Here is a 144,179-nt window from a genome sequence, read left to right on the forward strand (position 1 = left end):
GGGACCTGTCGATGGAGGAGCGGACTATCCGACTCTGTTGGAATCGGGCTCATAACAGAGGTCACCTGCGGACCCCATATGCACCTGAAATACCATTGGGGATGCTGACGGCCCTCCCCCACGGAGGAGACTGGTCGCGACTGGCGGACTGGGAGGATTCGGGTTTACAGCTCGTCGGGGACCTGTATGAGGACGGAGTGCTCCTGTCCTTTCAGGATCTCATTGACCGCTTTGGGATCCCCCGGGGCGACTTTCTGCTGCACTCGGCCATTGTGCGAGTGATCCAGGCGTACTGGCAAAACGGACTAGAGGAACCTCAGTTGTCTCAGGTGTGCCAGTATGTAATGATGTCGGCGGGCACAGTGAAGGCGGTCACTTGCCTTTACGGCAGGTTGATTACCGAGGGGTTGGTCCCTCTCACCACACTGAAGTCCCGCTGGGAAGAGGACATCGGTAGGGAGATCCCGGAGACGACCTGGTCCCAGCTGGTGAGGCGAGCATGGAAGGGTACACGTAGCGCCCGTTTCCAACTGGTCCACTACTATGTTCTTCATAGGGCGTACCTGACCCCGGTTAAGATCAGGCGCTATTTTGCCACAGCCTCGGCGGAATGCCCTAGGTGCCCGGCTCAGGAGGCGGACCTCCTACACATGCTATGGGCCTGTCCCGGATTGACGTCCTACTGGCAGGAGGTGGCGGCGACTTTAGAAGAGGTGACGGGGAGGCACTTATCGTTCGATGCGGCGGTAGGGCTACTGCACTGGTTCCCCCATACCCCCCGGAATAAAATCACCAGTAAATTTATAGACCTGGGGCTCCTACTGGCTAAGCGAGAGGTGACCAGGAACTGGAAGGCACGTGCTGGTCCTACGGGCAGCAGATGGCACGGTGAACTTTTGAAATGGGCGGCGGGTGAGAGCGCGCTGCGATATCAGTTGGCTTGGAGGCAAAGCAATGAGAAGGCGCAGGAGGCCGCGTTAGAATGGGAAACGTTGGTGCAGGCCCTCAGGGATTATTGTACCCCCAGCGACTCCGAAAGCGAAGAAGCAACTAGACCCGAGTCCCGTTAGACACTAGCATTAACAGCACTATTACCTTCCCCGAGGGTCAAGCAGTGGATCCTACAGTGATTAAACTCCCTGGCGCTGATGGTGGGGGGGGGGAGGGGGGAGTTTCACAATGACTGGTAGTTTGAGGGGGGGGGTATCTTTTTGGGGGTTGGGGTTTGTTTAGAAAAGCAGATGACGGACAGTGTGTTATCCGGACCAGCTCCAGCATCCTACTGACCCCAGCTACATTCGCCGCCCAACCCCAGGAATATGGGCCGCTTGGCTGTATAGCAATGCTATGGAAGGGGGTCGGTGGGCTATATCTAGTAAGAGTTGGCTATAATATGATGCTGGTCGTTACTGTATTGTTGTACTGATTCCTGCAATAAAAATATATTTAAAAAAAAAAAAAAAAATCAGTGATGTCATCAGTGATGTCATTTGAGATGTCATCAGTGATGTCATCAGTGATGTCACTGACCATGTCATGAATGATGTAATATGTGACATCATTAGCAGTGGATTGCGGGTCCGCGATATATAGTTAATGCAACTAACTATATATGGAATTTCAATGGTTTTGTGCAAATAAAATAAGGTTTTGTAAATGCTAATCCCTAACTATATATGGTCTATAACCTATGGTTTTTTCAGTGAATTTTCAAGGTTTTGTAAATGCAAATTCCTAACTATATATGGTCTATAACCTATGGTTTTTTCAGTGAATTTCATTGGTTTTTTAAAAGCTAATATCTATAGCTGTAAAAATATATTCTTTATTAAGTGACGTATCACGTAGCCCGTGAGACGCCTCATGATGCATCGCATAACCGTGACGTATCGTCTCTGCAGCGCAAACCAAACCCAAAACGTAAGCGTGCCAGAACACGCTTAAAGATATATATATATATTTTTTAACCTTAATTAGACAAAATCCACACGTGCACATATCACAAACGTTCAAAAAACACAATATGTCGGACTCCCATTACGCTGCCGGTTAGCTGCCCGGTTAACGTACCAGGAAGCACCTTTACAGCGAAAAATCGCAATTTTTTTTTCTTTTGCCCCGCAGGGAACTTTAATAGCCCCCTCATCAATCCTAGGGGTTCAGGAGGGGTCTGCCTTACCCCTTTCATTCATTTACACCTTTTTTTTTTCCACCTCTTGTCTCTCGATCCCACAGAGAGACAAGATGGCGGCCGCTCCAGACTGTTTACAATGTTAACAGCCAATCAGCTTCTCCTCAGACTCCCGTTACACTGCCGGTTAGCTTCCCGGTTAGCTGGCGGTTAGCTGCCCGGTTCGCGTACCAAGACGCGTCTCTACGGCGAAAAAATCGAATTTTTTTTTTTTTTTTGGGCCCCGCGTGGCCTAATAATATCCCCCTCATCAATCCTAGGGGGTCAGAAGGGGTCTACCTTGCCCTCTTTCCTTCATTTCCCCCTTTGTTTTGGCCTCCTCTTGTCTCTCGATCCTACCGAGAGACAAGATGGCGGCCGCTCCGGACTGTTTACAATGTTGACAGCCAATCAGCTACTCCTCAGACTCCCGTTAGACTGCCGGTTAGCTTCCCGGTTAGCTGCCTGGTTAGCTGCCCGGTTCGCGTACCCAGACGCGTCTCTACGGCGAAAAAATCTGTTTTTTTTTTTGTTTTTTTTTTTGGCCCCGCGTGGCTTTATAATATCCCCCTCATCAATCCTAGGGGGTCAGAAGGGGTCTACCTTGCCCTCTTTCCTTCATTTCCCCCCAGGTTTTGGCCTCCTCTTGTCTCTCGATCCTACCGAGAGAAAAGATGGCGGCCGCTCCGGACTGTTTACAATGTTTACAGCCAATCAGCTACTCCTCAGACTCCCGTTACACTGCCGCTTAGCTTCCCGGTTAGCTGCCCGGTTAGCTGCCCGGTTCGCGTACCAAGACGCGTCTCTACGGCGAAAAAATCGGATTTTTTTTTTTTTTTGGGCCCCGCGTGGCTCTATAATATCCCCCTCATCAATCCTAGGGGGTCAGAAGGGGTCTACCTTGCCCCCTTTCCTTCATTTCCCCCTTTGTTTTGGCCTCCTCTTGTCTCTCGATCCTACAGAGAGACAAGATTGCGGCTGCTCCGGACTGTTTAGAATGTTGACAGACACCAGAGAGCCAATCAGCTTCGCATCGCAAAGTTCCGTTACGCGAAAAGTACGCGAACCGGAGCGCTGCCCGGAGCGCTGTTACAGATATATATCTTATTTTAAACGTTAATTTCTCAAATCCACTGAAGCACATATATTGAGACCTAGCAAAGGCACATCGGGCTAACAGTCCCTACAATTTTGCCAAGTTTCGTGCAAATCCATTCAGCCGTTCGAGCTAAAAGTGAGGCCAACCGCCCTATGGAAAAATGAATGGGAAAAACGCGTTTTGGGACCCCCCTTTTTTCTCAGCCCCCCCTTGACGACCCCCCCCCCAAATTTTCAGGGGCTACTCAGAAACAAAATGTGCCATTTTCCTGAAAATTTCAGCCAATTCCGTCCACAAACGCCAAAGGTATTAGACATAGAATTTTCAAAAGTTCCATAGAGAAAAAATCCTAACTATATATACCTACTGGCTTTCGCCAGTAGGTAATATATATATGTATATATATATATATATATATATATATATATATATATATATATATATATATATATATATTCATACATACATATATATACAGCAATCCACTGCTGACATCATCAGCAGTGGATTGCGGGTGCGCAATATATAGTTATTGCAACTAACTACATATTCGAATTTCTATGGTTTTGTGCGAGTAAATTAAGGTTTTGAAAATGCTAATTCCTAACTATATATGGTTTATAACCTATGGTTTTTTCAGTGAATTTCAATGGTTCTTTAATAGCAAATATGAAAAGCTGTAAAATGTCAAGTACGTGGTAAGTAAAAACATTTTCGTATTTATACACGCTGATGATTCTTGGAAGAGGTTGACACAGATGACATCTTAAGGAACAAAGAAAGACAAATTAAGGATGAGGAAGTTGTCACTTTAGTTTTTTCATCAGCTAGCGATAGCAACAAGCACATTGTAATGGAGATTAGAGAGGCTACGGATGGGTGAATAAATTTTGAAAAGAAATGGCGACTCCCCCCTTTAGTAGATTAGCTAAATCTTTGCGTAATTTGGGCATAAAAGTTATATTATTGGAAGTAGATGGTTATAGTTCTGGTTAATTTCCATTCAGAGTGTCCTACACAGCACCACTCTAGGTAAACACTACTTTATGTAAAACCTGGGACATAGCACTCATTGAAATGTTTGTGATCTTTCCTGTTAAGTTGCATCATAAGTTATTTTAACCATTCCATATAAAGTCATGCATAAAAATGAATACACAGACACAAATAACATGTGTATCCAAAATCAAAATACAGATTTCGGCCTTATTTTTTGCCTCTAGTTTTCAAAGGCAAATTTCTGTGGAAAACATACACATTAAGGGTTGCCTTTCCTTAAACCTTTGTTTTTAAAAAAAATTGGAAGAAACAAAAAATCTTCCCTTTCATAAATTACCCAAGACTTTTTTTTTGTTATGGCAAGGTAACGAAATAGAGAATAAACTATAGTTGGTCACCATGGTCCGGACGAAAATGAAAAATCAATGATACTAAGTACCTGTAAACACTGAGCAGACATGTGAATGTGACATTCTGATTATTGCTATGCCCGAATATGTATATAACTGCTCCAATCACTATGCTAATAAACAATCTTTTGTTCTGTTTTGTAAAGTAAAACTATTGTGAACGCAAGTATTATTCATAGTAATTGTTTAATATAGCATTTGTCAGTCATTGGTTAAGCAGCTAGGACCTGTTCACTCTTGACACCCCAGGTGCTGTGTATGCAGATTTCGGGCTTATTTATTGCCTCTAGTTTTCAAAGGCAAATTTCTGTGGAAAACATCCACATTAAGGGTTGCCTTTCCTTAAACCTTTGTTTTTTTTTAAAATTGGAAGAAACAAAAAATCTTCCCTTCCATAAATAACCCAAGATTTTTTTGTTTGTTATGGCAAGGTAACGAAATAGAGAATAAACTATAGTTGGTCACCATGGTCCGGACGAAAATGAAAAATCAATGATACTAAGTACCTGTAAACACTGAGCAGACATGTGAATGTGACATTCTGATTATTGCTATGCCCGAATATGTATATAACTGCTCCAATCACTATGCTAATAAACAATCTTTTGTTCTGTTTTGTAAAGTAAAACTATTGTGAACGCAAGTATTATACATAGTAAGTGTTTAATATAGCATTTGTCAGTCATTGGTTAAGCAGCTAGGACCTTTTCACTCTTGACACCCCAGGTGCTGTGTATGCAGATTTCGGCCTTATTTATTGCCTCTAGTTTTCAAAGGCAAATTTCTGTGGAAAATATGCACATTAAGGGTTGCCTTTCCTTAAACCTTTGTTTTTAAAAAAAAATTGGAAGAAACTAAAAGTCTCCCCTTCCATAAATAACCCAAGACTTTTATTTTGTTATGGCAAGGAAACGAAATAGAGAATAAACTATAGTTGGTCACCATGGGGTTTAAAAAAGGGATGGTTCTTCACCAGATTAGATATTTACCCAGACCCTCATTCTCCAATGTGATGAACTAGGTTAAAATTCTTCTGGTGCCTGCACCCTGTCACAGAATATCACCCCAAAACATGAAAGCGCCCAAACACCAGATTGAGTTGAACCCCACAGTAAGCCTTATTTCTTCAGGGCCTCAGAATTTCCTTTGCTTTGCTCATGGAAATTGTGGGATATAGGACAGATAAGGTGTCACCGTTAAGAAAGGGTAGTATTTAAATTTGCATATCAATTATGTTTAACCTTTTAAAAATATGATATGCTAGCTTGAACTTATGCTTTACATTTGAAGCCGATTTCAACAGCTTAAGTAAGTAGGTTTTTGTAGTTGTAACTTTAAAGGGTGATGTAGCAAACTGTAAAGATTTTCTAAAACAGTGGAGCGTATTTAGTTTTTTAATGTACATGTTTTTGAAACGATTACACAAATGAAACATTTGTGAGTTTTAAATTTCCGGAGAAGTATAATTTACCAATAGTTTTCTCTGTAGATGTTTTTCCATTAACAAACCCAGTTCCATCACCCGCCCAGGATATCACTACTGTTCCCCATGTCATAAAACCTTAGGATGTTCAATAACTGAAACAGCTAATATGGGTTTACTTACAGGGGACATCTTTTGTTCTGTTTTTTAAAGTAAAACTATTGTGAACGCAAGTATTATACATAGTAAGTGTTTAATATAGCATTTGTCAGTCATTGGTAAAGCAGCTAAGACCTGTTCACTCTTGACACCCCAGGTGCTGTGTATGTTGCACTATAGTGCTGCATCGGGAATACGGACAACCCTATTGATGTCGATTTTTCATTATTGATTATTGTAAAGAAATGGCGACTCCCCCCTTTAGCAGATTAGCTAAATATTTGCGTAATTTGGGCATAAAAGTTATATTATTGGAAGTAGATGGTTATAGTTCTGGTTAATTTCCATTCAGAATGTCCTACACAGCACCACTCTAGATAAATATGCTGCCTTGGGACTATTCGCACAACAGACCGCTACTGACCATTGTTCCTTCTGTTTTAATAAAAAATGTTTTAAGGTGTTTACTGTTTTTGTTGCGATGTATATATTTATAAGTTATTAAAGTGTTATAATCCTACTACTTTGTTGGAGTGCTATATATTTTTAATGTGACACATAATTGTGAAGACTTTGATGTACAAAAAGGCATCCCTGGAATCTTCCGCTTCAGGCTCGATCCCACACACCCTCACAGTGAGAATCCCCTCCCCAATCACAATACAGGATGGTTATCAGATTGTAGGAACGCGTGTAGTGTGACGGATCTCATCGGGTGGGGGCCTTGATCTACTGTAACTCCTTTGAAGAGGGGTGATTCTTTACAGTTGAGGCCATAAACTACATCCGCAGGGCTAAATGATAGCCTGGGACCGGCCTGGACAATCGGACACAGAGGAAGAGGAGTGTCAGAGGGTGCAGTAGTGAATAGGGTGAAAGGGAGGTGACGGGCACAGGGTGTGATTCTCAGGGAAGAGCAGCGCAAATGGGGGGAGGTTTATGGCCCATGCATAAGACAGAGAGCGGGGGTGACCAGTGCGTGGGGGAGATGCTTGCAAGGGTGGGGAGCCATGCTGAGGATCGGCAGCGTGCAGAGAGTGGGTCTGGTCAAAGCATCTAAAATGGCTGCCGTGCACGACAAAAGTGTGGCATAAAAAGCAAGATGGTGCACACAATGTTTATCAATACGGATTAATTTATAACAATTATTTTTAACAATATATTCACTCGCAGTGTCAAAATGGCGGTCAACACTTCCTGATTTCCTTCGAATCGAACGTCAACAGACGTCACGCAGCAAAAACAAAGAAAAAAACGCTCACGCGCAGCCGCTGGAAGACAAGTATCAACATATATGAGCCTCCTCAACCACCCTCAGAAAACATAGGGGGTCAGGATACGTCTCCCGTACCCCCTTATACCCATTTCTCACATTGTTTTTCCTCCATCTTGTAATTTAATTAAATCGAAACACAAAATGGCGAATTCCCGTTTCGCTACCAGTTTACGACCCGGTTCGCGAACCGGGAAACGCTTCTACCGCGAATTTTTTTTTTTTTTTATTTGCCCCACGGGACCCTTTAATAACCCCAACATCATTCCTAGGGGGTCAAGAGGGGTCTATCTTGCCCCCTTTCATTAAATTCCCCCTTCGTTTTTCTCCTCCTCTTGTCTCTCGATCCTACCGAGAGACAAGATGGCGGCCGCACCGGACTGTTTAGAATGTTGACAGACACCGGAGAGCCAATCAGCTTCGCTTCGCAAAGCTCCGTTACGCAAAAAATACACGATCTGGAGCGCTATCCGGGACGCTGTCACAGATATATCTGTTTTTTTAAACGTTAATTTCTCGAAATCCACTGGAGCACATATATTGAGACCCAGCAAAGGCACATCGGGCTAACAGTCCCTACAATTTTGCCAAGTTTCGTGTAAATCCATTCAGCCGTTCGAGCTAAAAGTGAGGCCAAACGCCCTATGGAAAAATGAATGGGAAAAACGTGTTTTGGGACCCCCCTTTTTTCTCGGCCCCTCCTTGACGAAACCCCCCCAAATTTTCAGGGGCTGCTAAGAAACAAAATGTACCATGTTCCTGAAACTTCCAGCCGATTCCGTCCACAAACGCCAAAGTTATTAGACATAGAATTTTCAAAAGTTCCATAGAGAAAAAATCCTAACTATATATACCTACTGGCGACCGCCAGTAGGTAATATATATATATATTTATATAAACCAGTTGTTGTGCTACAGGTTAGAATCGGTTCCTGAAAATATCAGAGGAGGGGATAGACTTAAGAAACTTCGTAGGCTTGAATCAAGATATATTATTGCACTTCATACAAAAACACCTTGGGGTATGAATAGAGGCGAAGACCTGATGGTTCATATTGGCATATGATTGAATGGTAATAGCTTACAAATGAACCGCAAGGATACATTCATGATACCTATAACTGTAATATATATGTATATATGTATATGTATGTGTATATGTAGATAGGAATATGGGGTTCAGGATTGTTTTGGATGAATTAACTCTTTCTTTTTGGTTCATGACTGATTTATAACCTTTTACAATCTGATTTGTAGTTATGAGTAATGCCTTGGTGTGTCCGCTGACTGGAAAACAAAAACATGAATTTGATTAACGAATTGAGATATGAAAACAAGGTGGAGAAAAAATTAAGTATGAAATTGATACATGATAAAATAGTATAAAAATGTATATAGATTAGTAATTGTTAATGGTTGATTTGATTTAAACAACAGACCTGAATAACATCCAAGGGAGGATAATGGCCGATACGCTGCTCAATTTTGTTTGTTTGTAAAACAAGTATTGTTATTTGACTTAAATACAAATAATTGTAGGTGTGGAGTGGTTAAAAAATACGTTCACTTCACAGCTTGAATTTACTTGTAAAATGAGTGGTTTGCATGTATGTTTAAATTATAATATACATAAAAGGTGATTACTCCTTTGTGACCAATATACCACTCTAAAATGGCGCTGGTTAATATCAGCAAGCCAGTAGTCCTTCCTTGATTGTAAGGATACTGTTTAAAAACATGCCGATGTCTGGTGGCTACCGACATCGAGAAAGGCTGTGTGCCGAAATGCGAGGGCGTCTCTCTAGTCTGTGAAAATAAAAGCAACCTTGGAAACAGCAAACCCGTGATTGTGGACCATTCTTTGACATCATGAAAGAATCTGAGCGCAATATATATATATATATATATATATATATATATATATATATATATATATATATATTCACTGAAAAAAACATAGGTTATAGACCATATATAGTTAGGAATTCGCATTTACAAAACCTTATTTTACTCACACAAAACCATTGAAATTCCATATATAGTTAGTTGCACTAACTATATATCGCGCACCCGCAATCCACTGCTGATGATGTCACATATTACATCATTCATGACATGGTCAGTGACATCACTGATGACATCACTGATGATATCTCAAATGACATCACTGATGACATCTCAAATGACATCACTGATGACATCACTGATGACATCTCATTTGACATTACTGATCACATCACTGATGATATAATTCATGTGATAATACGATGAACCTCTTCAGACTCTAATATAACCTTAGATACAATCAGTGTAAACAGACACTCACAGACTGTCACTCATCCATGGAGTTACTCACACACCTAGTCAGTCATGCAAAGAATCAATCACACCTCCATTTCCTCAACTATACAGTTATACAAACTTTACTTATTCAAACATATACTAACACATGTTTACTCTCTTATACAATCCCTGATACAAGTTCACAATGATCCATACAGCCACTCACACATTCACTGGCTCTTATGCACAGTTATTTATATATGTCAACTCTCACATGTACTGTGTTTTACATATGTACTTTGACATGTAGCACTGAGATATCCATTCACTCACCAATACACTCATGCACACTGTCAACCGCCCATACAGCTGTTTCCACATGCACTTTTGAAACCATACATCTAGTGAATCAACTGCTCACACATCTATGCACAGAGTCATACACCTCCCAGCCACCCACACACACACTCAGTCTCCCATACAAATACTTGGGCAACCAATCAATAACCCATGTAGTTACTCATATAGCTACTTATCAACACATGCAACAGTTTACAGAACAACAGACATAATGATGCACAAATTAAGACAGTTTAGTCACTAACCCATGCACTCAGTGAGACACATTTAATCACTCACTCATACAGTCAGTCATGCACCTACTAAATCCTTCATCCAGACACTTATACATCCACTCATTCTTCAATATGTAAGACATATTTTAACTTTACAGAAACATACAGTCACTGGATGTTGTCATCAGTGATGTCATTTGAGATGTCATCAGTGATGTCATCAGTGATGTCACTGACCATGTCATGAATGATGTAATATGTGACATCATCAGCAGTGGATTGCGGGTGCGCGATATATAGTTAGTGCAACTAACTATATATGGAATTTCAATGGTTTTGTGTGAGTAAAATAAGGTTTTGTAAATGCGAATTCCTAACTATATATGGTCTATAACCTATGGTTTTTTCAGTGAATTTTCAAGGTTTTGTAAATGCTAATTCCTAACTATATATGGTCTATAACCTATGGTTTTTTCAGTGAATTTTCAAGGTTTTGTAAATGCTAATTCCTAACTATATATGGTCTATAACCTATGGTTTTTTCAGTGAATATATATTTATATACATACATATATAAACACATATCATCTGTATATCTATATAAATACAAACATAAATGCATGCATACATATACTTATATGCATACAGATGCATGTTATTTACATGAAAGTTGAAAAAACACTAATAAAAGCAAAGCTAAAAAGCCACCTCATTACAAACAGAATGGCTTTAACTTAAACGAGGGCGAGATCTATTGCATTTTCAATGCTTGTTTACTTTGGTTCCATCAAGAAGGCATTCAGATGTGTCACACATTTGCCATAAATTCTGAATGTTAGCACTCTAGTTGCACATTAGATCACTGTAGTAAAGCTACTGCTCACCAGGGACGTCTGCTGCTGGTATTCAAAGTGCATGTTTCAGTCTGCATGTCAGAATTTTTTTCATGAAATAGAAGAGGATTTGAGAAGTCACTCAAACTGATCCCTAATTTTTCTTTCTGAAGCACTAATCATACTTTCTATGGCAAAATTAACCCCCTCATGTTGTTCCTTTTTAAATTGAGTGTTTTCAGACTTACCACTTCATTCCAATCAAGATGGCTTCTGGTGTGCCATACTTTTGTCATAAGTAAGACTGTTAGCGCTCTAGTTGTTCTTTAAAACACTCTGGGACATTCTGTCATTGGGCTATACTTGGTGTACATCTGGGTGATATTTGGGCTACATTTAGGCTCTTTTGTCTCTGGTGGCCATCTTGGGAGACTGTATGTCAGAATTTTTTAATGAAATTGAAGAGGGTTTGAGAAGTCACTCAAAATGTGCCCTAATTTTTCTTTCTGCAGCACTAATCATAATTCATATGGCAAAATATCCCCCCTCATTTTGTTCCTTTTTAAATTAAATGTTTTAAGAGTTACCACTTTATTCCAATCAAGATGGCATCAGGTGTGCCATACCTTTGTAATAAGTAGGACTGTTAGCGCTCTAGTTGTTCTTTAGAACACTCTGGGACATTCTGTCATTGGGCTATACTTGGGCTACATCTGGGTGATATTTGGGCTACATTTGGGCTCTTTTGTCTCTCTTGGCCATTTTGGGAGACTGCATGTCAGAATTTTTTAATGAAATAGAAGAGGATTAGAAAGTCACTCAAAATGTGCCCTAATTTTTCTTTCTGCAGCACTAATAATACCTTCTATTGCATAATATACCCCTCATTTTGTTCCTTTTTAAATTAAATGTTTTAAGAGTTACCACTTTATTCCCATCACGATGGCTCCAGGTGTGCTATACCTTTGTAATAAGTAGGACTGTTAGCGCTCTAGTTGTTCTTAAGAACACTCTGGGACATTCTGTCATTGGGCTATACTTGGGCTACATCTGGGTGATATTTGGGCTACATTTAGACTCTTTTGTCTCTGGTGGCCATTTTGGGAGACTGCATGTCAGAATGTTTTAATGAAATAGAAAAGGATTTGAGAAGTCACTCAAAATGTGCCCTAATTTTTCATTCTGCAGCACTAATCATACTTTCTATGGCAAAATATACCCCCTCATGTTTCTTTTTAAATTAAATGTTTTAAGAGTTACCACTTTATTCCAATCAAGATGGCTTCAGGTGTGCCATACCTTTGTAATAAGTAGGACTGTTAGCGCTCTAGTTGTTCTTTAGAACACTCTGGGACATTCTGTCATTGGGCTATACTTGGGCTACATCTGGGTGATATTTGGGCTACATTTGGGCTCCTTTGTTTCTGGTGGCCATTTTGGGAGACTGCATGTCAGAATGTTTTAATGAAATAGAAAAGGATTTGAGAAGTTACTCAAAATGTGCCCTAATTTTTCATTCTGCAGCACTAATCATACTTTCTATGGCAAAATATACCCCCTCATGTTGTTTCTTTTTAAATTAAATGTTTTAAGAGTTACCACTTTATTCCAATCAAGATGGCTTCAGGTGTGCCATACCTTTGTAATAAGTAGGACTGTTAGCGCTCTAGTTGTTCTTTAGAACACTCTAGGAGGCTGCAGTAGAACACAAAGGAATCAACTGACAGTCTCTGTCCTTGTTGGATGTACATGTTTTACTGAGAATGTCAGACTTCATTTTCACATGACTGAGAAAGATAATGTGAATTTACAGAAAATATGCTTTCGGTTTAGCTTATAGATCCCCTTCCAAACCACTGTGGGAAAATCATGAGATATTAGTTTTCTTTCAAACAATATTCATGATATCACAGCAGAAGGTTTTTTCACATGGTAAAATCACCTTAGAACCTACCACAATTCCTAAAACGAGTATGGTACCATCAACAAATGATTTATAATGTAACTAAAGTCCTAAAACCCTCTATTAACTACAATGCTTTTTAATGAGGTGCTATCATGTATATTGGTCCCAAGATGGCTGCCAACACTTCTTGGATGAAGTGCTGATAGCCAATCAGATCAGATGTGTGGTTAGGCTCTGCCCATATATATATCTTTTTTTGAACCTAAATTACTCAAAATCCACTGGAGCACATTTATTGAGACCTAGCAAAGGCACATCGGGCTAACAGTCCCTACAATTTTGCCACGTTTCGTGCAAATCCATTCAGCCGTTCGAGCTAAAAGTGGGGGCCAACCGCCCTATGGAAATTAACATGGGAAAAACGCGTTTTGGGACCCCCCTTTTTTCTCGGCCCTCCCTTGATGAAACCCCCCCAAATTGTTAGGGGCTGCTCAGAAACAAAATGTTCCATTTTCCTGAAAATTTCAGCCAATTCCGTCCACAAACGCCAAAGTTATTAGACATAGAATTTTAAAAAATCCCATAGAGAAAAAATCCTAACTATATATATATATATATATATATATATATATATATATTACCTTATTACCTACTGGCGGTCGCCAGTAGGTAGTTATAGTTAGGATCTACTTTCCATAGGAAATCCGCAACATTCTATTGGGAATAACTTTGGCGCCGGTGGACAAATCTTCGCGAATTTCTCAAAGTTCGTGGCCCGCTCCGCTCCTTCCCTGATAATGTGGGGGGGATTCGTCAAGGGGGGGCCGAGATAAAAGGGGGGTCCCAAAACGTGTTCTCCTCATGTTAATTTTCATAGGGCGGTCGAACTCACTTTTAGCCCGAACGGCTGAATGGATTTCCACCAAACTTGGCAAAATTGTAGGGACTGGTAGCCCGATGTGCCTTTGCTATGTCTCAAGATATGTGCTCCAGTGTACTTTGAGTAATTTAGGTTCAAAAAAATATATATATCTATGGCAGCGCCCCGGTACGCGCACAGGGGAGCTCTCTGGGCGCGCCACGCGACATGCGCACGAAAAGCTGATTGGCTCTCGGGTGTCTGTAAACATTCGAAACAGTCCGGACTGGCCGCCATCTTGTGTCTCCGTAGGAAAGAGACACAAGAGGTGGGAAAAAAAGTGGGCAGGGATAGACCCCCCTGACCCCCTAGGTTTGATGTGGGGGCCAGAAAAGGGCCCAGTGGGACAAAAAGAAATTGTTTGTTTTTTATTTGCGCGGGGGAGCGCCCGGTACGCGCACCGGGGAGCGGACCAGGGAGCGGACCATGGGGAAAAAAGAATGACAGAGTTTTTAAAAAATGTAGCCTTTTTTTATAAATTGGAGGTAGTTCTAAAAAGAACTGTTTTTTTCTTCTTTTTGTTGTTTTATATTATTTGTATTGTTTTTTTGAACATTTTTAACTTTTTTGGGGTTTTCTGAGCAGTTTTATATTTTTTTTGTATTTTTCATGGGAAGAAACGAAAAAACAGGGAATTGAAAATGGCTCAACTGGAGCAAAAAAAAAAGAAACAAAATAATTAGGGTTTATTGGGGCATTTGTGGTTGTCCCCAGCAAGGACAATGAGCTTTATGCTCTTTTCTCCGTAGGAAATGGTCTTCCCACAATGTTTACAGGTTATTCGGAAATCCGCAAACTATGACTGAATGCAAGGGATCGTCTCTCTTGCCTCTTGTCCCGACGGAGTGCGTTGCTTTCTTTTGGAGGTGGTGCTTGTAGTTTGGGGAGGGTTTCTGGCCAGTTCCCTCATCTCTGCAGCAGAATAGTTGATTGGATGCCTGCGCTGCATGTGTCTAATCATTGTGTTGTTTCCGAATGAATATTTTTTTTAGGGTTCCCCCTAGAAAGTTCCATGCCACATATTAGGCAAGTCACCTTGGCTGCATTTACTTTTTTCTTCCCCTCTTGGATCGAAAAAAACTCCCATATAATGTGTGGTCTTGGCTGGTATGGGGTATTGTGTTCTTCAAGCCATCTTCTCCTCCCCTCCTCCTCCTCCTCTTCCTCCTCTTGTTGACCACCAATGTAATCTTGTGGTGGTCCTCTTGGTGGTTGTGGTGGTGGTGGTGGTGGTGCAGATGCACCAGCTGCTGCTGCTACTGAAGCCATTATATAGATCAAAAAGGTACAGAGAGGTACAAACAGGTCTTCTTCAGTCACAGGACAAAGTCAGAATAAGGAAAAAAGGTGGGGTCTTTCATCATTTGGAAAAAAAAGGCCTGAACCAATGAGAAGTGTCATTTTCAGGTCACAAGACTAGGGATTTCATCATTATGAAAGCAAAACTGTTCTGCACCAATAAAAAGTGTTATTTTCAGGTCACATGACCGACGCGCTTACGCGACGCGCACCGGGTCGCATCGCGTAAGGGCTTCGGATGTTTACGTTGCGCGATCGTATTCGCTCGAGTGCTTACGGGTGCGCTTACGCCGTGCGTATCACGCGGACGCGGCTACGCGATACGTCACGATCATGTTTTCGTTCGCGACATTGGCGCTAACGGGACGCTTCCCGGTTCGCGCAGCGGGGCGCTTCAAATGACTACGCTCTCCGGGGCGCTCACCGGGGCACGCCCTGGGAGCGCTCCAGGGTCAAAAATAAATAAATAAATAAATAAATAAATAAAAATTCATAGCTATAGAAATTTGCTATTAAAAAACCTTTGAAATTCACTGAAAAAACCATAGGTTTCACACCAGTTCTAGTTAGGAATAAGCATTTAAAAAACCTATGAAATTCACTGAAAAAACTTTGGCTAACATGAATTTGGCAATGGGAGATTCGTTCTGTCTGAAAAGGCTGCTGCTTACAGCAATTAAACGCTTACTACTGACCTTGATTGAGTTGATTGACTAGGTGTATAGGTTTGGGAGTGCATGTAGAAACAGTTGTTTGGGTGATTGAGTGTATTTATAAGTGTGTTGGTGAGCGAATATATGTTTTAGTTCCACATCTTCAACAAAGTAAAAACATAAAAGGCATTGTATGTGAGAGTTGGTGTATATAAATAAGTATATGTAAGAGTCAGTGATTGTGAGAGTAACTATATGAATGCGTGTATAATTGTAATGGTTATTTTTTAACATCTGAACTATGAGTTACTATGTGTTTGAATAAATGAGGTGTTGTTGGATATTGCAGAGAGGTGTACTGAGGCCACGCCCCTTTTTACACCTCTCTGCAATGCAGCCCACGGGCACGTTTGCAGAGGGGGAATTAATTCCCCTTGCATACTGGGTTCCCTGGGGGCCAACTAGCCCACCAGGAACCTCCAGTATGTGCCAGGGGGCTGCATTGCAGAGACGTGTAATGAGGCAATGCCCGTTTCTACACCTCTCTTCAATGCAGCCCCCTGGTGCTTTTTCTGAGGGGGAACTAATTCCCCTTGCATACTGGAAATCCCTGGGGGCCAACTAGCCCACCAGGAGTCTCCAGTATGCGCCAGGGGGCTGCGTTGCTTTGCCCCAAGGGGTGGCGGTCCCCGGGGCAGTGTGGGGGGAATTGCCCCCCCACACTTCTTTTTCACTATGCCCCCGGGATTTGGTCCCCCGGCGGGTAATTTGAAATAGAGCAGACCGGGTTTTAAAAAACAAATTGGAGCCTTGGGGGTCTTTGTGGGACCACCTGAGCAGGCCTAGGGGGTCAGGGTGTTTCTACTCTGCCCTCTTTTTGTGTTCTACGCGGACGTTAAGCACCTATACATATACTTATGATTTTACTTATGATTTTCTCAGGAACTACTGAACGGATTTATACCATTTAACAAAAAGCATGAATTGTGAACCGAACTCTACCTTTTTGCTAAATTTGGTGTAATTCCGTTCAGCCGTTTGGGCTGTAGCCCTGGCTAAAAGTTCTATGTAAAATTGCATGGGGAAAACACGTTTTGGGACCCCCCTTTTTTCTCGGCCCCTGCTTCACGAATCACCCCCAAACTTTCAGGGAGCTGGTCATTTTCTTGTAGAAATTCGTGAAGATTCGTCCACCGGCGCCAAAGTTATTCCAAATAGAATGTTGCGGATTTTCTATGGAAACAAGATCCTAACTATAACTACCTACTATATATATATATACACATTCCCTAAAATAAACAAAGGTTGCCAGTAGGTAGTTATTGATAGGACCTAGTTTCCATAGGAAAAGCGTTTTTTGTATTCCCAATAATTTTGGCGCCTGTTGACGAATCTTTGCGAAATTTTCAGAACTAGTGATCAGCTCCGGTCAGCTCCTGTCTTGAAAGTTTTGGGGTGATTCCCCAAGCACCGCCGAGAAAAAAAGGGGGTCCCAAAACATTTTCTCCCCATGTTATTTTCCATATGAAACTTTAGACAAAGCTGCAGCCCGAACTGCTGAACGGAATTACACAAAGTTGGCAAAAAGGTAGACCTTAGTTCAGAAAGAGCCCTTTCTGTTAAATGGCATAAATGTGTTCAGTAGTTCCTGAGAAATTAGGAAAAGAAAAAGTTTTGATATCTGGGGTAGCGGTGGGTTCGCGAACCCTCCCGAGCACGAACTTCACTGTGATTGGCTGCCAACACTCCAAACCAGGAGGTGTTGGCAGCCATCTTGTGACTCGGTAGAACCAAGTCAGAAGAAAACAGAGAAAAAAGGATGAACAAAAAGAAAGGGGGCAGAGTAGAAACACCCTGATCCCCTAGGCCTGCTCAATGGGTCCCAAAATGAACCCCAGGGCAAAAAAACGCATATATTTTTTTATAATTTTGACAGAATTCGCGCAGGGGGCTTGAATCCCACCAAAATGCAAAAAAAATGAAGTGCGGGCTCCCGCGCTTCATTTAAATGAAGCCCCCGGGTGGGCCAGATACTGGGGCCATTGTTGGGGACCACCACCTCCATGGGGCTTATTACAGTGTATGCGAAGGGCACTATGACCCCCTGCAGTCCCGCAGACCGCCACCTCCCAGGGGCTGTATGTTTGGGGGTCCCAATCCTACCACGTTGCCCAGGGGCTTTGATAATAAACTGCAGGGGCTCGCGACTGCCCCGGGGACCACTACCTCCCCGGGGCTCTTTTTTAAAAAAAATATATTTTACATTTTTAGAAAAATTGTGGGATCTCTCGGGACTGCCACCCCCCAGGGCCTGCTCCTGCAGTGTCCCGGGGTCCCCACCCCGGGACACTGCTGTTTGCAATGACAGGGCGAGACCTGTGCGGCTCCTGCCCTGTCATTGCAAACTCTACTTTGCTTCATTGAAGCAAGAGCAGGGAAAAAAAGCACAATAAAATAAACCAACAAATCGCCGGAGGCCCTGCCACCACTGTGCAAACGCGCCCTGTGGTGCGTTTTAAGGTGGGAAATTAGCTCACCTTGAATCCTGAGAGTCCCTGGGGCGATCTAGTCCACCAGGTACCTCCAGTAGGGGCCACAGGGCAGCATTGCAGAGAGGTGGTTTAATGTCTGTAATTTAGCGCTGGATAAAGGCACATCATAATGGGTTCTAAATGTCAATATTGTTAAAATATATCATTCATCAACTGCAGAATCAATTAGCAGTGAATCAAACTAAATTTAGTTAGGTATTAAAATCCTTTAATTAACATTCCAGATCGCAGAACATATGGGAGTAATTGAATGAGGGAATCAAAGTTATCCTGTTGTTGTTAATTTCATGGACGATGCACTTTAAGTTAATGGCAATAATGAGCTAAAGATTTGCAGGGAAACTTAAAAATTAGTTTGCGTCAATGTAAGGTAAACTTGAATTAAAACAAAGAAACAATCAGCAGACAAGATTATTATTCCATTATCTACTGTACATCCTAACAGAATAAGTAATGACGAAGGGCTGCATGTGTTATGAGCATTTTCTCTATTTTTGATAAACATTGTTGTCTGCCGAATATTGTATTATTATTCTCGGAAGAGCTCTATCTATGTTTATACTATGCAAATTTGTTGCAGTATTCTTTAGAAATGTGTTTTCATCTGCAAAGAAATTAGAATATGGAGTCTTTAACATTTACAGTTTGTTTGACCAAATGACCAATACTTTGTATTTGAGAGTTATGAACATATGTGTCCTGTATATTTTTTGAAGTTTCAATGAACAGATATATTACTAAATGTTCACCAAGTTTAATTACTCATATAAATGTTCAATCTGTTGGAATTAGTTAAACAAATGGAGCCATGATTAAATATGCAAAAGTCTAAGAATATTGAATATTAAACAATCAATTATTAATTGTATATCATACGATGCATCTTTCACTGTATTTGTGGATTGAATATTGTTCTTATTATTTGGTACTAAAGAATATAACCTGATTTTAAGTGGTACTATATTCAAGTTCATCAGGTGGAAAGGATTTAAGCTTCATAAAGGAACAGGAGAAACTTATTTTAGTTGAAGTGTTTGTGTTATTACAGTGTTTGAACGCTGGCTTTTAGAGTCATCTATAGCTGCCTCGCCAAACTTTTGTTTTTTTTAATGATAATAAGCATAAATATAGGGGGCTTTACATCAGCAATTTTCATCGTTTGTTTTTTTTTCAACTGTCAACTTTCTATACAAGAACCTCTACAATAACAAAAAACAGAGCTAGATGACCACGTGCTGCCGTCATGCTAACAGATACTTACAAAGTATATCATTGGCAATACTGCTTACTCTTCCTTATAAACAGTGGGAAACATGTTACGAATGTAAACTTCCCAGTTATCCTGGGTTTCCAACTTTATCCCACATGCCGTTGTTACTTATTGGTAACATTCATTACTCTGAGTCCAGTCAGTGCCCTAACACAGAGAGCAGTCCTTCCGGCTCACATAACTCTGTTCCCCCAAAATTGTCACCATGTACCATCATGCACAAAAGGAGAAATTTAGTATGACCACTTCCCGTTATACCAAGCTTAATAGACAGAAATATATTAACTAATTATTAATCACCCTTAAATATGGGAAGGCTCGGAAGGACTCAGGGCTGTAACAGGAAGAACTGGATTCTGAGTAATGAAGATTATCATTAGGTAATTGGGTCTGTCTTCCTGTCTCAGTCCACGGTGGCCCAACCCCCAAGCTGAGGGTGAATTATAATAAAGCTCTTGATAAAAGAATGTTGAAATCACAGCAATTTGATTTGCTACACACACGATTCTCAATAATTCTTTGAGAAGAATTCAAAGGTTATGAACAAAAGACAAAACATGAGCACCATACTCCGTCAATGCTACATCACCTAAATGGAGCTGGTAATGTAACATAAATGTATGTGGAATAGCCCTGCAATATACATTGGTAAATCCACTTTTGATATTTCATACAGTGAAGCAATTGCCAGTTTTATTAATCTGGACAGGGTGGGTGTAGTAGGGTGAAGCCCCCTCCCCTTCTGTCCATAAGTGACAAAAATGGAATCTGACTAATCAGAGTGAATTCCTCCTAAAGAGAAGGTGAAAGGCTGGACATTTGGGCTTATCGTGACCCGAGCCTGTTCACAACAAGACTCTGCCAACTGGGTTTGACTGCCAATAAGAACCTAAAGCAACGCCAGCCAGCGACTCCCGATTGTCTCTTCGCGCTACAGCGACAACCATCTGCGAAGACCAATCTGCTCTTTGCACTATAGCGTCCTCCACATGGCCTCCTCCAATAAAAACGGAACACTTTGCATTGGACCCAGAGGGTAACTTATCAGCAGGACTAACCTGGTCCCTGTTTTTGACCTGCGCTCTATCACAGTCGGCCTGAATTTGTGATTTTCCCCAATGTTGCATGACAAGACCGTGAGTTGTGCTTTGTGCCTTTAGGCATTATTTTCACTAAAAGCTTTAGAACTCAATATTTCTGATTCTACTGATTGGATTTCTGAAGTTCTCATTTTTCCTTATCCATTAAAATATAATCTAGTTTTCAAAATTATTTTGAGTCTTCTAGTGTGGTGTTTTCACTTTATTACTGATTGTGTGCTGCAAACATACTTTACACATTGTCTCTAGTGTAAGCCTGACATCTTTTGGGAAGAAGGTTATATACGGTAAATAAGTGACTTTTGTGGTTAACCCTGACAAGGATTGTAGTTGTTGCCTGGGTGGGGCTTCCAGCTCCTCTCAACAAATAACCAAATTTCTTAATCCGACTTAAGTAAATGCGCAATCTTGTCAGGGTGAGCCACCAAAGTCTCTAAATTAACCTAAGCTCAACCACTTGATAGCTATGGCACAGAGTAGACAGGATTGCCTTAGAGGCAATGTCTAAAGTAATTATGCAGTACCAAAAAAGTCATAAAGACAAAAGACAACACAAGAAAAATCCCAAAACAATTTACAACATTTCCGATAAATAAAATGACACCAAAGCTACAAAAATCCAATTTGTGGAACCGGGGATATGATTTTTTTTAAATATCACTAATGAGTGATTTGAAGTAAATGGTGATGACGTGCTAGTTAGATACAGGGACTAGGTTCACCCTGGTCACAGGGTTTAACTTGGGACTTACTCTCAAAAAAGGAAGTTCAGTGTTCAGCGGTCAAGGCAGCAGGTTGTATCTGAAGACTTCTCCACAAGGTCAGATAGCCATTAGGAGAGGGCCCAGTAAAGCGTTGTTCTTTGCTGGGAAAGCTCAGAGTGGGAATAATTCAAATCTCACACCAAGGAAAGGTCACTCACTGGTTGCATACTTTTGGCACCTTGCCCAGACGAGATTTCAAGGTTTGCACTCAGTCATTTGTTTTGGGCTCAAATTCCTCCAGAGGGGCAAGGCTGCAGCCAAAGAAGCCAAAGGAGGCTTGATACAGTTTCCATGAGGTCCTACTGAAGAGGATTTGCATTCATGAAAAAGCTCAGAGTGGGGGAAACCTGAATCTTCAGTCCAGCGGCAGCACGCCTTGGTCAGATCGGTTTAGCAGGTTTTTCCCTGTCCCTGAGGTGTTTGGGGCCAAAAGGTTTCTAAGTCCCAGTTTTGTGTGGTGTTAGAAAGCCAGCTAGACACATGCAAGGGTTCCACCCCCTCAGGGAAAGCACTTAAGGGTCATGATCAGCTCCTGCAGAGGCCAGGTCAGTTCTAGTTGGAACTGATCAGTTTGGAGTCTTCAGGAAAGTACTCTTGTAGATTGTTGTGCTCTTTTAGCTTGCATTGATCAGTCTAATTTCCTTTGGAGTCTACTTCTTTGTCTTGGATATATGAGGTAGCAGCTCCAGACCTTAAGGGCTCCTCTCAACCAGCAGGTTCAGTCCTCTTCTGATCTTCCTCAGATCCAGTAGTGTTCTGAGCAGGATACCAAGGATGCAACATTCACATATATGCAAAAGAACAGATGATGGACGGAATACTGAACAAATTAATCATTCCCCCCCAATCACAAATCTGGGCAAAATCCATCATTATTTGCTCACCATACCACCTCATTTGGATCCAGCCATATGCAAATCAGTCTTTACCCTGCTCCCCATGGAAACAGTCCAGCCCAAGCTGCCAAGCCAGGTCCTCCCTGGACCAGGCATAAGCATCCTGGGACCAGTTTTGTGGTATCATCCGTCAACATCCAAGCTTCTCCCACTTCAAAGGAAGGCCCAGGTATAAATATCGGAACCCAGACACCAACTCTTTAGTAAACATCTGGACCTGTAGATACTCTGCGAGGAAGTGGACTGCTCTTCTGCTGAAAGGACTGCCACTCTACTGGCCCTGCTGCTCTGCTGTGCCGACGTGCTGCCCTATTGCTTGGGTGGGAAGTTGTGTCTCTGTTGATCCCAGGATCCAAGAGTGATTCCAAGGACTAGTTGGCTGGCCTCCTGACTAGAGCTTCATGAACAGAAGGCTTCAACAACATGGAACCCAGCACCTAGACCCTCTTGTCTGTGAGTCCTACCCTGTAAGGTTTTGCCATGTCAGCCCTTGACCATTGGAAGAGGGCCTGAAGGTACTCTACCAGCTGTGAATTGAGGAGAACTGACACATCTACTCTGCTAAGAGGAGCAATCTCAAGCAGAAGCAATGCAATGCCTCTGCTATGAGGATTGTTCCAAAGCAATAACTTCACATCAACCTCACAGCCCTCATCGAAAAAGCAGCTGTGCAAAACTTTACTAACCCAGGCCTCACATCACAAATCACTCATCAACGGCAGCCTCGATGAAGATGGAAATTCTCACATCGCACCCTCACAGCTCTTTAAAATTGAGGCATCACCTCTACAGTGCAATGCATCTTTGAGGGTGGACTTAGCATAGCAATCCCTCATTGACAGGATCCCTGATGATGGCACAGGATCTTGCATTGCAGCTCCTCAGAGTTGATTTGTGACCTTGCAACACTCAGCAGACCAAGAATTAAGGCATTCTGGTTCAGTGGGCCTAATTGAGACCCTGTAGCCAGCCCACACTTCATCACGGTCAGCCTGTACCTGTGACTTTGTCCCAGTCATGCGTGACCAGATATCCACAACTGGCACCTAGTGTTTTTGGCACTATTTCGCAGAACATTTTTTAATGCATATCTCCTGTTCTACTAGTTGGATTTTTGTCATATTTGGTCTTGATTTATTTCTTAAAATGTACTATATTTTTCCAAATTAGTGTGAGATATATCTTTTGTTGTATTTTAACTTTATTACTGTTTGAAGTGCTGCACACATACTTTATACATTACCACTAAGTTAAGCCTGAGTGGTATGTGACCAGCTACCAGAGAGTTGATCACTGGTTAACAGAGACAACGGCAGAATTTGCAGCACACACTCTGAGCTATATGAGATTAATTAATATTGAAGTCCAAGACTGCTCTACCACACAGAGTAGAATTTCTTTCCTTATGACACTCCCTGTCATAAATAATGTTCCTGTCAGACTGATAGGCATCATCACAGACATTCAAAGTCCCATCTGCAGACAGATTAGGGCATTGAGTCTTTAATTTATTTATCATGCTTTTTTGTGTTACTGATTACTGGAGCCTCCTTTTCCTGTTGTTTTATTAACACAGTTGTTTTGCACTTGTTTAGTGTTCTATTGTAATAATATTTTATAATTGTTGTTAAAAGTCTTCGCATCTCTTTCTTAAGTAGGGCTGTCTAACCACCTTAATCTTTTCTTCTGACCAAAGGTCCTTTTTTAGCTCCTTTTAATGTTGGACCTCTCACTGGGTCCTCAGTCCACCCATACCCTTGTTGATGCATAGAGAACATTGGACCTTTTGTTTGGTATGGCTCTTCCAGATTAGTTTTGAATGGATTTAATTTTAGGAAGCTGGTCATTTGGCTTCTCAGGGATAGTATGAGCATATGTAGACAATATGCACACTATTTAAATGCTCACATTGTGCCATTGTGAGAAGTAAACCCTTAAGTTGTGACCTTGCTAAACTTAATGATTCATCCCTCACAATCTCTATCTACCCTAAGCAGGGTGTTGCAGAAGCAGGAGTAGCTAATAACGATGTTGTCAATGGCAGTGTTACTTAGAACCCATTGCATTTGTCAGCAAGTCCTGCTAATTTGATACATACAGTGCTGCTGCTTAAGCTAGACTTCTCAATGTTTGGTCGCTTCCTGAACACTCACTAACATTTTTGGTCTTATGCAACAGAGCACATGAGATTTGTTCTTTCTCACTGAAACTGGTTTAAAAGACAAACTGGCACTCGATTTTGATATGGTCATTTCAAATAAACATAAGATTCTGCATTGAATCATAAAGATTCCAGGGGTGGGACATTGCACTTATTTATGGGGAGTCACAGCATAGCACTATTGTTGACTCCCACATTGGGGAAAATGTTGAGCCACTTACAAGTAGAGGCGTTCTGTCCATTTTCTTTTATTTTATTGCCCTCTCAACACATTTATCTCTTCCAATGATAAATTAATTAAAATCCTTTTGTGACAACATAATTGCAACAATCTTACAAGAAAGACTTTTTGCTACTTTGGTCTGATTCCATTGTTCTGTGGAGTCACCTAAGTCCTTGACACCATGGTTTTCTTTTTACCTAAGGGAACATTGAAATGAAAGAAGCATTGATCAAGAAGACACAATCAGGATGTCAAGATGATCCCACCTCCACTATCTTCCTACAGACCTCTGTGGAAGTCACAGCTATCTATGAGATTCTTAAGAGAGGAGGACTTTCCCTTATGATTGGAAAAGAGGAATGGTGAATCCTTTGCTAAAGAAAAGCATTTTAGGAATAATATAGAAACTTGACTAATTACACTACTCCAAGTTCTGGGAAAAGTTACAGAACAATTGTTTCTAGACAGTTGGCCTGTCAATGGCAAGATTCTCACTACCAGATAGCATAGCAACCGAATCTTCATTCTGGCATGGACACCGAGGAAGCTCCTGCCCTTGCCTTAGATTAACTTAGATTTTGTCTACACCAGAGTGAGTTGGCTGCTCATCTTTTACTTAAAATGTCTGCAGCATGTAACACTTTAGATCATGACATTCTGTTAGGCCATTTGAAGAATCTGGTGTTAGAGGGCAAGTGCTAGCCTGATTTGCCTCCTTTCTGGAGAATTGATCTCATGTAATAGTTTCGCTGCCTTATTGCTCTCAGCAAATGAAGTACTTGAGGTGTCCCACAGAGCTTTTACCTAGAAAGAAAGAAAGAAAGAAAGAAAGAAACAAAGAAACAAAGAAAGAAATAAAGAAAGAAAGAAAGAAAGATACAAACAAACAAACAAAAAAGTTACTAGTTGTTAGAAATGGGATTTCTGGTTGGCTAAGGCATGCGCCTAAGCCAGGCAGAAACCACCACTCTAGTCAGGGCAAAGGAGGTACACACTGAAGACAACCCCTGCTCACCCCCTTAGTAGCTTGGCACGAGCAATGTGGCTTATCCCAGAGGCAATGTGTAAAGCGTTTGCGCAGCACGCACACACAGCAGCAACACACTAGGCACACCACAAAAGAAACTCCACACAAGGTTATATCAAAAATAGCCTTCATATTATCCATAAACACATTATCAGATAATCACAATTGTAGACTGTGCCATCTGGCACTTAGGTATCATTTTACAGGAGATTATATAAACGACAGGGCCAATCGGGCCACTTTCATAACCATTTGAACAGGTAAGTAAAAAAAAGACCAGCAGCGACTGGTAAAGGCACCTAGGTATAAATCATGTTAGGCATTCCACATTATGCAACAACCAGTAACTATTGGAAAAGACATAGCCATAAATCACGTTAGGTATTCCACACTATGCAACAACCACTAACTACTGGTAAAGGCACCTAGGCATAAATCACGTTAGGCATTCCACTTTATGCATCATTTTAGGCATACATTATATCATCACTTGCTCCACACTCTGCAGAATTCTGTTAGGTCATAGTTGAAGTGAGCACACAATGTTCAGTCTCCTCCCACAGTTGGGGTCCCACCCAAAACCAGGCAACCTCTGCCTGTCTTCCGGCGGCATCTGACTCACTCGTGGGTGGAAGTCTTCTGACCCCCTTGAGGGTCGGAAAGTAACGGCTAGGTCGCTTCACCACCACTGCCCGCACCGCAGTGGTTCGCTGCTAAGTACTTCAGGACTCCACCCCTTCACTCGGTGGGTCGGAAGCAATGAGGCCTTTCAGACCACACCTGGAAAAAATTCAGAGCTGTGGACTCTGAGGTGATCTCTTCCATCCGGCCTGACCACCCTCTTGCTGGGGATTCCTTCAAGGCGGCCCGGGGAGCCCGCGAGGCCCTGTCCCAACCTTGCGACTGGCCCTACCACAACAGCCACAGGAATCACCCTGGGCTCTCCCTCTCCTTATGGGAGTCCCGCCCACAGTTAAGCTATGATGCAGTGAAGCATTAACGATGCGCTTGAAGCAGGAGCCACCTCTCCTCAAATTAGAAGGGGGCCAAAGACAAAAAACAAACGAAGGTAAAGAACTCACAACAAGCTTCAAACGGCAGGACACCCTCTCTTCAGGGGTACTGGAGACACCTGCACAGTGATAGCAGGCAGGCAGGCCAGCACGTAGGGCCCCTAAGCAGGGGGCGGTCCCTCCAGCAGGTAGAAACTGGGTCCCACACGGCGGTTCCCCATAGCAGTCCTCTGGCCAGGTGCTGTCCACCCAGATGCAAGTAAGCCCACAAGGCAGAGCTGGGGCCAGGAAGGCCAGCAAACAGGGCCTTCTAGCATAGAGGGAGTCCTTTGTGGTGGCTCGTCCTGGTGCCCAGCAGTCTTCAAGTAAACAAAAGAGCAGATTGAATGGGGTCACAGTCCCAATACTTATACCCCTTACTGTCTTTGTTCACCCCCTACCACATGGCTCTGTGCCTGGTCCACACCAGTTCTGGGGGCACTTACACCTTTTTCTAAAGGTGCACCACCACCCCCTTTGTCAATAAAGGCTCAGACACACCACAGGGGCCTGAGCCAGCAGCGTGGAAGGCAGGCAGAATCCCATTCAGTTTCAGGTGCTACTCCCCCCACCACTCCAAGTGCAGATTGGCCTATTCAGCCTAGTGCTGACTCACCTAGCCCCTGTCACTCTGGAGCCAGACATGCACTACACATCAAGCAGGCACAAAGATACATAGCACACAGAAATAACCACTTCTAAAAGTGGCATTTCTAAAATAGTGATAATAAAGCTGCGAACACCATTGCGCAGCATTTATTACCACTATTCCAAACATACCAAACTTGACCACTCTACTCCTCTCAGATCAGGAATTACCACTGAAGCATATATCAGGGAATCCTCAATGCATTCTGATGAGAGATCAGCCTCACTGTAGTGAGAAATCAAAATAGCTCATTGTCACTACCAGGACATGCCACATAGTTAAGGCACATGTCCTACCTTTACCTACAAGGCACCCTGTCCATAGGGCTAGCTAGGGCCTACCTTAGGGGTGACTGACTTGTAGTAAAAGGGTGGTCACAGACATGGCAACCACTTTGCGTGCCACGTCACAGCAGCAGTAAACTGTGCGCACAAGCCCTGCAATGGCAGAGGCTTGAGATAGGTTTGAAAGGCCACTTTGGTGGGTGACGCAATCAGCACTGCAAGCCCACCAGTAGCATTTAAATTACTGGCCCTGGCTATATGAGATACCCCATTATTGGGGACTGATATGTGCATTAAATTAGCCAAACAGGTATAGACCTATCCCACCATGTATTACTGCAGAGAGCACATGTACTTTACACTGGACAGCCGTGATAAAGTGCCCAGAGTCCAAAAAACCACCAATACCAGGTCAGAAAAAATACTAGGAGGAAGGCAAAAAGTTCAGCGATGACCCTGCAAAAATGGGCAAGTCCAACACAACCCCCTTCCAGCCAAAAGCCAGGGAAGACCAATTATTACCTTGATTGGGTTTCCTGCTAGGGGCGATAGAACACGGACAGGGGCCCACAACTACAGGGGCACACTCCAGTTCTATGCCAATCTGAGCCCATGTGGTTCCCTCTGTCAATGCTCCCAAAACCAACTAAGCTACCCCAATGGTACTCCCTAGCTGTCTGCGGCCGGGACCAGGTTCTAGGCCATTCAGATGTCTCTGGTCCTTGTCATCTCACAGAGTGGGGGTCAGTAACCCCTGGAACATAGTATGTATTCTACACTCTTTGTCTCATCAGTGCAGTTCTAAACTGCCACTGATCTTTCAACCCAGGGTCCACACCCTCAGGCTGACCAGAGGTCACAGGCAAGGCTCTCCTCCCCCTACCTCTTTTTATTGGGTCCCGCACTCTCCTCCTTAGAGAGGCACCCTCAAAACACAACTCTCCAACAAGTTCAGGACCTCTCTCCTACAACTGATCTCCCAAACTAGGATCTAAACCCTCATGTTAAACCAGGGCCAGAGATGAGGTCTCCATCCCTCCACACCCCCTTGCAGAGTTCTGCACCCTCCCAGCTGGAGTGGTACCCCCAGAAGACAACACAGTAGGGACACTGGTAACAGATATTCTTCCCTCTAGGTGAGAAAGAACCTGAACCTGGCCTCCCAACCCAGGATCTAAACCCTGCTTTTGAACTCCTATCCAGAGTTATGCACCCTCCCACCTGGAGTGGTACCCAAAGAAGACAAACTGGTCAGGATACTGCTTACATATGTCCTTCCCTCCAGGTCAGGCAGAACCGAAACCTGGCCTCCCAACCCAGGCACTAAGCCCTTCAGTTAAGCACCCGCCTGGCACACCCTTACCTCCTGAGGAGCACACATGCCCCCAAGGGTAACACATGACTCGTGTGTTGTGTGATAGTCTGCCTGGTGCAGATCTCTTGCCCCTGTCCATCTGACAGTGCGAGAAGACCCCGCGGGACAGAAGTGGTGTCACTCCTAGGAGGCTCAGCCCTTATGGCTGGCCCCTGACCCACTGATTCTCCCACAGGGGACTCTTTCCCACTCTGACCCCTCCATCTGGACTTCTGCACCCTCCACTTAGGAGTGGCACCGCCAGACACCAGAACTGATGGAGCTCCGCTTACAGATGCTCTAAGTTTTCTTGATACTAGGAGATCCCTTTAACGGATGGCCTACCAGTATAGCCTAGGATCCCCACCTGGTGTCCCTTAGGGTATCCTCCAGGCCCTGAGACTGGGTTTCAGACACTTTGGAAGACAGCCCACACTCACTCCTTCTCCGCGGAGACAGGATGTGAGCCCATACACCCCTCCCGCTACACTGGGACCTATCTGGGCTTCTAAGAACATTTCCCACCATCCTGGGCTAGGAAATACATAAGCCACTCCTCTTAGGGTCACTCCTCATTGCCTCCTCAGACCCTCTGGCCCTCAGCCAGAGGTCTGCCTTCCGTGTAAGCTCCCTGGGATCAGAGAACTCACACTCCAACAGGTGTTGGCGTAACCCTGGAAAACAACAATGGAACATGTGCTCTCTGACAATCAGATTGAACAGCCTTTCATAATTGTTTTCCCTGCTACCCATTACCCAACCTTCCAGTGCATAAAAACACTCACCCACATACACCTCCAAGCCTGGTGAGGCAGTTTCCTACTGCCCCTGAACCTCAACCTGTACCTTTCAGGTGTGACACCCTCTTCCTGGGAACTAGGTACCCCGCTCTGGGATCTGGGAGTGGTACTTCCTACACTGAACTCACTTCTGCTGCCACCACTGGACCCCACCTTCATTGGTGAATCCAGACCACTAAATCTGCACTCAGGAGACATCCTCAAGAGTTAGCTTTTCCCTGGCAAAGGTGCTTTCTGCATCCGCCATCCTCTCCTGCAGTAAGACTCTCTCAGTCTCTAGCTTTTTCTCTTCAAGGACCCACTCCTTGAGTCTCAACTCCGGAGCCAATAAGGACTTTTTCTTCTCCACACCCAGCTGCGCTATCTCCTTGAACACCATTGCGCAGCATTTATTACCATTATTCGAAACATACCAATCTTGACCACAATACTCCTCTCATATCAGGATTTACCACTGAAGTATATATCAGGGAATCCCCAATGCATTCCTTTGAGAGGGCAGCCTCACTGTAGTGAGAAACCAAAATGGCTGTTTGTCACTACCAGGACATGCCTCACAGTTAAGGCACATGTCCTACCTTCTACCTACAATGTACCCTGCCCAAAGGGCTAGCTAGGGCTACCTTAGGGGGTGACTAACATGTAGTAAAAGGGAGGTCACAGAAGTGGCAACCACTTTGCATGCCAAGTCACAGCGGCAATAAACTGCGGACACAGGCCCTGCAATTGCTGAGGCCTGAGACAGGTTTGATAGGCTACTTTGGTGGGTGGCGCAATCAGCGCTGCAAGCCTACCAGTAGCATTTAATTTAGTGGCCCTGGGTATATGAGATACCTCATTACTGAGGACTGATAGGTAAATTAACTTAGCCAAACAGGTGTAGACCAATCTCATCACGTTTTATTATAGAGAGCACATGAACTTTACACTGGACAGCAGTGATAAAGTGCCCAGAGTCCTAAGACCACCAATACCAGGTAAGAAAAAATACTAGGAGGAAGGCAAAAAGTTTAGGGATGACCCTGCAAAAAGGGCCAAGTCCAACACAAGTGCTGAAAATTAAACAAGATAAATGCTGATTTTCTCCCATGGCAAAGTTTTATAAAGAACCCTTGTTGAAATTGAGTCCAGAATAAACATGTTTTAAAAAATTGTCCGCTTATGAATTCACATGTATAATACTGAAGCTCTCGTTTTGTGTACTGCATGCATAGTAATAAGAGAATAACTTAATACTAGTTTCAAAAGAACACAATTGTCTATGTTGTGAAATACCAGCAATCAAATAAACTAGACACTTCAAAAGGAATTTACAATAGCGTTGGCAGCAGATAGGAACTGATAAAGCATGACATGTGACATGTGGTTACATCTGGTAACAGCGTCCTGCTACACAAAGGTATCACTATACTAATTATAAGAGAAAACACAAAACACTAGCACTGAATGGAACTACCTTGTGTGCGGAAGTGTTCATTGTGAAAAATCCACATGCAGTCACTCAAAGTGATTTTAGCCAGTAGCTAAAGAAGGCTTTCCCACTGCTCTAAGCTGTACGCTGTAGTGGCTGGAAGCAAAATGTGAATGCAGGGTCTGCTTTAATGCTGGTGGCCCCCGATACGAAAATCACTTTTGGCGCCCCCACGTCCCAAGACCCCCTCCTCTGTTCTCTTACTACCACCTGCAAAAGTGCCCCTCATCTCTCTTGTAATAAGATATTGCTAAGCACAGTGCCCCCGTGAGGTTACAGCGCCCCACTTTACAGATCAGCGCCCAGTGCGGCCCCACCAGTCGCACTACACTAAAGCCTGCCCTGTGTAAATGACACAATCAGGGGTGGCTCCTCCGCTAAGGCTGAGGAGCGTCGCCCCACTGTCTTGAAGCAGTAAAAAAAAGAAAAAAGAAAATGATAATAATGTAATGTCATTATCATTTTATTTTGTCCTCCTGCTGCGGCAGCTTTGTGTAGAGGGCGGGATTGAAGAGCAGGGAAGGAGTAGTAGAACCCTCCTAAGTGTGCACTGACTGTTTGGTTGGCCCTCTCGGGCCACCCAAAACAGTCATGCAGACTTTCCCTGTTCTCCATGCAGGCTGTATTACAGCCTGCATGGAGAACATGCCCAGGCCCCTAGTCCCTGGCTGAGCACCAAACCACGGCGCTCAGACCAATCACAACGCGGCATTGGTCAGCGGAGCCTGGCTGTGTTTCCTGGAGTCAAAGACAGAGGAGAGCAGGAGTGGAGACGTAGGACCTGGCGGTAAGATAAGTGTATTTTTTATGTATTTAACATTGTGACCTGAGCCTTCCCTCGCCCGCCGCACCACCCGTGAGCTGTGCCAGCCGCCACTGGACACAGGAGACCAATAGATGAGAAGAGGTGTCTGAAAACCCCTTTAGCTAATTCATCAGACTTATAATTTTAGTAAAATCATAAGGTCTTGGCTAATGCCAGACCCAAAAGATTTCTTTTCAAGACCCTCTGCCTTATGCATTAGGTGTTTCATGGGATTAAGATATCCCTGTTGGCCCCTTGTATTATACCATGCAAATCAATGGGTAAACGTGGCGGAAGGTCACTTTCGGCTTTTGGGAGAGAACAGTGGGATTCTCTTCCCTTAAAAATAAAAACCAATGGCACGCATCTTTATTTCAGAAACACCTTAAAAGTGTTTGTATTCTGTTAAAGTCTTAATTCACTGTTTCATTCTCTCTAAGCCGTTTTTTTCTGTTTCTAATGCCAAGATGCCTATTGGTTGAATGTTGCTCTCTCCAAGTACTTATATTCCACTCCAGGGCCGATGCTAGGCATGAGCAGTGTGGGCTGCTGCCCAATTCCCACCTTTACCATACCTATATGGGGCCCACCTCAATTGGTCACAGCCCACAGCACGCTTCTCACATGCATTTCTGCCCATGCTGTGTGCTCTCTTGTGCCCCCACTCCAAACCATGCACTATTTAGCAGCCCAATGTGCCTCAGCCTTGCACCTCCCACTTTAAAGTGCAAGGTAGATTGTCTGGGGAGGTGGGGGTGAAGATTAACACCCTGCACAGAAGGTCGGGGACTGGGTGGAGGAAACACCAACCACACTGTCTCTGCTGCTCCCGAGGGTCCCTCATTTGTTGTCTTGGTCACCATCACTTCGAGGCCTAAGGGGGGCCCCCTACCCTGGGCCTCACAGCACTACTCAATTGCTGCGAGGCACAAGAGAGGGCCCTTTACCCTGGGCATTGCAGGGGTATGTGTTATGGTTTACACTATATCAATACCACATACCTATACATATAATAATGTACTGGCCTGGAAGAAATGTTAACATTGGAGTAAAGATATTTATTTAGTAGAACCTGGGCCAAGTCTTTTCACACAGAGTGAATAATATAATGTATTTACACTTAACATAGTTTTAAAATATTTCAACTTATGTAATCAGTGCAATTATTCATGTTTCCGTTGATACAGCATCAGTAAAGTTGCTTCATGCAAAATAGCTTCAACAACGCCATAGGATTAAGTCAATGTATTGTATTAATGTGATGTCACGCCATATGTAAATTAGGGGGGCCTCTCCCATTCCCTTTCTGCCCAGGGCCCCAAAAATCCTAGGACCGGCCCTGTTCCACTCCATATATTGACGCTTGCTCCAGGGACAAAGGATTTGTAAAATGTTTTGTAGGCAGTCAGGCAAAAGTAGTAAACCAGGTAAACATCAAGTACCCCATACTCTTTTCTGCTAGATGGCTGGAGAACATTGCAGGAGCGATTTGCCAAATGCCACCAACAAAAGGTCAGATGCCACTGCACTGCTACCGTGGCTGGCCTGTCAAAGCTCATGCCCCAGCACAAGGGGTGCAGATTCACACCCCCTTCAAATCCTACATTAGAGAGATGAGTGAGCTTATTTACCTCTAAAAGTGAATAAGCACCTTGTTCCTCTCCTTTGTAGTAAGATGGTTCACATTCGGAATAGGGTGCTAGTTTGGGGCTGTTGTTTTCTTAAGTTTTATATCATCTTTAGAAGTTAATGTATTTGTGAAGCGAGTGGCAAAGGGTACTATAAACATGGTCTTCTGGACAGCCCAATCTCGTTGTGTTATTAAGTTCAAGTTCAGGAATTTGTATAGCGCACTACTCACCCAGAGGGTCTCAAGGCGCTTGAGGGAGGGTGGGTGCATTACTTATCGAATAGCCAGGTTTTTAGTTGCTTTCTGAAGGAGAGGTGGTTCCGTGTAAGTCGGAGGTGAGTGGGGAGAGAATTCCAGGTTTTGGCCGCTAAGTAGGAGAAGGATCTTCCTCCCAAGGTTGGTTGTGTCTAGAATGACCGGATGAATCTATGTCACTGGGGAAACACTTTTTCATTCTTGGACTTTGCTTTAAAATATAAATAATAGTTTGTTGGTCCAATTGACTTAGTTAGAGTGAACCAAGACTACAGCTATCACAATTCACTGATATGTTAAATCGGAACCCAGAACTGAAGCTGGTGACATAGCATCATCTGATCAACCTAGTTGTGTTCTGTACGGACACAGGAACAAAGAAAGTGAGTGATTTTTTGGGGTAAAACCTTGCAGGTACAATAGAATATTGAATAGGAGGAGAGGATGAAAGTAGATCTCCATTAGCTCATTTTAATTTCGAATAACTAAGAAAATCAAGTAGTAAAACACAAAAAAATGTGAATAAATAAGCATGTTTGAACAGTGGTGGCTGGTGAGATTTGTGAGTGGTAGGGCTGGGCTTGGTGTGTGTAGGAATGACACAGTATTTTTTGAGGAGGTTAGTGGTCGTTTTCTGTGCATATTATATATTACAAAAGTGGGATAAAAAGTTGCATTTTCAGCTAAATTTTTTTTTTAAAAAGAGCAAAAAGGAAATCCTTTCCTAGAAATGTTTACTCCTTTATCAAATGACTTTAGAGTACATAATCTACTTCTCATTCTGCTGCTGAAATAGTAGCATTTGTAATATAGATCTCAACACAAAGCCATGAGAGAGGAACTATGCACGCTTAATTTTATAGTGAATAACAAAAAATAATTAGCACATGCTAATGTGCACAGCAGAAGTAGCCTTTTTAAGTTTGAGCACAGGACCAGCAAGGGTTGATTGACAGACTATACATGCCCCCACCAGTTGTCACCTAATTAACTGAGTATGTCAGAAAAAACAATGCTTTACTACCCCCTACATTCCTGCCTGGATCTAAAGAAAAAAAAATTATCGAGCTGGCTAGCATACATGCAAGTTTCAACCCAATCTACTTCTTGGTCTTCCAGGAATCTCCAAGAACAAAACTAAAAATCCCAGAATGCAACTTTGTTATTTACTAAAAAAGCAAAAATAGCTGAAGGTGTATCAGAATCATTTCTGAAATTTTTCACATTACATATGCATAACTAGTTTCCTCAACTTGTGGTAAAGTGTCACTCATACATATTTTAATGTAACAAGCAAATTCACTCAAAACAAGGACATGCCGCACATAAGCAGTCTCGGGGCTTGGCAGCTATGATGACTTTTGTGATTTGAAATGAACAAAGTTGAGGGTAGTGAGTGAAAAGTTGGTGCATGCATGTTGAAAGGCGGATGCAATTTTCATAATAATTGCACTGCATATTTTGGTAAATACTCTGGTCCACATAGTTTCTCCTTAGGCACTTACAAAATCACATTTACATTCCATCAAAAGAAACTTGTAAAACGTTTTTTTGAGCAAACATTATCAAGTAATGTTGCGCTCTTATAATACCAATTTTCTCATTAACAGCATCTGTGCCAGCTTATATTAGTACCACTTGCAATTGTAACTAATTTAAACAGGAAAAGATATGTTTTAAAATAGTGTCGGAGTTCAACAGAGATAGCGCTGTGCTTCTGACAAATGGACTTTTCAATAATCTACCCTTGCTTATGGGGGCCCCATCATTTTAAGTGGCCCATCACCTCCCAAAGCCTGCTGTAGTACACCCCCGCGTACAATGGATGGCCCAATTACAACCAACAAGATGGGCCTGGGCCCGGCAGCTGTCAATTTCTTTTTGCAGTTCTTACTTGGTGAACTTCTGTGTACCGGCCCGACTTTTTCACAGGCGTCACGACGACAGGAACTGTCTGCCCTGCAGTGCTTTTGGGCCCGATTCCTTCATAAGCATCACGAATGCAGGAGCCTGCAGTGCTTTCACTCTCTCTAGAAGTTCTCTAGCTGCAGGCACTGCACAAATCATTTTTTTGTCTGTCCGAACAGACGCACACACACACACACAGCATGCTCATTTGATTACATGGCATGGCACCCAAGACCGAACCTTCATTAATGGAAGAACTCACTGCCTCAGAAGCTACTCGGAGTCTGCACAGTCTCGATCTATTGCCTTCCCGCCTGCCAGGCTGCCACATCATTTCCTAACCTGTAACGAGTTGGGAAAGGGCGGAGTGACACCACTCTCTCCACTCCCTGATTGACGTGGAGGCTTAGAGATACCGGGCTTCAATTCAAAACGCCCGGGTCCGACTTAACCTCCATTCCATCAGAGGGTGGAGACTGGGCGTGAATGCAAGGCCTTTGCCGAGCTGATGACCTCACAGGCTTCAGGGCTGAAAGATTGTCAGCCCAGCAAATACTTAGACTTTCGGCATTCCCAGTGTTCCTCTCGTCACCAGTCACGTACCGGCATTGCTAACGCTGAGCACAGCAACAATGCTGGTGTAGGTGAGTGGAGCTCGGAGTGCCCATCCCTTGTTTTATCTATACTACTATTATAAAGAGAGAACAGAAACCTTTTGGCAAGGTAAACTCGGGAACCACAGTGCCAATCCACACGCCCAATACATTGTTGTAATCCTCAGGGTGTGTAGATGGACATAGGCTGCATAAAATAAAAAATAAACGCAAATTAAAAAATTAAACTTTAAAAACAAAGTAGTCCTCTAAAAGTAGCGCCGGCCGCGACGTAGCGCTGGCCGCGACCTAGCGATGTCAGCAACGTGCGTGATGACGACAGGCGGGGAGGAGCGGTGATGATCATCGAGGAGTGGCGGTGAAGTCCGGAACGCGGGGAAGAGCGGCGGCTCAGGTAAGGCAAAGGCAAAGGGGGAGACGGGAGGTAGGCGGGAGGCGGTCTGGGCAATGTCGGGGCGGGCGAGGTAAGGCAAAGGCGAGGCGGGAGACGGGCGGGAGGCGGTCTGGGCAATGTCGGGTCGGGCGGGGCCAGGGCGGGAGTGCACCCAAGACGGAATTATTGCCCCCAGCCCCCTTCTGCCCCGGGCAACGCTGCCGCAATCCGGAAATGCTGCCCCCAGCCCCCTTCGACCCCAGGCAACGCTGGGGCGGGCTGCTAGTAAACTTATAAGGGTGATTTTTTTAAATTAAAAAAAGGATCTAACATTATAAAGATAATGATTGCTTTGCTGTGGAAATAAAGGGGGTGGCGCCCTGACGCCGTGCACAGAAACCGCCACTGTGTTTGAAGGCACCTATTTCTGATTTCTCCATGCATTGTGAAAGATAATACATGCTAGATTTTCTAATTATATTAGACTCTTGCTCTTTACTCTCTGGGCCGCATTTATGATGCCCTACCGGCACAATTGCGCTGCCTGAACGTCACTTTTTATACGTTCCGGTGGCGCAATGTGTCACTGGCATATTTATAAGGCTAAGTTAAGCCACTTTACGCAGCTTTTCATGGCCTCATATATATGCGCCCTTTTCACGCAGAAAACTGCGTGAAAGGAGCATACCATGGGTGTTGTTAGGGGCGTTCCCTGCAACATCCATGGCTTTTTTACACTGTCCCAGATTTTTGGGAAATCGTAAGTCTGAGGCAGTAGCAAAAATGTACACCTCCCAAGGGGAGGCATAAGGAAGGCACAACGAGGAGTGATATATGTATTTCTCCTTGTTTTCCCTTTATATATTTATTTTTGCTCTCTTTCCCTTCCTACACAAACATAATCATCTCCGCAATGCAGGCACTCTTGCACCATGGTGAAAAGGTGCCTGCGTTGGCCAACGGCAGCCCATTGTGCGGCGGCATAGGTGAAAAGGACAGGAATGCGCCATATCCAAGAGATATAGCGCATTCCAGCCCTTTTCTTTTGCCGAAGGGCAGCGCCGCAGCAAGGCCTGCAGCGCTGCCCTACGGCAAAATAAAAACAATAACTGAGGCCCTCTGTCCTTTATTGTCGTGCTGACATATTTTCAGTGTGGAGGTGGAGAGGCAGTGAGTAGCTTGCTCCACAATGATCATCCGCGCGCGCCCCATTTGCATTTGTGATTGCTCTCGCATGTTGCTCAACAGTCTGTGAGATTGCTTCTGTACAGGAGAGCCAGATGGGTTGCAGCAATACGGTGAAACAGATGAGCTACTCAAATCAATTGTTTTATCAACAATCAGCTGCAGATAACAATCATTTTAATGATGAAAATTAATGGTGTTTGCTAACATGATGTTAATTAAACAACACGGTTCTGGCTTTTTTCCATTTCTTATTTTTGGGCTTTCTTGCCTTTTTTTGCCGCTCTCAAATTTTTCTACTCCTGACATCTTTCGTTATTGACTCCTGCCCCAAAGAAAAGGCGATTAAAATCGGCTTTTGTTTGATGTTGCTCTTATTGAAGAACAAAATAGATCTTTCTGAAGCTTCCTGGTGAGATGAAAGTCTAATTATCTGCACAAATGAAAGGAAAAGCTTTAATTAGGCCTGTGCCGAATCTGCGCACTGCGTAGTTTGTGCATTGTGATGGATGGGGCTTGCTTTTCCTCGGTGGCTGCGGCTAAACTAATGAAGGTAAGGGAAGAGAACCAGCCTGCTCCCAGGAACCAGCTGGCGGGAGCGGAGACTGGGGTACACCTGTATGGTGTGTGAGAATGCCCGGAGCAGCTGCCACAGGCCACGTTTCTGCGTCATGCATGCGGCGGCTTTATCGTCTGCTCTCGAGCTTTGATCTCCGTGCAGACAGCGGGGGTCCCAACAAAACAGCCTTTCATGTTTCACGCGCTCCCCTCTCCGGCTTTGCAGTCCACACTCGAGTTCCAGAGAGGACGGCTGGAAATATTGTCTTGTTCAGAGGCAATTAATGAGCAGCAGCTGACAGGATTGAAGTGGCTGATAAGAAGCCCCAGTTATGGGTAGCTTTTCGTGGTATCCCGCTGCGAGGAGGGAGAGCAGTGGTAGCAGAAAATGCTAAAATATTTAAATACTACCTTGAGGGGGCGGAGTGGCGATTAGCTAGTTACGAATCTTCGTAACTGATTCTGCGCTGTGCCTAATTTACTAGATAGTCCTTGTGGTTGAAGCGCGCGCCCCTTTAAGGAAAGAGACGGGTCCCTCAGCCTGGCTGGGCGGCATTGTTCAAGAGCTGCACTCTTAATTCTAAACTCGGCTATGTTCACCGTGTGCATTAGCTTCCCTCTTGGTTGTGCTGAATGCTGACTGTGTCTTTATGAAGTCCACCTGGTTTCTAGAAAGTTAAACGACACTATTCGAATCACTTTCTGTTTGAATATTCTTCTGGCAGAATTATAAAGCACCTTTTGACATCAAAATCCCTTGCGAGAATTGCTTGCAGACGTTTCTAGACAGGTTAACAATGGTAGTCGGTCAGGAGAAATTGCACATTAAAGTCAGATCCTTGTGAACAATGTGTACTTTTAAATCTTTTTTTGTCAGGGGAACCTATGCGAGAGGAATTCAGTATGCATCCCTGATTATGTGTGCATGCGAGTCAGCGAATGTTATCTTTAAAGTAATCAAACTAAACTTTGTCTCAGCTCAGTGAGTGTGCAGTATGGGTGACTTTAAGGCAATCAGATTCGTGCCTGTTCAAAGTGTGTATGCTGTAATTAATAAGTTGACTGCACCAGTGTGCAAGAAATGTGCGCTGATAACTTGAGTAAGAGCAATGGAATCGTGGTTGTACAACGTAACCAACTGCTTTTCCAATAACATTTACTGATATACAGCTCTCCCAAACCTATGGGGGATATTCTCAAGAACGTGTGATAATTAACGCAAAATTAGCTTAACGTAACTCTTCACATCGCAGTCTATCGCAGGAAAATAACGCTGAGTTAACGATGTATTCACAACATAGCGGTTCCATGCGATAGGCCCCCGATAATGCACCCAATGTCCACGATAAAGTCAATGCGACACCGTAAAAATGCGAAACACAAACAAAAAAAGTTGCGATGAGGCCAATCGCGATACAAAAATCAGTAGAACAAATGACCATTGTCCCATATCAAATAGGTATCTCCTCTCAAACAGTCACATTGTACATCAACATGCAGTCTGCATGTGAATTGCGCCAATGTGGCAACAAACATGGAACACACTGTGAAACCGCATCTCCCCTGCACATTGCTGCGGGACAATCAACACCTCCTGCACACAGACGTGTCAAGTCTGTGATCAATCAATCATGTAAGCATGGACGAATGTAGGGGCAGTGACTCCCACTTACGTATAAGTTGCCCATGTTGTGGGACTTTAGTCACAGGGTGCATCCCAGCATCATGGTAGTATAATTCTGACCCCAAAAGGAGCACAGTTGTCACTTGTAGGTAAAAAATGACGGCCAAAATGGAATGATTTGGGGCACATGTGAAACTCCGAAGAGTGGGATTCCGCACTTACTGTGCCACACAAAACTGGCATGTCGAGTACGTGACACCCTAAACAGCCTCACTGCCCAGAGTTGACACACCCACCATCCATCAACAAATTTATAAAATTGTTAGCACTACATGTCGCATTCACACGTGTCTGAGTGATGTGCACGTACAGATGAGTGACATGTACTCAGGGAATGTGTCTAGGAATGCATTTATTTGCACATGCTGTGCCTGTGGTTACTTTGGACTGTCCCATGATTACTAAGGATTGTCACAATGTGATGTGCTCATGTGAAGAAATTGTCAATGATGGTGTTCCTATATCCGATTCCTGCTGAAGCTGCAATGGGTGTGGTCCACCTGCCTCATCTTCATCATCATCACCCAGTGCATCTGGCCCTTGTATCCATGGGATGTTGCTGCTTACACATATGTTGTGCAACACACAACATGCAACGATCATCTTGCACACAATGTCTGGCCTGTACACGAGCGTTTCACCTGTGACGTCCAGGCACCTAAAACGTGACTTCAATACGCCAAATGTGCATTCCATGATACCCCTGGTGCGTTTGTGGGCCAAATTGTACGGCCTCTGGGCCTGTGTGTTCGTAGCTCGGAGGGCTGTCATCATCCAAGTATAGAGTGCATATCCTTGATCACCTGTGACAGTGCAGAGAGACATGAGTCAATAGTATGTTCTGCATGATGTGTTGGCAGGCTCACTGGTACATTGGTGTGTCATATGTGTGACTCAGTGATTCTTGTATAACATTTTACTGCATGTAGCAAATGTGCAGCATCAATTTGCATCATGTAGCCTCACTGTTCCGTGAACCGGAGCGGGCTTGCGCTCCCTCATTTACCCCTTCGGCAGAGCCCGCACTCCAGGGGCATGCTACATAGCAACATTGTAAATTGCGTGACGTGTGGCGCAGACACTACAACAAAGACACACGTTACTTACTTCCTTGGCAAGGCCCAAACTTATTCAATTATCAAGGAAATAGAGAGGACTAGGTGGCTAGTCCGTATCCCCAGGTTTTTTTTATATGTAATCAAAGAGATGACTAGCCTATTTGTGAATAATACAGTACTCAGGACTGTATGAGGAAGGGGGAAACTATTAGGTTTCTTTATGAAGCCCTCACCCACCAACCTAGTTGGTGCTGTGCTTCATCGGGCCCACCCAGTGACACCAAATGTTTCTCAGGTGTGCTTCTACACCTGTTTTACAGCAGAGCTTGTGTATTGCTGAGTATGCAGTGTGAGTGACGTGAGAGTGATAATTTAAAAGCTATACAGCGGTCCCAGTTCCAGAGGGGGTATTTTTAATGTCTGGGCCTCTGTTAGCTTTAAAAACAAGCGGATGTTGGTGGAGCGGTTATTAGGAACTCCGACATCCGAGGTGTGGTCTACATGTTTCAGCCAGGCCTTTTCTCTAAAACTGGCTTTCCCCAAGACCGTTAAGTATGTGAAAAGTGCGATCTATACTTTAAGTGAGTATGTGATCAAAAATGTGGAGCACACGCTAAGGTGCTATACATGTGGGAGGAGGATGTCCTCTCCAAGCCTTACTTTACATACAACATGTATGACAAACACACATACAGAGGGGAGTCTTTAGCATGGTAGGATGAATCACATAAATACATGATTGCCGGTAGTATTGTGCATAATAAGGGGTAAAAATGTGGCAAACGGTGTAACCCTACTGGTGGTGCGGTTATGGTGAATTACCGGAATATGCCCTGGTACGTGTGGTGGGCTGTTCTCTTGTGTTGTATGACATAACTTAAGATAAAGTGTTGAATCCACCGATCTATGTTACAGTGGTTATCTCCTTATGAACTTGGATTTTTTGACATTATTGCAAACTTTTTTCTTTGATATCTCTTAATTTGTAGTGTTTTTAATGTGCATTATGATGTCATATTATTCTTAATGTGAAAAGGTGTTTTATATATATAATCTCTTGAACCAACTTAATAAAATTAAACACATGTTTTTCTAAAAACTGTATTAATATTTGACTTACTGGCAACTGATAAACAGACCCGTGGTTGTTTGAGCAGTATGTGTGGTGTTTATGCATGTTTGGTATGCTAATTGAATTCCCCAAAAGGAGTTTTTTCTAGACTTAATCATCTTTGTGGTGTCCTGTCCCTTTGGAGTGTTGGACCCCTCTCTTCTTTTAGAGGTTCTAACTACAGTCCTTGTGACTGAGAGAGTTAGGGCACGTCCCTTATTTACTTACACATAGTGGATTCTATCTCAGCCTTAGTGCAGATGGATCAATTGAAAACATTTGGTTTTAATGATGACCAGTTTTAACAAAATTATTATTACAAGAAAAGGCAATAAATTAGTAAGAACAGAGGCACACGCAGAATCTTTAATTGATTATGTTAAGTCGGCTGTGATTCCAATAGGACTCCAGCATGTGGTTGGAATGCTATGCTCAGCATTGGTGGCACCACATCGAAGAGAGTATAGTGATAAAAACTCAGCTATAAAAAATGTAATCTGCCATAGTGTAATCAAGACTCAGTTCCAAATGTGTGACCGACTAGTCCGCTGTGCATGCCGGTGGAGTATGTCAACGAGAAAGGAGTACTGCGGGCCTGTGTCGCGAAGTCCATGATAGTCTGAGGAGGCTGCCATGGTCAAGGGCCTCAGACTTGGAGCTTGCACTGGCACTTGGTGGGCCCCTAGGTGGTAATCTGCAAGTGGTTTGCAACCGCAATTGCGGATGAAAAACAATCACACATAGAAGTGCAACTCGCTAATAGGAAGGGACGCCCTTTGCAGGGCCCTTCCTAAACGCGACTCGCAAATCCTATTTTGCTAGTCGATATTTGGTTACTGAGTCGCAAAATTAAATTTGTACATTGTACAGGCCTATTTTGTGGTCACAAATAGGCTGATTTACAATTTGCGACCACAAAATAGGGTCGTACATTTGGCCCCATATATGTTGTCAGTATTACACAGACAATATAAATTAGCCTTTTTTTGGGGGTTGTAGTTGATGTAAAATCTTCCCCACTCACGTGGTAGGTGTTTTCCATTCTGTTTAAAACAGAGAAGTGAGGATTATGACTTATCTTATTCACTGAAATTCTCTAGTGCCAAATACATATATATATTATAGCAAATACATTTGTTGCAACATGAATGCTAGTTAACCCCACTCCATCCAGACATTGTCTGCACTCCAGGCCCCCACCAGTTTCCATGATATCACAATATAATACCGTTGGCATCACAGCCCTCTGTACAAATAATCAGCAGGTGATCACACCCTCATCTTTGACTGCCAGGAGTTGAAACAACATACCAAGGAAGAAATCCAAGGAAAGAAACCCTTGTGACACCATTAATGACTTCAAACTAATCTGAGGATCCTCAGCCCAAAGCAGTCACTTCCTCAAAAAGAAAAAATCCACCTGTAAATTCTTAGGAAGCTGTAGTATGGAAGATTATCAGGACACAAAATGAAATACGTTGAAAATAGTGACTAGGAGGACAATCTGGAAAACATGGATAGAATATTAAAATTGAGAATGTTTTAGTGCATTTGGTGACATAAAACATAATTTCCTCTTTAGAAAAGAATTTGTTATCGATATCCAGAGTCTTAACATCCATTGCAGAATGTTGCCTCCCAGAATAGCTGACATATTTTAATTGATCTGTAGGCCTTCCTGCATACAATAAAAGAGAAACCAGAAACGAGAATCATCTATGGGATTAACATGTTGCTGCATGACCCAGTTCACCCAAACCAGCTAAATTTGCTATTAGATGTATTGGATGGAGCCCAAAATTATCTGAACCTGCAGGTCCTCTGTGGAAGTCCTGGGACGTTCCTGGATCTCATGAAGTCTTCTATGCTATCAGTCAAAAATGGTGTTGCAACACAAGCTTGTGAGGCATTCATGTAGGACTGAAAACAAAAGGGAGGAACCTCGATTTTTCTACATAGAGCTCCAGGATTTGCTAGTACCAAACTGGAGAAGACTAAAATAGAGTGCCAATACCAGATTGAGCCTGCCTCTTACTACTTGCACTAGAGTTCTGAAGATCATGGCGGGGGAAGCATATCCCCTGAAGAGATGACAAGATTGAGAAAACACATCCACTGGCAGTTCGGTCAGGACTTTTCCCATGGGGCACAGGGTCAAGATTGATTTGCATACGGCTGGGTCCAAACTGGGGTGGCGTAGCTGGCAACAGAACGATGGATTTAACCCAGATCTTTTGACTGGGGGAGAATGTTTGCATTGTCAGCATTCCGTCAATCATTTGTTTGCTTCAACACTTTTCGCCTTAAGTGGGATTGGTATGCCCAGACGTGGGTCCCCTGCTCACTGTGGCACTGGATTCAAGCTAGCCTGGCTGAAGAAGGGTGACATACCCTGAAACTGGTGCCAGGATGCTTGATTCTGGTCCAGGAAGGACCTGGCCTGGCAGTCCGGTCTAGACTGTTCCCATGGGGGACAGGGTCATGACTTATTTCCATATGGCAGGGTCCAAACTGGGGTGTTGTACTGGGCAAAAGAACGATGGATTTAACCCAGATCTTTTGACTGGGGGGAGAATGTTTGCATTGTCAGCATTCAGTCCATCATTTGTTTGCTGTAACACAGCAGTATAAGCTAGACGTAAAGTAATCAGGGGTGACATTTTTGGAATCAAAAATGAGAAGGGAAACTTAGTAATTGTCTCCACAGGTATGCAGGAGGAATTCTGCAAGTATCATGAGAATCTATGCTGAGAGGATCAGCATTCCAAGGAAAGCCTAATCTGAGATTATGTAAGTTTTATTGAACCTGAGCAGTTTTCTCCAAAAAAGGCTGAATTCTTAGATGTTCCATTCTCAAAAAAAGGAATATATATAGAGCACTTAATGACCTGCCTTCCGGAAAGGCTTTGGGACCCGATCAGATTTATCTGGAATTTTATAAAACCTTTCTCACTACCATAGGGCCCAATCTGGTTAATACGCTTGGACAGGCGCAAAAGGGGTTGTCCCTCTGAGAGTCACAGGCTTGGGCCACCATTATTACTTCTTGAAATAGGGGAAGTCTCCAACTAAAGTTGGATCCTATAGACCCATAACACTCATGAACAGGGATGCAAAGATATTACCCAAGTTATTAGCCTGCCGACCAAGCCTTATTATTGGTAAGGTGATTTCCCAGCAGCAGCATGTTTTTATACCAGGCAGAGGTACCACTGATCACATGCATAGGATGGTTACACTGTTTGATGCGGCTGCAATCGTTGGAGACTCTATGGCACCGATCCTGCTTGATGCCGAAAAGACGTTCAGTAGGATCTCCTGGGATTACCTCTGGGCTGCCATAGAGGGGTTCAGTGTAGGTAAGGCTTTTATTGACGCAATACTGGTAATGAATCAGGCCCCTGCTTTCCAGCTTTGCCTGAATGTGGGCCATACAGAACCATCAATCAATCAATCAAGGGATTTGTAGAGCGCGCAACTCACCCGTTAGGGTCTCAAGGCGCTGGGGGGGGGGAGGTCGCTACTGCTCGAAGAGCCAGGTCTTGAGTTGCTTCCTGAAGGCGAGATGGTCCTGTGTCAGCCGGAGGTGGGTGGTGAGGGAGTTCCATGTCTTGGCTGCCATGTAGGAGAAGGATCTTCCTCCGGCGGTGGCTTTGTGAATACGTGGGACGGTGGCAAGGGCGAGGCTGGCGGAGCGGAGCTGGCGGGTTGGCCCTGTGCCTCATGGGAACTGTCTAGCCCGAACTGCCAAGCCATGCCTTCCCTGTACCGGAAACAAGCTTCCGCAATTGCAATTGTCACCCCGAGTGGGATGGGTATGCTCAGACGTGAGTCCCATGCTCTCCACACCACTGGATTCAAGCAAGACGGGCTGAAGACAGCTGGAATGCCAGAAACCGGTCCTCGGAAGCTTGCTCCCGGTCCAGGGAAGGCATGGCTTGGCAGTTCGGGCTGAACTGTTCCCATGAGGCACATGGTCAGACTGATTTGCATATGGCCATGTCTGACCTGGGGTGGTGTTGGGTGCAAAAAAACGATGGATGTAGGCCCAGATCTCTGTACTGGGGTGAATGTATGACATTGTTCTGCATTCTGTCCATCAACTGTGGTTTTTGCAATTGTCACCCCGAGTGGGATGGGTATGCTCAGATGTGAGGCCCATGCCTTCCAGACCACTGGATTCAAGCAAGCCGGGCTGAAGACGGCTGGAATGCCAGAAACCGGTCCTCGGAAGCTTGTTTCCGGTCCAGGGAAGGCATGGCTTGGCAGTTCGGGCTGGACTGTTCCCATGAGGCACAGGGTCAGACTGATTTGCATATGGCCATGTCTGAACTGGGGTGGTGTGGAGTGCAAAAAAACGATGGATTTAGGCCCAGTTCTCTGTACTGGGGTGAATGTATGACATTGTTCTGCATTCTGTCCATTTTTATTTATTTATGTAAAATATTTATAGAGCGCTGCGTTCACCATGAGGACAATTTACAGCGGGAAGGCCTGCTTGAATAAGAAGGTTTTGAGGGCTTTACGGAAGAGAGAATAGTGCTTGGCGGACCGAAGGTGGTCGGGGAGAGAATTCCAAAAAGTGGGTGCCAAGAATGAGAAGGTGGCCCCTCCCCACTTTTTGCGCTTGTAGCCGGGTACCTGCAGAAGAGATTGGGAGGATGAGCAAAGCTCTCTGGTAGGGACATACTCTCTTATCAAAGAGGTAATGAAGGCGGGAGCTGAGCCCTGGCGTGCCTGGAAGACCATGCAGCCAGTTTTAAAAAGGGATCGCTCCCTGACAGGTAGCCAGTGAAGCGCCTTCAATAACGGGGTTGAGTGATGGGAGCGGGAAAGGCCGTACACTAGTCGGGCCGCCTGGTTTTGAACCAGTTGGAGCTTTCGTAGGCTGTAAGCTGGAATGCCGTTGTACAGGGCATTGGCGTAGTCCAGCCGGTAGTCCAGCCGTAGTCCATCAACTGTGGTTTTTGCAATTGTCACCCCGAGTGGGATGTGTATGCTCAGACGTGAGTCCCATGCTCTCCACACCACTGGATTCAAGCAAGCCGGGCTGAAGACGGCTGGCATGCCAGAAACCGGTCCTCGGAAGCTTGTTTCCGGTCCAGGGAAGGCATGGCTTGGCAGTTCGGGCTGGACTGTTCCCATGAGGCACAGGGTCAGACTGATTTGCATATGGCCATGTCTAAACTGGGGTGGTGTGGAGTGCAAAAAAACGATGGATTTAGGCCTAGATCTCTGTACTGGGGTGAATGTATGACATTGTTCTGCATTCTGTCCATCAACTGTGGTTTTTGCAATCGTCACCCCAAGTGGGATGGGTATGCTCAGACGTGAGTCCCATGCTCTCCACACCACTGGATTCAAGCAAGCCGGGCTGAAGACGACTGGAATGCCAGTAACCAGTCCTCGGAAGCTTGTTTCCGGTCCAGGAAAGGCATGGCTTGGCAGTTCGGGCTGGACTGTTCCCATGAGGCACAGGGTCAGACTGATTTGCATATGGCCATGTCTGAACTGGGGTGGTGTGGAGTGCAAAAAAAGATGGATTTAGGCCCAGATCTCTGTACTGGGTGAATGTATGATATTGTTCTGCATTCTGTCCATCAACTGTGGTTTTTACAATATTTTTGTAGCTTGACATTTCTGTTGTTGATATTCTGTCAGTGATCTGTTTTTGCAGTTAGCGTGTTCTTCTCTGCTACTGAGCTTAATCATTTTTTTTTTCAAAAAGAGAGAATTTGGGGGATATCCTTTCCACACTTCATCCATGTCCTTCCCACATGACATGATTAAACTGACAAGAAGTTGCATTAACTTGATCTCTTTGTACCATCAATGTTTCATCCTTAGCAAATACTTATCACCTATCGTGAACTCTGCAACTGTCCTAGTACCACACTGTTACTGAGGTAGGGCTGCAACCCGTCTTATTTCAAGGAGCCATTACTCACCAGCCAATCTAATCTCTGAAAGACCCATCAACCTCCAATCTACCACAAGGTTTTCCTATATCCTCTATTGCCAATCTAGTACCCACTTCAACATATTTAAGTTGTATTTGAATTAGAATTGTAGTGCTCTAGCCACACTGAACATAAACAATGTTTTGCCTGTTCTGTGTAAGTGAAACCTCCTCCCAACACGTGTTTGGGATATTGTAAAGATACCATGTCAACTGTAACATCGCTCATCAGTATGCTTTTCCTTTTTTGAACACTGAATTGAGATTCATCTTTGTATATGCCTCTTCATTTAATGTGATCACTAGTAAAAATATTTGTTCATGGCCAGACGTGCGGCGGTCCCACCACTGCAATTAGGATGCGCCCGCCATACTGGCAGGCGCATCCAGGACACTTTACATTGTGGATGGTACTTCTGGCTGCAGCACCATACGCAATGCTAAAATGCCATGCTGTGCACTTTCCTGCACTACGTGGCAGGCACCATGCTATGCCTGCCATGCAGTGCAAGGAAATGCAGGGTGTACCTTGGGTACCCCCCAAGTGCACCCCCAAAACAGAGGGGGCTCAGAACGGGCCCCCGAATGCAGCCTCTGCCTGTGTTTTCACGGTAGGATGACTGCATCAAAAAGACAGGCGGAAAGGTATTACATATTCACTAGGGCGGTGCCTGCAAGGTACGGTCACAATGCTGGCCTGTTTTTGGTTCCGCAAGGCGGGTGGAAAAGGACTGCCTTGAGGAACCGTGGTGGACGGACACATTGGGATTCCCTCCCCCATCCTAATGCGGCAGTGGGACTATCCTGTGTGATGGCGGAAGGAACGCAACTGCCAGGCCGGCGGTGGCAGTCCTTCCACCATCATAATGACCCCCTTAGTCATTCACCGTATACAGCACCACAAACTAAATACACTTTGTCAAGCCAGTTGTAGTTGAAGTAACCTGCCTCAGTTAGATTGCTAGCTATAGGCTGCTAAACTACTTGTTTGGCTATGATTTGCTGCTTGATGAATGACCTCACTTTAGCCTGTTGATTTGGAGAACTGGGGATGGGCCAGTACAAGAGAAAGACTATACGTTCAGCCAGGCTAGTGACAATAATGACCTCCCCTTCAAATGTGCTGCTCTCTCTAACACAGCACTCTGTTTTGACTCTTTTACAAAGAGGTTTTGGGTCTAGTTTCAGGTGGCGCTGCATAGTGCTTTAGCCTAAGGGGATTACAAAGACAATTTTTGAAATTCATGTTGGATGGTGCAAAGTGTGGATGGCTGTGGATTAACTCACTATTCTATAAAGTACACTAGCACAATTTAGATGGGTTACTTGGTGCTTTATATATGCCAGCAATATGAAAGAATACAATAGAAATATGGCCTTGAATACCAAAATCTAGTGTCAAAGAGTGTTAAAACAACAATTACATATCAACAGATGTTTACTTTTGGCTGAAAGAAAGTGACAACAAAATCTAGCATGGGATTTCAGTATTTTTCGCCTCATTTCCCAAAAATATTCGTAAAGTACCAAAATCTATGGGGGACTCCTCGTGGTTATAAAGCAGAAATCTGACATTTGGAATGAAACAACTCAGTAAAATGAGTTAGATAAGGCTGAATAAAGAACTAGTTGAAAGTATTACATTGATATCACTAAAAAATAATTATTCAGAAAGTACAGCCATCATGGGTGCAGGGTGCCTTATTATGACATCTACATGTGCCTTAAATTGAGACAAGAACTACTTCAGATTATCTGTATATTTGACATTGGGGTATACAATGGAAACTAGCGAGGAAGCAATGGAGCTCTGAAGAAGAAGCGAAAACCACAAGTACTTTTATGTGAACTTTGCAACAAAAGATATAGAGAAGTTGTCTGCCTAGTAAGTAAGGTGGAATTGTTATGTGCAGAGGCGTGTCATTAATTTCTTACTGAAATTCAGAAAGTTAGATTCTGATGTTGATTGGGATGTTGTTTGTAATCCTGGGTGTGTAGACGGAGATTGCATGCCTTCTCCGTTCTTTTCTGCAATTCCTCATTTCCAGTTTGTCAAGATACTGACTTTTTTAACAACATGTTGTCTACAAAAGAAAGCAAGATTTGTGGCCTTGCATGCTGTGTTTTTTTTCCAGAAGATATTGTAGCTGATAAAGCTGGTCATGAAGATGATGAGAACCCCGAGGTGGCGCCAAGAATGTCCTATCAGTGCCTGTGTGATGTTGGCAAATAGCCTCATCTTGCTGAGATCAGATGAATCATGTGGGATATCTTTCAGATGTCCCAATATAAAGTCAGGTAGACTGCTGAGCAGAGTGTTGCCTCCAACAATATAGCAGAGGACCATTATTTTCACGGTGAACCAGTAGTCAATTTTACGTATGAAGGGTTTAACTTTCTTCAGGGGGGAGAGGTGGTACTGTTCAGTTTTGGTTTCCTCAATGATGTGTTTCTTAAACATGAGGTCTGCTAGAGGGTGATTTTAAGTAACTCACAGCTGAGATTTAAAGAGATCAAGATTTATGTCTTCTAGCTTTACATGACTCAGTGTTGTTTGTAGATATTTTGGTACTAGAGTTCCTTTGTCCTATTCAAGTTGAACTTAAGTCAGGTATTCTGAAGAAGACAGGACATTTCTGGGATCTAGTGGTTCCCATCTGGTTTAGCTTGTGGTGGTTGTTGAGGTAAGATTTGAACCATAACAGAACTGTCAGGAAATCCTATTGGTGTTTTCTGGGTGTTGATCAACACATGATTATCAAAGGTGTTCAAGGCAGCTGAGAAGTCCAACAGGGTCTGGAATCCGGGTTCGTTTTTGTCGGTTAAGAGCGGACATTGTTAATTACTTGCAAAATGTCTATGTCTGTTCTTCATCGCATTTAAAGTCTGGATGTTAGGTTGCAGTTGAAGACTGATTAGTAGGTCTTTATAAAGTGTTCCTTGATTTATTACTGCTGTGTGTGGGAAGCAAGACCATGCTGTTTTCAAATAAACATGGCTGACTTTAGCACTAAGGAATGTGTTTAGAAGCCAGAGGGCCTAGAAGATCAGACACATTTTTCAAATGGTAATGCTGGTGTATGCTTGAGCGCCATATTTTCTGTTTATGAACTGCTTGCATACCGGTGCAGTGGCGGGGTTAGACAAACGCACCAGGTGCTGATGGGGGATGCTGAAGAACTGAATTCCGACTGTTCATTTTATGACAGCATAAGGTATAGAGGGAGACTATACATGGCTTGGAATAATTTGAGCTTATTAAACTGCCACATCCAAACTGTTTAGATGCCTATTACATTTATACATATTAGGTAGGGTGTAGTCCAGTAGGAGAGGGATGGGTGATGAAATATGATTGAGGTTAATTTAACACGTCCTGATGTGCATATGATCTACTGTTTTGTTTTGATTCATATGACGTTTAGGCATATACTGCATAGTAAATAATGTTATTGTCAAATGAAATTTGTTTTCCCTGCTTACTGATTTGGGGTACAAGATCAAGGTACCACTTTATATATTTGCTGTAGATAGGAGATTCTTTGACAGGTAACGGAGCATAACTTATTGAAGTGCTGGTGATAGACTCCTGCGAGTTTCTCTGTTCTCTGAAAACGACACTAATCATTTTGAGGGCAAAGGGGATCTTTTGATTGTTACCCCTGTAATATTGGGGTGAACACATTATGGGGCCCAACATGGGGCCTGGCCCCGGAGAGCCTCAAAAGGCACTGTGAAAAGGTTGCACACATATAAAACGAATTTGAAACATGTTAAACTCTCTTTCTCAGTATAGGAAAGGTATTGAGATTTTCTGACTGAGGTTTGAATGCAGATGTAAAGGATCTATCCAAATCGCAAGTCCTAATTTAGATGCTTTGTAACCAATGGCAGCAGAAACCGAGGAAATGGAGCTGGAGATAATAGATGTACCAGAAAATGTGGCTTACCCTTAGTGCCGATTTAGTGGCAAAGGGATTCCTGTAAACTGGGGGTGAAATTGCATTTGTAATCGGGGCAGTCCACAAACATACCACTGAATAATTCTATTCATGGGTCATAATTGAAGCTACAGATGTAACAGAGTTATTCATAAAATATGGAGACATGAATCTTCCAAAACACTGTGATCCATATGCTTTCATTGAAGTGCCTTTACCTTACATAAAGAACATGGCTCTATTATTTGGTACAAAAGAAAATAATATAATTCAGAGTTATACACCACATTCACAGAGCTATATGTGACTTTGGACAGTACATTTTTTAAAAGCTAAATTCTATTCGCAATCTAGGTCACTGAGATAAAATTAGGCTTTTCATGTAGCCTCGTCCAAGTTCCGGCTAATGCGCAGAGGTGGTTGTTCAATTACTGTGGTAGGAGCAAAGCTTTGGAACCAACTCCCGCTTTCATTGAAAGTGATGTCAGCTTATTCAAGGTTCTTAAATGGTCTTATGGTTCTTCTCTGCTCCTTAACTTTATGGCACTATTTGACTGTATTGCTGTTTTGTTCTGAAGTCCTTATTGCACCTTGAAGAACTTGTTTGAACATTAGTTGCACTCTACAAAAAATTTTACGTTCCATTGCACTAGCCAAATATATGCCGCACCCAGAAAGGAACTGACTTCCCATAGTAGAAAGTAAGCTAAGCAATGAGGTCACTGGTACCATTCGGAAACTTACACATACAAGCATATTGTCATAAGCTGTATTGCCCGAAGACCTCAAGTTCAAAACAATAACAGGAGGAGCATGGTGACTTGTCTATGAAACTAATAGTTAATATTGATACTACAAAATTAAAAAGTGATGCAGCTCTACTGGCCATCTGCTACAGATCTGCCATGACTCCAAATGATCAGAAAGAAGTGGTGTTACTGAATATTATCACTCATGTTTATGTCTCCAAGGATGAAGCACCCTCAACCAGAGTTCCACTTAAAAGTAAAGTTAGAAAATAAATATAATCACTAAGAAAAGAAGTTGCAGGAGAGAGTGCAAACCAGACCGGTGTAGAGAGGTTCATTATTCCCAAGTACAAGGGCAGGCGTATCAGCAGGGAAGAGGGGCCAGTTAGGGTTCGAGATCTCCCAATTAACACTTTCATAGAGGATGGTTGGTTCCTGTAGATGACAGAATGCCCCAAAGAAAGAGAGGAATGGGCAGTGAAAATCATAGATAGTGCAGTGGAAATTAAAAAAAAGCCCACATGAAGTCCCTCCTGAATGTGGGGTAGACTAATGATGTTGTAAAGGTAGAAGCAGCAGATAAGCTTTTGAATGAGCTGGATTTGTTTTACAGTTTGGATTCAAATTGAAGGGACCTTGAGTGGACAATCTCAATGATTTTCTAGACTTTAGATTATACAAAATGCTCATGAAGGGTAGGAAGTTATAATGAGAGTATTTTCTTCTCTAGTGCTGCAGCTAAAGAAGGACTGGTATGCCATATGAGAGAAAATCACATGGCTTCAAAAGTGTATAAGATTTCTAGCGGGCTGCGCCAAACATGCTGTTCAATGCATACTCCCATAATAGGTAAGACTGCAAGTCCAAATGAGTTATATGATGAGATATCGACCAGAAAGCTTTCATGGTACAAAGATATTACTGCCAAAATCTCAACAACCAAAATATTGGCTTTACAAGTATGTGAGGTAAAATACAGAATATCGAGAAAAGAACAGAATATCAACATAAATAGTGACATTATTCTGGTAAGTATATGCATAAGTGTATCCAATTAAAAAAAAATCTACACATTATTGTAATTTACAAAGGTAAATAGATTTGAAAAGATAATACATTTAAAAACAAATACATAACCTAAGAATAACATCGGAATAATACATTTTTTGCTTTAAAAATAAATTCTTAAAAATGCATGTCATTTAAAAACCAATATAACAAATATTATAACATCCTATATTCAACTATAAAGTAAAATGTTTATTGTTCAAATATCTATATTTTGTGAATGCAATTATAGTAATATTACCTAATGCTGAATAATAAAATAAATGTAATGGTGCTGATTTACTAAACCTAAGAACAGACCTAAACATGTCTTCATTGTGTAAAAAGCTCTTAAGTTAACATAGCTTGGTATTCATAAAAGCACGTAAGTGCATTCATAACGTTTTGTGAATAGCTGCAAGATAATTTGCAATTAAAATTTTTAATACACATTTGATGTATAACTTAGTTATCATGTCACAGCTTAAATTGTTATCTTTTAATTACAGACAATAGGTACTGATGATATAATAAAAAGTTTAGTTAATATATTTAAAATACATTTTCTCGTTTCTTTTAAATTTAAGTAGATTGTACTGCTTTTGAGTGTACATGCATATTCAGCACCATTATGTATTTGAGTATGGTGTATACTACTCATGCTTATTTTACTCACTCATGTATATCTTGCATACTCAGTGCATAAAATATGCATGACTGAGTAAGATGTACATGAGTAAGTTACTCATGAGTGCGCAAGTCAAGTAAAATCACTTTGACGAATTGAAGTTGTTTGAAACAAGGCACACCAAATGTTGTCCAATTAACACTCCTAAAATTCATCAGTAATACTGGTCAGGATAATATATATCATTAGGGTGTGTATATTTTGTGTTCTTTTATTTTTCAGTTACATGTAAGTTGTAGGTGAAGTGTACCAAATGGTTCTGTAACCTGTAGACATTGTGTGAAGGAATTCAATTACACATAGAATTGTCAGGTAAATGTTTTGCATTATGGAAAGTGGTATTTGAATGTAAATAAAGTGTGTAAAAAACAATATTTTATCAACTCTCAAACGTGTGTTAGTGGCATAAATTAAACAACTTACTATTCAGGCCCAAATAACAAGAGTTAAGTGTTTTGTGACTTGAATGCGGATGGATGTTAGACCTAGCTTAGAGTTGATTGATCCCAGATTTTTGGCTTTGTGGCATTCTGTTTCTGACCTGTTTTTGTTGGTTTTATGACTATGGTCACTTTACCACTGCTGATCAGTGCTAAAGTGCATATGCTCTTCCTGTAAATTGTATGTATGGATTGGTGTTTCCATAATTGGCTGATTTCATTTACTAGTCAGTCCCTAGTACAGTGCACTGTGTGTGCCTAGGTTGAGTAGGGGTTATTTTAGGAGTGTATCCCCTTACCCTGACTAGCAGCAAGGGTCCCTATTTGGACAAAGGTAACCACCTCTGCCAACTAGAGACCCCCATTTGTAACAGAGGATAAGAGCAAATATTTAGAAAATATTATCTTCAGTGAATCTGTGCAATATCAGTCTTGTGATAAGAATACCTTTAAAGTTTTCATAAGATTTTGTTACGATAAGGGATTTTAGCAAATCAGACCCGAAATATTTATAATTATTGAAGATTTTTTAAAACATTTAAAACATATTTAATATTCATTATATCATTAAAAATACATTGTTTATGAAAGTAATAAAAACTAATATATTTCAGTACTACATAAGACATTAACAAATTGTGGCTAATTTAAAAAAGGTATAAAAATAGTTAAAATAAATGAAATAATTCAACAAATATATAAATATCGTAATGAAAAAAATCCAGATTAAAGTAAGAAAAGTAACCTAATGACAATCAAAAAACATAGGAAAATACTTCAAATACACTATTAATGACATTCCTATAAATATTGAAGGAGATCTTTACAATGTGGAGTGAAGAAAATTAAGAGTCAGTATTCTAACCAGTGGTGGCTCCTCTGTAATGGTGTACTAATGGCAGCCCACTGGTCATAGCCAGCATATGAAAAATAAAAATAAAAAATGAAAACTGTGAGCTTAGCCTGACAAGTCTGCCTAGGTTAGGGCAGGTGGGGCCAGCCTCGACAGAGCAGAAAAGAGGAGTAGTGTTGGGCACTGTAAGTGCTGGAGTCAGGTTTGTCAGGCCATCTTAGGATGGTCAAACTGATATGCACACTTAGATGTCTCCAACCTAGCCATGTTGCACACCTGGGTGGGGAAAAGGCACAGGGTCCTTTTGCCTGAGCCAGCACCAGACCAGCCCGCTCAGGCCAATCCCGGCTCTTCTCTTATGCTTGGTATATCTTGAGGGCAGCATTTTGATTGGGTGAGGAGTGGTAGTGGCAAGTATATGTCATCATTTGGGGTATTGGAAGTAGAAGCTGCCCACGTAGGCGGAATGGCTATGTAAATTTAGAAATGTGAGTTCAAAAACCTAGGCCATCCATAGAGAAAGTGACCAAACAAGCTGGGACCAAAGGAGAAAAAGAATTGTCGGGAGATAGTGTGTATATTAAAAAATATATATATTTAATTAAACATAGGTAAAAATCATATAGAGACTCAGGTGATAAGTCAAACTATATGATACAATAAAACAATGACATATTTAATTTATGAACACAATACATCAAATACATTCATTAAAAAGAAAAAACATCATAGTGACAGTATGAGTTCTGGCTAGTTTTGACAATTATATACAAAAAAGAGGTGTTTACTGAGACAACAATTGCACTTATAACAAAATAATTAAATGGACTCGACGCGCGTTTCGGCAGTAGAAGAACTGCCTTCTTCAGGAGTCTTTGATGAAACTATGTCAAAAGAATCGGTGATAACTTCTTTGTTATTTTTAGAAAGGGTGCACTGGGCATGTTCCTGTACAAGGTGATCGGTACTGTGCAGTGCCTGCCACGCAGTGCAGGGATATGATGGATATGCTCCTTTTGACTGCGCGGCACTGCTGCTGGCACAAGCAACCTCCGCAATGTTAAAGCCTGCGATCGTACCGCTGCAGTCGTATTTTGACTGCGGGGCATACTAATTGGACTGGCAGTTATGCTGCGGTCCTGGCGGGCAGTCTTTTTCCACTACCATGGCGGTCGGGGTCATTTCCCGACCGCCATCCTAATAGACCCCTATGTGCTGATATATGCGTGTTTCTTTAAATTTCTAAGATGTCAACATTACACACTTAAGCATTGCACATTGATATCTTTCGACCCGATCCTTTTTTGGAGGCTTATCCTCAAACTTTTTACTTTCTTCCTCCTATATTATTGTTACCTGTTTTCTGGTGTTTTGAGGATGCTAGGTACTTTACCACTGCTAACCAGTGCTAAAGTAAATATGCTGTCTGTCTGAAGTTTATTGGTAATTGATTTACCCATGATTGGCATATTTGATTTAAATGCAAGTACCTAGTAAAGTACACCAGGTGTGCCCAGGGCCTGTAAACAAATGCTACTAGTGGGCCTGCAGCACCGATTGTGCCGCCGCATGATTAGGCCTGTAAACATGTCTCAGACCTGCCACTGCAGTGTGTGTGTGTGCAGTTTCTGACAGCCATTTCCCACTTGCACCCACTTGCCAGGCCCAAACCTTACCTTTTATTACATGTAAGGCACCCCTAAGGTAGGCCCAAAGGCAGAGTGCAGTGTATTTTAAAGGTAGGACTTGTAGTGGTGTGTTTTACATGTCGTAAAAGAGAAAAAATGCTAATTTAGTTGTTCACTATTTCAAGGACTATCTCTCCCATACAGTAACACAGGAATTGCCTTGAAATATCTTTAAGTGTCATTTTCCATTGGGAGCAAATAGAGATTTGGAGTTTGGGGTCCCTGAACTCACAATTTAATTATACATCTCTTGGTGATGTTGGTTTTTAAATTGCGTGTTTTAAAATGCCACTTTTAAAAAGTGTGCATGTTCTTGCTTAACCATTATGTACCTCTACCTGTCAGTAGAATGTATCTCTGTATTGGCTGACAGTTGGACTTTTGTGCATTCACTTTAGACATTCACACAAAGGGAGCTGAGGTGTGCCTTGCATATCCTCATGGCCTTTCACCAGGCTGATGGGCCTTCCTGAGCTCGAGTAATGGGAGGGGTTGTCACTGACAAGTGAATAGGGCTGTCCCTGTCCTCACACAAAACTGTCTCTACCCCTGTAGTGTGTCTGGAGCCAGGCCAGGGAAAGGTAGGGTTGTGCGCACTACAAAGAGGCAGAAAGGGTAATAAGTATTGGACCTCTGACAACCCAAAATCAGAACACTTCTGGACTGAGTAAATTCTACCTGGAAGAAGAGCTGGATGCTATAAGAGGGACTGCTATTTAATCTTTTGTGTTGTTGTTCTGGCCTGCTGCTTGCAGCTTCTGTCCTGGGAGTGAAAGGATTGAACTTTGCTTTCTACATTCTGGTTCCTGGGTTCTCCAAGGGCTTGTGCATGCTTGCTGCCCTTTTAGAAGTCTCAGGGCCATCAAATATTTCACCTACCAGTGCCTGGGCTCCTCTGCTGAGAGTCCTGACTTGCCGAGTAGTGCCAAATCCAGTTCCTGGGACCTTTAAAGTGTAACCTGTTGAGAAAATCCATGCATTGTCTCTCAGCGCCATTTTTCCTGATGCAGGACTGCCGTGCGGCTAATGATTTGATGCATCACCTGCTTTGTGACTGAAAAATGAATGCACCCCGAGCACCGTGTCACAATGTTCATTGCCACTGCTCCAATTCAGCCCTGCTTGCAGTTGTGAAATGGATGCAGTGCCTGCATCACCATTGTCACATCAATGCAGCTCATCCGGGTTTTCAACACATCATTCCTGGGCGCAGATTCTTTATCGACAATGCACCCCAGTAAGAAACCAAGGCCGCATGACCAGAAACCATTGCTACAACTCCCCTGCCAGTAAAGATCTGATGCATCACCTCCCCTGCCTAGTAGTAAGGAACACACGCACCACCTCCCCTGCCTAACAGAAAGAAACCGATGCATCACCTCCCCTGCCAGGAAGGAACCGACAAATCAAATCCCCTGTGTGATAAGGAACCGATGCATCGCTTTGCTTTTCAGGCGCCGCACCTCCCCTGCACCTGGCACTATCTTTGATTTTTGATGCATCTAATGCACTTCATGCTAAAAAGAAAGCATCCATTGATTTCTATGGACTAAACTTGCTTGGTCTTGTAAAAGTGATATTTTGACTTTTGTATGTTGGAATTTTGGTGTTTTGGTCTTGTTGTATTCATTTAAATATTGGTTATTTTCCTAAACTGGTTTGGACTCCTTTTGTAGTGTTTTCACTGTGTGTGTGTGTGTGTTTGTTTGCTTGTTTGCTTGTTTGTTTGTTTTACACATTGCCTCTGAGATAAGCCTGACTGCTCATGCCAAGCTACCAAGGGGGTGAACAGAGTCTATCTTAGCTATGAGACTCCCTTGCCCTGACTAGAGTTAAGGTCCCTACTTGGACAGGGTGCAAAGCACTGCCAACTAGAGATCTCATCTCTAACAGTTTGCTATTGCTTGTAAAAGTGATTTCAAAATGCAGGATTTCTGTGCAAATGTTAACATACAAGTCAATGGGTAATATTTAACAGTGTATCTTTCCATTGATTGCGTCCACAGTGCTGTTGGTTTTGTTCATCATCAAGCAGCAGTGACAGGACTTGCCAGTTTGGATCCATGGCAAAACATGACGTGTGAAAGTGGGAAAAGGTGAGTTTCAGCCTTATATCCCTTCCATTCCACCAATTCATGTGTGGAGGTGTGACCGCCACAGGCACTTTGGCAGAAAGGCACTTGGTGGTTGGCCTCCGGGGAAACTGATGGTTTGCCCTCTGACAGACGATTTTGCCTATTGAGCCATCACCACGATTGATATTTCCTGGCGGTGACTGCGAACATGTGGCAGTCTTTCATCTGCAATAGCCTATAGGGTGGGCAGATCGCCAAAAAAGCGATAATAGGACCAATTCCTGCCTGATCAAAATCAGGCCCTTAGTCAATGTACCAACATGAGACACAGAACCCAATAAACTACAACCTCCCACAACCCATGGAGCATTCCATGACTAAGGTATGTTTTAGGTATTGATCGGTCCAATTATAGTTAGTGCAGTTCAAATCCTGTTTCATCATGAATAGATACACTGAATAACTCACACTAGGAATCTATTTTGTGTTTTTATTGAGATCCTAGTGCACACAATTTGAAAATTAGTTGCTATGAAAACGAACAGGATAATGGCATTGATATTTGTCAATAGGCAGAACAATAGAACATGATGTAACGTTATGCCGGTAATTTTGGATTTCTCTGCATTGATTTTCAAGCCCCATACTTCCCTCAGCTAATTAAACTTGTTCTAGCACCAAACTTACCCTACTCTAATTTCATAGTTTACCTAGCCTACATCAGCATACATTTTCAGAACAATTAAAGCAGAAGTAGTGTTTAACCCCTTCGCTGCGGCGGCTATTCCGCCGCAGCGCTAAGGGGGAGGCGGGGCCGCGCGGCGATCCCGTGCTCGTGACAGAACCGCTCTGTCACGGCCCGCGGGTGGGCTGTGCTTGTGACGGAACGGTTCCGTCACGGCCCCAACCGCTCAATAGAACGCGCCGCGCAGGCGCGGCGAGCGGGCCGTGACGGAACTGTTCCGTCACCAGCACAGCCCACCCGAGGCTCGTGACGGAACGGTTACGTCACGAGCATGGGATGGGTTAATGAGAAGACAGCTACTCTTCGTGTCCCTGTTCTTCAGAGACTATGTTGTCCTCAAGAAGGCAGATAAGCCTGTCCGAGGACTCGATGTGCTTTTCTGTTGCCTTCAGCCTTAAAACAGTGCTTGTAGCTTTTTGCCTACTTATATTCTGTGAAACACTGTTAGCAGTTTAAGACCAATAAATGAAAATTCAAAATATCACATTCTATGAAGCGTTGCTGATTGCTTAGAAATAATAACTCGAAAATCAAAATATGAAGCCATGCTAAAAAAAGCAGTAATATACTTAGGCAGTCACATTGCAATGAAAATTGGTATTAACAGCATTGTTAATTACGCATTTGTATTTAAAACCTACACCTAAATATTTGAACATTCATAATCCCTCCGCCTTAAAAAAAAAAATGAAGGTTGTATCTACCCCAGATTAGTAATGAAACTAATGCTGTAGACACAAATGTATGTGTTAAAGCTCAATATTAATGAAAAAAGATAGGCTGTAATTTCATATTTATGTTCTAACTATTGTAATGTGGGACATAGAGTCTAAAGAATTATGTGAAAGGGATCAAGAACACTAATCTGATTAAGAAATGGTTATATAGACCAACAGTAGTACATTTTGATGTGTCTCCTTTAAGTTCACATGGGAGAATACATGGACATTGTAAAACTTGCCGCACCAAAGAAGGAAATACTCAGATAAATATAATTGATAAAACTAAAAAGTCAATGAAGATTTAGATTAAGGGATAGTTCATATATGGTAGCAGGGATCGGGGGTTATATTCTAAATCAAAACTAACAAATGCTAGGGAAAGAGCATACTTTTGGGGAGCCTTATTTAATATGTTAACACAATTCTAGAAAAAATTGGAGAAGGTGCATGCTTGGGGTGTGGGGGTCGTCAGATATACTTTTCTAGCTCCAGTCCAACAAGCATTCGGGAATGTGCCTACATTGGGGTGTAGGAGCTGCATAATTAAAATGCTACCTCCTGTCTAAAAACAATAGGGAAAGCACATGCACATTTGGATTAGATTTACTATCTTAACTGCAGTTTAACAAACGTAAGGGAAAGTACATGCATTTGAGGAGAGGAGTTAGAGTTCCTATTCTAACTCCAGTCTATGAAACACTGGGGAAAGTTACTACATGGTGGGCTCAGATTTACTAGTCTAACTATACATTTTAAAAACGGATAGTACATACATGGGGAGTCAGATTTACTATTTTAATCTTATCTAGCAGACTTTGGGAAAAGTGCATGGATGGAATAGAGGTCAAATTTACTATTTTAAATCCAGTCCAAAAACACAGTGGAAAGTCCCAATACATTTGGTAAGGTGGGGTAGAGTTCCTAATTTAACCTCAGTATAAGAAACACTAGTGAAAGTTGCTACATGTTGGGCTCAGATGTACTATTCTATCACCTTTTTAAAAAACAAATTGGGAAACTACATACACTGGAGGGTGGTCAGATTTTCCATTCAAACTCTAGTCTAACAGGCAATAGGGAGGGGGTAATCATGTAGGGGAAGTCCGTTTTTACTATCCCAAATCCAGTCCAGGAATCACCATTGAGAGTGCATACTCAATAGGGGAACATGCATATGTTGTGTAGGTGTTTGTTCAGATTTACTCTTATGACTCCAGTCCAAAAATGTTGGGGAAAGTGCATACATGGAGTTTCATGTGTACTCCATTCTAAGAAGTGCATATACGGTGGAGTCAGAGTTACTATTCTAATTCCACCTTTGAAACCTTGGTGAAAGTACACACATTGCATTGTGGTTGGGGCAGATTTACTGTTGCAGTTCTAGTGCAGACCTCTCCAGCTAGTAGCTAGTGAGCTACTGGTAGCTTTCCAGCTCCTGTATGCAGTTCACTGAATTTGAAAATTTGACTTAGTTAAAATAATATATGTATTCCAAATTTTAAAGCATGTGTTTCAGAAGAACATTTGTGTAGGTTTTAGAACTCATAGGCCGATGTTTAGAGAAAAATTGTGGAATTTTCAAAATATATTTGTTGGACTTGGACCTTTTTGCAGGCTTACCACCAACCTTCTGCATTTTCCCTCCTCTTTTTTGCTGAAATGCATTTTTGTTAGACTTAAGACTCTGTGCACTGTACCAGTGTTAAAGTGCTTGGTCTCTCTCCCTAAGCATGGTAAATTTGCCCCTGATTGTCATGCTTAATTTACCTATAAGTCCCTTGTAGAGTGGTATACCATATAGCCAGGGCTGTACGTTAGATGCTAACATTTTGCCTGCATCACTTATTGTGCCACCCACTTAAGTAGCCCATTCATGTCCCAGGTCTGCCATAGCTGACAGAAGGCAGTTTTAAACTGCCAGTTTGACTTTGCAATATAACTCCCTTGCCAAGCTATAAACTCCCCTTTCATTGCATATAAGTCACCGCTAAGGTAGGCCCTAGGTAGCCCTAATGGCGACATGCATTGTAATTAAAAGGTTGGGAATGTAATTGTGAGTTTTACGTGTCCTGGTAGTGAAAAGCTCCCAAATTTATTTTTCACTACCATGAGGCCTACCTCTCTCATAGGATAACATTGGTTTGGCATATTATATTTATTAAGTACTAACCTTAGAATGGGAACAGGTAATAATTTTAAATTTTGTGTCTAAGATATTGTAATTAAAAACTCTCTTTAATGGTAAAGTCGGATTTAAGTTACAATTTTGAAAATGGGTGAGTGTCTGAAAAGTTTCAGCTCTCCGTCCATCATCTCCTTATATTTGCTTTGTTTGCCCTAAGTTGGCAGGGTATGCCCAGACGTGGGTCCCTAGTACACATGGGTCCCAGACTAACATAGAACTGCTGGTGGGAGTGAGTGAAAGATTCAGCGAATGGTCGCATGCCGAATCGATTTTAATTTTATATAGTATCAACTTAAATTTTTACATAGTATTTTAACCTTGGCTTTGCAGATTGTAACCTGGACCCACCTCTTTTAGATTATTAAGTCCCCAGGAGGCTCCCCTTTGGCCCGCACTTTGGTCCACTGCAGGATCTTCTGGTTTGATAGGAGATAGCGTCGGGGTAGGAAAAGGAGCCACAGCTACTTCCCGTCTCCCGTGCTTCCACAAGGTGACGGCCTAGTTGTTCGAGCTCTTCAAATATTTAAACTTGATGTCACCGCAGACGCACAGTGGACTACCAGGTTAACATAGAACTGCTGGAGGGAGAGAGTGAAAGATTCAGTGAATGGTCGCATGCCAAATCAATTTTAATTTTTATATAGTATTTTAACCTTGGGCTTTGCAGATTTTAACCTAGGCTCACCTCTTTTAGATTAATGAGTCCCCATGAGGCTGCTCTTCCACCTGCTCTTTGGTCCACTGTGGGATCTTCCCATTTGAGTGGAGAGAGCATCGGGGAAGGGAGCCACGACTACCTCTGGTCTTCAGTGGTTCCACAAGGTGATGGTCTAGTTGTTTGAGCTCCTCAGCTATTTAAACTTGATGTCACCACTGACGCACAGCTGAAGGTGTGCCAAAGGCAAGCCATATGTGCCTGTCCGCGCTCGGACTCGACTCACTTTGACAAACCTAAAAATTAAAGGTGCACTCCCCACTATAACAACTATTACCCCATCCAACTCATAACAAACAATCACTGTTTTAACCCCCATATGGAAAGGTTTAAGGTGCTTTAAAGCAAAGCTTGTTGCAAGGTCACTGATAAAAAACTCACTGTCTTTCTCAGAATTTTTAGAGTCTCAAAAACTGGACCTGGCGTTTGTCACAGAGATCTGGTCTGACCTAGACCTCATAATGGCCGCATCCCCGGACTTTGCCGTCTCCAAATTAGATTGCTTTAAAAAAGGGAGGAGGCCTAGCAATTATATCCGAGGGACATATGAAAGTCTCCACTGAGCCCTAATGAGCTGTGCTGAACTGTGAAGCACTGGCCTTTAAAAATCCCCTGACTAGCCAGTATTCCTTTAACAGGGTACTACTGTACTGACCTCCAGGTCCTTGTGTAGCCTTTCTGTACAACAGCAGTTCCCTGCTGGACATTAAAGTACATTTTTTCATATTTTACCATCTTAGGGGACTTTAACCTCTACCCCGAAAACACAGCATCTAAAGACGCTGCTGCTTTCACCAACCTTCTGGGAAGTGCAGGTCTCCTACAACTAGAGATTAGCCCTACCCATAAGGCTTACCATGCTCTGAATGTCATTTTTTCAGACAACCCCTATCTTAAAATCTCATCCAATATCTTTCTAGCATGGTCTGACCACTCAGCAGTGATGTTCAGTATCTGCCCAGAAGTAGCAGCTGAGCCAGAACCCCCCTCCTTGGCCAAATGATTGAAACGCCCTTGCCAGAAAATCATCCCAGGCACTCTCAAGACCCACCCTGCACTACTCTAAACGCGGTCTCTTAGGTCACCTGGATGAGGCCAATAATACCTACCACAATTGGATTGCCAATAACCTAAATATCATAGCACCTTTAAAACCATAACCAGTAAAAGAATCCCCCCTCCGAGCCATAATTTGTCAATAGTTTAAGACAGCAAAAACAAGTTTGTCGAAGGCTAAAACAAAATGGCGCACTCATTATGATCCTGATGATAAGAACCCTTATAAAAAAGACATTGTGGAATACAAAACAAAAATTTTAACCACTAAAAAATGCTTTTTCTTTTTTAAAAAAATGAGGACTTCCCTCAATTCTGCCAAATAACTCTTTTCTACAGTACAGAAGTTGAGCAAACTCCCCGTTTAGAAAAAGACAGGTGTAGATCAAGAATTCTGCAATCTGCTAGCAGATTTCTTCCAGACAAAAGTTAAATCAGTCTCGGACTTCTTTTCCTCCACCCATTGGGTGGCTGGAGTGTGCATTCAGGGACCTACCTCCGGTACTACAGCGGGATTAATCTGCTCAGACATTCCAATAGTCACTATCCCTAGTTTTAAGTTTTTTAATCCCATTTTGGATTCACAGGTCATGACTATTCTCAGTCAGACAAGATCTAGATCGCCCTGGGACCCGTGCCCCCTAAAAGTCCTCCACTCTGTTCCTGAGGTCACAACTAATTTCCTTAAAGGTATCTTCAACAGTATTTTTTTCGAAGGATATTATCCATTACAATTGAAGAGGGCATCTATTCTTCCGCTGTTGAAAAAAAGAAATCTGTGGTTGCAGCACTTAGCCTGTAAAAAAATGATTACTGCATCTGGCTGTTTCGCAATATACAATCACAATTCCTCAACAAAATGCAGGTCCTCCAACATGCAGCAGCTTGTCTGCTGATGGCCATCCCGAAGCTTCAGTCAGTGGCTCATGCTCTCCAATTTTGCACTGGCTACCAGTCAAAAGATGAATCAGATTTAAGGCCCATTGCATCACCTTTAAAGCTCTACATGGACTTGGCCCCTACTATTTTACACAAAGTTTCAGGCGGTATGTTCCAGAGAGGCAGCTTCGCTCAGCGGCATCCTCCAACCTGTGATCCCTAGGGCCAAACCTGCCTCATGTGGGGGAAGAAGCTTCATTGCGGGTACAGCTAGCATGTGGAACTCCTCGCTCTAACATTCAAGAAGGAAAGCAAACTTCTGGCTTTCCTCAAGCTCTTGAAAACATAGCTGTTCAATAACTAGCCCATATGCACCAATCCAGCATCCCCTTCTGGTTAGCCAATTCTGCAGAGCCGTGGCACCTAGATACCTTCGTATATTAGTGCGTGTTACAAATCTAAATTTAATTTCATTTCATGTTGTCACTGAATTCAAGCTAGCCTGGTTGAGGAGGGGTGTTACCCCGAAACTGGTCCCAGGATGCTTGTATCCGGTCCATGGAAGACCTGGCTTGGCAATTCAGGCTGGACTTTTCCCATGAAACACAGGGTTAAGACTGATTTGCATTAAGCTGGGTCTGAACTGGGGTGGCAAAGTGAGCCGAAGAACAATGATGGATTCAACCCAGGTCTATGGGTGAGTGTCTGAAAAGTTTCAGCGCTCCGTCCATCATCTCCTTGTGTTTGCTTTTTAGAAAGTTTGTATTTTCCTGCCCTATTTGGTGCCTACAGTCTGTTACTGGGTCTCATGACTGGGGGTTGTTTATTCCTCCCCGACAACCAAACAATAGGGGGCTAAGGAATTCCTGGATGGGCCATCAACTGGCAGGATGGGGGCAGAGCTGAGCACAGCCCCACTTGCAACTAAACATGCTGTGCTCTACCTTCACACAACAAACTTGCACCATTGAATTGTTCATGCAACCATCTTTGAGCAGGTCAAGAGGGTCAGGAAACTTCAAGCACTTCAAAGGGAATTCCCCAGAAACCTTTCAAACTTCAATGAAAGCACTAAGTATAAAAAAATGACCCTCAGACCCACTCTTCAGGATCTTCGGAAGGACTCTCAGAGGACTCTTTGCTCCTATGGCGTGCTGTATAACCAACAAGACTGTTTTGCTGCACCTGAAAGAATTGCTTTGCTGCGTAGAACACTCAGAGGCATGCCCTGCTTCTTAAGTCCTGTTTAATTACTTGAACCCAGGACTACTAGAGCAACTCCAAGGGATATTTGGCTGGCCTCCTGGTTGGATCCTGACAGACAGAGACGGATCCAACCATCTTAAACCGGCACCTGGGCTCAGCCTGAATGAGTCGAGAACCCCCAATTGGCCCTCGTATCATGACCAGGGGTGCAGGACCGCCACATGGTAGGTGGGCGGTCCCGTTCACGCTAGGATGGCCATCCTAATATGCCCCTTAATATTTCAACTCCAATCTAATGAACACTGGGAAAAGTGTGTATATTGGGGAACGTCAAATTTACTGTACAAACCCTGTTAAAAATTGGAGCAAATATTTGGAGAGTCATATTCACTACACCATAAAAATATAAGTAACCAGTAAAAATTTGTTATATATATATTTTTTTTTAATGGAAATATCTAGAAATAATTAGGCTATTTTAAGTGAATAAAATAAATTAAATACTTTTCAAACATTTAACCTAATTGTTTAAAAAATATTAGAAATTATATTTAAATAAAAAAGATCCCTCAACCTCACACATGAAGAGCACAGAAATAAAAAACTAATATTTTACATATTTTCATTTTATAACTAAGAAATTAATTTTTAAAAAGGAAAACGTCCTCCACATTTCTCCACTATACCTCACAGCCTGTTTGGTAAAATCGTATTAACATATATTTTTATCCCACATACAATAGTTCCAAATGAAAAGTTTAACATCATTAATACATGAATCAGTTCATATATATTCTTATTTATTTAATTGAACAAATGTCTGAGCCTATCCTCAAAAATCCCAGCAGCACAAAAATTACAATGTAATACATAATTAAAAAATAGGGAAAGTTGTGAATCATAGAAAGTCATGGATGAGGACAAGATTGATCACCTAAAAACTGCCTGACAATCAAGAAGCAGTAATAGTGCATTATGCACATGGACTAGAAAAAGACCAGTGAAAGTACATATTGTACACTGAGAACTAACAAAAGTAAGTGAGAAGCACACTGTGCAACACTAGTTTTGTACCATTTTAGTTTGAATTTATCTGTCTCCAATTTCGCTCACATAATATTCAGGTTGTCTTGTACCCTTTGAAAGATGGGTTCCAGGACCAAAGCAACAAGTAAAAGGTTTCCATTTCATATACCACTTATGCTGTTAGAAAGGATAACAAAGAAGAGACTGAGAAGTAAGAGCTCGCTCATCTTCCCATGTCAATATCTTTAATCAAAGAGAGGTGTGCACGCTATCCAATTCCTTAGAAATATCTCTCGCACAAAGAAGCTCATTACGAGGTCAGTCAGGAAGTCTCCAACCGACATTCGATTCTCCTAGACCGTGTCGAAACCCTTCTGCCCGACTCCGTCGGTTTCAAATCTTGCCTGACTGATAACGATATTTGCAGTCGGATTGCAAACCACACAGTCTTTCCAAATCAGCTCCGACCTGCTGTCGGAGTATACGTGTCATTTGGAGCCGCATCATACAGCTCTATGAACCGTGTTTCCGGCAGAGCGATTACTATGTCGGTTTCCAACAGCCTTTCCGAGTCGGTCAGTCTGACATGAAAAGGCTGTCAGAAACTGACTTTGGGGGCCCCTTGAAGGCCCCCCTTCATCCTGAGGCCTCTAGTTGGGGGCCAAAGGGGCACCGAGGGACCCCCTGTGAAACCATGCACTGTGTGGCAGGACCGATGGAGTCCCTGTGACAGGGTGCAGAGTTTCTGCAAACACCCCATGTCCCCATAAGAGCCAGTGTTGTTGGGCAGGACACTGACTTCCATAGAATTCCATGGCACTCTGACCGAACAGTGTTCAATCGCATTGTAATCGGTCTGGCAGAACTGCAGATCGCCAGTCGATTGCATTGATTCAAAGAAGAAGTCGGGCAAAAGTTTCTGCATGAAATCATAATTGACCCCTAGGTGTGGAATAACACCTTTAGGTTTTTTCAAAGACCTCTCACTCACCAACCTAGATGATAGCATACTTCATCATTGGGTTCCCACCTGAGACACCTTGCATGTCTAGGGTGTGCTTTGATGCCTGATTACAGCAGAGCTTGGTTTCTGGGATGTTATTTGTATCTCAAATGAGACAAGGAGGTGAATTGAAATTGTCTTATGGGTTACCCACCAATGTGATGTACATTGTATTAATGGTACCCTTGGACAAGGATTAAAAGCAGTGGTGGTTGTGTAGTGTGAAACTAATGTCCACTCACAACCCTGATAGAGGCTAACATGTTTCAGCCATAACATCTGTGCTGTTCTAGGGGTCAGTATGGCTTTATCCAGGTCCCAAAATCATGTGCATACTAAGGCACACAGTGCATAAGTTACGGTGTTTGTATTACTCCATTGATGTTTTGTTGATCAGCAGTCTCTTAGTACATGGATACTCTGCAAGAGTGAGACCTATAGCCACACATTTGCATAGGTGATCACCTGTGTCCATACCAACACTGAGACCTAGAGAGCTCCATAGCTTATACACCTCTCTGGAGGCCTCGTGGTAAGCTCTCAGAGTGTACTTGTGGTAAGAGACTATTGATCAACAAAAACTCAAATGTAGTAGTACACAAATTATAAGTTATATTTCTTCTGTGTAGGCGGCAGGGTAGGTAGAACGTTCAAAAGCGTTACACATGCAAGACCCAATCGGTGTCCTCTTATTACCGCCGGCTACTGTTGCAAACACATTTTGCAGACAGTATAGGTCTACCACCAGAGTACGGGGTATGTAGATTCCACTTACCTTGTAGTGTAGATAGTATTACTTTCATGTTGAAGAAGTGCCCTGATCAGAATGACATTAGAGACACAAAACATGTTGATCATTTGAGAGCTGGGCATACACCACTAGACACGTCACGACTAGTTCCTTGCCCCTCCTTTTTATTTAATTTAGGCAGATTACCTTCGGAATAAATATTGGATAGGGCTAACTGACCTATTTTAACTCACACCTTCCTTACATCTACACACACTAGGCCCCTCACCCCCACTGCACCCACCGGCAGGAACAAAAGATCCCCGCTAAAGAGCCCCGGTTCCCGGTGGCCGTCAGGTATTGCAGCGCCGACCTGACTGGGGGCAGGCTCAAATGATGAAGCATGACACCTAGCTTGCTGGGTGTGTGAGAGTCCTAGTTCCAACAAGGAGAATTCCCTCTACTTCACTCACACTATAATGGTCCTCTAGTGACCGTACTGTCTATATAGGCTCCAACCTTCCTAACATACTCTCACAGAGGAACTCCGTACCTACTTTGTACACAGCCTGCTGGGGCATTAACGCTGGACCTCGATAAACCTGCCCCTAGTACCTCCTTTGTCTAACAAGTTATATTTCTTAGCACAAAAATGTCCCCTTCAATCCAAAATGGAGGCAATGATGGACTTTGCACTAAGAAATAGCACTAAATTAAACGGAACATGAACAGGGGGTGAGAGTGGCCTGTTGCGCCTGAGAAATGTGCTCTTGGGGTAGGATTTTCTTTCATATTACTTGCAGAGTTGAGCCCTAATTTCTTAGCACAAAGTGCACCCTTGCATTCAAAATGTACATGAGAGTGCATTTTGCACTAAGAAATAGTGCTAAATGCAGAAAAACATGAAAAATGTGCTCTTGCAGTAAGATTTTGGTGCACATGCATCAAAATAGGCAATTGAGATTCTATAATTGCGATTTTTAAGGATTCACAATTATTGAATCGTAATTGCCTATGAATGTAGGAATCGAAAGAAAAATGTGATTCCTAGATATTCCTTAATTGTGACTCGCAAATTGCGAGTCGCTATTAAGGGATGGCTTCCCATTCTTTCTTATGGGCCTAGAGGCCCATAGGAATGAATGGCAATTGCATGTGAAATTTGCGAACACCCAATAGGTACACGCAAATTGCACATGCAATTTCAAGGGTGCAAGGGTGCCAAAAGGACACCCTGTTGCACTCCTGATATTTCCTTTTTACAACATGTTGGGCACACACATGCCCCAGGGGCATTTGTGTATGTAACATGGGACTTTGAAAAATGCCCTTTAGGGAATTTTTCAAAGAAATCGCAAATTACCATCAACTTGAGATTGACGGTAATTTGCGATTCCTATTTGCGAAATTATAAAGACATTTAGGTTAATACATTGCATTTAAGAAATCACAATTTGTGATTCCTTAAATGCAATCGCAATTTAAGAAATCACAATGTTTGCGATTACTTAAATTGTGATTTTTTTCATTTGGGATGATGCATCCCAAATGCAAAAATACCGGTCGCAAAGGGGCAGATTCTGTGAATCTGCCAGTTTACAACCGGTTTTTAGGTTGATGCATGTGGCCCTTTTTTCCCAAATTACTCTTAATTACGTGAGCTAGAGTAATTGCTTTATTATAGGTAATTCTGCACCAAAGAGTAATGCAAAATTACTAATAATGACTCAGATTACTCCAGCATAATTAAAATTTAGCCCAAGCCTACTTCTGATATTGTGTGTTCCCCTATAGTTTTTAGAAACTTTTCAAAATTAAATGTCTTCTCCACATCAAGAACAATAAAACCGTTGCATTACCCCCTCTCCTTGCCACATCAGTAATATGTAAGAATGTCTTTGTATTGTCACAAGTTTCTCCTCTCAGAATGAGACCCAATTGGTTGATGGGAATCCGTACCTGCAATAGTTTCTCTAATCTTACCTCCAGTACGTTAGTGTAAGCCTCCATCTACAATAAGAGTGTTCATCAGGATTGCTACCAGTCCAGGAAAGAGTGGTAAAAAATGTGATAAAGTTAGTGGCGAAGAAGTCCGGTCTAAAGCCATTGAAAGCTTAAGGCTTTGCATTGCCTGCTGCTGTAACTAACTGTTCAAAAGTCCTCCCTGGTCTTTTCTAGTATTGCGGGCACTTCAGTGATTGACTCATTTCATTTTGTGTATGACTTCTCACTTTGATCAGCGGATTAAAGTTTAGTGTAGAATGTGTGTAAACATGTTAATTTGTACTCTTTTAAACTCAACTTTTTAGTCATTGCGGATTTCTTCTATGAGCATCTGGGCTAAGGTATAGTTACATTTTGTGCTACTGCAAAGTCACGTAAAGCAGCGTATTGTTATTTACTTTCCGGTGCAAACAGTGTTTGGCTGAGAAAGGCTCTTTTTCAGCTCAAAAAGCCCTTTACACCTCTTTTCGTTGCTTTGTATTAAGAGGAGGAACAGATAAATTACAGTGCACACACCCTTACTTTTTGATGCAAAGCCCAGTGTGCTAAGGTAGCCAGACTGAGGTCTGAGTCAAAACGAATGTCTCATTAAAGCAGTCACAATCCATTAGAAATCTATTCATATCTTGAAAAAACAAACACATTGCATGGTTTCTGAACATAATGAGCGTATATCCAGTGCTTGAGTTACTTCCATGTGTGTCCAGACACTGGAATTTGTATTTGCAGGTACCAATCGAGTCTGTGAGACTGTGCATCACACAAGACAGCCTTTAAAACAGCTCCAAATGCAGGGCAAAACAGCAGCAACAGTCCACTGTTAACAAATATGGCTCTGTACTCTGAGGTCTGTCTTGGGTGATGCAGCAGAGCTTTGCATTGAAAACTAGCAAATGTACCCCTTGGTTTGATGAAATCTCAGCTTAGCCACTTGTCGGCAGCCTGCCTTGTTTTCCATTATAAGATATTTTTTTGCCACCTTCTCTAATTGTTTTTATATTGATAGTTGCCTCATCTATAATTGCCCCATACAGCTGTTTTAATTTCGTTCCCTTTTATTGCTGCACTCAGCCTTTATTGTTTGTGAAATAGAATTTGATGCATGAGGCTATTTTTTTCCCTGGCTGACGGGTATTTTAATATTGATTCTGTTAAACCTTGCCCTTTTTGCAGGGTCACTCCGAGGTTTTTTCTTTTTGTGGTTGAACCCATTTTGTTAGCATTAGGACTCTGCTAGCCAGTGGTAAAGTGCTTGGGCTAACTACCAAAACATGGTAAAATTGGTCTACACCTCATTGGTACATTTAATTTACTTGGGAGTCCCTAGAACATGGTGCTACATGTACCCAGGGCCTGTAAATTGAATGTTACTAGGGGCCTGTAGCACTCACCCTTTAAACTAGTCTTTTAAATCTACATTACAACCTGCAGTGCAGTTTTTTCTGCCATATTAACTAACCCCAGGTGGAGAACTCCGCTCCACCAGCGGAGTTTAATGAGTTTTGCCTACTCCGCGCTCTGTTGAGAAGTTGGCACGTGGCGGAGCAGAGTTAGCCAGCACCTCAACCCTCTCTAATTTAATTATATATTAAAAAAGGTACTAACCTGATGGGTCCTCTCTGGGCTGCCTCCTCCTCACCATGGTCTCCCTTCTCCTCCTCGTCGCCATCCTCGGAAGCCTCTTTGCTGTACATCTTGCACACATGCATGAATGCGCGGAACACATAAAAGGCAGGGTTTCTGTGGACAAAGACAGTGAGGAGAGAGAGGCCATGGTGAGTAGGAGGCAGCCTGGAGACGCCACAGCAGGTAAGTGCCTTTTTAAATAATTAAATTTGGGAGGGTGGAGGGCAGGGGAGTGGAGTTCCACTGAGTTTTTTTCAAACTCCGCGTAGCGGCAAAACACCAGCTCCACCCTGGCTAAGAATTTACCTGGCAAAAAAAAACGTTTACCAGGCCAAACTCTTCATTTTTTATTACGTATAAGTCACCCCTAAGGTAGGCCATAAAGTCTTACAGGGTAGGGTGCTCTCTGTTTAAAAAAGTAGGATATGTATAATTGCATTTTACATGTCAATCAATCAATCAATCAGGGAATTGTAAGCCCGCTACTCACTGGTGAGGGTCTCAAGGTGCTGAGGGGGGGTCCGCAGATCTGTATAGCCGAAGAGCCAGGTCTTGAGGGTCTTCCTTAATGTGTTCAGGGAGGTGATGCGTCTGATGTCTGCCGGTAGCTCATTCCATGTCTTGGCTGCAATGTGAGAGAAGGATCTTCCATTTGCTCTGGCTCTGAGGACACACAGGGTTTTGGCCAGAGCGAGGTTGGAAGATCGGAGGTTTCTTTTGGGTATGTGGAAGTTGATTTTGTCGTTGAGGTATTTGGGTCCATTGGTGTGTAGGCATTTGTAGGCGTGAGTGAGGATTTTGAAAGTGACTCTTTTCCCCACGGGGAGTCAGTGGAGACTTCGTATGTGTTGACTGATGTGTTCGTGTCGGGGATGCCGAGGATGAGTCTGGCGGCGGTATTCTGTATTGCCTGGAGTTTGTTGATTAGGGACTTGTTGATGCCGGCGTAGAGTGGGTCTCCATAGTCCAGTCTGCTAGTCATGAGGGCGTGGGTGACTGTCGTCCTTAACTCAGGAGGGATCAACTTGAATGTCTTGCGGAGGATGCGGAGGTGTTGAAGCAGCTGGAGGTGACTGCGTTGACGGTTCCATGTTTGAATATCGATGTGAAACATATTGATGAAAAAAATATCGATGTAAAAATATTGATTACAAAAGTATCGAGTCCCTATACTTAAACAGGGAAGAACAATAATATTGGCTCAAAAATATTGATGTAAGAAATATAGATGTAAAAAATACTAACTTTAAAAAATAACATACCCTACATTATATTAATTGAATAATATTAATATTATTAACAAAATAAATAAAATGTAATATATATTTTACCTAAGTATAACAATTAAACTTCATTTAATAAATATAAAAACAATGAAATGTGTACATACATATATTTACTTAAATACATTTTACTAACTAAAATCTTTATTTAATTCATAAAGTTTTTTAATTATATAAAAATAAAATAAACACATATATAAATATTTTAAAATAAAATAAAATATTCTATATTTAATTAACATTAAACTATTTTAAAAAAAACATACATATAATAACAAAATAAAAGCATTATTAGTTAAAGCGTTGAATAGCAAGAGGGTAAAAATTACTATTCCCTTTCCAGTGAGTGCAACAGTAGGGAAAGCACTGGATAGTGGAGGGGTAAAAATTACTATTCCCACCCCAGTGAGTGCTACAGTAGGGAAAACGTTGGATAGCGGAAGGGTAAAAATTACTATTCCCACTCCAATGAGTGCAACAGTAGGGAAAGCGCTGGATAGCGGAGGGGTAAAAATTTACTATTCCCACTCCAGTGAGTGCAACAGTAGGGAAAGCGTTGGAAAGAGGAGGGGTAAAAATGACTAGTCCCACACCAAATAGTTCAACAGTAGAGAAAGCGCTGAATCCCAAAACAATAAAAAACAAAACTATCAACATTTTTATTAAATTTAATTTCCAATATTAACTTAATTAATATATACATTTGAATATATATTTATTAACAAAGATAATGAAAAATAATTAATTACACAATATTGAACACTATAATATCCACAACACACACCTAAAATTAATTACACAATTAAATTGAATAATTACTAAATGATTATTTAATAGATAATGAATTAATTTTCATTAATCATTAATTAATTAATTACTTACCACCTTTTCCACCATTTGCACAAATAAACACAACACACACCTACAACAATTAACATAATTAATTATTAATTGAATAATTGAAAATAATTAACAACGAATTATTAAACTATTAATTAATCAATTAACACATTAATTATTCAATACATATTTTATAATTAAATTACTTCCCACCCTATTCCCCTAAAAACCCACAACCCGCTATGGAACTAAAAACGCAGACTTAAACTTAAAATACATTAATAACTAGTAAAATATTAAAACATATAATAACATGACAAACAATTCTCATTTAAAACACTAAAATACATAACATTATAAATAAATCAATATTTTTGCCAACTATATTTTTATAAACAATATTTATTACAACAATATTTTTGCAATCGATATTACTTACCTGTCAGTCGATATTCTTGTCAGCTATATTTTTGTTGTCTATATTTCTTCCCCATGATATTTTTGCGGCGAAGTTTATGTCCCATGATATTTCTCCGTCGATATTCCTGCTCTGCACCGGCGTTGATCTGTCGGTTCATGGTGAGTGATGAGTCGAGTACGATGCCGAGGTTCCTGGCAATGAAACTTCTAAAGTTGTTTCTCACTGTTGTAAGGCCTAGCTTTCCCATTGACTAACACTGGGTTACTTTATTACATTTAAGAATTGCTAGTGTTTACATTCAAATCAATTGTAAGTAAAAGTCAGATTTTAGGTTAGAATTCTAAAAATCCAATTTTTCTTGTTTCAGCCAACTGTCTTTCTGCCAGTGTCTTGGGTCAGATACTGTGAATTGCTCTCCTGTTGTGATTTGTGCACTGCTTCCAGACAGTGAGACAAAAGGGGCTTAGCTAGGGGCAGCATGGGCAATCCTGCTGAGAGGATGACTGGGGAGGAGCTGTACCCAGTCTCACTTACAGAGAGGTTTGCCTACAGCACACAGAAAGAAACCTTTTATCACCCAAGATGGTTTGGAGCCCTGACCAGGAAAAAGAAAGGAACATTTCCAGAACCAGTGTTGAAGGTAGCACAGGGAGTCTCCACAACACAAAGACTGGCATCCGGTATAAACGTTGGACCTCCTGAGCAACTCACCAGAATGCTCCTGTGCCTCTGCATGTTATAGAAGTAGTACTATTCTGCTGCTTGATGGGCTGCCTTGCTGTCTGAGATAGAAGACTAGACCTGCTGCCCATCATCCGATGCTAACCAGAGAAACTCTAGGCTACCCAAAGTGACTCCAAGGGTCAGTTAGCTGATGTCCTACAATTGTCAATCTGACCTGCTGCATGGGACCACCTAAGCTCGCAGCTGGACCTGTCTGAGCTGTTGTTGGCCTCTGCTGGAACAAGTTCCTGATCCCCAAGAGGTGCGTCCCAGGTCTGAAACCACTGGCTGGCACTGGAGCAAACTCCTCCTAAAGACAAGGTGGAAATCATGAAGTTTATTCATCTCACAGTCTCAAACAGGCTCATTCACGCCAAGACCGCTAATGAAAAGTTCTGCTGAGACCTACTCTTCACACCGCCAGTGACTGCCAGAGATGACTGGTGATGCAAGAGCTACACTTCACGTTATAGGAACGATGGATAGTGACAACCCCCAACTCCTTGCTGGACTCAGAAGGCAACTTTTTCAGCAGGACTCACCTGGTCCCTGTATCCGACCTGTGCTCCATCACAGCCGCTCTTAGGTTGTGAATTTTCCCCTGCCTAGCGTGACCAGATTACCGCAAGTGGCATTTTGCACTATTGGGCAAAGCTAATAACAATTTTCAGATTATGCAGATTTTTACTCTGTGCAACCCAAACAGTCTAACAATGTAATGCCCAGAACCATGGTCTCTGTATAGTCCGGTTTCCTCAGTCTTCTTGACTTCCTTCTCCTGACTCCTATATTGTCTTTATTTTAGCCTTTGTCTGGGTCTCACTTTTTGTATTCTGGATGTCTGAAGGCTTAGCTCTCTATTTGCCCCTCGCTCCTCTTCATTCATGGCTAAGTCCAATATTTAAATCATCCTTTTCAGGAAGAGGGGTTTCTGTGTGCTGCATGTCTTCATCTGTCCATTTCACATTTAATTCGCCTACTTCTCCCCCACTTCATTTTGCTGCAACATGTTTTGAGGACATTGATTGCGGATTAACTGGGGTGTGAGCCTTGGTCAACGATCAAACACAATCTTTGTCAGTGTGAGACACAAGCCAACTATAAATTAATCTGTTCTATAACCCCTATTAGCTTGGCTCAGAGCAGTCAGGCTTAACATAGAGGCAATGTGTGAAGTATTTTTGCAACACTTCAATCAGTATTAAAGTGAAAACACCACAGAAAAAAAATGCCACACCAAGTTAGAAAAATAGCACTTCCTTTAATAAATAAAACAAGACCACAATGACAAAAATCCAACCAGAACAACCAGAGATATGCAAAATTAAAGGATTTATTGAAAATAAAATAAAAAAGCAACTAGCCCCTGGAGTCACTTTGGGTTCTGGGTTCAAGAGACGAAGGTCCAGTCCTTCCCACCCAGGCAAGATAGCAGCAGGTCAGCACAGCAGGGCAGCAGTTCCTTTAGAGCAGCTGTCAAGCAGAGTGATGGTCCTTGTAGTAGCACATCAGTCCTTCTTTCTGGCAGAGTATCCACAGCTCCAGAACTGTACAGAAGTGGTGGTGTCTGAGGTCAAGTATTTATATAAAGTTGTGCCTCTGAAGTGGGGAGAAGATTCTTGAAATGCAAAGATACCCTACCTTTCTGCACCATGTTCCAGTCTAACTACAGGGAGTATGCACCCCTTTTTGTGCGGAGGCAGGACATAGCCTGTCTGAGTGTAAGTGGGTCTGTTCCCAGCTCCTCCTTCCCGTCAAGTCACACCTAAGCTTCCTATAATGTGTGGCTGTCTAGGAGGAATACACAAAGCTCAACTGTCAACCACACCCAGTCATTTGACCCAGAGACAGGCTACAGTCACCAAATGGCTATAGCAATAAAATGGCAGCTTTCTAAAGGTAAACTGCAAAATTGGGGAAAATATCTTGCCCCCTCCAAGCACACCGAGATATGCCATCATTAGGCGTTCATTTTTACTTTTACTTTCATCCATGTAATCCATTTTCCCCACTTTAAACTTGATTTTCTTTTTTCTCGAATTTGCAATCCACACACGCAATAGTTTGCTTTTTTCCAAGTTTCTGATATTTTAACGGTGCCTATTATACCTCATGTAAAAATATGAGTGATGCAGGGTTCATCACAAACAGTGTTTTATTTGTTAAAATTCCAGTGCATTTCGGGCTTAAAAAGCGTCCTTCGTCAGGGGTCACTGCCATGAGAATTTACAACCTTCCGTCCTTCTCCTTGTTCCAAACCACATCTGTAGATAAAGACCGAAGTCAGATAGGGAACATTCTTACCCCTATCATTACACTGGTTTCAACTCCACCCATTGGGGATACCTATTAAACTTTTTTTTCCCTATATGAGATGGTTTTAATACACACTTTTTGATATTATTTTTGCACTCTGTCCCTAACTCATTCTTAACATTGGAGTGAAGAACACCTCACGCTCCTCTCCTGAGGGAGAGTTGCAGCCCACACAGTGCAACTTGTGGGCACTGTGTGTAAGAGGGAACCCAATGATGAGCCATGTCAGCCAAGTGGTGAGTGAGGGTTCTCGTCTTTAAAAAGTAAATGCCCAATTCAGCATTTTTTTTCATTGTTCTGTGCACATTGCTATTCACATTCCAGTTATTCAACCATTAGGTTACCTGTTGTGAGTATTATACCACTCTGTGTTACACATCTTAAGCAGTGTTCTGGCCAAATTCTACCAACAGCCATGTGGCAGAGTTTTTCTTTCTCACAGCTCGCCACTGGTAAGTTGGAGAGCACAAGCAAGAATATGCGTCCTCTTAGCATGATTTTCAGGTCCTAGGTTGTCACCCAGCAAACTTTTCCCAGCACGGCCAGTTGCTAGGGTAGTCTGCCACTTGAGAAGAAAATCTAACTGAGCGGCAGCAAACAAGCAGCACCCTCTGGCATACCGCATGGTACTGTTCATGCTCATGGTGCTAAAAATGAGGATGCGCAGCCCGACGTGCTGATTTTCACCCATAAGCGAAACTCTGTATAATGTCGCTGAGTTTTCATGTAACTCTGGAGAATTGCATGGAGTGAAACTTCGCAAGTTCAGCCCAACCCTAGTTTTAAATTGCGATTCCAGAGACACCAAGCATGGAGCCTGTACCCATTTGGAAAGTACACTTTTCAAATGTATTAAGGTAATTCCAATGTTATCCTATGGGAGAATTAGTCCTTGCAGTAGTGAAAAAGTAATGTACGTACTTTTCACTTCCAGGACATATAAAAACTTAAAAGTAAATGTCCTACTTTTTATGGTTTAAATCTTGTTATTGAGAAAAGCACCATAGCAAAAGGAATATACATCATCATATGTGTCATGGTAGACACTTAAGCTGGGGTAATTGGCACAATTCAGAAGTCAAAGAAAAAAGGAGAAAGTGAGAGAAACATCCCAACAACAATAAGGAAAAAGAAAGCATTCCTAGTCCTAGTCCTCCTACCCACCTCAAAAATTAGGATTACCATTGCTATCATATTCAAGCATGATTAGTTCACATCCTGTGTATTCATAGTCACTCATGTATTGGATTTTGCTTCTGTTAGATGTAGAAGTCGAAGATATTTCGGGCAAATCAGTTCTCTAAAATCTTGTGTTCGAAGGGATAAATAGAGATGCCACAAGTTCCCAAAGTTCTTACCTTGATTTGTGAGAATTGAGGATATTCTCTCCATGCCCAAAATGGCCCGTAGCCTATGTAGCCAGCCTATAGGGGTAGGTATTTGTGGCGTGCCCCAGTATATTACAATGTTCTGTGTCGCTGCCGCCTGCACAAAACTGATCTGCCTGCCCCGCCTAGATTTCATAGGATATGTAACGGGGTTTGGTAGGCGAATTAGGCTGTAGAGCGCAAATCAGGGCATTTGTGTCTCGAGATGAGTATCTATCTTGTCAAGTATTTGGGTCCAGTATGGCTGATGTTGGGGACAGTCCCGCAATATATGCACTAAGTGTACCTGGTTTCCACAGTTCCTCCAGCACTTATTGCTACAGTTTGGATACATTTTATGTAGACTAGATGGTGTGAGCTTCCAGTATGTAGTGATTTTGACCAAGGTTTAGGTAAGGCAGGTGTTGCTGCTGGTGTGTCGTCTCTGTGGTGTATATTGCTCCATTCTTTCTCCTCTAACTACCACCCCAGTTCCTGCTCCCACCTCTGTTGGCCGGCTTTATATGTGTGCTTATTGTTTTGAATTAGAAACGCATAGATCTCGGAGATGAGATGCTTATCTGTGGTGCGGGACATGAGCCAATACTCGAATGCCGTAAGAGGTCTCTGAATGGATAGTGTATTACTAGGGGGCGAAAGCCTGTGGCGAAGTTGTAGGTAATGCAGTCTTTCTGATTCAGGGAGGGTGAAATCTTCATGCAATTGCTGGAAGGGGATCACCCCAGTGTCATCTATCATGTGCCCAATAGCCCAACATTCCGATCGTCTCCAATCCGTAAATGGATTGGGGTGAATTCAGGATTATCAAATAGTGGGGTCAGTGGTGAGAGTAAAGATGTAAGACCAAATTTGGTGTTTGTTTGTTCCATGCCTCAATACCCACTCGCATTATATGGGAGAGGTAGAGGTTTCTTGGTCTATTGGTTTCTTAAGGAAGAGGACCTTCAACAGGGAGGTACCTGCCCTGCTTTGCCTTGGAAAAGCCATTGTTTCTCCGATTCTGGTTGGTACCATTCCACTAAATACTGAATCTGTGCCTCCTGGTAGTACTTTTGGACATCAGGGATACACAAACCTCCATATTTGGATGTGGTGTAGCACAACTCATTTTGCAAGCAGGGTTTCTTTCTGGACCATACAAATTGAGAGATTTCCACTTGTAACTCGGCAAGCATTCTTTTGGGAGGGGCTAGAGGCAGAGTTTGGTATAGATAGAGTATTTTGGGGAGTATGGTAATTTTGACCACAGATATTCGGCCTAGCCAAGAAATCTTGTGGTGTTTCCAGTTGGTCATCTCATGTCTGACCTGCCATAAGAGATTTTGGTAGTTTATTGTTGAGGTTTCTTGGAGTGTTGGTGCCGGTTTGATTACCAAGTAGGAAAGCGCAGTGGGTAGCCATAGGCCTAGTGCCAGTGACTTATTCATATTGATGAAAAAACCTGAAGCCCGGCTATATGCCTCAAATTCTTCTAGAAATATTGGTAAGGTGTGGGCATGATTGTCCAAAGTGTGCAGTGTATCATCTGCATAAAGGCTTAATTTCTGATGCTCCCCCCCCAAAAACCACACCGGTAATCCAAGGGTCTTCTCTTACTCGCTGGGCTCGGGGCTCCATGCATAGAGCAAATAAGTGGGGGGACAACTAGCAGCCCCGTCTCGTGCCTCGACCTATCTCGAAGGAATCTGAGGTGTGGCTATTCATCCACACTGATGGAGGTGATAGCAGTTCATAATTTGCACTTTACATTTTTTACCTAGGCCAAAGTGTTTTATAACCTATTCTAGGAAAGGCAAGTGCACCGTATCAAAGGCCTTTTCGGCATCTATGGCTATTGACATGATCTCGCTTGGGGTCCATGTGGTTTTCAGATAATGTGTAAAATACTTTTGGTGTTACATCCCCTTTTTCTGTGTGGAATAAATCGTGCTTGGTCTGGATCAATGATTGGGGGCAAGAGTGATCTCAATCTAGTGTGCTAAAATGCCAGTAAATATTTTAAAGTCAATGTTGAGCAAGGAGATAGGTACTGCACTGCTTTGATCATTTCCTGGTTTGGGAACCACAGTAATAGAAGCAGCTAGCAATGACATGGGTATTGCACTGGGTTAGATGAAGGAATTGAAGAGTCTTGTGAATATAGGTGCCAGGGCATGACAGAATGTTTTATAGAAGATTTAGGGATAGCCATCCAGTCCTGGGCATTTGGAAAGTTTTAGACGAGAAATGGCTGAGATTACCTCTTCTGGAAGTATATTGCCCTCCAGCTCCTTTGTCTGCTCCTGGATGAGGCAAGAGGTATGCGATTTCTGGAGGTAAGCAATACTGTCTAAAGGGTCCAAGTCTTGTCTTGTTTGCAATAAGCTCCTTGAAGGAGTTTGCTATGTCACTGTCATCTCTGATAAGCCTATTCTCTTGGGATTGTAATGAAGGGACTTCCGTTGCATGGCGGTTCATGCGTAATTTATTGGCTAGTAGTCTGCCATATTTGTCCCCCCAACATAATGGAAATGCATAGGGGGAGTGCTGCATGTTCGGCTTGGTCAATGTATAGTCCAGCTAGCTGAGCGCCCAGTGCAGTTAGCTGACACCCCCCTCTTGGTGCACCAGTGTGGCAGTGGATACGTTCTAATTCCTTGACCTCGGTGGCAAAATTGCCTCTCTTTTCTCTCCGTAGCCTATTGTCAGCAGCTGGGATAGAGATGAACTCCCCCCTTATAATTTCCTTCAGTGCCTCCCGAAGTTTTGCTATAGATATGTCAGGGGTGTCATTGAGTGCTAGATAACTTGCGATAGTTGTTTGGATTTGGGATATTACTGCCAGATGCTGCAGCATTGTTTCACGCAGGCGCTATGTCCGATGGGGGGGTATTTTATGTGGTTACTGACAGTGAGAGTGTCACTGCTGCATGATCAGAGAGTACTGTTGGGAGAATGTCTGTTGCTGTGGTTAAGCTATGGATAGTCCTTGTGCCCAGGAAGTAATTAAGTCTTGCATATGTTTTGTGTGCATGAGAGTAAAAGGTGTATTCACGTTCTTCTGGGTGCCAAGCCCTCCAAATATCATGAAGCCCCAGATCTCTAACCCACTTATGCCCGTTCTTTGAGAGTGTCCCAGTCTGATCATGTTATGCTGATCTGTCAAGATCTGTATTGAACACTACACTAAGGTCACCCCCAAGTAGAACCTCAGTGTCTGCTGTGGAAAGTGTCTCGGTGTTAATGCCTTGCGTAACAATGATTCTTGGCCAGCGTTAAGAGCATATAGTGATCCAATTATGAAAGTTTTTTCCCCACTGTGATCTAGTATGTGAGTAATCTGCCTCTCAGCTCTGTCTCTTTACATCCAATTGTCTCCTTAAAGTAGCGCGCTATTAGTATAGCTACACCTGCCATTTCAGATGAAGCAGATGAGAATAGTTTGAATGCCCTAGGCCAGAGACATTTGCGTCCATGAATAGGAGGTGTGTTTCTTGGAGTAAGGATATGTCTGCACCGGAATTCTCAAGGTAGGAAAACATTTCTTTACATTTAACTGGGTTGTTAAGGCCTTTTACATTTAAGGCTAATATTTTGAGGGTGCTATCTGGCATCACCTTGTAGGAAGGGGTGAATAGCATTCGTATTGGCATGTGTATTACGGAAAGGCGAGATGATAATCTGGGCAGGAGTATAGTTCGAATTGTGAAGTGCAATCATGGTGAATCGAAACACAATCCCCAACAAAAAGGTCCCCAACAATGTGTAAGATAAAGTATATAGTGTTTGTAGCATTGTTCCTGAGTCAAAATTCAAACTTCCAGGTTCAAAGATCAAAGAAAAAGGGGTCCAAAGTGTGGCCGGTGACCCCATCCCTACCCCTGCCCCGCTAAGGCTGTATGCACATGTGGTACTCATCACTGTAAGAATTTTATGAGTGATCCATTTTGGCCAGGACCTCTGGGATAGATTGGAGTGCTGCCTGTTGCTCTCTGCTATCTCCGCCTGATGTGAGCATGTTAGCCTGCTCTTCTTGCTACTCTTGCCTTGGTTTCTGTGAAGCCTTATGTGTGATAGAGTTGTTGATGATAGTTGATTGTCATGTTCAGGGCCAATGCCTAGGATTTGACAGGTTTCGGTCAAAGAACATAGTTGGTGAAGCTTGCCTCCTAGGCAGAATATAATACAAAAGGTTGGCCCCAGGAGTAGGCCACTCCCTTTTCTCGTAGGTGCTAGATGACGGGCCTGAACTCACAATAGCTTTGTAATGCTACATCTTGAAATAGTATAGGTGTCTGGCCTCGAACATTAACTGGGTGCTTCTCATGCCTAAATGTCTGCCGGGGGAGCCCCTTCTGTGCGTGCTTTCCCAACTCGATGGGCACAGTCTATTTTGATAACACTCTTAGGATATAGCGGAAAAAGGTCCACTACATATGCAAACATGTAATCTCCTTCAGCCTTAGACACCACTCCAAATATGCATATGTTGCTGTGTCTAGACCTGTTTTGGATGTCTTCGGTGTGAGCCCAGAGATCCAGGTGTTGCTCTTGGAGTCTAAGGTCATTTCTTAGCGATCAGACTTTTCAGGTCTGGGAAGGTGGCGGACGATCGGCATCCACCCACCTCCATTGTGGAGTGCTGCAGGGCTCCTCCTTGAGCCCCACATTATTTAATGTGTACATGGCCCCCTTGGAGGCTGTGGTGGCTCCATTTAACATCAAAATCGGGAGCTATGCAGATGACACCCAGTTGGTGTTTGCCCTTTACCAGGCCACGGAAAATCCCCAGGTGCTGCACTCCTGCCTATCCAAAGTCCATACTTGGATGGGGGAATCCGCACTAAAGCTGAACGGTTCAAAGACCGAAATAATGCTGATGGGGAAGAAAAGTCCCTCACTCCCCCTGGCTGTCTGGCCTAGTTGTCTGGGATCCCCTCCCAAACCCAAGGCTGAGATCAAGAGCCTCGGTATTTGGCTGGAGCAAGATCTCTCCTTTAGGACCCAGGCTACTAAACTGGCAGGTGTCTGTTTCGGCCTTCTCCGATCTGTGCGCAAAGTGCTGCCCCTGCTTCCATTTCCATCGCGGAAGCTTCTGATCCAGGGCCTGATTATATCAAGATTGGATTTCAGCAATGCAATCTGTCTGGGTGCCCCTGAGGCCACTCTGAACAAACTCCAGCAAGTTCAGAATGCGGCGGCACGAATGCTTAACAACATCTCTATGTCACGGTCGGCTAAACCCGCATTGAGGGCTTTGCATTGGTTACCGGTGCGAGAAAGGGTGAAATTTAAATCTCTCTGCCTTGCACATAAAATCTTGCTAGGTAAAGGCCCCCCGCCCTACAAAAGCTGGTGACCCCCTACAAGGTAAGTAGAACACTCCGCTCAGACCAAAAACATTTACTCAAGATCCCTAGGGTTAAAAAGGCCCGTTCAGGAGGTAGGAGATTCTCCGTAAAGGTCGCAACCCTTTGGAACTCACTTCCTTTAAGTTTGCGCTCTGAGCCATGCCTTTTGCGTTTTCGTAAACACCTGAAAACTTTTCTCTTTTGTTAACCGCTGTTCCTCCTACTCACTTAAGCATTATTCTGTTTGGTTAAGCGCTGGGATGCTCCAGGGTAACCATGCGCTATACAAGACTGTCTTAATAATAATAATAATAATAATAGCTGTTTCCATGTTCCTCTAGTGTTACAACGCGTTCTCCCAGAGAGTCCCCGTCCCTTCAGATATCTCTGATATCCTGAAATAGGTCTTACTTGATTTCCGGAAGTCACAAAGAAATATCCTCTTTGGCGAAAATAGAAAAAATCAACCAAACACACTTCACATAATCATACTGCATCATCAGAACATAAATGTTACAAAACATAACCTTTTTAGCAAAAAAGTTATTTGAAATTTGAAACACTATAAAAATAACACATTAAAAATAATCTTTGTTGAAAAAATGAATTTCCTAGAGATTTCATAAACAAACCAATGAAAAAGACAACACAATAAGGAAGATCATCACAAGCAAATATACACTCAAATGGTACATAAATACACATGCGGGAGAAAACAATAGACATACAAAAAAAAATTCTAATCACTGTATATCACCACTTGTAACTGTTGAATTTTCTTTCAAGGTACGATATCTTATATATTTTTCCATCCTTGCAGATACCCTTAGTAATATAGTGTAAATACATTAAAAGCAATGAAGCGTTAATTGGGTAGCAAACAGATAAAACATCACCTTCCTGAGGATTGTTGATGGCTCCCTACTATCAATTGAATAATCTAAAACACATATATACAGACAAGGAAAAATACAAAACACAAATATAAGATATAGAATTTTCTATGCATTCCCATTTGTTACATATAAAATTCTATTTACATAATAATCCTATTATCATTTATAACCTGTTGATGCAGTCACACTACCTACAAAGCTGAATCATACTTCCACATTTGCACAAACCGTTTTGCTTCCGGTGACGTTGGTCGAGTAATTCAGGTCCAATGTCCCGACAATAAATAAAGTTCTGCAAAAGAATTAATTTATATAGACCATATTAATTCTTTTGCAGAACTCATATATTTGTTTTGGTTTTTTTCCTTCGGGAGCCATCAAAAATCCTGAGGAAGGTGGTCTTTTTTCTGTTTGCTACCCACTGTAATGTGTTGATGCCTTTAAAGTATATATACTAGATAACTAATGGTATCTGCAAGGATGAAAAAATGTATAAAATATCGTACCTTAACAGATCATTAACAGTTACTGGTAGTAATATACAGTGATTCGAACATTTTTGTATGTCAATTTTTTTTCTACCGCCTGTGTATTTATGTACCATGTAAGTGTATATTTGCTAGTGATAATCTTCCTTATTGTGTTGTCTTTTTCATTGTTTTTTTTAGGAAATCTCTAGGAAATTCCTTTTATTTAACAAGGATTCTTTTTAATATGTAATTTTTATAGTGTGATTTAAATTTCATATAAATTATTTGCGAAAAAGGTTAGTGTTTGTAACATTTATGTTCTGATGATGCAGTATGATTATGTAAAGTGTGTTTGATTTAATTTTTTCTATTTTCGCCAAAGAAGATATTTCTTTGTGACTTTTGTCTACTTGGTGCTCCACTTCTGTTGGGTTTAGGGAGCCCCTCTCTCTTGTTGAGAGACTTACTTGATTTCCTCCTACTGTTGTGCTCCTGGGACTAGAGAGCATGTCCTTCATTGTGCGGTCTTTCCTGGAGCAGGCAGAGGCCATCTTTTAGTGTGGGCTCATCAAGTCTTTTGTTGCAGAAAAGCTACTGTATGTTTAATCGCATCAATGGGGCCTCCCTTCACTTGCTGTATTATCGGCTTAAAGTGTGCTCACTTTGGTTGCTTCAAGAGGGCATGACCTCGGTTCGGGTGACAACTGGTATTCCAGCCCAGTGCAGTTATGGCAGGCAGCTGGTGAGTCCCAGCTATGGTCAAGGTCTCAGTCCGTTGTGGTTAGGGGTATCACCCTGTGCATTGATCAGTGTGGTGACTCCCACCTGTGAAGGGCACTGGTTTGAAAGCTTCTTGAATGATGGGACCCTCCTCTAGGCCCTGAGGCCCAGCACGGCTTACCTTACTTTGCATCTATTTGTGGTGAATCTTCTTCAGCTTCTAACCTTGGGGGCTTCGATGCGACACTTCTCCAGGTGGTCTGTTGGCTCTTGATCTCCCTGATCTTCCACTCACCAAGGTAAGTTCATCCAGGGTACCCCTTTCGGGACCTACTTCTACTAGCGTCTTTGCAACTTCTTGGTGGGTTGAGACACATGGGGGGGGTGAATGTGTCTCTCTGCTTTTCCCACTTTTCTCCTTTCACATACTGGTGGCATGGGTAGTCGTGATCCGGCTGCTGTAGCGAGCCTACCTGGATAAGTAACGGCCACTCCTCGCAGGTTTAGGTGCCTGTTTCGCCTGTAGCTCTCATAGGTGTGGTGGTTTTGTGTCCCTGAGACCTCCTCCGTTTGACTCCTCCCAGTCTCCAGTCACTCTGAGCAGGAGGGTCCACCTAGGTTTCGTCACTGACATGTGCTCTCTCTTGCCCTCTGTGGGTGTCTGTCTCCCCCAACCCCCGGGGTGGCTGTTCTGCTCACCGGCAGCCCACTCACTGTCACCAGGTCTCTGGTGCATCTCACTGCTCCAGGTCATAGGCTCCTCCGTCAATTGCTCCGACCACTCGCCTCATCCCACCATAAACGTTCGCTTCTCTCCCCTCTGGGATGCCCACTCCGCTTGTGGGCTTTTCATCTTGCTGGTGTCAGGTCCGGATTCACTGACTCTTCTGGTGCTGTGTGTCAGTACAGGCTGCAGGCCATTCCATCTCCACTCCAGGGACTTACCTCGGGCCACTGAGGGTGCTCGTCTCGTCCCTTTCCGAGACAGCTGCTGCTCTCACCAGCAACAGGAGCCAGATTGCCAACACCTCCAATGTGGTTTATTGCTTTCACAGAGGTATTTATTGGCTAAAGAATGGCTAGATTGGGGACGGAGAGACAGGATCAGGTCGTCTTATCTGTCCGCCATTTTGGCCACACACCTCCATGTCCTGATTTTTAAATACACTGCATCCTGCTTTTGGCCTGTTCAGGCCTACCCTAGGCATGACTTATATGTATTAAAAGGGAAGGTTTTGGCTGCTAATGGGTTTACTTTGCCAGGTCTAAATGACAATATAAAACTGCATGCACAGGCTCTGTAATGGCAGGCCTGAGTCATGTTTAAAATGCTACTTAAGTGGGTGGCACAATCATTATTTACTTTCATGCTCAGTGTATCATGCTCCATGGGATTTCTTTTCCGGGTCTCTGGGCGCTACTGGGGTTCTCTAGTGCGGGATGCAGGTTCTGCTTCATCTGTAGTGTTGCTGCCTGCCACCACAGGATGAGCTCATCTGGTTCCAAAGTTCTGGCACCTGGCCATTTTGACCATTTGAACAGCTTGCCTCTTGTGGCTCTCAATGGTCTTTAACTACCTCACAGCTATTCTAGGATCCTAGTATTGGGAGTGTAGGCCCTCTTCTACATCTCTTGAGGTTTATTTATTCCAGTGCCCAGCTCATTATAACCACCAGGTGATATCTTATTATCTCGGCCTGAAATCTGGTTTACTCTATTTATACCCGATCCAGTGGTCCAATTACTCTCCCTGGCATTTACTGCTGATTGCTGAATCCCAGGGTATGTCAAATTCCGGTCTGGAGATCGACAATGTGGGTGCATATTTTCAAGCACAGACTTGGAGTCTAGGATAACCTGTCCACTAGAATCTTAAGTTTTGCGCCGCCCCCTTTTCTACCATCTTAAAGAGTGCTCAATTCATTCATTTATTGTGGCACATCACAAAAGCTGACAGTGGATGCTTTAAAAATAGTTATGAGCAAAAAGAATTGGTGGTTCAGACAAGGGTGGTGTGGGCCACGGTATACAGCTAACCCTAATGACGATATCCACCATTCCCAAGGTGTATGAGGTACCTCAGGAGTGAACAACAGATCAACAGTGTCCTCATTTGCATTGCAACACCATTGATACTGTGTATAGAAAATTGCCAGTGAGATGAGGGTCCCCTTTTATATGCCTATATGCCTTATATGCCTACTTTCTTGCGTGATTTAATATGAATCGCAAAGCGAAATTAATGACTAGGACAATTCTGACTCGCAATATGCCTTTTATACATTGTGACCTGCAGTCTCAGCAGTCTCACATCCTGTGATTTATAAAACAGAACCAAAAATCGTCAATTTATCAAAAGTAATTTTACGTAATTCCAGGGATTCGCATGTTATGCAGAATTCCTAAAGTTCCCAATAGTTTGCTGCATAAATGTACGCGGGATTCGGTTCGTAGCGGTTGAACCATAAGTCACTGATTAACATGAGAAACAAATTATTCACACTTGATTTTCTGGTAACATTTCATAATCAGCAGTTTGAAACTGGAGATTACAGTGTTTTAAACAAATAAACACTTTGACTTTAATGCAAGCTCTCAAACTAGCAGATAGTGTTCAGCCCGCCCATCCATGTTTTTTTATTATGTTCATATACAAGACCGTGTTTTCAATTTATTAGTAGCATACATTATGAATACATTCATACAGCTGTCCAGTAAGCAACAGACAGGATTCTAATATTAGGAGCGCCAGCAGTGCAATAAACCTCTGGTCATCTAATTGCTTTTATAGCAAAATCAAAAGCTATCTGTTTAAACGCATAAATGATAATTTATTAAAACTGTAAAAAAAATCAATATGAGTTTACTTTTTATTTAACAGCAACAGTGCATTGTGGCGCATGTTTAATGAGGAAGAAAATCTAATGGTGGCTAGCTATGCAGACTCAATTTGCTTCAGCCATTTTAACTGGAACAAATGCAACTGGGCCAGACTATCCATAAACCTTCTGCTCACTGTGAAAACCTATTTTATCAGCAGGGCGTTTGAAATAAGATCTGCGGGAAATCCCTCCTTAGGAAAGAACACATTTTCAAAGAGGAATGCTGTTTTTTAACTGGGCTTTACAAGCATTTATCATTTCTCTCCGGGCTAATCATTGGTGAAAATGAAAACAGTTTCAGATTACAGCAAAGAATGAAGACAACAGCTACCCCCTAGAAAAAGAAAGGCTGCATAGACGTTTAATCATTCAGTTTAAGAGTTAGACAGAGCTGATTAACATTGTCTTAAAGGTGATATCCCCTATTTTACTCATTGCAATCTACAGCAATTGTAAGTATTGTATTGTGCAACACTGTGATGGAAATATTCAAATTCTGTAAAATCAGTGATAGATCAATACTTATGCCTAGATTTTTGTATACGTTATTATTTTATAAACCTGAATTGATGAAGTAGGAGGTAATGCAGCGGTGAAACTTAACAAAAATCCTACCACACCTTGTAATACACACCAGCCGCCTGTTTGTGCAAATGGCTGCCCTATTTAGACTGACAACTGCGGCGTAGCTTAGGCTGAGCAGCCCTGCCAAGCATCACACATCATGCGTTAGACTAACGCATTTCAGTGTGGTGGTCCGCATCACCACAGTGAAATGTATTGTCACGCATTATTGCGCCTCCTCAGCTTTCAAGCAGCCGGATTGCTGCTTAAGTACCACAAACTATTTGGTATTAAGAAGCAGCCTGTGTTGTGCTGTAGCATGCTTGGGGGTTGGCACAGGCAGCTCGCACTAGCGACCAGGGATGGCTACATTGTTTCAAATACCGCAAGGCGCGGCAAAATTAATGACGTCATCCTCATGGAGACTGAGTCTCAGCCAGAGCTTAATTTCGCCAACCAACACAGTCTAACTAGATCCTGGGCGGGGCCACGATCGCAGCCATCATAGCGGGAACCGTAGCTGAGCTGGCGTCTATATGTTCTGCGCTGAGTAAGACTGATAGCAGTGCTGACTGTCCCAGTCCTGCTGGACACACACACACATCAGGACACCAAGGCCTTGGAGCACAGCGGCACTAGAGTTAGTCTGGTCAGTGCGCTGCCTGCCCCAGCCCGGACTGTGCACAGCTTCTTGAGCTTCTCTCGAGGCTGCCATGTATAGAGAGGAACGGCGAGCCCTGGTACAAGGGGGCAAGACTGCTGTTGCTGCTTCCAATGCAGACAGCTACTCTGTCTCACCAGTGAGCCGGTGACCGGGACGATTGGAGTAACTTAGCTGGGAAAGAAATAGTGTATCACCGGGAGTGCCAGAACCAGAGCAGCTGCGTCACCACACTGTAAGGGGCTCACCTGCAAATTACATGGAGGGGCCTCCTTGACTCCTGCACCCCCTGCTCACCCCCGCAAAAGTGCCAGTACCTTAAGGGGTTTGACGCAGATCATTGAGCCGCCACATAGCTCACAGGGCTCTTCTGAGTTGTAAATTCCTCTGCGAAAATAAACAAAAATCGTCTGATTTTCCGATAACAGTGCAGCACTGCTGTCAGTCTTACTCGGCGCAGAACATATAGACGCCAGCTCAGCTACGGTTCCCGCTATGCTGGCTGTGATCGTGGCCCCGCCCGGGATCTAGTTAGACAGTGTTGATTGGCTAAATTACGCTCTGGTTGAGACTCAGTCTCCATAAGGGTGACGTCATTAGTTTTGCCGCGTCTTGCGGTATTTGAAACAATGTAGCCATCCCTGGTCGCTAGTGCGAGCTGCCTGTGCCAGCCCCCAAGCATGCCACAGCACAACACACGCTGCCTCTTAATACCAAATAGTTTGTGGTACTTAAGCAGCGATCCGGCTGCTTGAAAGCTGAGGAGGCGAAATAATGCTGACAATACATTTCAGTGAGGTGATGCGGACCACCACACTGAAATGCGTTAGTCTAACGCATGATGCGTGATGCTTGGCAGGGCTACTATTTATCAGAAAATGTATTTAATAGGGTAATAGAACACCCCAAACACCCCTCCCCACCCTGACGCTGCGCCACTGTATAGGCTGGTTCCCCACCGACTTTAGAGTCTAGGATGGGAAAAATATAAATGGATGTACTGAGGCAATAAACACACCCTGACATAAAATCAGCATGTGCCCCTATTACAGGGAATTCATCTCTAACTCCTTAGGACTGCTGACCTTTTGGCAACTGAATCTGGTGATGCAGAGTAAGGAAGGACACAGAGCACACCAGCAAAACATTCAAACAGCTATGCAACGCACACGAGTGACACGCTCATTCAAACGTTTTATAATGTGCACATATTAAAAATTGTCATAAACGAATGTCGCTGCATCTCATAAAGACCTGTAAAATAATTAAATGAAAACATTTGGGAAAGGGATGTTGTCCATGCAGGGGGTTCATGCAAGTGTACCCCCATCTGCATAGACCACTATCGCATGAGAGTCATGCCACCAGCCGTCCTAACATAGCAAAATCACCTCTGCTACCTTTAGTTCACTACATTGGTCCAACATCCGAATTAACTAACTCAAGACAGGTTAACCTCGATGGCCTGGAGCACCACGTCCAATTTATCTATGAAGGCCATCTTTCCCTCTCATGTCTGTTGAACATGCAATACCGCATTTCAGCAGTAATCTATGTTTTTTTTTTTTTAAATCGATAATACATTATTCCCTTCCAGAGCTCTTTTCGCTTCAACGCCATGGCTTTGTTTCTCTTTGCCAATATCAGCGCCAAACCTACTACTCTGCACAGCTGTTTAATAGCTTTAATATGGCTCATTTGACCCAGCAAGCACACCATAGGATTAACAAGAAATGTTTGTCTGTATGTTCTGTGATCAATGAGGTCACCTCTATCCATTATTGACGTTTTTGGCCACATTCCCAAACCATATTAAAAAAATCCTCAATTATCAACCCACATTTTGGCAGGGATCGAACATCCCAGGATACATCTTTGATATATATGTCGGTGGCAAGTATATTTGCTGTAGATGGTTCAGTTGGGTAAAATGGAACCTGGGGTTTAAAGTGACCAATTTCACTAACATAACACTCCCTGGATGTTATTTCTCTTCCCAGCTTCAGCTACCCCTCATGTTTCAAGAGGGTCAACTCGAGTTAAAGCATCAGACAATCTAAAGGACCAATATAGTCACTGCATGTTGCCCATTTCTATGTGTCAGCAATACACTAAGGGCTTTTGGCTTCTCCCGACCTGTCACATCACTCTTAGTGTAACATTATGTGCCATAAATGACCCTGCACCTAATCCGTATTTCTCTCTCAATTAAAAAAAAATTAAGAAGGTAGCCCCCTCTTATAATTCTGCTACCTGTCAAATCCCCGCCTCGTGCCAGTGAGTTTTGTCATATTATCTGGCGAGTGCAGTAGACACCACAGGGGAATTTTGGGGGAATACACTGACCTCAATTCAGCTCTTCCCACAAGTGTCCTTATGCATTATTTCACTGCACAGGAGATCTTTGGGTAGGAGACCAGACATTGGGCAGAGGTGAGAATCATGCAAGGATGTCTGTTCCATCCAATATATCCCATACTTCCTGGGCTTCTCGGTCCATCTCCCTCCCGACCCAGCACATTAGCCATGTAAGCTGAGCCACCATATAAAATACTTCAAGGTTCGAGGTACCCATACCTCTTTCTTCCAGTAGCCTTATAAGATTATCAATAGCTATCCTCAGGTCAGCGCTAAAAGATGAAAAGACAACCTTGGGGGAATTAACATCTTCACTATGCCAATCTTCCTCATTGGTAACAGGGGGAGTCTTCACCAGAATGACACAGATGTCCCAATGGATGTGAGCACCCTTCCCAGGGTACCCACCTTTAGTCTGGTCATATTATGATACACCTGGAATCTTGGGGGGGGTCATTATGATGGCGGAAGGACCACCACCAATGGGCCGGCGGTGGCAGTCCTCGTGCCATTACCAAGCCTATTACCCATCTGCAAATTAGGATGGCGATGGATACCGCGGCGGACACAAAGTCTGTCCGCTGCTTCACCGCCACGGCAATCACACTTATTGCCTGGCGGACGGTTCAGGGCCACTAAAACGGTGACGGTGCCTAGCAGTCACCGCCCATCAAATTAGGATGTGGGTTTAGAAAGGCTTTTCATTGGCGGCGATGCCTCCATGGAAAGGCTGGTGGGGATTGGGTTTTGGGAACCTTTGCGGGCCCCCCTCGTGTGTGGGGGGATGTCACTTAATGGGGGGTGCCCATGGTACCCCCCTGAATTTCCATGCACCAAGTGGCAGGCACCGCGTGGTGCCTGCCACCTAGTGTAGGGAAATGCAGTGCAAGCCCTTTTAACAATGCGTACTGTGCTGCAGCCAGCAGCACAGTCCGCATTGTTAAAACCCCATGATGCGCCTGCCAGTATGGCGGGCCCATCCTAATATGTGTGGTGAGACCACTGCACGTCTGGCGGGCGGTCCCAGTACCGCAACAATGGCGGGTGGACTGATATCCGCCCGCCATCGTAATGAGCCCCTAAGTTATTTAAAAGTCTCAGTCTCCCATGCAAGTGATGAGACAATAGGTCTCAACGCATGTGGGTCTGTTATCAGATGCGGTAGGAACAGGGAGAATTGATGCCAGTTTATCCCTGCAGATTGGATAAGACTCCGAACATCCCAAGTACCTTCATTACTTCCAGGAGGATAGAATTAGGATCCCTCGAGTACAGACGTCATAATCTATGTAGAGTGAAATTTGATGTGCCTCCCACTTCAGTCTGGGCCCCTCCACCCCTTCTGTGTACCTCATCGGATTTCCTACTGCCTTGAGTACAAATGGCACATGCAAACCCTCAACAGAGGTCTTGTGCATAGCAACAGCATTCCTCACATCAGTTTCCTTCCTAATCCAATTCTGTAAAGGACCACGAACAAGAAAGGCCACAGCAGGGTGTCAAAGGCCTTTTCTATATCCAACGTGGCCACCTCCAGGGTCAGTCAAGAGTGTGGTGCCCCATCCATCACCAAAAAAAACATTGAATGTTGACATGTGTCAAAACCCAGGATAAACTCATTTTGGTTTGGATGCTTCAGTGAAATTATGTATGGGGTTAACCTTCACTAATTTTTCCCCACAAAATGTTAGATTCCGTGTTTAGTAAAGATAGCAGTCAATATTATGTCATGTTTAAAGGGTCACATTTGGCAGGGGTATTTCACTCAGGTGCTCCAGTATACTCTCAGGCCCCCATCTCAGTGTGCAGAGTATCATAGTAATGCATGAAGTTTCATTAATCGCTGCCTGTGTATCTACAATATTACCTATCTGGTATGCTGTCATGCAGATGGGTGCTCTGCCACTGTCCATTCATGTTAACTATGCTAACAGATATCCCAGTTTGTCACCTTATGTAAAGTAGGGATCCCGAATCTCAAAGAAGAAGTGTAAGGTTCTTTATAAGGAAATTAACACGACCCGAAAAGGAGCAGCTGTCCAGCATCAGGCAAGGCAAGGCAAACAACAGACAAGCAACTGACAAATACCCCATTATTCTAAATAGAACCAAACCATGTAGAACAGTACAGCTGGAGCTTGCCCACATAGTACAAAGCAGCTCGAGCTGAGTAACCCACAACACTACACACCTTCCCCCCCAAAATGCATAAAAAACCACGAAAGAAAGAGAAAAAAAAATAATTTAAGAAACATAATCAGACCTCCATGAAGGTTTCTCTATGACTCTCTTACCTAAACAAGCAGGAACATCACTATTGACCTCAATAGGACTAACGTTGAAGGATGTAGACTCCTTAGGAGGAGAACAAGAAGAGGAAACCTCTAGAGGACTAGCCAAGTCTCCACAGGAAGAGTCCACGTCATCCAAACAATTGCCCTTTACTGGAGAGGAAGAGTCAAGATAAACATTTTTGTCACTTTTAAGAACAGCAATGCATTTAAGGTTCCAAACTGTACCATCGTTTAACGTAACAGCATTTTTCATTACTTTTGTGACTTCAAAGGGACCAAAAACGACCTAACCCCCTTTTTAACTTTGCAAGGTGTTTTAACCTTAACCAAAGTGCCTATTGAAATATTGGTAACATTTTTCGAACATCTTTTGCAATCAAAGGAAAACTTATACTTGTTATGAATTTCCTGAATGTTTTGTTTTACAACCTCCAAATCCAGATTGGAAGACATTCTTGGAGCCAACCATGAGGGATTCATTTTGGTTCTAGCTAATCTGCCCCTCATAATTTCAAAAGGGGTGCATCCAGACATGTCATTAGAAGTGGTGCGATAAGTCCAAACAGTTATAAAAACTTGCCATTCCCATTTAGTATCCTGAGTACCAACAGACTGCATGACACCCTTGAGCACTCTGAGCGCTAAATCATGCCATTGCCACTAGGGTTGTGAAGGGAAGTAGTGCAATCTTTAATGCCTAATCTTTCAAAAGAAAACTGAGCTTTGTGAGAAAGAAACTGAACACCATTGTCAGTAATCACATGGATAGCTAAACCCTCTTCGGTAAAAATAGAATCCAAGAAAACAAAACAGTATCAGTGTCAATCTTATCCACAACCTTAATAGAAGGCCACCTAGAAAAACCATCAATAGCAGAAATATTGTACTTGGATTCTTGTCCAATGAGACCCATGATGTCAACAGCAATCGTTTTCCAGGGACCATTTGGTATGCAAGGAGTGGACATATTAGGCCGCAACGTCTTGAGGGACTTATCAGCATTGGCACAAATATATCAAGACCAGGTCACTAAAAACTATTCTTAACAGTTTGTTTAGTCTTAACAATTCCCCAATGCCCCTCGGGGCATAATTTAACAATGGAATCTCTAAGCTGGGCAGGAGGAACAGCTTTATCACCTCTCCAAAGAATACCAAAAACAGAAGAAAGCTCATTGGGAACTTCCCAGAAACACCTCAAATCAGGACTCAAAAAACGTTTACAAGGCCTCCTATTGGTGACGGAAGTTAAAACTTTCTGTACAATGGAATTTTCTGCATAAGAATCAACCAGACTTGCTTACTGAAACAGGGAATACCTTCATCATGAACCAAAGCAATGTGGTAGGAATCCCAAAAATTGGTAGAAACGTCTTTAATTTTCAAAGGCAGGAACGTACATTTTTTATTAACAAAATCTTGAAGGTGCAAAGACAATCTGGCAATGCGTGCAGATGCCTTAATTATACCATCAGTAGTGAGAAGATTAACTAAAGGTTTATGATCACTCCTGATGTGACACTCTTTACCCCATACCAAAGCTCTGAAATGTTCTAGGGCCCAGTCAACTGCCAAAGTTTCCCTTTCAATAACTGAAAACTTTTCTTCAGCTGAGGTAAGGGATCTTGAAGCATAAGCAATGATGGCCTCACCACCCTCCACTTGTTTCTGGGACAACACTGCGTCCAAACCTTTAGAGCTAGCATCTGTGGTGAGAATGCTCAAAAGATTGGGATCAAAACCCGAAAGCGTAGTAGCATCAGCAATGGCAGATTTGACATCTTTGAATTTTTTATCAGATTCAGAACACCAAAATAACTTGGATTTATTTTTTAGAAATTGCCTGATTTGAAAAACAAGCTTTTTTTTATGTACTTAGCATAGAATTCAGTGAGACCTAAAAAAGAACGAAAATCATCCCTACTTTTAGGAGCCGGTGTGGATAGGATGGCATCAACTAGCTCAGGCTTGAGTTTAACACCGTCAGAACAAAGACCATGACCAAGATAAGACACAGAAGTTTCAGCAAACTTGCATTTGGAAAATTTAACAGTAAGACCTCTAGATTCCAGAATTTCCAAAAGCTTGAAGAGAATGGCATCGTGTTCAGTTTTGTCTTTACTTTACAAAAGAATATCATCTTGAAAGCACTGTACATTATTGAGATGGCCAAATAAAGAGTGCATTATCCGCAGACAAACTGCAGCGGCGGACGCAAGTCCAAAAGGCATTCTTTTGTACTGGTAACACCCTACAGCAGTAATAAAAGCTGTCAACATTTTGCAATCATCATGTAACACATTTTGGTGATAAGCTGCTGATAAATCAATAGAGGAAAAAAACTTGAAACCCTTGACAAATGAAAGTATCTCGGAGATGCGAGGCAAAGGTAACTGGTCAACCAGAATGTTATTATTAAGATGTCTAAGGTCAATGCATAAACGGATATTGCCATTAGCACGTCTGGCAATAACAACAGGTGAAACCCACTCTGATGATTCAATTTTTTCAATGATGTCCTCAGAAACCAAATAATATAATTCTTTCTGGACATCACTCCTGACAGTAATGGGAATACTTCTTGCTTTAAGAACTTTGGGGCATGCATCACTTTTGAGAAAATTTTTGTGAACAAAGTCATTCAATTTGCCAATTTTCTCATTGAAAACCTTGGGAAACCATTTAGGCATGGCATTGGCAATAACATAACTATCAGCAAGGACTATAACAGGTTCAGGACTGTAGGGGTCTATAATAATACTCAGTTCACCTTGGTGGTACCACCCCAACACAGAAGGACCTATTTTTGAAACATATAATTTACCAAGGGTTTCATTACCCTTGAACCTAAAAAACAGACTTCTGAAACTCAATTAATCAATCCTCTCCCCAGAATACCCCTCAGGAGAAATGTCAGGATCTTCCAAGTCAGTACCTAAATGTGGAGAAAAGAACGTATTCCAAACATTTTTATTAACAATGGAATAAGGAGATCCAGAATCAGCATAGATTTGAATACTAATACTACCAATAGTCATATCCCAAATGGGTTTCTTTTTGTTGGAAACACTAAAGACATTCACATACTCTTTATCCTTGATATTGATAACAAATCATTAATTCACAACTGAATTACTCTCCTCATCACTGCATTCACCATCTTCAACACACTTGACCTTAGATTTAGGTTTCCTATTGCAAACATTCGTAAAATAGCCAACTAAACCACATTTCTGATTACGAGCAGGACAAACTTTGTTATTGCCAAGATGCAAGGGACTGCCACACCTGTAGCATTTAAAATTCTCTTATGTACAAGCATTATTTTACTTTGTTATAATCCGCTTTAGGATGTTTTACTGAGATTTTTTCCAGAACGAGAACTTGTGTTAACTTTACTAATAACATCAGACTGTTTGAAGGCAGATGTGCCCTGAATTACGTTGGCACTTCTACTGGACATTTCAGACTTTCTAACTAAAGCTAGAATATGTTGTAGGTTAGAGTCTCCATTACCCAAAGTCTTTCTTGAAAAGAAGCGTCATTGATGTGCATGACTACTTGATCCCTAATAAGATCTTCTTGAAGAGAACCAAATTGGCAATCAAGTGACAAGGTTCTTAAAGCAGCAACATAGTCGTCAACACTTTCGTTTTGTTCTTGTTTCCTATGGAAGAACTTGTATCTGGTAAAGCCGATACACACTTTAGGTGAAAAATGTCTATCAAAATCCACAATAGCACAATCCAAAACATTAGCATCACCTTCACCACCATTAGCTTTGGACATTTGACTGAAAGCTTTCAAACCTTCCGGACCAATATAATGTAGGAAAATCCTCTTCTTTTTCTCAGGAGGCATTTTTCCTTGGTCATCCAAAGTCTCAATATAATTAATACAAAAAGCTTTCCATTCAATCCATTTCATACATGGGACACCTCCAGCCGGCAAAAACAATTGCGGAGGATTAAGGGAGTAATTTTGTTTACACATATTTAATACGAAAAATTACCGATTGAAAATGCAGCAAATTTTCACCCTTCCAAAGTTGTAGAAAAAAAAACAGGCGATCCATAAAGTTACCATAAAATGAATAATTGGTACTCCTAGAGTAATATAAAGTACTTTGAAATGAAAGTAAAGTAGGTAAAAGCAAATGTCAAAGCTTACTTTGCAATTGAACCACTGACGAATCTCTCTTGATGAAGCTCCGATTGAATGTTGAATGCTGAAATGTAAAAAAAAAAAGATGCATCACATAACGTGATGCCTGTTGTGTACAAAAGGCTAGAGCGGCAACAACAATAGGAAATCAAAATGTTGCCCGTAAGCACGTTACGAAATGCGCATTGGTTGTAACCAGGGTTACAACATTGGGCATCTGAAGTCAGCTGCACAATGGAAAGGAGGCAGGCAAAACTGACGTCAGGAAGATGAAGAGAAGAATGGCTTCACTGGTGTGCCAACCGCCAGACTTGTGTGAAAATGCACAATGCACGATTGCGGAGTGCCAGGAAACGGAGAGAACCACTACAGAAATCAGTAGAAGAAGGACTGCAGAGCAGGAATCAGAACACCGAAGTGAAGAAAGCAGCAGTACAGGTATCTGGAACTGCGGGGTCCGTCGGATGATGTTGTAACTCGTCGCCAAGTTTGTAAAGTAGGGATCCAGACTCTCAAAGAAGAAGTGCAAAATACTTTATTAGGAAATAAACACTACCCGAAAAGGAGCAGCTGTCCAGCATCAGGTAAGGCAAGCATCAGACAAGCAACTGACTAATCCCCCCAATATTCTAAATAGAACCAAACCATGTAAAACAGTACAGCTCGAGCTTGCCCACATAGTACAAAGAAACTCGAGCTGAGTAACCCCCAACACCACACCCTAACATGTTCGCATGTATTAAATTCTTTATAACGGATTCCTCTCAGTCTTTCCGTCTGTGCAACATGTTTTTTCAGTTCATCGGTCCTTAATAAAAGGCACCCCAGATCTGATGCTTACTGCTACCTAACTTACACAACTCATCCTCCAGTTTGGTTATAAAGCAAAGTTTATCAATTCTTACACTGTATGTAGTTTTTTAAATACTACCCCCTTAGAACCACTTGGAAAGCTTTCCATTCAAGTAGAGCATCACCCGCCGAACCTCGTTAAGAGCATTCTTACAGATTTCACCCAGGTCCATGTCTCTTCAGGAGAAGTAAAGAGCAAAGCCCCTTCCAAGATGGTCTGGAGCCTCACCAGATACAACACTGCATGTTTTATTTCTTTATTACACTGTGCTTTCAGGTGACTTGTAAGATATGATCTTTGTCTTGAAAGTTTAGGAGCTTGGCACCATCGGTCTGGGAGGCATTGTCGGCACTGCCGGTCGTACTGCACTCTTTGCACTCTCTGAATAACAGGCAAAGTGTTGTATGGCATTTTAGATTCCGAATGGATTTTCCCAATTCATGCCCTTATATAGGTACAATTCACGATGCCCTTATATAGGCATATAAATCAAGCCCTTATTTAGGCATAACCCATGCAATCCAAATGCAGGCATTGCTACATCCATCCATTCACCAAACGTCACAACGATTTCTTGGAAAACCAGCTTAAACCGTTAGGGACTTCCCCTTGCTTGAATATTGATTGCTCCAAGAACTCAGTTAGTTTTACAATGAACATCTATTCCTTAGGGGTTCATTCATGATGTTCATATGCCTGACTTTACGTCAAACATGGCATTCCTAAACACCTTCAAGTATAAATATACCTTCACTTGCTCTAGAAAGGCACAGTGGTTTGGAGCAGTTTGATGACCTACTTGCCCGACGCAGATCGCTACAGCAAGTGCCGAAGGAAGCCGACTCTCCTGCTGACGCACTGATCAGGAAGCTGCCCTCCTCTGCTGGGAAATCCAGCTCCAGTGTTTCTGACTCGCCTTGCGGGGTGTTGGGAAATCGAGTCCCGAGACAGAGATACCGGACCTCCTTCATTCTAAAGGTTTGGAGCTGATTAGAACCTAGAGAAACCTTTGGTAGATTCTTGGCAAAATACTAAACATATGCAAAAGACAATACTTACTTCTTCCCACGTACTTGACCTAGGTTAGGTACATTGGGGTAGGCGTATTTTAGAAGCACCAGGTAACTATTTTAGTCTATGCTATTTATGTATGTATTTTTATATGCCTTAGAAACCATACAATGCCATTACAGTATTGTTTTATAATACTATTCTCGCTGTACGCATTATACTTTGCATTCTGTCTAACGATTGTAGCAGTTCACCTCTCTTCCATGAGAAAGAAGACTGTTCAAAAAACCTTATATTGAAAACGCCTGTCTCACTATTTCTCTGCAACTCTGTAGAAACGAAGCATGCACGATTGACTGAATAAAATAGTTATCTATTGTTTCCACGACTCTGAGAAATATGTTCTTATTCATGGGGAAACAAAGTTGTCATGTTTATGCGGTTGTCAGAAACTAATCCCTTCTTGTGTATTCGAGAAAGTTTCTAGTGACCTCTGAGCTAGCTGGCACTCACTATTAAGTTTAGTATATTCGATAGAGACCTATTGACTTAAGTCCTACGTCAAATATATTGGATATATTATTCGCAGAGCCTATTGGGAATATAGGAACTACACTACAATAGGTGGCAGAGTCCACCTGTAGATATTGTCTCCACGCAGGCCTTCAAACTAAGTTCAGGGCTCTGATCCTCCCTCTCCGGTACTCCAACAAGGTAAATGTTATTGCACCTGGAGTGCCCCTCCGCGACTTCAGTCTGAGTTGTAACAGGGAAATTGCCCCTTTAGTTATGTGACATGCTCCTACAGTTCCTTCACCATTGGATGCAGGGACTCAGAGGGGGACTCAGTGCTGTTCACTCTGACTGCCAGTTTGGGCCAGACTGCTCCTATTGGAGGGTCAAGACTGATTTGTTTGATTTAAAATCATAAATGGCCAAGGGTATTTCAAGAAGTGGGTCCTTTGCTCACTGTGTCACATTAACTAAGCTACACCTGATGGACAAACCAGCCTTGGTTTTTATGTGTTCCGGTCTTGGTAGTTCTAGCTGGACTGTTCCTATTGGAGCAGGATCAAGACTGATTGGCATATGGCTGGATTTAATCTGAGGTAGCATGATGAGCAAAATATTGATGGGTTGGATAGCTACCCTGAGTGATTGCCAGTAGTTAGACTTATTGCAAGCATCCTCTCACCATCATTTGTGTGTTTGATGACAGTTTATTATGATCACTGGATAGTAAATTTACTTCTAGTACCAGAGTCTATTTTTGATGTCATGGATAGCTTTCAATATGATGTTGAATTTATTGTCGTGTCTCTCCAATGCTGTTTGCACTTGGAAGTGCATCATCAGTTTCTGATCCAGCGCCTCTGTGCCTCTTCTCCTACTAGTCAACCAGGGGCCCCCTGGTAACTTTTGTTTTAACCATATTCACTGTGTCCCACATGCATGCTACTAACACAATCACTCCTCTAGCTAGGCAATATGTTTTGGCTTATTTTCTGGCCATGCTGCAAAGATATTCAGTGTATTCCCACCTGATCTCCGACCTATTCACCTGCATTTCATTAAAACCTTTGCTTTATGGGAGGGGTAGTGAAGGCGCCAAAGGGAACATTATAATCCATCAAACGTTCAGGTACACAATATGTCTATAGCTTTATTCAGAAAGTGCATTTATGTCCTTACCTCAGCTTGGAGTTTCCCTGGACCCAGAAATTATCTGGAATTTGTGTTTTATGGGAGAGGGTTACCGGTGCCCCTAAAGAATGATGTCAGTCTGCCTCAAGCTATTTATTTAGATAAACATTCATAGCCATCAGTGAGTACAACCTCTACCTGTGACAATTAGTAGCCATATGTTCCATACCAGGCATAAAAAAATTAGCATTTGCAATAAGGGCACCAAAGCTTCATGTCAACTGGTATGTTTATTTAGCCAGCAAACAGGAAAGATGTGGGCAAATGGTGGGGAATCTTAAAAGCAAAGAGAAAATAGCCATCAAACTGGAAAGGTAAATGGAGGGGACATGAAAGAGAAATAAAAATGTAGCTAACAAAATGTATGCAAACACAAGGAAATGCTAGATGGAGTACTGACATTTTTCAGACACTCAACCCCAGTCACAGATTTGGGTTGAATCCATCATCGTTCTTTAGATCACTTTGCCACCTCAGTTCAGACCCAGTTATATGCAAATCCATCTTGACCTTGTGCCTCATGGGTACAGTCCAGGCCGAACTGCCAAACCAGGTCTTCCCTGAACCGGAAACAAGCATCCTGGAACCGGTTTCGGGGTAACACCCCTCATCAACCTGGCTAGCTTGAATCCGGTGGCAAAGCGGGACATCATCAACACCTCCTTCGACACCGCGACCTTCCCGGAGAGCTGGAAGCACGCCGAACTCAGCGCCCTACTGAAGAAACCATCAGCGGACCCCACCGAACTCAAAAACTACCGACTAAAGTCGCTCCTCCTGTTCCCCGCCAAAGTCATCGAGAAGACCGTCAACAAACAGCTGGCCGCCTTCCTCGAAACGAATGGATCCCTCGACCTCTCACAGTCTGGCTTCCGGGCCAACCACAGCACCGAGACCGCCCTCATCTCAGCCACCGATGACATCCGAGCCCTGCTCGACAACGGAGAAACAGCGGCCCTCATCCTCCTGGACCTCTCCGCCGCGTTCGACACTGTCTGCCACCACACCCTAGTGCAGCGCCTCAGCAACATCGGAATCCAGGAGAAGGCACTGGAGTGGATCATCTCCTTCCTCGCCGGAAGGACACAGAGAGTCCGCCTTCCCCCGTTCAGATCATAAGCCACCGAAGTCGTCTGCGGCGTACCACAGGGTTCATCGCTCAGCCTCACCCTCTTCAAAGTCTACATGAGCCCCCTCGCAGCCATCGCACGCCAACACAACCTCAACATCATCTCCTACGCCGACGACACTCTGCTGATCCTCTCCCTCACCAACAACCCCGCCACCGCCAGAGCCAACCTACACGAAGGGATGACAGACATAGCCGAGTGGATGATGACCAGCCGCCTGAAACTGAACTCAGACAAGACGGAAGTTCTCATCCTGGGATCCTCACCCTCCGCCTGGGACGACTCCTGGTGGCCCCCCGCCCTGGGCAGCGCACCCAAACCGACAGGCCACACACGCAACCTGGGCTTCATCCTGGACTCCACCCTCTCCATGACCAGACAAGTCAACTCCGTCTCCTCGTCCTGCTTCAATATCCTGCGCATGCTACGTAAGATCTTCCGGTGGATCCCCACCGAGACCAGGAAGACGGTCACCCAGGCCCTCGTCACCAGCCGACTGGACTACGGCAATGCCCTCTACGCCGGAACCACCGCCAAGCTTCAGAAGAGACTCCAGCGGATCCAGAACGCCTCAGCAAGACTCATCCTCGACATCCCCGGACACAGCCTTATCTCCGGACACCTGAGAGACCTGCACTGGCTCCCGGTCAACAAGAGAATCACCTTCCGTCTCCTCACCCACGCACACAAAGCCCTACACAACTAAGGCCCAAGATACCTCAACAGCCGCCTCAACTTCTACACTCCTACCCGCCAGCTTCGATCGACCAGCCTCGCCCTCGCCGCCGTCCCCCGCATCCGAAGAGCCACAACAGGAGGAAGGTCCTTCTCCTACCTGGCCGCCAAGACTTGGAACTCCCTCCCGATCCACCTCCGCCTGACCCAAGACCATCTCTCCTTCAGGAAGCAGCTCAAGACCTGGCAGTTCGAGCAGTAGCGGACCCCCCCTCCCCAAGCGCCTTGAGACCCTCCGGGTGAGTAGCGCGCTTTATAAATGTTTTTGATTGATTGATTGATTGATTGAAAGTGAGCAAGGGACCCATATCTGGGCATACCCTGCCAACTTAGGGTGAACAAAGTAGACACAAGGAGATGATGGTGTGAGCGCTGAAACTTTTCAGACACTCACCCCAAGTCACAGATCTGGGTTGAATCCATCATCGTTCTTTAGCTCACTTTGCCACCTCAGTTCAGACCCAGCTATATGCAAATCAGTCTTGACCCTGTGCCTCATGGGAACAGTCCAGCCCGAACTGCCAAGCCAGAGTCTTCCCTGAACCGGAAACAAGCATCCTGGAGCCGGTTTCAGGATAACACCCTTCATCAGCCAGGCTAGCTTGAATCCAGTGACAAAGTGTGCAAGGGACCCACACCTGGGCATGCCCTGCCACCTTAGGGCGAACAAAGTAAAAACAAGAAGATGATGGACTGTGTATTGAAACCTTTCGGACACTCACCCTCAGTCACAGATCTGGGTTGAATCCATCATCGTTCTGTAGCTCACTTTGCCACCTCAGTTCAGACTCCGCTTTATGCAAATCAGTCTTGTCCCTGTCCCTCATGGGAACAGTCCAGCCTGAACTGCCAAGCCAGGTCTTCCCTGAAACGGAAACAAGCATCCTGGGACCAATTTCGGGGTAACACCCCTCATCACCCAGGGTAGCTTGAATCCAGTGCTAAAGTGAGCAAGGATGCTTGTTTCCAGTCCAGGAAAGACCTGGCTTGTAAATTCAGTTTGGACATTTATCGCTGGGTCTGAACTGGAGTTGGGAAGCAAGCTAAAGAACAATGATGGATTCAACCCAGATCTGTGACTGAAAAGTTTCAGCAATCCATCCATCCATCATCTTCTTGTGTTAACAAAATGTATGCAGCATTAAAATAAGTTTGTTAGTGCATGCAATTAGAAAACAGTAATGTCCAATTAGAATGAAAAAAATAACATTTCTAAGAAAATGTCCAATTAAAAAATGTTTGTCAACTCTGTTTAGTGAACTGGATTTCTTGCTAGCCTTTACTAGAATTCTTGACCTTATCTGGGCCTGCATGTTTATTTCCCATTTTGAGGACCAAAACTTTTAAGGGACTGGTTTTGGCAAGGAGATGCTGGCCAAAATCATTAACTCCATCCAAGTATCTCCCCACCATCAATCCTGTGAAATTTTATTGAGGGTCATAGATGTGCAGGCAACAGTGGGATGGAACCACTTAAAGACCAGGGTTATTTTTGGGGGCTTGGTTCAATGGCTGGAAGGGAGATCCCTGCATCTGTCAAAGTTACAATGATAGCTACACCTCTGTTCTAGCAGACTGCAGTCAATACAGTTGGTGTGCACCTTCCTGGGGAGCAACAACCTCATCAAATATTTCGAATTCGCCTAAGAACATATATTTATGAGCTGGAAAAGTTCAACCAGTCCTTGAATGGGGAAATGGTATAAATAATTTTTCAGGTGGACTGAGTGTAAAGAGGCAGCACTAAAGAAAGAGATCATACAGACACAGGTGTAAAGCCTGGGTAATATTGTGCTAACAATGCAAACAATTGACAGTTATGGCATTGTGCATGTCTCTATTGATAATTATGACTGAGAAGGTATTGAACTGTTTACCTCACCCGTAAATTAAAAATGTATTGCATGAGGGACGTTGCTTGCCAACACCCAAGATGGCCGTGCCTATGTAGAGCTCCGGCTGTTGCCGTAGCCTGATTCCCTTGTATCCACAATTATTCATTACAATGACCTAGCCTTGGGAGAGTGACCCCCTTGAGACGCTGCATCGCCCACTGCCTGTCTGCCCTGAATCCTCAGCCGGGATCCAAAGATATAGATCCCGAAGTTGTGGGCCACCGCGAGGATGGAGCTTCGGTCGTGACGTCGCACGAAGCTCCACAGCTCGCTGTGGGGCATTAGCAGCTGTGCCGGTGTTCCCTGGTCTGCCCCCAACACTTTGATGCTGCAGTAGCCCCCTGGGTTCTCCCCTGGTTCACTGGTGCCTTGATTGTTCCCTGATGGGAGCCCCTGGCCGTTGGAGCTTGTTGATTGTGGGGGCTCCCGATGTTGGAGGCCCGTTGGGACTCAGACCTTCAAACTATTCTGGGCCCATGTGGAGGTAGGTGTGGAGGGGCCTGGTTTGGGTTCCTGCCATTTTGTGGCTCCACTCCTATTTGCAGTGGACTGGGCCGGCTGGATCCCGGTGGTGTGGAGTGCCGGTGGGGAAGTCATTTACAGGGGACGCCCTGATTCGAATCCGGAGTGGCAGTGCAGCGTGGGTCGGGAGCGACATTGAGGCTCATTGCAGGGCCAGGGCTTCCACCCCTCAGCATGCTGCTTGCTGATGGCTTTCCCTGTATCCGTGGACAGTTGCATCTGTTGAGCGGGGCGCTGATCAGGGCTTAATGAAGTGTCACTGGGGCCCGTTGGTGCTTTTGGACATTTTCAGCTTGGAGTGCTTACTGTTGTGCGCTCAGGGATGGCTTCTGCCCTACTGCTTCCTCTATCCACTGTCCTCCTTGTCCGGCTTTGGTCCCCAGTGTTCGGACCCATTGCGCGATAGTGCACCGTTGGGATAGCTACCGCCAGGGGACCCAAGCAACCTCCTGCAGCTAGACTGGCAAAATATGCTCATACCAGGTCAGAGGGGGTGTAGGGGAATAAAGTCTCGCCTGATTTAAAGCACCACTCTGAAGATTAGGCCCTTACTCTGGTTGACATAATGGCAGTTGTTCAGAGAGTTCGCACGGCGCTGGAGCTGAAAACCGACACTGTGACCATGGAAATAACTTTGATTCGTGCTGATCTAAGAAATATGGGGGCTAGGGTTAGGGCGAAGGAGGATTCCATATCCACCCTCCAACAAACTCATAAGGCTTTGGAAACTACGATCAAGCACCTTCAATCGCAGACATCGAAACTAGCAACTAAGCTTGAGGATTACAAAGGGTGAGTGCACAGGAACAGTGTGCAAATTCTGGGGGTGCCGTAAAGGGTTTAGGGGCAGGCAGCAGACCAGTTCGTAGAAGACCTTATCCAGAAGCATTTGCAGTCTCATTCCCTCTCGCAATTATTTTGGTAAAGCATGCTCATAGAGTTCCGGGTGGTCCCCCTAAGCCAGGAGCTCTGCCATGCCCTATCCTTACTAGAATGTTCAGTTTTCGTGATAGGGATGCGATCTTGCAGACTGCGAGGGCTGCTTCACCGCTCAAGGTTAAGAACTCCACTATCACCTTCTTCCCTGACTTCACTTACAAAGTGCAATTGCAATGCAGGTCCTTTCTGGAGGTAAAGCACGCACTCAGAAGTCACAACTGAAAATATGCCATGCTCTTCCCTGCCAAGCATGCGGGTGCAAGCCGACGGCAAAACATGGTTGTTACCATCTCCTGAGGATGCATGGGACTGGTTGGAGAGGTGGCGTTTGGAAGAAGCGCAGAAACGCTCTTCCCCATCTGGCAAACTTCGAACGGAGGAAGAGTAGGAAATACAAAGCTGCTTCAGGACTCACAACGCCTTGGTGGCTGCACATTGGGGTGACGAAGCTGGCATGAATCGAAAACAATGAGAACTTTTTCAGCTGCTCTGGTTGGTATGGGCCGTTGACAGACTAATGTGTTTTAGGGAGTCTAATAATGGGCTAGTCGAACTGTTTCGCTCTTGGGTCATTTTTGCATGGCCCGGGATGGCTGGTGGGACTGTGTGGGGGGGGGGGGGGGCAGTCTGGGTATTTTGATATGCATTTGATAATTGTGGTGTGAAGCTCTTTATGACGTTTATTATTGGGCTGATTGGTTGGTTCTGAGGGGGGAATTGGTTATTAATGATCTAAGTTCTTGGGATGTCTAGGCTGAGTAACATTCTCCTATATATAGTCTATTTATTTTTGGGTATACAGGCACTCTGCAATTTTGGGGGGTGGGCTGTTTAAGTCCAAATTGCAGGGAGGCAGGGAGGGGGGTAGTGTTTAGTGGTTACTGGGGTTTGATTGGTGTGTTTTTCTTTCTTTTTCTTTTAGGCAGTCCTTTTCAAGTGGTCGTTCTTAACAATCTACATTGTGTGAGCATTTTTATGACTACACCAACAATTATAGTAGGAGCTTGTGATTATTTTGTATCTAACCGTTTATCAGCTTTACAGGGGTTTCTGCTGTGGGTAATTTTTGAGAGGTGTGTTATGTCCCTCTGAGCTATGAGGGTAGGGGGACTCTGTCATGTCTTAAATGATGAGTGTGGTTGATCAAGCTGGTCCATCATTGGGCCATCGCAAACTTCTCTCCTGGAATGTTAATGGTCTGGGTGATCGGATCAAGAGGGGTATAGTGCTGCAATATCTTAAAAGACAGTCTCCCAACCTGGTACTTCTTCAAGAGACTCACAACCAGGGCCCTACTTATTGTGCGCTTAACAGATAGGGTTACAAACTCCTAGCCCATGCAGGCTATACGCGTGGTTCCAGGGGGGGTCGGTATTCTGGTGCGGAGCGCCCTCCCTTTTCAAATTCAGAAAGTTGTCCTTAGGCCGGTTTGTTTCAGTCTCAGGAAAGTGGGAGGGAAGGTCTCTCAATGTTACATCCCTGTAAATCCCCCCTAAACTCCACTCCACCACCTTGAATGACTCAGGTGCGCATCTGTTGGGATTGCCTGATGAGGATATGCTTTTGGGTGGTGAGTCTACTGCAGCTTTGGTGGGTTCATTGGATCATTTACCCCCCCCCCCGCTTGAGTGATTCGTCTGGGAGGATATTGTCCAACTTTCTGAGGCCTCTTGGTATCATAGATGTGTGGCGAGTTTGTAATCCTGCTGAGAAGCAATATACCTTTCATTCTGGTGTGCATGGTAGCCTCTCCTGTATTGATTATTTCTTTTGTGAGACTGAGCAGCTCCCCAAGTTCGATAAATTGTCCTTCCTTCCAAGGGTTATCTCTGATCACTCGCCAATTGTCGCTTGTTATGGTGGCACACCCCCGCTAGTCATTGAGCCATGGTCCTTAACCCCTGGTATCTTAAAATTCCTGAAATATGCGCCAGATTGACTGAGGTTACTAAACAATATTTTGTTGGAAATGACGGCTCGTCCAGTCTGATGTGATAGTTTGGGAAGCCTTTAAAACCGTAGTGCAAGAGTGTGGGTTGGCTGCTGTAGCGGGACACAAGAAAGAAAAGCGTTGCCAAATTGTGACTATTGAGGAGGAGATGGCGGCGCTTGAGCGCGACCTGGTTTCTGAGATGTCACTCGAGATCTCGCACAAGTTGGCTGTCAAACAAAAGGAATACAGGGACATAGCGGACGAAGCAGCTAATGCTTACTGTAGGCCTCTCAGCACAGGATCTATGATATTGGGGATAAAGCCAGCAAGTTGTTGGCCTGGCTGGATAGGAGGGATCTGGCTAATAGATGGGTGGTAGAAATCGTAGACGACTGCGCCGTTCGACATCATGACAGAATTCGAATTATAGGCGCCTTTGTCGATTATTTTTGCCAAATTTACTCCCCTTTATTTACATCCACTCGGTAGGAGGCAGCTGAGTTGCTGCCTACACTACCGCTGCAGCGCCTGGACTCCCAGGAGCTCACAGATTTAGATCGGGCACTAACGGTCAAATAAATCTCTAAGGCAATCTCCTCTTTACAGTCCGGGAAAGCCATGGGCCCCAGCACACTCCTGATTGAATGATATAGAAATGTGGCTTCCCTCATCTCCCCTTACTTACTGCATATGTATAATGCGAGTGTACAAGAGGGCATTCTCCCAGCTACGCAGCGGTTGGCCAATATAGTTGTCATCCATAAACATGGAAAGCCTCCAGATCGATGCTCTTCCTATCGGCCCATCTCTATCGTTGAACCCGAGATTAACATTTTGGCCTAGATCCTGGCTCTTGGCATCTCAACCCTTCTTCAGAAACTGATCCACCCGGATCAAAATGGATTCATGTCAATCAAAAACACAGCACTTAATTTGCGCCATTTGTTCGGGGTTTTGAGGCAAGCTACCACTATACAGGAGGACTTGGTTATTATGTCCTTGGCGTTTGACATGTTCGAATAGCCTTTCCTCTTTGCCACATTGGAGAGATACGGTTTTGGTGAATGTTTTTTGTCTTGGGTGCGTCTCCTTTATTCTAAACCTCAGGCGAGAATTGCAGTGAATGGTAGTAGGTCGGCGGTTTTTGAGTTGGAGCGGGGCAAGAGACAGTGGTGCCCTTTATCTCCCTTGTTATTTGCCCTAGCGCTTGAGCCTCTCGCTATTGGGCCCAGGGGAGATCCCACGATGCGGGGGCTTAGTTGGTCACTGGAGCGAATGGACAAAGTGTCCCTCTACGCGGACGATATTCTGCTTTACTTGACTAGGCCCAGATTTTCGATTCATTATGTACTCCATATATTTACTCTTTTTCAAAATGATTCAGGCTATACCATTAACTTGGATAAGGCCCAGATATATTTCCTCAGCGGGCACTCACCCAGTCTCCCACCGGGCTGTGGGGCCAAAGTTGTGACTGAGGGCTTTCGATACTTGAGTATTTATATTACAACAGATACAGAGATTTTCTATCAACGTAATCTGCTGCCCCCAGCCCCTCAAAGCTGATGTGCAACTTTGGAAGACCCTTCCTCTCACGCTTTTGGGGAGGGCAGCCCTCAATAAAATGATGGTGCTCCCCCACTTTCTGTATGTGTTGCCCAATACACCACACTTAGTCCCGCCTCAATATTTTGCTTCCATTGACTCTGAAGTTCGCAGCCTGTTATGGAGAGATGGACCACCCCGAATCGCACTCGCCAAACTAACCAAGAGGTGGTATGATGGCGGCATAGCGTTACCGGCCACGAGATCATACTATTGGGCTTCACAACTTATTGTTCTTAATCACTGGATGCATCGGCCCATTACCGACCCTGCTTATCGGATGAACAGGCACAATATGCTGCCTGGTACATATTTGAGGGCACTGTATGGGGGAATCAAAACTGGAACCGACATTTACTCCAACCTCTACAACTGTCTCCATCTGGCACGTGGCGAATTCGGCTCTCGAATAGAAGGGTAGACGTACCCAACCAACACCACTGTTCGATTCCTGTCGCTTGAGTCTGCTCTGGTGTCAGCCCGGGTTTGATAAGTGGGACCTGATTGGACTGTCCAAGTTGGGTGATCTGTGGGTTGGGGGTGGAACAGTGCCGTTTAGTGACCAGCAGCAGAATTTTTACTTGCATGAGAACAAAGCTTTCCGTTATCTTCAGGTGCACAGCTCACTGTCTAAGGTGCTTTCCAGGGGAGACGCACTACCGATAGACTCCTAGATGACTACCTTCCAGATAAGACTATCTTTCTAACCTACTGAAAAATCCCTACTATTTCTAATAGGGCGGAGCGACTGTGGGTCTCCATGGGTTACATCGTTGCTAAACGCAACATCGCGAGAACGTGGAAGTGGGGAGCGGAATTGAAATGTTCAGATTGGGAGAACGATATGGACTGCTGCATGCAGCTGAAAGAGCGGTATATGAAAGCAGAGGTTGTCCGGGCAAGTGGACAAGCATTTGGGCCCCCTGAAATGAAAGTAGAGGTTAGCTATGCACCCCCTTTAATGATACCTCTCCATTCGCTGTTGACAACAAATCACTGCAGTTCTGTGTTCCCTGAAGTCACCCCCAAGTAGGAACCCCGGATTCTAGCTCTGGTATAATGTTCCCATTAGTGCTGTTTACGATTATTTGTTGGCCACCTTTGATTTCATCCTTATTGTATATTTTCATGACTGCTTTTTTGTATTTGTGTTGCTGTTAGTGATATTATTTGATTTATTTTTCCTTCTTAATAAGACTTTTTTTTTAAATGTATTGCATATTATCGTAACCTGCTCATCCCCTTTCAAGATTACATTTCGAACCTTGGATACTTTACAGGATCTATCCCCTTGTGAGCTATTCATAAACTTATCATTTATATTTGCTCCTGTGTCTTGTGTGCCCAAAAGACCTGTTGTTCTTTTACTTTGTTAGACAGAATCTAATATTGTTGCAGTATTCATGTTTAGATCTGAACTAAATGTAATGACCACTAAAAAACTGGGGGCTTTTTCCTCCTCCAATATTGTTATATTCCACTTTACTTGCCTCTAACTGTATCAGGCATTGCTCATCGATAAATGAACCGTTAATTATTTACTGCACATTTTCTCACCGTAACTCTGAATACTTCATAAAATTGTATTCTAAAATATGGCTAATCCTCAGTTGGCATATTTAACTTTCTAATAATGCGATAGTACATTGTGAAGGGAAGGAAGTTAAAGGTCATCCGTGGACTGCAGCATTCACTAGGCTGATAAGGAAAGCATGGCTTAAGGCCTAACTGTGTAACCTGAGCCCTTTAGCTTTTAAACCTGCAAATAGACGACACTGAATTTAAATGTTGAGTAAGTGAACACTAGTTATGCATTTTTACCAACACGTTTGGGTGTCTGATATTCAAAAGAGGAACATGTAAGAATTGTATGTTAGCATGTTCCAGGACTGCCTTTACTAGCCTAAAATTGAGTGGGGGGTCCTATACTTTTATAGCTTAGTAATAAGGGAACCTGGAGGGCAGGGTTCTTTTCTACCAAAACATAAAGTAGCTTCCAAGCTTTAGGCTCAGTGGAGGAGAAAGCAGGCCTCAGAGCCTGTTTAGAATGGTTGAGGGAAAGGGACTGTCCAGTACTATGAATTCACTTCTTGGTGAGCCACAAGTTACATCCAAGGATAGAAAGATTTTCTGGCCCTTCCTTGGATTTTACTGCGAATGGTGCACTGTGGGATAGTTTGCATTGAGGCAAACGGGACATCCAGGAAAAGCGGGCAAGTTTGCCCTTCTGAATCTTTGTCCATTGATTAGGGAGTGTAGTGGAGAGGCCTCCGTATCCTTTAGCTACTGACTTCACCAGAAGTAGTACATAACCCTGCTGAACGCAAGAATACTGGACCTATTGTCTGTAACCTATGAGGAGGCCTGAATGGCTGAACCTGCTCCTAGTTGTATCCAGGACTAAGAAGTGCGCTCCAAGGATCAGTTGCCTGAGATCCTGTAAGGCTACAGGGACATAAGCTGCAGGAGGACTTTTTCCTTAGTGACCAGTGGACAAAATACAACTGAAACTGGACTGGTCCTTGCTAGTGGCCTCTGTTAGTGTGTATTCCGGTCACAAAGTGCTGTCCTTGAGTCTTGGGAGCCTTACAAGTGGCTAGGCAAAACTGCCCTAGAAAGTCAGAAAAATTGGCACTTAGAAAATGTTTGTACTTTCAAGAACTCCAAAGCTTCAGGCTTGCCCCACTGTAAGATTTTGATCTCCAAAAAGAGAATAAGGGCCTGATTTATATCTTGGGGACAGGTTACTCTGTCACAACATTGAACGATATCCCGTCCGCCGACATATAAATCCCATTATATCCTATGGAATTTATATTTCAGCAGACTGGATATCTGTGACCGTTGTGACGGAGTAACCTGTCTGCTAAGATCTAAATCGGACCCTATATCTGAAGGTAGAAGGCTGACCTGAAGAGGGTGCGAAAAGTATTCGCCAAATGTTAGGGCCTAGGCAACCGCTACAGTTGAATTTTCCCACACAAAGATTGTCGGATACAGCTTTGAACCTTACAGTGAAGGATTTTGACCTCCAAAAAAGACTATGGGGCCCGATTATGAGTTTGATAGGCCATGGAACACCAAACCCACTGTAGTGTATTGTAGCCACACCGGCTGTCCGGCGGCCATGTTATGACTTTGGCAGTACGACCGCAATGGGACCACCACAACTGCTGGGGAACTGCAATCCCCGGTGGTGGACTGTGGCCGCAATATGCTTGGCAGTGTAGCTGTGGCTCAAGCCATGAAAATGTTCGCAGTAAGGTGTTGCCTCTGGGCCTGGGGAGACATGGAGGGGCACATGGTGTGCCTCCCTGTGTCCATGCACCCCCATTGATTCATGGCATGGGCTGAACAGTCCATCCCGTACAGGAACAGGCTTTGGCGCTCCCACTGTGGTGCCTTTCTAATAGTCACCACCTTAGGACTACCAAAGAACCGTCCATCAGACCAGGAGGAAACTCATAATCTGGTGGGCAGTCGAGTTTGGTGAAGTGGGGGCAGGGCGCTGGCATGGCAGCCCGCTCCCACACAGGCACACTCATAATCAGACCCTAAGTCAAAAGGTAAAAAATTAGACAAGGGGGATCCACATGGTGAATCCAAACTCCCCTCCATCGTGGTCAGCACTACAACTGTGCCTTGTGCCTGGTGGTCAACTGTGAACAGTGCTTTCTGGTTGGCAAATTACTATTTTTTGGAACTTTTTGTCTTAAAAGTTTAAAGATATGTCATTTTGGTGTAATTCTTAAAGAAATATTTCTTGATTTTTAGAAACTTTTTGTGGCATTTTTATTGAGTAGTATTTTGACTTTCTGACTGTTATAGTGTTGCTAAATACTTGATTCATTTTCCTAAGTTAAGTCTTTCTTGTCTGTGCCATAGCTAGCAGGTTTTTAACCCAGTTTTAAGTTGAAACTGAGTGTTTGACCATAGAGGATTGTGGGGCTTATTACGTAGGTAGGAACTCACATATTCCCCAACCATTAACTAATTTTCTTAGATGGGGTCACAGAACTGGTTGTGAGCTTCAGTGATGGCTCTCACTAGTTCAAATGACACTTTTTTTTATCCCCTAACCCTGCAGGAAAAATCATCAGTCTCTCTCTTGATTTTACTGTTTGATAATGAAAATATAATGCACACTCCAGTCATAAGTCTAGCCTAATGAAGAATGTGATATGTAAAGCATTAACTGCACACACAAGCTGGAGTGATGCTTACGAGTTGAAGGCAGAGGAGGTTTCATAGGGAATCAGGGAGATTATACTGGGTGCGGCTTTCAAATTGAGCGAATCTTAAGATCCAGTTTGACAAGGGGTTTATCATCTATCCATCATGCACGGCCAATAACCCCCAGCTAAAGCCCCAGGGGGCCATGGAAATGTCTTACATTTCTCAGAGTGGTCCAGTGATTGCTTGACTGTCCACCTGTCAGTGAGGGAAGGAACCAGGATTTCCCTTCGGCATGGACCTGCAGCTTCTCTGAAAATAACATCATATATTTTAGCTCTGTCACTCGAAGTAAGTTCTTTACCTCGTCAAAATTGTCCACTGCCTTTGTGCTTGTAAAATAAAGTCCAGGAAGAAGCGCACCGTGGCATTCATGCACGTCAAGTCCCCATGCGATCGAGCTGTTTGCAGGATTGTGTCCCTGTCTCAGTGGTTGAAGATCCTGGCTATGATGATGCATGGGGGGCCCCCGCCTTTGGTGGAGGTACCGCCGCCCTATGCTCTCTCTCAACCGAGAAGAATTTGGAGAGGCACTTGGGACAAAGGTGGGTAGTTATCAAGTCCTCCACAAAAAGGTCTACGCTGTGCCCCTCTGCACCATTATTGCGCCGGACCCCCCTCTTGGTCCTCAACTCTTGCTGCAAGTTGTTTGTGTTGCTTCGTCACTGTACAAACTTGTTCCTGTAGGGACTTTGAGGAAGTCTGGAGAGCGTGAATGTGGGACTCTGTGGTCCGCACTTTGGGCCCTATTGCAATGTCGGGCGGTGTTTCCGCTGCCCGATAGTATCTCAGTCATGGGACCGACTGACACCCGGTCCGCAGTCCCAACTGACTAATTAGGATCGCATTCCTATACTTTGCAATGGGATCATTTATTCCGGTCAGAATGCATGCTCCTATTGTTAAATAGGAGGTGCTGTTCATCCCTGCACCCCATGGCAAGTACCTCAAGGTGCCTGCTGAGGCGTGCAAGGATCAACAGGTGGGCACCATAGGTGCCCCACCCAAGGATGCCTTGTCGAGGGCCCTCAAAGTTGAGTTCCAACAGCCTTCCTGTGTCAGAAAGGCTGGCACAGAAAGGCTGCGGAAACTCAACATTGTAATCACTTGAGCGGAAAGAGTCGCCTTTGTGATTACTGGCTGCATTCCGACTAGCAGAGCCATCGGTCAGAATGACTGATTGGATTCCTTTCTGACTGCCTCCATCGAAATGAGGCTATTGCAGAGTCAAGTCAAGTCAAGTCAAGAAATTTATATAGCGCGCTACATACCCATAGGGTCTCAAGGCGCTAGGGGAAGGGTGGGGAGTTACTTGTCGAATATCCAAGTTTTAAGTTGCTTTCTGAATGCCGGGTGGTTCTGAGTAAGTCGAAGGTGAGTGGGAAGTGAGTTCCATGTTTTGGCTGCCAGGTAGGAGAAGGATCTACCTCCCATGGTGGTTTTGTTGATGCGAGGTACAGTGGCAAGGGCTTGGTTGGAGGATCGCAGCTGACGGGATGGGGTGTAGAAGGACAGTCGTGTGTTGAGGCATTCGGGCCCAAGTTCGTAAAGTGCTTTGTGTGCGTGGGTTAGGAGGCGGAAAGTAATCCTCTTATTTACAGGGAGCCAGTGTAGGTTTTTCAGGGGCTCAGAGATGTGTTCTTTACGCGGGATGTCTAGTATGAGCCTGGCTGAAGCGTTCTGGATGCGTTGGAGTTTTTTCTGGAGTTTTGCGGTGGTACCGGCGTATAGAGTGTTTCCGTAGTCCAGGCGGCTCGTGACTAGTGCATGGGTGACCGTTTTTCTAGTTTCGGTGGGGATCCAGCGAAATGTTTTTTTGAGCATGCGAAGAATGTTGAAACATGACGATGAGACCGCGTTGACTTGTCTGGTCATCGAGAGTGAGGAGTCCAGGATGACGCCCAGGTTTCGTGCGTGGTCTGTCGGGATGGGTGCTTTTCCAAGGGCTTCTGGCCACCAAGAGTCATCCCAGGCGGAGGGGGAGGTGCCTAAGATGAGGACTTCTGTTTTGTCTGAGTTCAGTTTCAGACGGCTATGCTTCATCCACACGGCTACTTCTTTCATTCCTTCGTGTAAGTTGGTTTTGGCGGTGGTAGGGTCTTTGGTGAGTGATAGGATCAGTTGAGTGTCGTCCGCGTAGGAGATGATGTTGAGATTGTGTTGGCGTGCGATGGTCGCGAGGGGGCTCATGTATACGTTGAAGAGGGTGGGGCTGAGTGACGATCCTTGTGGCACGCCGCAGATGACTTCAGAGGCTTCTGACTTGAATGGTGGAAGACGGACTCTCTGTGTTCTTCCGGTGAGGAACGAGGTGATCCATTCCAGTGCTTTTCCCTGGATTCCTACGTCTCTGAGGCGCTGTAGAAGGGTGCTATGACAGACTGTGTCGAAGGCAGCGGAGAGGTCGAGGAGGATGAGGGCGACTGTTTCTCTGTTGTCCAGTAGAGTTCGAATGTCGTCTGTTGCTGCGATGAGGGCGGTTTCAGTGCTGTGTTTGGCTCGGAAGCCAGACTGTGAGGAGTCGAGGGATTTGTTGGCTTCGAGGAAGGCGGCGAGCTGGTTGTTGACAGCTTTCTCAATGACTTTGGCCGGGAATGGAAGAAGCGAAATGGGGCGATAGTTTTTGAGTTCGGTGGGGTCAGCTGTGGGTTTTTTCAGGAGGGCGCTGAGTTCTGCGTGTTTCCAGCTTTCCGGGGAGGTGGCGGAGTTGAGGGAGCAGTTGATGACATCTCGGAGGTGTGGTGCTATGATGGAGTCTGCTTTGTTGAAGATGCCGACTGACATATTGCATGCAGTTGGAAAGGCTCCGACTTACAGTTGGAGCCTTTTTTGACCGCATTGCAATCGGCCCCTTTGTCTGACATCTTTTTGAAGTCTGTGCACAGGAGCCTCAAATCAAACGTTTTTGCATCTATTTTTAGCTCAAGGGAGGCCTTGAGTCCTGAATGGCCGCTATGATCGCCCCATAGAGGGCTCTGGGTACCTTACCGGGTCTCCAGACTGTCCAGTTCCCTTATTGTGTTGTCTGGGAACTGCATATTTATCCATCTTGTTGATTTACAGCTGCAGTCCACCCTGGGAACGAGTAGGTTGTTTTGACGGAGGGTTGCTGAGCACAGGTTCTACAGGCCCCTCCACCCAGACAGACCATGAGGCGCAATTTGGCCATAAAATAAATACTACGTGTTCAGAATCAACCGTATGTATTTTTTCGAAATGTTCATTATTATTATTCTCATTATAAATAAATTATTCTCATCATAAATGCACATTATTCTTTATTATTATTATTCATTCATTATCTTTATTTTCACTTAACTATAGGTCCTGAACAGAGTGGTACACAAGGGGCTGGTCCCTTTGTTGTCCTGAAGAAGAGGTTTAAGGGATACCTCGAAACATGTTGACACAATACTAGGGATTATAATTACATAACAGTTTCCCTTTTTATCCCTGCCAACTGGGAGCAGGAATAAAATGTTGTCTCATTAGTTGGGTACATTTTTAAATATCACTTACACCACTCCCCCTACACTGCACTACACATATCCTCAAAAAATAAGTGCTGCTACATAACTTTGCAAGTCGCAGCACACCCCAAGCAGTCAATGCTTGGGATGGCCCCAATGATGAAGCATGTCACCTAGGGGCAACCCTGGGTAAGTGAGTGGACTCAAGAAAAGAAATGTTCTTTTTGGCTAACAGAGGTTGGTTTCGAACCAATTGGTGAATCACCCGTATGTCCTTGGCTAGGTTATTTTGATCTGTCCTTTTTGTTACGATTTACAGCTGCACCTGTCCCTTGAGTTTCACCATATCTGTGTGCTCCTGAGTCTGTCCGTTGAGCGAGGTCTGCTGCTCCTCCCACCTGTGCCGTTATAGGAGTCCCGATGATGCTCTTGTGTCTGTCCTGGTCTTGTGCCCTCCTACGACCGAGACCTAGACATTTTGTGACTCCTATGGATGAGGGTCTGCTCCAGCAGCTCCAGGACTGGGGGCCCCCCATTCTTCCTCATTGTTAGGGATGGGGGCACTACAAAGAACCTGTTCCTGGTAGACAGTCGCGGAGTGCCGTCAGGTCCACCCCCCCAGAGTGCGCCACCGTGGGGCACCAGGAGACCCCAGTTATGGAAGCGGGGCACCTCCGCACTGTGGCCTTCGCTTCACCAACCAATCACTACCAGAGCACCTAGCAGCTGGCATGCAGGCCGCACCAACAAGGGTTCAGCCTTTAGTTCCACACTACTTTGTCTCGTGAGGGAGAAGGAAATATAAATCTGTCAAACTATATGGCTCAATACATTTCTGATGTGCCCCACAGGCTCTATGCCATGCTGTATTGCAGCCACCATCCTCCCAGCAGCCGATGGCCCCTCCAGGTGGGCCCCAATGCCGCTTTGATGAGACTGTTCGAACGCCCTCCTGCGACTGGGGAGACTGGATGTTTCTGGGTTGCACATTCATGGATGTCTGATCCTCCCCTAGGGGCAGCTAACACTGTGATTATCAGAGCACTGCAGCGGGGGGGGGACATACAGCAAGGGTAAGAGAAATGTACCTCCATCTTACCCCAGACATGTTTTGGCTGTGATCCACCACTTGCTGTGGTTCATACGTAGCTGGAGACAGTCAGCAGTGGTGGACTACCTCGCTCTCCTGGTCTCAGCCCTAGCAACATACCCTCTTGCAGCAGGGTTCCTCCGCCAGTGATTCTCACAGGACACGTCGCGGAGGAGGGCTGCCCCATTTCTCCAGCGGCACCTGGCCACCCACAATACCAGAGCCTTCACAAGGGCTGCGAGGCTGGTAACAACTCCCAGATGATGCCCCCACTTCGAGGCCCTTGGCTGCATGGGGTTCCCCGCTCACCTCCTCCTCTGTTCCACCCCACTGCACGACCCCAGCTCTCGGTCGCCTTCTTCAGGCCCCTACGCTACTCTCCTTTGGCCTTCTCACTGGTTCCGTTGAAGCCACCAGCTGCCTCACTCCACGCCCCCGATACCCGGGGCCTCCGGATTTCGCTCAGAGGACACATTATAGGACGGATGACGGGTCTCCGGTAACGGGCTCAATGGCGCCCATCTTGACTGAACCCAAACCACGCCCGAGCATTGTTTTTTTAAAGGTGTAAGGTTAGTGTATGTCTTGCATTTAAGCATGCTATTTATTTGTATTTAGTTAACTATTCTCTCAATTGATTTTTAAGTTAGATTTTTTTTCTGTTTTTGAACGATTAGTAAATGATTATTTCACATTGTTTATCCTTCTGCTTCCTCTCCATTTACTCATCTCATCTGGTCTGTACTTCCCAATGTTTCTTTGGCTGTTTCTTACCTCAGAAGGCAGCAGTGGCAGCTGGTGACATTTGAATGTAGTGGGTTATAAATGTTAATTATGACTTTTATGTAGCAAGCGAAGTGAACAAACTTAATGGACTATCATGGGGTCCAGGTGGCTCCTCCAATTGAAAAGAAATTAAAAAAAAGATTGACAAATGGTGCATTTGAAAGTAAAGGAACATAGGGCCTAATTACGAATTTGGTGGTCCATGAGACTGCCAAATCTGTGGTGGCTGAACCTTGGACCGCCATACTGGTGGTCCACCTGCCATATTACAACTAGGGCGGTGGGACCAGCAGTCTTTAAATAGGATGAAAAAAGATGGGGGTTCTGTAAAAGGTAATTCCGATAGTGTGCCACCCGCTCAGTATTTTGGTTTCCCTCTGAGATGGTATTACATCCAGATATATAATTCAACACCTTATGTACACCTGAAACTTGTCATTAAAAAGGCTTTGTCAATGATTGTTAAATATTTAGGATAAATGAGTAACAACAATGATTTATTATGAACTAGCCCCCGTCCCCACGTTGTCCGGATCTGAATTGCTGCCGGCCAGTAGTATATTGTTTTGCAGGATTTCGTTTTGATAGCATTTCTTATCTGTGACAGGCCTGTGAAACGCTCAGATTCACAGTGCACTGCTGATGCACTTAAGAGTGCGGATTCAGTAGTGTGTTAACTCGAGTTTCCCTACTTTATTTTTCCTTGCAATATTATATAGCGCAAACTCGACAACATGGCATGAGCACAATTTACATTACAGAAGAACACATTCATTTGTGGTAGGCACGGGGAGACAAAGCGATTTGCCTGGAATCACAGGATGTTGAGCTGATGCAGAGATTCGAACGTAGCTCCCCAGCTCTAAACTTCGCAATTCTAGAACTTGTGGCGGGAGGTGTGTCTAAAAGTGTATGTCGGTGCTGGCCATCAATTAGAGAGACCTGTGCATTTTTCAAATGGGTGGTGAAAAAATTTGAGTATGTTGCTGGAGATGTGGGCCCCCGTGCCACCAATGTACTTACCGGGGGAGGGTAAACACCCATTATTCCACAACTTTCTTTCCGCATACCATCACTCCGCATACTTTCATTAGGAAAGTACCATGACTCCGCAATGCCATTATAACACAGGCATTACATTTTATATGCTTTTACCACGCATACATTTACAACGTAATTCGTAAATGCATGAATGGTAAAAGCATGTTTTTTTTAAATGTTTGGATAAGGTAAGTATGGGTATAGAGGTATATGTTTTGGGGTACTGAGGTATATGTTTTGGGGTGTTTGGGTATTTTAAGGTTTCAGATATAGTTTTGGGTTATGGGGTACAGGGGTAGTTTTAGGGTTTAAGGACAGGTATGGGTTTTGGGGTACAGGGATATATTTAGGGTTCAGGGCTAGGTTTGGGTTTTGGAGTAATGGGAATATTTTTAGGGTTCAGAGGCAGGTTTGGGTTTTGGGGTACAGGGGTATTTTAGGGTTAAGGGCTAGGTTTCAGTTTTGGGGTACAGGGGTATTTTTAGGGTTCAGGGCTAGGTTTGGGTATTGGGGTACAGAGGTATTTTAGGGTTCAGGGGTAGGTTTGGGTTTTGGGATACAGGGTTATTTTTAGGGTTCAGGGCTAGGTTTGGGGTACAGGGGTATTTTAAGGGTTCAGGGCTAGGTTTGGGTATTGGGGTACAGGGGTATTTTAAGGTTCAGGGGTAGGTTTGGGTTTTGGGGTACAGGGGTATTTTTAGGGTTCAGGGCTAGGTTTGGGTATTGGGGTACAGAGGTATTTTAGGGTTCAGGGGTAGGTTTGAGTTTTGGGATACAGGGGTATTTTTAGGGTTCAGGGCTAGGTTTGGGGTACTGGGGTATTTTAAGGGTTCAGGGGTAGGTTTGGGTTTTGGGGTACAGGGGTATTTTTAGGGTTCAGGACTAGGTTTGGGTTTTGGCGTACAGGGGTATTTTTAGGGTTCAGGGGTAGGTTTGGGTTTTGAGGTACAGGGGTATTAATAGGGTTCAGGGCTAGGTTTGGGTATTTGGGGTACTGGGGTATTTTTAGGGTTTATGGATAGGTTTGGGTTTTGGGGTACAGGCTATATTTATAGGGTTAAGATGGGTTAGTGTTTAAGGGTGTTGGGGTATTTTAAGGAGTTAGGGTGGGTTATGATTATGGGGTACAGGGGTATTTAAGGGAGCAGGGTTGGATTCGTTTTTAGGGTGTAAAGGGTAATAAAATAAAATAATAAATACAAATAATATAAATAATGCAATAACATTTTTTTTAAATTAAATAAAACAAATGTGTGTATATATATATATATATATATATATATATATATATATATATATATATATATATATATATATATATATATTATTTTATATAAAAATATACATATATACAAACATATATTTGATGTTTAAATAATGTACTTTTACAATGTATATGACTCTACCACACATGCATTTGCATTATAATGGCATGCGTGATAACGTCATATGCGTTGTAAAAGTTTTAGAAATGATGTCTTTGTGGAGTAATGGTCCCGCGTGATAAAAATTGCGGAGTGATGGTATGCAGGATGTTGGTTTGCGGAATATCATCACATATTCCAAGGGGAGGTATAGTCCCATTCTTGCTATTTCCGTGGAGGTGGGCCTTGTGTCCGGATGTGCGTGACGCGAGGCCTGTGCGCAACAGAAGTGGAAAATCTCCAGTGTGCGCTTCATGCCTCTCCGGAAATTAAGGCGAGATTAGATTTCCTGCACAATGACCCCTGTTTGCGCTCCTTCCGGCCCTTGGGAATAGCGCCATGCCTGACCTCCATAGCGTAAAGCAGGTGCACGTCACTGGGAGCACGGGGCAAGCACACCCGGAGCTGGAATGTACAGAACCTGGGAAGAAAAAACAATGAAATATTGGGCACACCGCTTGCTTTTTTTCCGTAATCCCGCGCCCCGCACACGCCCACGCCCCCAGCACACGCCCACAGCACACGATATGAGACTTGGCATGAAGGGCGGAACGTACCACACGCCCCAGCACACGCCCACAGCACAACGCAGACACCCCCACAAGGGACTACTTTTCTGGCACGGTTCTTTTACCTTTTAAATGTATATGGTGGGTGTCTGCCTAGCCTATGTCCTTCTGCTGCAACTGCCCTTTCCAACGCTGTATTGGGCGCTGTGATTGGTACTGTGGTTCCTGAGATTACCCGCCTCAAAGGTTTGGGCTCTCACTTTATTATATTAGTATAGATAATTCACATTGCAACCTTTCAATTCTGAAATTGTGAGAAATATATATGTCAGTCTTTCTCTGCACATCTTATCCATTTGCACATTTTCAATCTTCTCTCTTCCCTCTTCAGCGCTCTCTTCTCACTCTCCCCCTAATGCACTTCCTTGCATCTCCATCATTTCACAACCCCCACACATGCACTGTACTCACTCATATTTAGACACTTTATTTCCTTTTGATTTTGTCTTGGTAAAATGTTTTCTACCCCCTTCAAACACAGTTTCAATTGCAGCTGGAATACATGACCATTGTGAAATACAACTCTGCCTCAGTCTGCCTCAAAACTCTTTGTCAGCTCCTCATCCGAAAAAGGGTTACATTTAAACGTATGTGTCATGTGCACAGGCTTTACTTAATTCAGGCCCTATGGTTCCTCATGCTAAATTAGATTCGTATACTCCCTTAGGAAATCTGAGATTTACAAATGTAACCTTGGGCAAGACTTTACGGATCAGAAAAGCAAGAATCGGTGGCCCTTCCTCCATGCATCTGGTGGTGGCCCATTGGAACTTGTTACCTTGTACCTTCGCAGCATAGACTATACCCTCAGTTTCAGAAAGAAGTTCAAAACGTGGCTTTCTCTCAAGTAATTGTTTCACCCTCTTTTCTGTTCCCTAGTGAGGTAGTATTGTACTGTGTGGCTTTGGACAGCACAGTGATATCCCTTCAGGGAGGACTGTTCATGCTTTACAAATACTTCTAAATAAATTGTTCTGTGTGCTCTGCAGAGACACCATCCCACTGACAAGTCACTTTACTGTGCCTTCAACCTCGGCACCAGTGCTCTCAATCAAAGCCCCTCATACACACCTGGCATAACTCAAATTATTCACTATGAAAGAGTTATAAGATGCACAAAACAAATACAGAAACATGAAAAAAAGCTAACTCTCTTGGGGAATGCAAGATTAAGAAAATCGTGAAATACGAGATGAACCAAATCGCTGACAGGCATCACATTAATGTTTTAGAAATGTATTGTTCATTAATCAATCCATGATTTTGACATTAGTTTTAAGGGATAGTTTTAGCGCCATACAGCAGATAACTGTTTTTACTGTAAGCACATATTTCTTGTTGTGTGCTTGAATCGGATATTTGGATCAACTTTGCAAGGAAACAAGAACCCTGCTCGTCTTTTGGATCAGTTTAATGGGGAACAAATACAGCAGCTCCATTTCTAAGCAGGCCAGTGACCTGCAGCCAGGACTGGGGTGTCGCACTTAGGGAGATTAGTGTTGTATCGGGTTCCCAAGGCCTACATGTTCCGAAGATAACCCACTTACATTGAAAGAACTGTTGGCACGGAAACTGAAAAGTACAAAGAACAAGTTTATTAAGACCCCATGTGGTGGTGGTACATTCCTACAGCACCCTTCGGTAATGCAAGAAGTATCACACCGAACATCGGTGTGACCCGTTCTTTTATACAATATGCAGGTAATAAAAAGATAGGCGGTACAGAGTTACAGAGCGTTATGTACATATATGGTCATTTTTGGAACACAGCCAGCTCATTGGAGGGGTTACAACCCCGCTGGTCAGTTTGGCGGCACATTCCTGAGGGGTGACTGGTCAGTTGGGACTGCGCATGTACAGGCTTGACCGTTACTAAAAATAGCCTGTTGCTGGGCAAACTCGATAGGTCAGTGGTACGGACAACGGACTAAAGGGCACGCTGGCCACGAGGCCGCTCATGATCTAAGATGGCCGCCGTATCAAACAAGATGGCGTTTCCAAGTATAGCCAAGTTAAGCGAGAAAACGTGTAGCACAGCTAAGCGCTAACTCGGCCATTGTCAAATTACGACAGACGACCCTTTTAGCGTTTAGCTGAAGCTACCTCATAGTGAACATAGTCAGGGTGTTCATCTTCAATATCAATTAGCATTATTTGGGCTACTTCTTTATGAAGCATCATTTTGTTGTGAGCAAGAGCTCGTCTTGATGGTATGCAAGCCGATAAACACATGGAACATAAAGCTGGGCCACATTTTATACACAAACATACCAAAAACAATATCCCAACAATGATACATAGAATCGTTAGCAGTTTCCAACCCCAAGTGGTAAGCATTGACCAGAACCATCCTGAAAGAGTCCAAGTTCCATTGTCCGGGTGTATTTCGGCAGCTATCTTGTGCAATTTCGAAATAGCATCATAAACAGATGGTGAATTATCAGGTACGTATACACAGCAGCTACTTCCGATGATTCTACATGCCCCCCCACGGTCAGCTAGAACCACATCTAAAACCATTCTGTTCTGGAGCGTAACAATCCTAGAAATTTGGAGTTCTTCAGTAATATTTCCTAGTGCAATAGCAGTATCATTGGCTACAGCCTCAACAACACGGGTCAGTCGTCGTATTTTCCGGCTATTCAGAGCAGCCCCCACAAAGGAAAACAGGCCCAAATTAAAATCCACATATTGTTGTAAAGCAGTATCGGTCTGATCGATGTCATCCAAAACAACAGAACGTTTAACACGATTCAACACGGAATCGTGGTAAAGGACATAATCATTATGATACATTGGTGGGGCAATGAATACAGGGGGCAATACAAAGGATACATAACAAGTGCCTAACCATCCCAATCGGAGCTGATGATAACCCTTTGTTCCACAAATGAAATAAGTATTGCGAGATGCTACAAACGATATGCCATTCGGACTGTCAAATGTAAGTGTAGTGTTACATTCACTTTTCCCAACCGGAATTGTGCCTTTATTACGAATGCAAAGATCTGCTTTTGTAGCAATGACATTAATAACATGTGTGCTAGACATATTAATGTTCCTTTTATTGCTGTAAACACGGGGTGCAGACACATTGTCGGGGCGGTACTCTTCCCATTCAAATCGAGTACCCTCAGCTCTTGGATACCCATCCCGATCATGGTAGCATATTTTATTCAAACAGAAAAGCACCCCCCCTTTCGTTGGCCATCGTAAGGTAAAGAGAAGAGTGTACCAGGCATTGCAAGATCCATTATGTGAAAATGGGAGAGGAATGAGTGGAGTGCCCCCTTTCTTCTGATGCCCAGGCAACATCCCACACACCCAGCAATTAGACGTATTTGTCATGTTATGCGTATGATGCAGAATCTGAATAAAGCTATTGTTCAAATAAGTCTGTCGGTGCCGTTCTTCATGGTAGGGCAAGGTGAAGTGAAAATGTTCAGAAGGAGCCGGGGTAGTCGGCAGCAAATGTTCACGTGCAGGCACCACGAGTTCAACTACCCAGGCTATCACTGCTATTACTACAATCGTCAAGACGAAAAGGATGGCACCAAGTATTCTTTCGTCTTGTGATGCTGAAGACGCCATAGTTCAAAAAGTTCTTAATGTCTCAGATAGTTCAAAAGTTCACAAAGTCTCAAATGTACATATGTATATACCTAAAAAAGAAAAATACGGTGCTGAGCTCCGAGGTAGCCGTTGTTTTCTTCTCCGGGGTCAAGACGGGTGTCGCTACTCTTGGCAGAACTGATCCCCCCCCCTTGAGATTCCCGGCTTCCGTTTCACAAACCCCAGAGCGGTAACCAACCAGTCTCGAAAAACCAAAAAATCTTCTTTATCGTGGCCGCAGATTATAGCGCTCTCGTCCAGAAACAGTGTGGTCCGGGAAGGCTCCCTCAACTTCGGCCGATGTCACAGCTGGGCTCTTTTCTTTATCCAGAATCTCCTTGTAGTAGGTCAGCACGGCAGGATTCACCAGATCCGGAGAAACACGACGGCAGTGAGTTGAGTGCACCCACCGCTTTCTGTTGGTCACTCGTACAGCTGTTCGAGTAGCCAGGAGGACCTGCTTGGGGCCATGCCACCTCGGTTCCAAGCTATTCGCCCTCTCAAACGACTTGACCATGACAAAGTCTCCAGGACGGAGATTGTGAGCCTCTCCAGTAGAGTTGTCAGGGAGCGCTTCTCGAACCTGTTGATGAATAGAAAGCAAATCATTTGTTAATCGTGCCAAATAGTCGTTCATCAATATACAAGGCACATCATGTATCAATCGCGGCTTAGGCACTCCCCAGATGTTCATGGGCCTTCCAAACACCACTTCATATGGTGTGAGGCCAGTTCGAGAGTGGGGCACTGATCTAAGAGAGAGTAATGCTAGCGGTAAAGCATCCGGCCACTTCAATGACGTGGACGCCACAATCTTAGCCAATTTTAGTTTCAACGTGGCATTGTACCGCTCAACAAGACCTGCTGACTGAGGGTGAAACACAGCGTGAAACTTCTGCTGGATTCCCAACCCTTTCAGCACATACTCCACAATTTTCCCGACAAAATGTGGCCCATTGTCGCTCCACAAAAATTTGCAAACTCCAAATCGAGGGAAGTACTCCTTGAGCAACACCTTAGCTGTTGTCAGAGCTGTATTATCTTTCATGGGGAAGGCCTCAACCCATTTGCTAAAAGCACATACCACCACTAAGACATACTTCAGGTTGTTGCAACGCTCAAGCTGAATATAATCCATTTGGAGTACCTCGAATGGTGCAGAAGGTGGAACGAACCCTCCTTTCGGAATATGGGTCCCTTTCGCAGGATTGTGCTGTAAGCATATCAGGCAGGTCTGCACTACTCTCTTGGCAGTATTGGCAATCTCGGGATGCTCCCAAACTCGTGTTAACAATCGAGTGATTGCCAGAGTTCCCACATGTGCTAGTCCATGGGTCATCTGAACCATTGCTTGCAAGTAAGCTGCAGGCAATTTCCATTTCTCTATGTCTTTGCTTCTCCAACAACCCTCATCATCTAGCACCCCATCTGCCGCCCATGCCGCAAGTTCTGATTCAGTCGCTGATTTTTGGATATCTAGTATCTCCGCTCTAGCATCGTACCATCGCTCAGCTTGTGATTTTGTTACGTACATAGGGGAGTCAGTTCGGGACATAGCTGTTTGTCTCGCTATGCTATCTGCAAAGGCGTTTCCTTGGCCCACTTTATCAGTGATCTTTTTATGGGCACTGCATTTAATTATCGCTACTTTCTTTGGACAAAGCAACGCGTTTAGGAGATCACGCACTAGTTCTCCGTGCATAATGTGTACTCCATGAGAAGTTAAAAACCCACGTTCTCTCCAGAGTAGCCCGAAGTCATGTGCTACTCCGAAGGCGTACCGGCTGTCTGTGTAGATGTTCACATATAGGCCAGCACTCAATTCGCAGGCTCGTGTTAACGCTATCAGCTCTGCTGCCTGAGCCGATTTCTGTGGTATTAGTGCAGTTTCTACCACCGTCTTAAGTGTCGTGATCGCATATGCTGCAGAAGTCGTGCCATCTGGCAGCCTCAAACACGATCCATCAACCCACAGTTCCCCATCCACATCTGGAAGTGGCATATCCTGTAAGTCGACACGACCCTTTGTCTGTTCCTCAGTCAGGAAAACACAATCATGATGTTTTTCTTCCTGACCCTCCTCGACCGGATAGGGCAATAAAGTGGCAGGGTTCAGGGTAGCACATCTTTACAGTGTGATATGTGGCGCCAAAAGTGTAAGCTCATATCCTGTCAAACGTGCACTCGTGAGATACTGGGTTTTCGTTTGATTCAACAGGGCATCGACTGCATGGGGAACTAACACCAACAATTTGTGCGATAACACTATTCCCTCACTCTGTCGTATAGCTACTGCTGTTGCTGCAACTGCTCGGAAACACCCAGGTAACCCTCGTGCTACAGGATCAAGAAGGGCTGAGAAGTATGCGCATGGCCTTTGTTTGTCCCCGTGTGTCTGCACTAACACTGATAACGCGCACCCATCTTTCTCGTGCACGTACAAAGTAAAAATCTTTGAATAGTCTGGTGTACCTAACACGGGTGCAGAGCAAAGAGCCTGTCTCAATTGTTCAAAAGCATTCTGGCATTCATCTGTCCATTCAAGGGGCATTGGTGTCGTTTTGGACAGTAACGCTAACAAAGGTTTGATAATATGCGAAAACCCCATAATCCACTGTCTGCAAAAGGTCGTCAAACCTATGAAAGCACGTACATCTCTCTGAGTGCGGGGGACTGGTGTGTCTAGAATCGCCTGAATTCGATCTGATGTTAATGCACGCCCCTCCTTAGACAAAAGATGACCGAGGTAGGTCACCTTGGGTCTACAGTATTGCAACTTTTTCTTAGACACTTTGTGGTTGTTCTGAGCTAAAAAGGACAGTAGGGCAAGTGTACTTTCCTCACATTGTACATAAGAATCTGCAGCCAACAAAATATCATCCACATACTGGATAAGGGCTACTCCAGGTTGCAGTTCAAAAGAATCAAGCTGTCGTTTTAAAGCCTGGCTATAAATGCTAGGACTTTCTGTGTAACCTTGGGAACACGACAAAATCTATACGATTTATTATTTAACGTGAAACCAAATAAATATCTGCTATCAGGATGGATGGGAATGGAAAAGAACGCATTTTTCAGGTCGATAACACTAAATGTCATCGCCGTCAGGGGAACCAATGTGAGCAATGTCGTGATGTCGGACACCACCGGATATTGGGGAATGACAATTTTGTTAATTTCTCTCAAATCAATAATAAATCGATAGACTTTGTCGTCAGTATCTTTCTTAAGGATCGGGAGAATAGGACTATTGCAAACATTATAGGGGACTTCCCCCACTACCCCCGCAATAATCAAATCCTGAACAATGTGTGTCAGAGCAATTTCACCTTCCTTAGAGATCTTATATTGCGGAACACGTGGCAAAGAGGCTCCCTCTTTGACAGTAATCCGAATAGGTGGAATGAGCATCTGTCCCACATCCGTATCCGAGGTCGCCCATAAGGTGTGAGGGAGAGAGGCTAATGCTTCAATGTCTTTAATCGTGAAAAATCTGTGCGGATCTGGGTAGTTGTCATTTAAAATAACCCGCACCCCTTCGAGAGCACAACGTATCGTTGCTCGAAAATATTTAAGCAAATCAATGCCCAGAATATTATCTGGGGTATAAGGTGACAACAAAAATTGGCCAAAACTGAAAAATTTATCGAGACAAAGTGCAAGAGGCTTTGATAATGGGCTAGGAGTGGGTGTGCCATCAAACCCTATACATGTTATCATATCGCCAGACAGGGGAGCCCTCGGAACCAAGTTTTTAGACAAAGCGCTACGAGTAGCTCCTGTGTCGACTAGAAACTGATCATTAGAACCCAAGATGCCCGCTGATACATATGGGCCACTCTGATCTACTGGCACTTCAACTGATTCCGTACCCCATCCTACGCAATCCTATGCATGTACATAATCCTGATGTTCCGCATTCTCACCCTCTGATATCTGATACTGGTTCCGTCTATCAAACGTATTACGTTCGTCCTAGCCACGGCCCCTCTCTTCAAACCTGCTACGATCACCTCCACTACCTCTCGCTCCCGAGTAACTTCCCCTCGACCGTCCACCTCCTCTACCACGCTGACTACGCTGTTCACGGAGTATCGGACAATCATCAGCCCAATGCCCAAACTCCTTACAGTAAGCACATTGATCCTCCGCTATATCCGTACGCCCGTACGACGCATTACCCCCTCCTCGTCTGCCTCTATCGTCCCCTCTAGATTGCGTTCCGCGAACCTGTGCCAACATCACCTTCGTTTTCAACTCCTTCGCTTTCTTATCAACACTTTCTTTAGCCTCCAATTCCTGCCGCTCATAATACTGAGCCATAGTTAACAAAGACGCAGGGGTCGCCGTGGCCCAGGAACTTTCACTCGACTTCAATCTCTTCGCAATCTCCGGTAGGAGATTAGCCACATACTTATCTACAAACAAATGCCTACCCGTATCGTCTGTTAACGATTGACCACTGTAATCATGAAACGCCTCTTCGAAGCGTGTAAAGAAATCTGAAACCGTTTCATCTGGCTTTTGTTTGCACAAAGCTAACATGGTCCAATCGATCTTTTTAGATGGGACGAGCGTTTTTAATTTAACCAAAATAGCCGCCGGGAGGTCTAAAATCAACTGACATGGCTTACATGCTGGTTCCCTATCTAAATCAGCTGCAGTTATTTCTTTCCATGTTCCCCCAAGTATTATTTCATCATTATTTTTGCGAATTAATCTCCACATATCAGGCGGAAGAATTAACCCAAAAAACAGATCTATATCAACAAGAGTCATAACACAGGACGAAATAGCCCCTTCCACCCCTTCATAAAATGCGGCCGGATTTTTCCTAAGATCAGGCAAAGAATTTTTAAGCGCCATGACATCTGCTCTATTCCAAGGCGTATACACCCAATTATATATAAAATATCCCTTGGCATCTTTTGACAGTTTATCATCATCTGTACCTTCCCCTTTAGGCGGAACATACAAAGGTGCGGCTTCACGCATAGGCATAACATGCATTGTAGAACTCTTATCTGAACCCCGGAGAGAACACTCCTTAGATTGCCCAAGAGACTCTGGCCCGGACTCCTTATTCTTTTTCCGCTCGGCCCGCAATCTGGACGTCTCATCCCGCAGCTGCATCAGTTGCTTGAAAAACGTATCAACATCTGTAAGAACAAATAAACCTTTATCTAGATTCTCATGATGAACTGCTACAGCCTTAGGTTCTAACGTGTCCGAATATTTACGAAATGCGGTAATAACTTCATCAGCCAAAGTGGATAAAAAACACACCAATTCCAGTTCTGTCCATTTACCCCTCTCTGCAACAACTTCGGCCACAGTTACAAAATTTGTATTCAATTTACGGGCCCAACTACGCAAATCCGCGGATCTTTCTGCAGATAACCTGACACTCGACTTGCTCCCTTTTCTCGACTTATCCTGTTCGTCATCATCCGAGTCCGCAGTCGGAGCCGTGGGTGAAACGTACGGAGGCGGTGATCGATCTAGTAACGAAAAATCATCAATTTCATTATTAAGGACAGGATAAAGCGGTCGACGAATAGGGAATTGACCAGTCGTTTGCAATTTACATTGCCGTTCCTCTCTCTCTATCGTTTCCTGGGCCTCCTTTTCCTCAAGCTGTAAAGCCTTATCACGAGCAGCCTTGCGCTGCTCTTTATCCGCCAAGGCAACCTCACGCTTCATTCGCTCACGCACCGCTTTCTCCCACATTCGCACACAATCAAACATATTTTGTCTAGACCTTCGTTGAAACAAACATTGCTCCACAAACTGAACTTTACGCAAATCGAACGACCCATGTAGTGGCCATTGCAATTCAGGATCTGATTTGGTGTACTTATGCCATAGTTTACTGTACATAATAGGGGGAAGGCCGAATTTAATGTACATTTCACGGTTTGGTGTTCCTTCTGGGGGAGCCGGCTGTGATTCCGCTAACCTAATTGAGGTACCATTTCCAAGACAGCACATCCCTCGGAGTGTGCTTAAAACAGGCATGTTCAAAAAGTATCACGAAAGCGGGATACCGTATAAAATGGCACTTACAGTACTTCACACAAATGTGCCGCTCAGAGGAAAAAAACAAAATTAGAGAAACATCTCTACATGCCTGCCTATGTGAAGTGCACTACACATATAGATTCAAAATTCACAAATTCACAAATTCACAAATGTTAGCTAACTCAAATCAAAGTCACAAGTCATAGAATTTCGGCAAGCGTCCGAGGACTACCTTACCGATCACAAATCATAGAACTTCAGTAAGCGTCCGCAGACTACCTTACCGATCACAAATCGTAGAACTTCAGTGAGCGTCCGCAGACTACCTTACCGATCACAAATCTTACCCAAGTCTCAAAGGTCCAGATTCCAACTGCCAAGGTCTTTTAATCGAATCAGCCAAACGGCACTTTCCAGCAACGCAGACGAGCAAGAACTCAGTCGGAGACCGGCGCCACCTGGAAGGTCAGATCAGAAGGAAAGGAAGAAACACCGCGGGTGCCAAGACTCGGGTCACTCGGTGGCAGCGTACGCGTCCATGGCGAGTTTCCAAACCTTCGTCACGACCTCTCCTTCGGGCATCCGAGTCGCCGATGAGTCCCTTCGTGGTCGCCAATTTGTTGTATCGGGTTCCCAAGGCCTACATTTTCCGAAGATAACCCACTTACATTGAAAGAACTGTTGGCACGGAAACTGAAAAGTACAAAGAACAAGTTTATTAAGACCCCATGGGGTGGTGGTACATTCCTACAGCACCCTTCGGTAATGCACGAAGTATCACACCGAACATCGGTGTGACCCGTTCTTTTATACAATATGCAGGTAATAAAAAGATAGGCGGTACAGAGTTACAGAGCGTTATGTACATATATGGTCATTTTTGGAACACAGCCAGCTCATTGGAGGGGTTACAACCCCGCTGGTCAGTTTGGCGGCACATTCCTGAGGGGTGACTGGTCAGTTGGGACTGCGCATGTACAGGCTTGACCGTTACTAAAAATAGCCTGTTGCTGGGCAAACTCGAGTGGTCAGTGGTACGGACAACGGACTAAAGGGCACGCTGGCCACGAGGCCGCTCATGATCTAAGATGGCCGCCGTATCAAACAAGATGGCGTTTCCAAGTATAGCCAAGTTAAGCGAGAAAACGTGTAGCACAGCTAAGCGCTAACTCGGCCATTGTCAAATTACGACATTAGCATGACAAGGGGGTCTCAGTACAATATACATAACACAGGATTAGCATTATAACACTTACAATTACTGAGGACAAGTCACCAAATCACATATACTTGCATCCATACGTACATGTGATAAAAGGGAACAAGTGGGATCTATGCCTGTGAATAATGGACGTCTGGCATCACTCAGGAATGCAGACTCGGACACCCAGAACAGTTGGGCTGATAGAATCACAGCCTACAGTGGATACCAATGTAGATTACAATAACAATGAAGGGCTTTAGAAAGGTAAGCCCTGTGTTGTGCGTCACAGTACAGAAAGATGATTTACTGCCTGGCTTCCCTCTCCTGCTTCAGAGCAAGCCAGGATGGGCAGACTAGGACAGACAGCCTAGACTTAAATATATTGATTTGTTTAAAGATACGATTGTATCTCTAAATAAATCAGTCTTGTTAATATTTTTGAGGGACCCAGCCCCGGAGACCTCATAGAGAACCAGCCCTGGCAGGCAGTTACATTCTCCACTTCTCTTCTATTCCTCTTCTGTTCCATATCCGTGGGTTTAATTGATGTTTCCTTTGTGTTTTGTTTTTCTTTGATTTGTGCACTACTGGCATAGCTCTGCAGACGCATGCCCACTACATTCATTTTTAGGTTGCAGCCTGCATTGCAGGGCCTTGCCCTGCTGCAGGCAGAGAGATATTGTGAGGAGAAGAATTCAGTACATTGTGAAACCATGCCCCTTTTTTCCATTGGCAGGCCTCTGGAAACGGAGGCCTGCCATTGGGAAAAGCTCCTGTTTAGCAGATTTGTCTGCTCTGGATCCCGCCTCTCGAGGACTCCATGACCTGCCTTATGGTAGCACGACAGTATTTCTTGAAATATTGCCTTGTCAACCATGAGGCAGGTCAGGGAGTCCTGGAGGGGCGGGATTCAGTATCCTGTTCCCGCCCCTTTTTTGTTTTTTTTGTTTCGTTTGTGCCGTCATTCCAGCACGAAACAAGAACCCTGATCGTCTTTTGGATCAGTTTAATGGGGAACAAATACAGCAGCTCCATTTCTAAGCAGGCCAGTGACCTGCAGCCAGGACTGGGGTGTTGCACTTAGAGAGATTAGCATGACAAGGGGGTCTCAGTACAATATACATAACACAGGATTAGCATTATAACACTTACAATTACTGAGGACAAGTCACCAAATCACATATACTTGCATCCATACGTACATGTGATAAAAGGGAACAAGTGGGATCTATGCCTGTGAATAATGGACGTCTGGCATCACTCAGGAATGCAGACTCGCACACCCAGAACAGTTGCGCTGATAGAATCACAGCCTACAGTGGATACCAACGTAGATTACAATAACAATGAAGGGCTTTAGAAAGGTAAGCCCTGTGTTGTGCGTCACAGTACAGAAAGATGATTTACTGCCTGGCTTCCCTCTCCTGCTTCAGAGCAAGCCAGGATGGGCAAACTAGGACAGACAGCCTAGACTTAAATACATTGATTTGTTTGAAGATACGATTGTATCTCTAAATAAATCAGTCTTGTTAATATTTTTGAGGGACCCAGCCCCGGAGACCTCATAGAGAACCAGCCCTGGCAGGCAGTTACATTCTCCACTTCTCTTCTATTCCTCTTCGGTTCCATATCCGTGGGTTTAATTGATGTTTCCTGTGTGTTTTGTTTTTCTTTGATTTGTGCACTACTGGCATAGCTCTGCAGACGCATGCCCACTACATTCATTTTTAGGTCGAAGCCTGCATTGCAGGGCCTTGTCCTGCTGCAGGCAGAGAGATATTGTGAGGAGAAGAATTCAGTACATTGTGAAACCACGCCCCTTTTTTCCATTGGCAGGCCTCTGGAAACGGAGGCCTGCCATTGGGAAAAGCTCCTGTTTAGCAGATTTGTCTGCTCTGGATCCCGCCTCTCGAGGACTCCATGACCTGCCTTATGGTAGCACGACAGTATTTCTTGAAATATTGCCTTGTCAACCATGAGGCAGGTCAGGGAGTCCTGGAGGGGCGGGATTCAGTATCCTGTTCCCGCCCCGTTTTTTTTCTTTTTTTTTGTTTCGTTTGTGCCGTCATTCCAGCACGTTCCTCGGCGGTGGAGGAGGTAGGGGAGAGGCGGTGCTGGTTTGGGTTTCTTGGTATTGTTTGTTCTTGAGAGAGAGATTAATTTATACCGATTTATCGTTTATTACGTTATTGGGGTAGTTATTTAGAGAGGGTTTTTTTCCTTCTTTAGGTACGATTATAATATATTTGTGCTTCGTTTGCGTTCAGACCCGGCGCAGGCGTTATCTAAACATTCTGACAGAGCAAGGCTTTAACACCTTTCTTATGTGGAGGGGAGGGGGTAGTGGAGACTGGAACGAGGATGTTAATCCCATTATGGTATGTGTGAGGGTTTAAATAGCCTACCGGCACACGTCAATGTTTACTTTGTGTTCTAATACAGGGATAACTTTCATTGCCACACAGTGTAGGAACTCGCTTTATCTGACCTGGTGGTGATACGGAGTATTTACATTAACCGCTGCAAATGGCTCGCGCTCTGATTGTCCAATAGGGAAATTGTGCTTTTTTACCCCCCACCGTGTCCCTTTGTGGAAGAGTGATTAAAGGACTGTATCACTCTAGAATGTGGGGAAAGTGTAACTCTTATTGTAAAAACTATTTCGACATGGAGTCCATGTAGCAGTAATTATATTATCTAAGCAGTTTTGATTGGTTGTTGGTGTTTAACGTAAATACGACAATTTAATTGTTTAAGCAGTACAGCATATGTTATAGCAGAATAGTGATGAATGACTAGGTAGTTTCAAATGTTTGTAGGGAATAACGTGGCAAAAAATACATTTGTGCTAAGTGTAGAAGATTGAAAGCTGAGGGGAGTGTGTTTATTTAGGAGTCCTGTGAGCCAAAAATATATTGGGACGCTATCCAAAACCACTGGTAGAGTTTAGGGTCTGGAAAACAAAGCACATGAAAACCAATTCCCACCCACCAGTCTGTGATCTAAAGATAATTAGTGGGGTTATCAAGTGTTACATACAGCACACAGACAGAGAATGATTTTTAATAAAGAGGTGATTTTGGCAGTCTTCATCAAATAATTACACTTTTTATTTTTAAAGTTTTCATTAATATAACTCATTTTTTAAAGAAAAAAACTGGGTTTAATACAGGAAAGCAAAGTCAAGATGTACTGTTTAGGTTGAGCCTAGCGCTGCTCTGCGAGTCTTCTTGTAATTACTGTGTGGGTCTGACTCCTCCCAAGCATTGGGTTTGCTTTTGCATGTCTTTTTGTAATCAAAGCATGCAAATGGCTAAAGGTAGGTGCATGTCTCACCTCTTCTGAAAGGTTCACTCACATGGCGTTTTGCCCCGAGCAGCGGGGCAGCAGCTGCACCGCCTCCTTGTCTCCCCTGCACCACCTTCTTGTCTCCCCACCTGTATCTTCAACTTTGGCAGCCCACCTTTCTTTTGTTTTGCAAACCTCCATTTAACTTCCCGTTCCGTTTGTTCCACCTCCCTCCCCGGCCTCTCAACCACCCTGCATGCACACCAAGCGCAGCCAAGACATTAAGTGACTGGTAATTACTTAAATGCCTTGTTATTGATTGCAGACATAGCCCGAATTAGGGGAGCTCGTGGGGACTTTACGTGATTGGGGGTGAAATTGTACAGGCGTCATAGACGGGAATACAAGACCCAGCTACCTGCACCACTCTGCTGCTGCTTCGGATTTATTGCTGCTAAAGGTTCCATGTGTCCTTTTGAGCCCCACACAGTTCCTGCATCAGCTGAGCCACAAAGTGAGAGGATGCAGAGCCTCGCAGTATCCCTCTCTACTCCATGCACCCAGGCCCCCTCCTGGAAATGGAGTCTCCCATGTCCTATTCTGCGTAAGCCCATAGGGAAGATAAACTCCCAATACTGTGACCACCACTTCCATAGTCCTTCTCTCCCCCCTGCTGATGTCCCCTGCTGATGTTTCGTACAGGGGTTACATCTCACACGCAGCGGGTTCCTGCTAGCACTGCTTTACCCCCAACTACTCCAAATTCTGCACTTGTTATGTATGTACCCTACCCCTCCCCTTGGCATTCTCTTAGCTCGTCTTTCACAAATAAAACAGGTGTGAATGCTATTCAATCTCCTTGACCACCCTCCTTTGAACTTTTGTTTTCTTGGGTTGCAAAATGCTTTACTCCTATATACGAAACGGCGTAACTTTATTTTTCTTTTCTATGCATGTCTGTAGTTTTTCAAACAAACGTTATTACAAGTGTATTTAAAGGGTAAAATACATTGCCAATTAAAACGCAAATAGCACTAACACAAGCACATTCGAGACCTATTGCATTTCTAATGCTTGTGTTTCTCCACGGTTTGTCCCTTCTTTTTTGTCAGCCAACATCACAGGCAGATACCTAAACATTCACAGTTTGTCCGTACTTCAAAAACATTTGCACACATAGTCCAACCCTATACACACACACACCTCCACATTCCACCTAGACCCACATCCCTCTTACACACATACAGAAACATGTCACATAAGAATGACACATTTCACCCAAACATCTTTTCCACATATCACACACATCCTACGGGAAAACCCTCACAACCTTTACACACACCAACACACTTTTCTACATTCCACTACACCCCTCACATATAAAAAGCACAGCACTCATATGCACAAGCCACAGATTCTTCACAAGTAGACCTTTCCTACATACACCCATTACCTTCTCACAGACTTTCCCACCCGCCCCACAATCAGTCAGCCGTCACACACTAGATTAGGTTTCCTGAAACCACGACGAAGGCCCAAAAATATGTTGCTATATGAGTATACTGGCAAATAAATAATCTAGTGTCACAACTAAGGGGCATGATTCCATATTTCAATGGCCATACGTCCAGTGATCTCATAATAGGGCTAAAAACCCAAGCAGACCTCATCAAACAAAGGAGCATTTTATAATGCTTTTTGCTAATGATTGCTTGTGATGCAAAATGGGACAAATAGACCTGTTCTTTTTGCATCCTTGGATGTATGTGTTTATGTGCTGGTAGTTGTATACGGTGAACGAGGGCATGCAATAATTGGGAGAAGGTCAAATGTGTGCACTTTCAGGTCAGCAGAGGTGCCCTTTGAAGATGTGTGTCTTCAGCTTTTTTTAAAAAATGTAGCAGAGTTGGTAGTGATAGGATATCAACAAGTATTTACAATGCAATAGGTCTCGCATTTATGCGAGTTTAAGCAATTGCCATTGTAAATGACAAAGCCTTTTATTTATGTTTTAAATTCGAAAAGATAAATAAAAGGCATTGTTATTTGCAATGTCAATGCTCAAAGTAGCGAAAATTTTCAAAACCAACACATAGATAAAAGGTTTGTCATTTACAATGGCAATAGCTCTAAATTTTGCAAATGCGAGACCTATTGCATTGCAAATGCTTGTTACTTTTTAAGACCAGTAAGCAAAACTAAATTCCTCCCTTTTATGCTCTTTTGGATTTTATTATTATTTGCAAATGAAATTTGTAGGAAAAATATGTTTCAGATTTCAATTTTAAATAGTCAATTTTTTTGATTAGCCATTAGTTTGAGGGTATTTACTTTAAAAAAAAAAAGAATTATACCTCTTCTTCCCATTCAGTCTCTTATTTATGTGTGCTCAATTTTCTAGATTTCCCAATTTTTGTTTGGCTTTTTCTTACATCTGGCATCCACTTACACTCTCAGCTTGTCTGATGATCCGCTATGTCTGTTTCGTTTTCTTCAGGTCTGGAGTAATAATCTCTCTCAATTCTTTAGCAACAAAATAACAACAATTTGGAGCAATTTTAACCTGCAACCTGCAAGAGGACCCAACAAACCTCGCTAAATGCCTCCTGATCTTATCCAATGTATCAATGTTAACCACATGGCTCATCATAGCCCCAGAATAAACCGCCGCCACCATGAAGTCCTTTCACTCAGGGGTCCAATTGGACCCTACCTCAAAAACACCTATTACAGAGGAGCGCAACCCTTCAGCAACATTCTCACACCCATTATAAATGCCTCCACCTCTTATTCGACCTTCCAGAGACGTGGAAATATGAATCAGTCCTCCCATTGGTGAAGAAACTTTCCAATGACCCTTCAACGCTCAGCAACGTCAAACCAATCCCCTGCTACCATTCCTTGTTCTTAGAGAAAATCATCAATAGGCGTCTCACCAAACACCTCAACATCCACCAACTCCTCTACACCACTCAGTCTTGTTTCAGACCTGACCAGAGCATGGTAACAACCCTCACCATCCCCAAGGATGATATCTGCATGAATCTACAGAGGCCATATCCTCCTTGACATCTCGACAACATCTGATACGGTGTCTCCTCCATCCTCAACCAATGCCTATACAACATTGGAATTATAGGACACGCACTCCATTGGATCAACTCCTTCCCTCTAGCCAGCATCATCTGCTCCCATAACATAAACACCCTCTCCTACACCGAAGACACACAACTCATTCTGTCTCTAAAAGGCAAGTCATTCAGTACCTGGATCAAGTGCAATGCCTGCCTGACTCAAATCACCCACTGGATCAATATCAACTTTTCAAAAATGATCACTGACAAGACCAAAATGATAATTGGAAATAGCACATCACCCTGGGACTCTAGCAGGTGGCCACCAGAGGAAGGATTACCGCCAATCCTCACCACTTACTCCAAGAACGTAAGGATCATCATCAGCATCAAACCTGACAAGACCACCCATGTTAATGCCATCACTGCCACATGCTTCCATACCCTGAAGAGGCTGAGGAAAATTCTTTAATGACTCCCAATCAGTACCCGGAAAATAGTCATGTACACCTTGGTCACAAGCGAGCTGGACTAGGGGAACATTTTCCATGCAGAGATCAACAAAGAGCTTACCAGAAGGCTGCTGTTATTTCAGAACTTGGCCGCTAG

The sequence above is a fragment of the Lissotriton vulgaris genome, chromosome 3_1, assembly GCF_964263255.1.
Source record: "Lissotriton vulgaris chromosome 3_1, aLisVul1.2, whole genome shotgun sequence".
Lineage (NCBI taxonomy): Eukaryota > Metazoa > Chordata > Amphibia > Caudata > Salamandridae > Lissotriton > Lissotriton vulgaris.